Source organism: Taurulus bubalis (assembly GCF_910589615.1).
Source record: "Taurulus bubalis genome assembly, chromosome: 6".
NCBI classification, from domain to species: Eukaryota; Metazoa; Chordata; class Actinopteri; order Perciformes; family Cottidae; genus Taurulus; species Taurulus bubalis.
This window is the reverse complement of record NC_136594.1, coordinates 14,128,590-14,245,306: the sequence shown is the minus strand read 5'-3', so window position 1 is coordinate 14,245,306 and position 116,717 is coordinate 14,128,590. Positions and strand designations below refer to the sequence as shown.

Below are 116,717 nucleotides of genomic sequence, written 5' to 3'. Positions count from 1 at the left end.
TATTTATATTTAGTAAGGTTTTGAGGAGTTTGCATGTTCCTTTATTACCATGAACACACACACACACACACACACACACACACACACACACACACACACACACACACACACACACACACACACAACAGCAGCAGCAGCAGCAGCAGCAGCTATGCTATATGTTATTCTCCCAGTACCTTGAGTCCTCAGGTGTACAGTTGTGACGTTTTGCTGCGATCCTGTCTATTATATACGTGCACAGATAATTTTCTTCGAAACGGAGATGTTCCTCTCCGTTTTGGCCGCTCGTCCACACGCTCTCGGGAAGTTTTAGCTCCGTAAAACCTAAAACGGATACTTTAGAGAACGCTCTCCGGTGACTTTGTCACTTTGTGGGAACGGGGCGTTTGAAAAACACCCTTATGACATGTCATCACCCCAATTCGCGCATGCTCAGTGTTGCTTTGTGTAATGAACGCGTGCCAGAAACAGCAAAGTGTGCTACTTCCTCATAATAAAAAGACGTGACAGTCTTTATAGAACATTTTGATTGATATGAAAAACCTTATATTCTGAAAAACAGGTCCAATAGTATGTTAATATGGTCAGGCTATTTTGAAAATAACCCAATGGACAAAAACGTTAACTTTTTAATCAAACTGATTATAATCATGAATTATACATTTCCATCCATTTAAAAAGGACCCATTGAAAAGCAAATTCTACCTAATTTCTAACGGATATTTACTAAAAATAGAATAGCAACAAAAGACCCAAGCAATATTTGAACCATATAAAAATGTATTAAAGGATAATTTATTGTTATTATACAACACAGGGATGTACTATGAAATTCAGTTAAAGCCCATTTGTAACAGCAAACACAGGAGGAACACAAGCAGCAACAAAAAAAAAGGCAGATAGTATGGCCAACGTCTTCACATTATAAATTCAACAAGATAAAAAATATTGTTCATCGACTGACTTTGAGCACCAAGCATCATGATGTAAACAGAGTCCTGCCCGTCAAGTGCAGCGTGATCCGTGGTGAACGATGGAGCCAGGTCTCTGAAGATGTGGCCACTGACCTCCACTTGCTATTTTATCTTTCTGATACCGGGCATCCAACAGCCAGTAGGATGGGTAGTGGAGTCACCTTTGGCCCTCGCTGGGTTTAGCTTCAATCTCAGCTCTCCTCCCTGGGAAAGTTTGATGGCATTCGGTCCAGCCGGTCTGGCTGGTAGTCCGTGGGCAGTAATCATCTGAATGCCTATTTGCACTTAATCCAATCCCCATGCTTCCTTTTCAGATGAGGATGCATGTATTCTGGCATATGCCATTAGTGCTAAACACAAAGAAATACCAAAAAATTAAGACAATTAAGCGAAATTCCTGGGAGCTACTGTATGTACATCCACCGCAGCAACTTTTGAATTATTAACTGTTTTAGTTATTAATCTGTAACCCTTAAATTATACATTTAACTTCTTACATATTTTTGTTTTAAGCAAATATAGGAAAAAATGTATTTCCTAAAAATGTTTTTAATTACATTTTGTCACAACTGAATTACCTGCCACTCTTTGAACTTGGTTTTATAGTATCATTGTAGTTTCAATTTGATAGAAATGGGAGTAAAACACATGAAGCATGAAGAAATTCTGGGATGACATTCTGCGTAAAAAATTTCTGGCTTCAAATCCAGCATCTGTTACCCTTAGAAAGTGATAACTACAACACTCATGGTTTGTCAAAAATATGTTTTTTAAAGTCAGAATTGTGACATAAATAATTAGAAAATGTCCAATTCAGGATGTGTGATGGCGTCCTTAAAACTCATCAAGCCATTTGATTTGGTATATCTATTAATTAGACTGTCTTAATATGTCTAAAATTGTAATATATTAGGAGAAATCCACTTTTTGGAGTTAGTAAATTACAGTCACTTCATTACATTTGCTAACCCCTGCATGCTACCCTCCACTACATGACTCATTCCGCAGAGCTTCTCCAGATCTTTTTTTAACCAAAAATGCCTTTTTGTCTTTCTATTTTGTTCCGTTTGCCTCTACCCTATGTAAAGCATCTTTGGGTATTTAGAAAAGCGCTATATAAAATTGAAGTATTATCGTAATTACATTGTCTATTGTTTCTGCTCCCATTTTACATTCTTAATTGTAACAGGTTATTAATAATCTGTGAAAAAAACATTGCTGTACACCCCGATTGATATTTCAGGATTAAAGGTCCCGTTTATGTTTTTATTAATATAGAGAAGGTGCCAAGCACTGTAAAATGCTCAAGCCATGGAGAAACACACAGCCCATATTCAGAAACGTTGCCTTGAAACAAGGCCTCTGGACTTCTGCGCGGTTTTTGATGTCACAACTGTACAATATATAGACCATTTCAGTTTTAACTTGAAACTTTATTTATGGTCGCACTGTAACTGCTGAACCCAGGCTGTTGCCTAGCAACACAATTCAGTTGGACAGAATAGTACATAGATACACACTGACAAGTAGAGTGAGGAGGGTGTGGAGCTGAACTGTGACACACACAGTAAGATAAGAGATATTACGACTAAAAACAAAGGAATTCATGATTGAAAAGCTGCATTGGTGAATGAGAGAATTCTGATAGACAGGTTAGAATTATAGAGTGATAATGAATTTAGTTTTGAAAGCAACCATGACATAGAAACATAATGTACATATTTGCTCTTTGTTGCGAGTTACCATTGTTGTCCACTTTGTTCATGGGTTTCTTGGATACATCAATCATACAACACATACAACTTTTTCAGATTCATAAACTCAGTGTTAAAGAAGCACCTCAGTATTTGCTCAGAATCCAGCTGACTGTCTGACAGTAATGCACACCACTTGATGTTTAGAATTGCATCAGTTTTAATCAAATGTCCAAAATGTCTTTATTATTGTCTCACAGGTATTGTCCTGGGGTCGTTTCTCAAGTTCTGTGGCAAACTGTCCGAATATGGCCAACTCTGCATGGATTTTCCAGGAGAGATGCTCCTGCGAATGCTTGAGATTACGACCAATCCTCTCATTGTAACAAGTGTGATAATAGGTAAGCCCCTGGAGTATTTCACACACTGTTAACTGTTACAACATACTGTGCACACAGCTTTGGTTTGGCAAGTTGAAGCTCATTAAACCAAAATAACCTCCAAGGGAGTCAGTATAAAACTTGATGAACACCAGTCACAAATACATGATAATGGAAATACCTACCTAAAGTTTGCTAACGTGAGCTAACTTCAGCCACCGTCAGCAAATCTTAGAATGAAAGGTGTTCGAGTCCAAGTTGAGAATGTTTATATCATATAATATGATATATGATGATATATAATGGAGTCCATTATCCATCTGTCTATCAATTCATCCACCCACCCAATCAAGAATGTTGACAGAAAACTCTACTATTATCTATTGTCTGGCTGAGGCAAGGGAAACAGCTAAATTGCAAAGCCCTCTGTAAGCTGTGGCTTTTGTACACACAGGATGTGCTGGCGGCCTTTATGTGTATTACATAACATAACATGTTTGATAGCTGGTTGGCTCGGACTGTCACTGCAGTACAGTTTATAATAAGTATATTACCTGTTTCAAATTGGTCAAATCCTCCAATAATTGCTATTTGTACGACACACAGATATGCCTTGCTGTGAGACCTGATGTCCTGCTTCCTTCAACTAAGAACAACACCTAAAATCAAACCTATCCTCTCACGCTTTGACCTTGGAAAAGTAATTCATGCTTGTATCCTCTCAAGACTCCCTCCTCTCTGGCACCAAACAAAAGTCACTCTCTCGCCTTCAACTAGTTCAGAATGCAGCAGCTCAGCTTCTCACTGGTTTTAACCAACAACATTTGTTTGTTGATGTTTTATTTATTGTACTGTTTTATCTTCAACTATTGTTCCTATGCTGTAACTGTGTTCCCCTCACTTTCCATTCCATTACCCTTAATGTTATACTCATATACTGATATGACCTAACTCTCCAACCTGCAGTCCGCAGACCGTAACTTATGCTGTCTTTTCTAGGTTTTTCTGGTCTAAGAGTTGAAATTCCCCAAAAAGTTGCTGTACGTGCATCAGCATACTTTGTCTCAACCACTCTTCTGTCTATGACTTTGGGTAAGAAAAATATTATACACTGTTTTTATTTGTAAATATACCGTACTACTGAGTGAGCCAGCATGTAGGCAGCAATACTAGATACTAGGGCTAATGAACAATTAAGTGGAATTATTATTAATTAGACTGCTACTCAGGTATAGGGTGTAGCAAGGCTGAATTACATTATGTGATGTCACCAATCTTAATGGACCAATAGGAATGATGAATGTGTACCGTCTGCCACATCAATACAGTTGCAATGTCAACAAAGTCATTTTATAATGAGTTTGTTTCATGATTTAATCAGCTGACAGGATTTTATTCTCATTAGTGGACAGGATGTCAGAGGAAAGTGAGCTGCAAGATCTGTTTTGCAATAAGAGGCTCCCCCTAGTGGAGAGATAAAACTGTGACAATGATGCTTTTACCTTTAAACTATATCAGTCATTCACAGTATGGCGTCTAAACACCCTTGAATGACAGTTTGTTTCATATAATTGTTTATCTCTCTCTCTCTTGCTTTTCACTGTTTTATACCATGTAAAGCACTTTCTAACTAAGGCACCATTGAAACAAATGTTGTTGTTTTTTCACGTTTTACAGTAGTAATCCCTAGTCAGCCCATTTCAATATATCTGCTGTGTAGTGTTGTGCTCTTAGTGTAAATGAGAGAGCTACAGCAGAAACTGTGGATGTTGTGTTGTAGGGTTGATCCTGGTTATATCCATCAAGCCAGGAGTGGATACTGTGAGAAAAGAAGATGCAAAAAGGGAGGACTTATTCTCTTTTGCCGATGCCTTGATGAATCTAGCATGGTGAGAAGAAAATGTATATGTTGACATTTCTGGTTTCTCTGCACATTCACTTCAGCAGGTTCTTCAGTCATCGTGCTGGAACGTCAAACTACAGAATTCCAATCCATTGATGTTTTTCTTCAGCAGAAATTATGTGGTATTTCAGGTGTTAGCAAACATCCAGCAAATGTCACATCATGTCGTTGATAAAGCCGCATATCTTGAGTGAATCGCCAACATTTCCAAGCCCACCGATGAATGTGACTTTTGCATGTTTTTCATAGGAACATTGCCCCAGAAAACATCGACTTGGTTTACTACCAACAGGTATGCTATTCATTAAGGCATTCTAATAATTTCTTCTCTTTCCATCTAACATTTATGATTTGAACACTATTTATTTCAATTATAGTACAAGACTGAGATGGTTGAGTTGAAAATTGCAGCAGATGAGCAACGTTTTAGTCTGAAGACGGTAACTAATTTCTCTTGTCACTAAGAAGATCATTTTGTGGAGTTAACATTTGCAGAGATAATCTTTCACACACAAAGTTGCTCTCAGACTATTATTTTTAATGAGTTTCAGCTACGTGCCATTTGCACTGGTCTTCATGGTCACACGCATTATCCTTGAGGTTGACGACTGGAAAATACTCTTCAAACTCGGAAAGTTCATGGGAGTAGTAGTTTTGGGGTATGTTCACCTTTCATGGTCTTATCACTGAAATTACATCACTCTTACAAATTAAGTTAAATTCATCAATAAAACTAATGAAGCTAGTTAGCTAATGTTAGCAAAATGTAGGTATATATGATGTACATTTAGCTGACTCTTGTGCTACTGCTACGCTAAGTCGTTGCATTAGCATTTTCCCATAATTTTTAATCAGTATTGTTTGTGTTTCAGGCTTGTAATCCATGGAATATTAGTTTTACCCCTGATCTATTTCCTGTGTGTGAGACGTAACCCCTATGCTGTCATCAAGGGGGTTTTCCCTGCCTTAATGTCTGCATTGGTCAGCTCGTCCAGGTAAGATGATGTAACACAGAGATCTGTGAGTTCATGATCACTGCTTATTTTCACATTCTTTATCATCAGAGCTATCCAAGCCAAGTAACATTTTTGAGAGCTTCACATTTCTAATATTTTGAGTAATGCACAAACAAAGGATGCCTTGTGTTTCTCCAAGCTCTGCCACACTGCCACTCACTTTCAAATGCTGTGAGGAGCGACTCCAGATAAACAAAAGAATCAGTCGCTTCATGCTGCCCAACGAGACCAACATCAACATGAACGGGACAATCCTTTATGAAGTGGTCGCAGCGGTTTTTATTGCCCAACTCAAGAGGCCCAACTCAAGAGGATCCATCTGGACTTGAACCAGTGGATTGCCATCGCGTAAGCTGCTCTTCCTGTTCTTTAGGAAATCTTAGCAGCATCATCATCACAGACAGAGTTGATATTTGTGTAAATGATTTATTTATTTTAAAGGTCTTTAAGAGGAGGCGACTTAAAAAATGCATTGTACAGTTTCCAGAGTACAGTATGTGTGTTTGATCTGCAGAATGACATCAGCAGTTTCAAGCCTAGGATCAGCAGGGATCCCAGCTCGAGGAGCAGTTACCACCTTTTTTGTTTTAACAGCGGTTGGTTTACCTGTAATAGAAACCTGCATTCTCGTGTTTGGAGAGTGTCTCCTGTAAGTCTAATCTGTAGTTCAAAATGTGATGAATTAACATAACTTTTTTTAATTTGAGGTATATTGTGTAATTGTTGTTCAATGCAATTTAAACAGTTCAAATTAAAGTTAGTCATTTTTATTTGTGTATTTATGCTAAATGGGTCATAAATTAGCACGCTAATGTACGTTTTGTTCGTTTGTTCAGTCAGCTACATGACAGCTACCGGTACTTTTTGCAGAAGTGCAAAGAGTTATAATAAAGAAAGAAAGTTTAAAGCAGCATATATCCTCTACTTTCATTGTCTGATGTTGTCTGTGCCTTTCAGAGACCGCTGCAACACGGTTGTAAATGTGATGGGAGACTGCTTTGGCTTGGCACTCCTCCACCATGTGTCCAAGAGAGATCTAGAAGACACAGAACAAGGACAGGAAATGGAAAGGTAGAAGTCCTGATGGTGTCAAGTTCTTCAATCTGATGCAAATAATTATTCCAGAGAGGAATACTGCTCGTGGCAGAGAGGAGCAGCATGAATCTAATCCCTAAAAATCTGCACACCATTGATGACCATGTTGCGCTTTTTTCTGGCTAGGATTAATGGCAGTGATGCTGAAGCCCAGACTCCAGATGAGATCCAGGTCCACATCAGCAGCCAGGCCTCTGATGATGACTCCATCAACACCCCGCCAAAAACCCATCATCCCAACACAGTGGACGAGGACCAGACCACTTGAGATCCCGTTCCCCACACCAGAATATACCTCAGACCAAGACAGCAATGATGACAAGTAGGTTTAGTTTCAGCTGAGAGTGAACAGTTACGCACAGGGTGCACTTTCAAAATAATCTTTGAAGAAGTTCAGAGGTTTGAGTTCAGAAAATTGTCTTTAATATGTTAATATTTGTCATGATTCATTATTTTATTGACATTTATTTCATTTTATTTGTTGTATTTCTAATTCAGTTGCCCAATTATATATGTACAATGTAGAAATTGATGTCACAGATGTTGTTATTTAATTGAAAATACATTTGTTATTGATTTTATTGATTGATTGAATTTTACAATCTTAATGTTTATTGTATTGAGGCAACATATGTACTGTAGTAATTTAATTAATGTAATTGAAATTAATTGGATTTATTTGAGTATCTTTTGGTAAATATTAAAGAATTGAGCATGAGTATTTGTCGTGTGTGTACACAGAGAATGCTCTGAGAGAAACATTTCAGTAGTTCTTTTATTTATCAGAAAAATCTGCAGGTGGGATACAGTGTAAGCTGAAATACAGACATATTGTGTAGGTTTCACGTTCACCTCAGTTTGCCTACTCAAATCCATTCTAAATATATTCATAAAATACAGATACAAGTGATAAAGAAACCTGTGACTTCAGAAAGTGACTTCCACATTATTACTGTCAGAGTTCAGTTGCTGTTGATGTGTGGCTGTTCGGGATGCTGTGTGTTCTGGCCACTGTTGTTGGACTCACTGAGCTGGTGAAAGTCCTTCAGCAGGTCTGCAAGCTGCTCTTCCTGTGAGTATATAGAAAACAGACATACATTTGTATTCATCCGGTCACTCGTGAATGCAAAACCACCACTGACAAAGAAGGGGTTTCTCCCCACAATACTTAATATTATGAAAAGATGCATTGAATGTGAACTGATAACAGTGCATTATTTATTCATTCATATATATATATATATATATATATATATATTCATAAAAAAGGGCAGCAAACACACTCACTCTCAAATGTATTTCATTTAAAGACTCCAAATTATAATTGAATCACACAAATAGTGCAAATATTCTGCTAAAACACTTAAAATGAATGTTTTTCCACTTAAAAATACAGAATTTAAAAATCAAACCCAGTAGTTAAAAGTGACCCTGTGTTTAGCAATTAACTATACATTATAGTGTTTTATAGTTATATAGTTTAAAGTGCATTGCATGTTCGACTGACATGTGGATGAACAGATAAAAAGTGAATTATGAGATGAACTCATGAAGCTTGATAATCAGCTTTTTACGTCTTCTTACCAGCACGTTCATTCTCTCGGCTGCTGCAATAGCAACACTTAGCTTCCTCTCATCTTCCTCCCTCTCCTCCTCAATCACACCAAGCCTGTGACAGATAAAAGAAATGTTCATATCGACAAGAACACCAACATTTTATGAAGCAATCTAATAATGAATTAACTAATTAATATCAGTTCGAAAGGCAAGCCGACAGCTTTCTACACTCAATCCAATTGAAGTATTTACTGCATAATTGATCTTTATAAGACTAATTAAAGCTATGAAGTGTGGAATACAGTATATACAGACTGAATACACATGTGCATAATAAACACACAAAATGCAGGAAAGATTAAACATATTTTTAACGTGCTGACAAATGCAACACATTACTTTTAAGCTCTACCGTTTTACCTGAAGGTGGCGCTGGCGAGCTGCTCTTCTCGTACAGCCAGCTGATTGCGGATCTCGGTCACCTCAGCCTGCAGCATTGCATTCTGGTCCTGGCTTTGGATAATGAAGTCCTCCAGGCGCTTTGCCATGTCCAGCTCACGCTCTGTCACCTGCTCTATCCCCAGACGGAGCTCTGATAGCTCTTGAGCATGCTGGGATATAAAAGACAATTTGACATTTTATGAAATTCCATTTGATTAGCTATACCTGCTTATCCTTTAGAGGGCCATGGGGGGCGATCACAGCTGACATTGGGAGGTGGGATACACCCTGGACAGATCGCTGGTCAATCACAGGGCTGACAGCCATTTACGCTCACATTCACACCGACAGGCATTATAGAGTCACCAATTAACCAAAGATGCATGTTTGTGGAGCACCTGCAGAAAACCCACACAGACACTCGGAGAACATACAAACTCCCCACAGAAGGGCCCCATCAGACCAGCAGGTTCCTGACCCTGTGCATTTTATTAAATGTAATAATGAGTTTGTACACTATACAGCCAGGATGATGTCCCTATATCAGGTTTGACATACCCTATCAAGCAAGTTGAACTGCTCATTCTCAGGCTTCATCTCACTGCACTCCCTGTTGTGGCTGTCTTTGATCCATGGAACTGGTGCACGCGCACGTTTGATACTGCCATTCTGAAACAAGAGCAGAGATAGTCTACTTTAAACTTTAGTTTAATTAACCACACAAAGTCACACAATCGCAGTGCCTAAACACATGTCAAGATTATGTTGATTACTATTGATTGAAAATGCAATATTTAAAAATAGTCAACTCGGAAAATGTGAGCAGCCCTTTTACCTGTGGCATGAGCACATGACCTGCTGAGCTGAGTAGCCACAATAGCTGAACTATGCTCACAGTTCCTCTTTGTACTCACAGTATTTGGTGATGAGATAAGTGGTTGGTTGGTCTCCATCTCTTGCTCACTGTCAGCTATCGGCAGAGTTTCAGAGCTTGTCTGCCTCTTCAAGGTATGTTTTGCCTGACCAGGACGTCTGTGTGGAGCACTCTGAGTTCTGGTGACTGGCTTCCTCGCTCTCATACTCATCCGAGTCTTGCCATCCCTGTTTAAGTAATGAATTAATACATATATCAAATATTTAAGTGCCTTACATCAAATGATGGCATTTGGAAAATCTCAAATCATTTTAGCAGGTTAAACCATCCTACACCTGTATTTCCATACCCAAATTGATCAAATGATGTCAGTCACCGTTGGCTACTAATAATATGACAGACGCCTTTCCCTTCCCACACACTTATTGCAGTAAACATAGTGAAATGTACTTTTGTACATGGTGCATATGATATTCTAAAGGTTTAACGGTGTGGGATGAAAAACATACAATAAAAAATATGAATCACTTGTATTTGCGACCCAGGTGACTGTTAAACTAGCCTGTCAAAATAAAGAAAATACTTTGGCAAAAAATGTGGCAGAAATTAAATGGATGAATGGATTGGTAAGACCCCATCAGCCCGAGGGTATCCCTATTGGGGGACTTTAGATAATAATCTAAATAACACAGAAATATAAGACCTACAAAAATTAACAAAAATCAGGGCTACAAGAATATTTCATTGCCATGTACATGCGCCAAACACAACTCAAACAATAAATAAAAGATCACAAATATAGTATAGACGTAAATCGCCATAAATATACTCTCACGGCAGGTTTCTGGACCAGGCGATCCGTATCTAGCAGCCAGCAAACAAAGTGAGACGGCAAAAAGCAAGCGGCTTCCACGCAGATTCCACACATATCAAGCAAATCCCTGTAACCCAAAGTATCAGCAACTTATGAGCAAAGGAACACCAGCAACATAAATAGCTTTATCGCTTTACGGTCAGCCAATCCGTCTTACCTTTGATGATAAAACGTAGAAAACGATTTTTTTCCCGGTAAATCCACACTGTTTCATTTTCAACTGATATCCTGTGTCTCTTTCAAATCATCGCAAACTTTGGGAGGGGCCGTTCTGACCAGGTAGATGGGCAGACTATCAGCGTATCGGATCATATGCTTCACCAATGACGACGCCTATCTGTAACCTATTGGCTCACAGTGCTGTCAATCGTCTTTTTGAGTTTACAGATCGATTTTATAGGCTGTGACTATTCCAGGGATAGCTCATTTTCTGAAATCGGCCAACTAATTACCGAGATAACTCCGTGCGTAATCATAAGTGGCCAGGGATGAGAAAGTCTTCATTACGCACCAGACAAACGGACGGAAAGCAACTGTTTCTCTAGCTCCTATTACGCACTGATTTGTAGACCTTTCGAGCACTTTGTAGAACTTCAGAATTACTTGTTTTAGCTACTATGTCAAGACCTGTGAAAAAGCAAACTTTCTCCGTTTGTGACATCTTTAAATTAGTCCAAAAGGACGCTGAGTACCCGGTTTACGATGATGATTCATTGTAAACCGGGTGTGTATGTGTATGTGTATATGTATGTATATATGTATATATGTATGTATGTATGTGTGTGTGTATATATATATATATATATATATATATATATATATATATATATATATATATATATATATATATATATGTATATATGTATGTATGTGTGTAAACATCATTTTCATCCCAAAAATTTTTTTTTAAGAAAAAATGTATTTGGATGTATTGAACAACATTAGTAATATACAAGTGAAATATATTGTTTGCTACATGAGAAAAGTCAAATGGCACCCATGGTGCCAAATGTGCCCAAATGTCCATTTTGGGGACCTCGCCTAAACTGCCTTTACTAAAAATGCTCTAATTTGGTTCTGCTTCACTTTTTCAAAGTAAAACTTTGCAGAGAGACTGGTCACATATTGTGCTACCACTGGAAGAGGCCTAGGCAGGCTGATGCATCATTCCAAGGAGATAATCATCCTGAAAGTGCTTTCTTTTTTAGGCGAACCTGAAATCTCTAATTTGGGCTGTATGCCATCTTCATTTACTCTTAAACAGTAGCATATATAGTGGTATTAACACATCTGCACAATGACTCACAGGTGTACTGTTTGTTATCACACCAAAATTATTAAAATAGACCTAGTGGCCTTCATGTTATTGACGTCTTAAAAGCAATATTGGCTGAGCCCAGAAACATACAACTCCCGTACCCGTCTCGTAGGCCTTTGGAGTCCACAGGAAGCTGTTGGAGGGATGGCTGGTGAGGGCTGTACTTGGCCAAGTCTTTGGGAGGAACGTACATAGGTTTGGCTTGTCCCATTTGGCTGCAAGAAAGAGCCAACTGAGTAACATGTAACAACACAATCTTTAAGATCCTACAACATTGCAAGTTGGTGAGAAGTATAATTTGACATACCGGTAGGCCTTCAACATACCTGCTAATTATTATCCGATGGGCTTCTGGGCAAAGTGACTCTGTAATCTGGTTTAGAATCGAAGGCAGAGGGTGCAGCTTTTCAATTGTGTCCTGCAAGAGAAACAAGATGCATGTTGGGCCCCATTTAGTATACTCCCTAAACATTCGGTCAGTACCTTGGTGCTCTGTATTAATAAGAAAAATGTTATTAAGGTAAGCTATACATGAAAACATAAATCAAGATGTCGTCAATTATGCCTGACTACATCTGGAGTTAGGCTGGCAGATTAAAATGAAACACAAATGTCCAGCTCTTTATCCAAATAGTATCTGGCTACAGATCACATATTTACTATCAGGTGTAAATTAGCCTTTTAAGGAGGCAATTGGAGACATGGCCTGTATGGCGTCTAATACACAACCTTGAAGTTCATGTTAAATCAAATGTTAAATGCTGCAAGAGTTACAGAAACCTTTACAACTAACAACCCAACTGGACTTGTGTGTTTTCTGTCCTACCTGGTCCCTCTGATAGATGATGTCTACCAGAAGGCCATGGAGCACAGCCAAGCGTAGAGGCAGATCCACATAGCCATCGAAGGAAGACATTGTGATTTCTGTGTCTAGATTTGACACTGTGTGTAGAAAACCTCTCATTCCATCCCAGTGCTGCTGCAGGAATTCGTTCATAAAGAGCATGTACTCCTCCTTCTCTCCAAACCTGAATCAGAACAAAAAGTTTCATTTACTTTAAGCCATATAAGAAAAACTCAGTAGATTCTTCATTCTCATTAGATTTTGTAAAAAAGAAGCCACTCACTGGGTAAAGTTGGCCAGATTCTGGATGACTTTGGCAGTTAAGGTGAGGGTACGAAGAGTGTTTGGCTCTGGATAAGGCTGCGTCAGGCCAAAAAGAGAAGGACTGAGGATAGCAGGGCATAAGAATCGTAGGAAGAGAGAAGCAGAGATGAGACGCTGGCCAATCTCTGGTCTGCTCTGGTCTTCACATAGCTCCACCCAGCTAGAGAATATCTTGTTTAACTCTTCAGGAAAAGGTCTGGAGGCAAGAAACATATCAAGTATCGGCATTGTGAATTGGACTTCTTCTTTAGCGCAACACAAGTCTAAACATTGAATATTTGTTACTTCATGTCTTTTTCTATGTCGAGTTCTCTTCTCTCACCCATGGGTCTCAATAATCTTCTTCACCACCTCTTCACAGGCTTCCATCAGGTGCTTCTGGTTGTTTGACAATTCAGAGGCAAGGCATTTCAGAGGGTCAACTTCACAGTTCTCCACTGAGGAGTAAAGACGGGTGATGAAGTCCCCTGCAATGAAAAGAAAGAACAGCATTTGATGAATACAAAGCACCAATCAATACCAATTACAAGAAGCCACCTTTACCATTGAGCTTCCCTACCGAGTGTAACAATGAGGTACTTTTGGCCAACCAGCTTCATGTATTCATCTATGGCTTTAGTGGCCAATGTGTTCTCTCTGAAGATCAATGCCTCCTTCTCTCCAAGACGCTCAACCTCTGCACTGCCCAGATCAAGGAGGAACTCCTGAAGCACAGATATAGATTAGAAAACAAATGTTGATTATTCCTTTTTGTTGTATTTTTCAAATCGTATTTGGTGCAGTTGGCTTATATGCATTTTGTTTGAGACTCCACCTTGGCTTTGCCAATGCTCTGCAGTACATGGACCAGAGCTCCTGCCAGCTCTTCCTTCTCCTTCACATTCAGAAGTGGCTCCAGGTTTCTGCACATTTCCACATAATCCACCGTTACATACTCAGCAAACTCTTTGTATTTCTCCATGGGCAGCACTTTCAAATTCTGAAAACGGGCCTTGATGCGGAGTGAAGCCTGTGGACCCAGCAGTTCTTTGTTCCCCACTGTGCCTGAGGCTTTGTATGGAGTAATGGGATACCACTTCTCGTGATACGTTCTCCCTTTTATCTCAGCTAAAGGTATGGCCACACTACCCAGTGGGTGCAGGCTGGATTCATCTCTCGAGTGACGCTTTTTCTTGGGGTCTTCTTCTCGGAAGAGGTGCAGGGTGATTTGGGAGACACACGGCAGGTTGTCTAGCTCAAAGAATTCCCCCCAGAATAACTGACACCCTCCAGCCACACCTCCACTGGCCCCCAGACCTCCTAAAGACCCAGTGAAGTTGTCCCCTGCCAGGCTTGAGCGGTTAGACGGCTTGCCGACAACTCGGCTGCTGGTGCGGGCAAACAGGGTCCCGTCCAGGTGTACCTCGCAGTAATAACTCCGTTTGGCTGGCAGATCCTTTACTTCATTTACCCACAGACTCAGGGAGTTCTCTGTGCGCTCAATGTTATCCTGTGAACAGAGATGCATTGAGTTCCTTTCATTAGTGTTTTGATTTAGCATTATACATTGTATTGGAGCTAATGGCTAACCTTGTTGGGCTGGGCAGCCCTTCTCAGGTCTTCAATCCAACGATCACGTTCGGCAGCTGAAGAGCATCCAAAGCAGTGGGTGTTGTCAGAGTTTATCACCTGCATTGAAACCAACAGGACTTGTTAGCCTTATTGGGATAAAAAGGTGTATTTTTTCGAACCAATGGAGGGCACTGTATGATGCTCCTTGAGTAGCCAGTATCTTAGACCGAATGTATAAGTCAAAGTGTACCTCAAAGCAGTACTTCTCTCCCAAAATGGAGCTGTGGACCGGCCTGATGACAGTGCTGGTGTCTGCACTCAGATCTAGACTCCCCAATACACTGACCGGAATTGACACAGACTCCCGGGAACCATAGTGTCTGAGACATAATCAGAGATGAATAGGTCAGTCAAAATAGAAATATAAAAAATGTGAAGTGTAAAATAACATGATTTCTCAAGGGTAATACAATTTACTTTCACATTTTACCGCCCATTGTTAGTGCCCATTGGACTTTATATCTTTGTAGAACTTTCACAGACATAGGTAGTACTATGAAAGGTTACATACATATGGAATAATATATTTATTATGTTTTTGGGGTAAGTTTCCAAAATAAGGCCTTGTAAAGATCACATTGATTGCTATGCCATGTTGTACAGACATTCATGGGCCCCAGCGGTTGTAGCCTATACTGACATGGTCAACATAATACCTATACTGTACCTCAGCATGTAAACATGTAGTTGTGAGCATGTTAACATGCTAACATTAGCATTTAGCTCAGCCTCACGGAGATGCTAGTGCGGCTGAAGAGTTTATTCATAGATCCACTAAAGTTTTGGACCGTGCAAGAGGATAATATCAAGGGTAACAGTTACTACACTTTTAACCCATTATAGGTGTAAACAACCACGAATCAAGACTATACATGCACGTAAATCTCATATTCAAGGTTTCATGTCAAATAGGATGTTCTGGAGTACACAGCCAACACAACAAAGATTGTTTGAATGTCCAAGCATACTTATGCATTGTATTTGCATTCATAAACATCACTGTGTACTTTACCTGCTTCCTTTGTTTAGCCCTTTAGGGTTAATTTGGGTGTTGCTGTTCTTCTTGGCCCTGTTCTCGAGACGTCTCTTGATCAGAGCCTAAAGGCAAGCATGGTGTATCCGGGCAATTATGTATTATGTCAACAGGAAATGCAGGGGTAGTAGTTATCTCTGGGGTGTACAATACTCACCCTCACACCGCCATCTTGGTTCTTTGGTCGAGGACCATTTGGTGACCTCACATGGTCAGGGCTACATTCTGAGTATCGGGAAGAAATTAACTTTTTGATATTGACAATTAACTGAAAAGAAAATGTATGCCAGTTTGTTTCAATATTCTTGGTTTAACTAAAGGTGATTATACATGTAGAACTATAGTTTCTTTCTTTATCATGTTTCTAGTCTATACGTTGGATCTGAATCATTTCCAGGCCTCAAATATCTAAACAAAATGTTTAGTTGGGTTCAAGCCACTCTCAAAATTCTGTGTTGCTGTTCCTCCAACCCAACACCAGCACTTATTTCTGCACTTCCAGTAGAGAAAGACTAAACTCTCAAACCATCAGTTAAAGCCGAAATAAATACCTTCAGATTAGGTCATACAGGATATGGTATTCTGCTGGCCCTGCAGCGATCGAAGTAAACTTTACTATTTTTTTCTATATTTCGCTAGAAGACATTATTGAAACCCATTTAATGCTTTGCAGAGGATGACATTTGAAAATCACATTCTGCCATGATTTCTCCTGATTTTTCTCTCCGGTATAATTGTTTAAACCCTTCAGTTGTAAGGCAAATATATCTTCTTTCAAAGATCAAAGATGAATATAAGAGTTTAAAATATAGAGTACTGATCTTCCCTTACCGAAACTCCCACCACAAACAAACCAGCGTCTAAATCCCATCATTTAGTCCGGAGTTGTTCCACAGTCTTGTTACTTTGATCTCAAGTGGTGCTGGTCTTTTTTAACAGTCCATTAAGCTCGGCCATCTCGCTTTATCATCATGATGGTGACACCGAGCCAACGAGCCAAAAACATTACAGGATCCGTCACTTCTACAGTCCAGCTTCTTCATAAGCAAAACCCCTTGAATGGAAGCAGATACTGACTATGCTCGTACTCTCTAGCTTTCATTTGAATGTGCGAACACCCAGGCGAGATGTTATCTTCCCCAAAAAAACATAGAGGAAGTCATTTGTCAGTCACTCGCACGCATAAACATTCAGCCATTTCCTCTGCACTATCATACAAAGTGTTGCTGTGATGTCATAGCTGTTATGCTGGTCATACATGTCAACATTTCCTATGGTTTGGCTTTGTGTCGTTTGTTCTTCATTGTGTGTTGGTGGTATATTTACCTGTATCAATATCTATGAGGTTCTCCATGCTCGGGTTGGACATTTTCCGAGTCCACATCATAGGCTGAGGAAAACACACACACACACACATATACACACACACACACACACACGCACACACACACACACACACACACACACACACACACACACACACACACACACACACACACTTTATCATTGAACTGGAAGTGTAGCGCTTACACCTGCAGATGTAATGAATTTTGGTGAACTATGGGGAGTTGGTGTACGAGTCTGTTGATACCTCTTCTTCTGGAGAAATTAGAATTTGTCCATCTTCAAGCAGACAGTTGCTAATGTCCCACAAGGGCAGCTCCTGATGTGGAACCCATTGTAGCCTTGGGAGTTCAGTGGGTACAACCTCGTCCAAATCTGCCACACAAACAGATGTGCACACACAAACACACACACACATTGATATTTGTAACTGTGCAGCTTATAGAGAATTGTGTTGAACTGTTGGAAGCGGTCTCACACTCTGGAGAACCAACTATATAATCAAATGATAAATGTACATGATAAAAAAAGTGCATGGACTGTAATTACAGGCACACGCTGGTCCTTATGGCATGATGGCACTTATCTCCCACAGGATTTGGCCACTCCCATTTGTGGAGTTGCTGGCGTTACTGATGCTATCACTCTCTTTTCATGACACACCAAGATGAGCTATGCACATCCTGTGGTGCCTCTGTAGTGTAAATATCCTTCAACATTTGCACAACACTTTAGATTTAAATGTTCTCCTTTTCAATAAGATTAATTGGCATGATGTTATACTTGTTTGGCTTTCCTAAAATAATCTATAGATTGAAAATAAACTCTTTGTTTATCAATATTTATAATCCAGATGAAATCTCTTTTACAGTTGGATAATTGTTGCTCATTCTTTGTGTTGCCAACGTTTTTATTGTTTCTGTGGTCTTAGTCAGCCGAGGCCCAAAATGTACTCAGTAGACCACGCTGCTGGAGACCAAGGCCGTATTGCTGGGCCCACTAGAGTGAAGGGAGGCCCGGCAGAGGCAGAACCAGGACTGCGAGGTGCAGACTGTCAGACCCTGCTGCAGTAAAATGAAAAGTTTTCTAAAAGAACTGGAAACATTCCCACTTTCTCCCACATGAACTGCCAAAATCAACACAAAATGAAAATTCCTTGTAGTGGCTTTATTGTATTTTTTTCTTGAACGCTATTTTTATAAAAGAATGAACACACCTAAGTACCACAAGATCTGATTACATTTTACTCAGCGATGTCCTTCCCAGGATCTAAATGGTGAAATGTAATGCTTTAGCTTTGTGTTCCTTCCAGAGCGGAAGTTTCCTGTGAGAGTGGTTTGTAAATGTTTGCTGCTATTCAGTTTCAGCTATATTTCTGTGCCATTTATCAGCAGTTTTGACCTTTTTTGGAAAGTGATCATTTTGGTCTTTGCCATGTTCACCTTGAGGACCTGCCAGAACTGATAAAGAAGGTCTGGGTTATGCTAGTCTGATAGCTTTAGTCTTTTTTCAGTGGGGGGAATTTTCCAGATAATTTGCATGATCTGACACTTGATTTCTGTGTTTAAAAAACAGCAGTTATTGATGCTGTAGACATCCAATTTGTTGCATGTCTATACATATTTGTTGAGAATACTGGTATATATTTTTGAGGTTACCACAGATGCAGATCCTTCTGTATAGTCGATTTGACGAGGTGTCATCAAACACAATTTACAGGGAAAACTCTGGATAGTTAACAAACTTTAGCATATTTAATTAAGCTGCTGGTAATTGTTGTTTAAGATACCATTCCAATGATGTCTTAGTGATGTCTGGTAGTTTTTCATTCTTTTTTTTAATATGCTTTAGTTTTTTTTAGATCTACTCTTTTGCTTAAAATGTTTAAGTTTTTAAATAGAGATTTTCAAAATAAGTTTTACATTCATCTCCAATTTAAATGTACACCTGACTGTGGCTTTTATTGGTTGATAAATAACTTCCAGTCTCTCAGAATTTAACCCAAAGTGTCTTCAATTCATTGCAACTAGTTTTGTGGATATTGTAATATATAATTATGTTATAGATAATGATCTTTTATTTTTATACTGTTCCGTTCCTCCTTAAGGTTGTCTAAGTTTAGGTTTGTCAGCTTTGCTATCAGGTTGAGTTTTATTACTGAGTTTGTCTAATATGGCACTAGATGTTGAAATACTTAACAGTGGAACAGCCATGTATAATGTGTCATTGTGAAGAAAGGAACATACACCACCACTGTAAAGGGGCACTGAATGATCATACAGTAAAAGGAAATAATACTTTAACTACATGACGCACCATTTTTTGCAATGTTAAACAATTATCTAGGGATTAAAATTTTACCACAATTTGATGTATTTACCACAAGATTAATCATTCCAACCACAGCAGTACTCTCAAACATGATTTGGAACACTGAGAATAAAGTTGATATCGTTTGACTATATGGGGTTACCTTGCAGTAATGCTGGGGTGCTGTTCCGACTCTGCAGCCGGGGCCTTTTGAGCTTCTGGGACACGGTCCTCAGGTACTTTTTTAGGAGCGCCCCTCCGCCCCCTTTCTGTGAAGGGTCTGTGGAGGAGACCCCTGAGGTCTCTGCAGCAGCTGACGTTGATGCTGCATGAGCTGAGCTGGCAGAGCTGGAGGAAGGGGTCAGGGCTGCAAACAGTGACCCGGGAGGCTCGGATAGCGCCCTTCTGAAGGGGTTCTTTCTGGCGCCTTTATCTGGCTTGACTCCATCTCCACCTTTCCCAGGGTCCTCGCTCAGGGCCTTGCGCCAGTTCTGCATCTTGCTCCACTTGTTGGTGGAGGCCTTCTGACTCTTATCGATTGTAGATGTGGAAGAAGCTTCTCCATCTTCTTTCAAGTCATTGAGTTGTCCCTTGGACCCGGTTTGCCACTTGTACTTGTTGAGGGGGTCGTTGGTATCAGAGGTTTGTCCTTGGAGAGGATCCGCTGTCGATTCCTTTTCTCTCTCTGGTGATTCCTGCTCCTTCGCTGGTTGTTGAGCTGCAGGCTCTAAATCTTTCTCCTCAGTGCCCATTTCTAGATTTGAGACTTTTGTGACTAAAGTGTTGTCTCTCCTTTCAAGGATGCATCAATCAAAATTAGAATTTAAATGCCTTCACAGGAGACCTCACCTTCTGATTCACTGCTATCTTTAAGACTGTTCTGAGTGCTAAGGATGTCAAAGTAGTCGGTGCCTTCACTTGTTCTGTCTCTCTGCTTCTCTCGTTTCCTGTCTTGCCAAATGTTATCCGGTAACATGCAACTAGTTGCTCTGTCTGCCGTTGCTTTGCTGCAGCGCCCAGCTCCTCTCACTCACAGGGCGCTTGCTTCCTCGTGAAATGCCGCAGAGAAATATTTTTTTTCTGTGCTTTGTTTTCACCAAATACTTCCCTTCTTTCTCACTTCCTGTTCTGCTTTTGTCTCAGGTATTCCTCCAAATTAAACTCTCCCTGACTCTCTCTTGAATAAACACATGACCCAGGATGTCTTGAAGAAATCAAGAAAGTAATGCAGATATTTTTCAAAGTGTGATTTTATATATAGTTCAGCTCCAACTCTACCACAAAGGAAACCTGCTTGTCTGTCTCTTCTTGAGTCAGTCCCACTATGAGTATACTATGAATATGAGAAGCGGGGTTTTACATTCTTCATGTAAATGATGGAGGATGCAACTTCATCTCCAACCCACTCTGTTTCTTTTTATTTTTCATGAAAACCTACCAAGATAATTATTCAAATACACTTTATACACTCATAATTTTACTTGAATGACATAAATTACAACATTTCTCTTGTCTAATGAATATTTTAATGATATTACACGTAAAGGTCTAGAACACCAATACCACAACCAATTATCATAATCATTCCATAATCAATACAGCAGTCTATTAGTAAAAGAGTGAAATAATCCCCTTGTTAGGTACCTGTGGGTATATGGACTGTTGACTGTTAAGATCAGTTTCCTGTCAAAGCGAGGCTGCGCTTCCTGCTGAGATCGGCTTGTCAGACTCTGAAAACCACTTCCTGCACTCATGCTGCTCTCTGCTCGTACACACCTGCAGGACATGTTTCTGTGTCCCAGCAGGGCGAAATATCACCATCAACGTCAGCTGTTGCCTTATGGGTAGAATATAAGTGGACAGCAAGTTACCGATGCGACTGCAGCACTATATTGTATGTAATATCAACACATAAATAAAGACTATTGACTGATTTAAAGCCAAACCAAATCTGGTTCAATCTCTAAATTACTATTAGAGTAAACACTCTATAAACATTCATTCACAAATGCATATATATATATATATATATATATATATATATATATATATATATTTATATATATATATATATATATATATATATATATATATATATTATTTTAATCTCATTTAAAGAATCAGTTATAGTTGACAGTAACTGGAAGTTACATTTTTGTCTTGTTTTATTCAGGCCCTCTGGTGGATGTGTGCTGGTACTGATAGTGATATTGAAATCATATTGAAAATGTGCATCTAGAGCTGCAATGATTAGTCGATTAATCGATCATACACAAAAAGTTTATTGCCAAACGTTTGCTGGTTCCAGTTTATCAAATGTGAGAACTTGATGCTTTTCTTTCTGGTACATTATTGTAAACTGAAGACCTATATTTCTGTTAAATCTATATTCCCATCTCTGATCTGCATCATTTATTTAATATCAAACCGTCTCTGTGAAACTGTACTTCCTCTCAGTGGAGCTTTGAGCTCAATGCCAACATGAGGTGTAATGTTTACCATGTTCATTGTCTTATGTTAGCGTGTTAGCAAGCTAATTTCTGATGATTGGCACTCAACAATGTCATTATTTCTGCTGGAATTTAGTCATTAAACCATGTTTGAGGGATCACCAAAGTTATTACAATTCATCCTGTGGGGAACACAAGTTTTATCGCAATCCATCCAATAGTTATCAATAAAATTCACTCACAACCACAAATTTCAACCTGTGCAACCATTAATGTCTTTCCCAAATAGTGGGACAATCCTTGTGGATAGTCCCCTGCAAGTAGAACATTCGACCTGCTGGTAACACTAGATGAAAAGTCAGTAGGATTCACCCGCCAAATCCCAAAAGTGCCACCTGTACCTGTATCTGCATCATTACATTCAGATGACATAACATAAGTTCAATTAGGAAAGACAACACATTATATTATTATTATTTATATGAATGCAGAAGCTTTATTCGATACAAACTGATGGTGAAGAAGGCAACTCTTCTCACTCTTCTCAGCTGAAGGAAAAGTATATATTGGCATAATAAAAAACTGCATGCAAACATTGATTTGTTCTACTTTTACTGTGGTGAAAACATGGAAATATAAAGAGCATGAATATCTGCTCTTTATATATTTTTTTTTCTGTTTATGGAATTACGTCGTTTGCATTCATTATTCCATTCCATGGAATTCAAACGCGGGGATTGAACCCTGGCCCCTCTTGCTGTGAGATGACAGGGCTAATCACTTTATCACCTCGCAGCCCGCAATTATGCCTCCTGAATTGCAATGTGTTGTAATTGCAGCCATTTCCCAGCAGAGCGCGCTGCATATTCTTATCTGCGGTTAAGTGATCCATTTGACACAGATGCTACTGTAATATTAATGCAATCCAAATCTGCACAGCTAATTAGACAAATTATACAAGCATCCGCATACCGATTTTGTTCTCAAAATTATTTTTATGAAGCCATCCGTATTTGTAATTAGTAGTCTTTTGAAACCCTCATAGGCCGCAAACTTTTTCCAACACACACACAAGGACTTCCAGAAGGAGAGGGAGAGTAGAAATAGGCCACACATGCTTCACTTGATGAGGATTATTCTCCTGTATTTTTGCTTTTATTGAACTTTGAGAGTGCAAATAATGCATGAAAGAGGAACACAGGGAAGGAGAATGAAGATGTGAGGAATGAAGACCAAGCTATATGAACCTGCAGGCTATTGCATAATATTGACATTGATTATGTATGTGATCTGTTTTCACTTACTAACGGTGAATTTCACCCTTGTAGAACTGAACAGCAAACAACATAATGACTCTTTGCGATGACCTTGATTCAATCTGAGCCAAAGTTCTGATACTTGCTGGCACATCCTGTTTTCATGGAAATGGCATGAATTAATTCTCAATGGATCATATCCTTCATAAATAAAATGTACAGCCAGACCATACAATAACATGTAATGCAACATTTTAATGCATTTGCCATCGTTCTTTAACGTCTGGTGTGGTGGCAGACCTCAGTGTGCAGGCTCAACTAGCCTGTCTGGTAATGCTATCATCCACTGCCATCACTAAACCTGTTAGATCATTAGGAAGTGACTGTACTTAACTCTGGGAACTAAACGGAAGCGTATAGGCCACAGCAAAGTCTACACATATTTGTACAACACGTGTCGATAACACACACAAAACAAATTTGTTTATGCAAATCTAGTACTTCAGTATTTTATTGTTAATGGCTGAACCACTTTGATGGGTTTGTGTTCTTCCACTTCATTTCAGTTTGTTCTTGTTATTTTGTGACAGTTAGTATCCCACCATGGGACACAATTGCATCAGCAGAGGTATTGTATTACAGGTGTGTAAATGATATAGAATCAGCACTTGTTTGCTAAGCTTGTTTTACATGTCAGCGATACAGACACTATCACAGTCCAACGGCAGCATTCTTTACCTCTGGCCAAAAATAGCTCAACGTCTCCATTTACACATGGCATTTGAGGGTTTGGCATCTTGCCAAGGTCACACACTTTTGAGGGTAGACGAACTAAAGACATTCCACTTACTATCATTCTGAACAGCTAAAAGAATGAGAGGGTTTGAAATAAGAGAGTTGGTGTCACCCATTGCTTTTCAATAAAGTAATTGCTTGTAATTATCTGTAATAAAATTCCATTTACACCGAATTTACTCATTTACACACCAGTTGTGTTAGTTAGACAGCAATTTGTTTTCAACAGAAAGCCTGAGTTTCAAACTGGAGGTGTGGGGTTTGTAAGAAAAATACATTTATAAGGCAGTTGGGGTCTAAAATTAGGACTTGGACGAGTTTGCAGCTTCCTCAACACCAAAGACGTCCCTTTCTTTTCTTTTGCAATTCTAAAAAGGTCAACCCGAAGTATCCCCCATCTTCTCATTCTTTTTTCATTAAATGTCAGTCTCAATAGCAACATCATTTCTCCCTGATGCCAATATACTCTGACATGCACGCGACAACACTGCACTGGAAAACGTACATTATGATCTGGAAGCATCGCACGCTGATCTGGTTGCAGAAATACAACCATCATCACTTACGGTGACACATTCTCTGATAGGAAACAATAAGGGCCGTGTGTCTATATGCTCTAGATAGCTGTCCGCCGGTGTTCGTCGTTCACTGGTCGGACGGTTGATTTTTATGAAAGCGGCACCGAGAGGTGGAAAAAAAAATCGGGGAGGAGCTACGGCGTTACGTCACAGGCGGCGAGAGGAGGAGGAGGAGGAGGAGGAGGAGAGGACTGAGAGAGGGATACTGTCCTCCTGTTCCGAAACCTCATCCGTTTACGGGTGATTCAACACTTGACGACTGTTGAGGATATTTCGTCTGCCGCTCCGCCAGTCGGTCTGTGAGGAGCGACTCGTCCAACGGGCTGTCCGCGCGCTACTTGGGCTACATGGCCAGCGGGCACCACACAGCTAGCCGCTAGCTTTCAGCACCACCCGGCGAAGGGAAGAGTCGTAGAAGGGGAATGGCAAGAGTTTGCTCGGATAACGCTGTCGGAAGAAACAACGAGTAACCAGACTCAACCAACCCTCAGGTTTATTTAGTTCTTTGAATCACCGGTAAGCAATGCAGCTATGCGATGTTTGTCACGTTGACAGCGAGTTGACTAATGTTAAGTTAGCGCTAGCTTGCGGGCTAGTCTCTCAGCCAGCACTGTTATTGTGTCAGCGTACAGTAGCGAGTCTGCGTGGCAGATGTTGTCACCATCCACCAGCAAGATGGTTTAAATATCAGTAAATAAGCTATTGTTGAGTTTCTTTTTCTTCTTCTTCTTCTTCTTCTTCTTCTTCTTCTTCTTCTTCTTCTTCTTCTTCTTCTTGTTTTAGCCAGGAGCATTTCATAATGGAGATTCAGCGTTAAACGTTTCATGATTCATGATGATGAAGAAGATTCATGTTTAGTATGTGTCACCTGAAGTCTCTTGATGAACACATAACTGTGCACTAAAGTCATTGTCTTGTTTTGCCGTGTCTTTTGAAGTTGCTGACAGACCCTGAAGCATGACGGTAATTATGTACAGCAGCAGCAATCGTTAGACATACAGTAGGAATACTGTGGTTTGTATTGTGTCCTAGCCCGGGTATTATTAGTCTGCCTCCCCTGATCCCTCTGTAAGAAGTGCTGGGACTTTAGCTAAACCCTCCCCACTTGCTGCCATGTTCCCATCACTGCATTGCAGGAGTTACAGACGTGTATCAGCATGTTGAGCAAATACTGAACATGAAGCTCAAACCACACTTTGCACTTCTTTTAAATTGCCTCGAGTAAGCAGACTCGTTGTCTTTACATCACATGTTTAGTTTGCATTTGAACTTACAGTATGCGCATTTGTCTGTTAACTACTAATGTTCAAGTGAATAGAAAATTAATTGTGTCCATATGTTTTTACTGTGTCATCCTGTTCTCTATCCTCTGCTCAAGCATGTGGAATGTGCTGTTTACATTTATAACGAATGAGCACCACCTGTCTTTTTTTTAAATCATTAAGTAGAGTGTTGTTGTGTGTAGCTGTTACCCTAAATCTGCAGAGACTGTAGATGGACTTAGATTAGTTAGAGGCCATTCCCACTAGTTTGCAGTGAGCCATTGCAGTGGTACAGTGTCTGTTTGATAAATGAGCGGGGCATGCTGCATTCATTGATCAGTGACATCCTCGGTCAGGGCTCAGGAGACTTCTCTTCTGCAGCCCAGAACTAGACACGTTTTTTTTGTTCATAGGGCTGGACACACACACACACACACACACACACACACACACACACACACACACACACACACACACACACACAAAAGCACACAAAAGCACCTGGCATCATTCAAGCAGTTGGCCAAAACACACCTTTACTTAATTACACGCTGCGTCTCCTCTTTTAGGGCCAGATGCTGCCATAATGCTGTGATTTTGGTACTCCGTAGCACACAGTTATTGTGATGATATTCAAGAGTGAATGAAATGCCTTACATCTCTTTTTTTTCCACAAATGCCTGTGATAATAGCTTGTTGTTTCTTTTCTTTTCTGATTTTGATTTATTCTTATTACTGTTCAGGTTGTTGGTGTTACTGCAAACCCCACCATGGTGCAGAAGTACCAGTCACCTGTCCGGGTGTACAAGCATCCCTTTGAGCTGGTGATGGCGGTAAGTGTCTTTAACCTGTATTCACAGTCAACTCTGTAATATTATGTGCCATCAACGCAGAGTTATGTAATGCTGGCGTGTGGGTACTTCAGAGGTCACCCTCAGAAGGTAGTCATTTGAACATAATTACACATCTAGCATGTGATCGCTCACAGATTCAAAAAGGTGTTTCTGAAAGCAAACTGCATTGAGGTTATCGTTATCCCCAAGCGGCACACACATTGTCTCACGTCCTGGGCTACTGAAATCACCTACACCATCGGGCTTCCTGCCATCAAGGTTTAAAATCTGTTAGTTGTTCACAGTGTTCAAGGTGTGGGACCCTTGTGCTGTACATTTGCATACTTAGCATCTGAACATATAACACGGCTGTGCTGTTATGTCAAACAGGTTCCACCTCAGATTTGGTGTAAACAATTCAGTGCCTTGCATGGCTCTTAGTATCGGCCTTGCTGCATGTTGTCGTTCACTTTCAAGCCTGAGTTCCCCTGTTCAGTACAGAGAGACTTGCATGTCCCGCTCCTCACTTTTTGCTCTTTATATAAATGTCTTTCTCAGCAGCATTGCTTGTGCTTTCTCTCCCTAACTTATTTCCCCTTTTCTGCATATAGTTTGCCATTCAAATCTGCTTGCCTTGACCCCAGTGCAGTCGGACAGGGGATAAGTGGAAGGTTCATTGGCTAAATGGCTTAAATGGCAAATAGAAACCCCTAAACGATTAAACCCTTGCAGTGTTTCATGACAACACTGTGTCTGGAAAACAGTGAAGAATAGATTTTCTGCATATTTTCACACCTTATTTCTGTATTGTTTGAGAGAGATTCATTCTCTTTTTAAATTCAGTGTGAAAAAATGACAAGCAATGGTGTGCTAAACCATGAACTATAATCTCACAGTAGATGGATGGTTTACTCAGCAATGTTTTGACCCCAGCTGCTGTTTGTCAGTAATGTAGTGTTAGTGCACGCCTGAAGAGTCCTGGCCTGATTAACCAAACAGTTTAACTAGTCAAATGTACTTTATTGCTGTGCTGATCATTTTCAGCAATGGCTATTCCTGCTTAATTAATTTTAATGACTTCTGATCACCAGAACATTTGTTGGGAATTTTTAGAGCCTGTGATGTGTCTTTTGCTGCTCTCTTTAAATGGAAATCAGCTTTCTTTCGTTCAGCCTGAACGAGGGTGCAGGAAGACAAAATCTCCTCTCACTGGCTGGATTGGACACTGGGCAAACGGATGACTATACTTAGGTCCTTACACCTGGGTCTAAGCATGCAGCCAAAGGGGGGAATAGTAATGATAGCAAAGCAGAATTACATGATGTGTAAGCTGGAGATGACCCACCTCATGATGGGACATGCTTATTTTTGCAAAACTAATGGAGTCGCTCGCCCTGGGTGTTTGTAAACTAGGGCAACAATGGATAAGGTGGATGTTAAAAGTTGAATACAGAAAATGTTTGCTCAGCGGTAATAATGTGGTCAGACTCTATAGTGATTTTTTTTCTTCTTCTAATTAATAGGTGGCTGAAATGTACAGTAAAGTCAGTTTGGTGCATTTTGATTTTTTTCCCTATTTTTGTGACTTTTCTCTGCAGTGAGTATTATAGCAGACACTGCAGAGCAGACCTAATGGTGCGTCACAACACACTTTGGTTCTTTTTATTGAAAACCCAGTGAAATCTCTCCCCTCACACTTCCTCTATGGCACGCCTGTCACATTTTCTTAGTAGTACACCAACCTCCTGCGTTGGTGGGAAACCATCACAAAGCATTCATAGTGTACTGTTTATTGTTTTTAACAAGAAGCAGCTTTTTTTTTGTCAAGACTACTTTCACGTTTCAATGTGTATAAGGTATACAGTTTGTGTGGGCAGGCCGGTGCATTATGCAGACTACCAAATAATATGCCAAATAATTACTGTATTGGGCCATAGCTTAGTTCAGCCTTGTTATTCTTCCCTCCAGTTCCTCTGTCAGAGGCTTCTGAAATATTTGCCAGTAATGGCTTTTCCCTTTCGTCTTTTGGGGGATTATATTTGACATTCTGCTTTGAGGAATTTGGTGTTCTCTCTTCATTTGACTCTGTTGTTTGGATGCTGTCAGTTCCCTAAAATACCCATTTACTCTTCTAAGGGTGAAAACCAAGGCTCTACATTCCTCCATTAAAGCAAGTGGAATCTTTTAGTTGAGATTTTAGTTTCAACTCGGCATCTCTTCTCTGAGCCTTCAGTACCCATTCGCCTCACTGACAGGTGCTATCAAAGTATGTCATCCTCTGGATAACTCTGCTGTGGCTTCAGTGTACTGTTGCATAAGTCATGCTCGTATCTCAGATGCCCTTCAGCTGTTTTTGTTCTACAGCATTTACTGTACCCTGCTTGGGCATGTTAATCTCAGTATCCTCAGCGGTGACAGCTTTTTGGCAGATTTTACACTCTTCTCAGAACTTGGTAGTTGAAAGTCCACTGCAACAATTATGACATACATTCTCTTTTACTTTTGACAAAGCCAGCATCAACTTTAATGGCAATCAAGTCTTTTCTTTAGAAAAAACCCAAGTCACCCATTTGTTCCACAGTATGGACATAATCCTTGTGTCATTGGGTGGTGTTGCTTTACTTGTTTTGATTTTGGCTGGTGCTTCAGGGCTATAAATTCAACTTGACAGGACTAGATATGACACTTAATTTAAGGTTCTGCTGTAACATTTCACTGATTGATTTATTGCACGCCTGATGTTGAGAGGCCAGCTCTTAAAAGTCCTGACTAGTCTAGAATGGTGCCGCATACCACAACACCTTCAGTATGTATCCTAGTAACTGCCTTTTTAGAAGGATGAGACTGTTGTTGACTAACAGCTGACTGGGTTTGTTTGTGACGCACAAATGCATACAAACACCCATGTGTATTAGCATTGGCCATGATAGCCTTCTTATTGCTTCACAAAGCTGGCCTTTTTTATTGTTCAGTTAGGCATATTACTGAAGTCAGGAAGTACATCAGCAGTTTGTTTAAAACGATTAACTCTCAGCCTCAGCGGTCCGTTGGGTCTGCTGCTGCATCTCAATAACAGGAAATGTAGTCGATGCTTTTGCGGCTGTTATCGCCACAGTCCAGTTTCAGAGCCTTCAGTCTATCCTTGGGGAGCCACATAGGAATGTCCAACGCAATACCACTCTCGCTGTTGTTTCAGAGCTGAAGGGACAGTTGCTTCTGGAACACATCCACAAAGGAAGAAGGCCCACAGTAGCTGCAAGATAAATACAACAACAGGCTTACCAAATGTACTTTAAAATGAACACTTACAAATCAAAGTTTACTAGATTACGTGTCATTAAATTTGGCCAACACAAGTCTCTCACTAATTTCCTCTCGGTTTTGTTTTGGTCTGTTTTTACACTAGTAGCTCTGCTCTTGGCGGAAGTCGCTGTTGTACTGGAGAGCAATTTATGGTTTTGTTCCTTTTACAGTTTCTGTTTGGACTTCGCAATAGTTGTTGATAGATATAGATAGATGTATACTTTATTCATCCCCAAGGGGAAATTAGTTTGTCACAGTAGCAAACAACTTACATCAAAGACACACAAAAAAAGTTGTGCAGAATAAAACGTGATAGGGGCGTGAAAAATCAGGCAAGGACACGTCGTGACTGCTGAGACCCAATTAAGTAGCGAATGCGGGTGTCTACGTCATCGTTTTAAAACGTGTGCGTTTACGCCTGTCCACACTACGACTTTTTTGGTGCACTCGAACCCCAGAGTAGTGCGGACCCTCAGTGTAAACACAGCAAAAGATATGAGTTTCTAACTTATTAGTGTGGATGTAACCAAAGTCTCTCCTGCTCTATGGAAACATATCGGCCTATATCTAATCCACAAGGACAAGGTGTTTTGGTCCTTCGCCCGTCCTACAGGGAAAAAAAGAAGAGTGCAGTACCCGGTGGAGTTGGTGGCATCATCAACGACGGGGGACATTTCCTTCTTATTGACTAAATCCTCTTCATCAGTGGCAGCAGCACAAACAAATGCATGCTTTGGATACTACGTGTTTTCATGGCCAGAGAAATACAAATAACATGACAACAGAAAATGAATTATTAAGTGTCTGCTAAACCAGTAGCCTCTGAATTTCAGGAAAGGGTGCAGACTGCGCACACCTCCTTCTCGGACAAACTGGTACTTGTTGTTTGCTGGGTAACACATTGTTCCCAAAGGGTCATTAATGAGGCCCTCAGTGAAAATGATTGTTTCCTAGGATCCAGGCCAGGGTTGCATGATCTGTTCTGTCACAGTTCAGTTACTTAATGTACGTGAAAGAGACGGGACCAGCAGTGAAACAGTACACCTGTGATAGTTTGCTAGGGGACCTCATCTTTGAGTCAACTCATAGAAAATACAATTACTAGTTTTGCCTTTTGTTTCCTGTCACTATGTCGTAAGCTGATGCTCCGACCTGCATTTTAATTCCTTTTTATAGTGTCTCTCAAAAACTGGATCATATGCGGAAACTGAGCCCCTGTCAAGCAAAACAGAAATAAGGACAAGGACAGTTTAATCAATGAAGCACAGAAGTCAAGTAGTCTGTTATGCATTTTGGATGGTTTGCTAACAGTACCAAATTCCAGCTGTGAAATTATTTTGTTGCTGCTGCTCTTGAGAGCTTAGCTCCTGCACAATCTGCTTTTTCTGTCTTCTTTTGCACCATGAACCTTTGAGCTCCTTGTGACTCCTATAACTTTCTTAATGTGGGTCATCCTTAGCATGTTAAGTGTCGGATCACCGTCACATTGTTTTGTGCCAGTTTACCGCAGAGCCGGTGTTTCTAAACCTGGCTCATCCTACTTTAACTCCTCTTTGTCTAGCCTGGCTAAGCACTGTGCACTGCCAGGGTGACATCCTGTCCCACCGTGTCTTGAGTCCTGACCCACTTAAGGCCAGGTCTGGTTAAGGCTTTTTGCAAACCAGTTCTATGGCGCAGCAGCATGACTTTATTGTTTTAATCCATCTGTGAGCTGCTTGTGCGTCGCTTATCTCATCTAATGGTCTCACGTCTATAGGCGCATACTTATACAAGCAAAGATTCATGTCAGCCTTGCCTGAACAGCGAAATGGGGTCATTTTATTCACGCAATCTTTTTTTTTGTCATGGAAATACCGAGCACAGACGAATGAAATGAAACATGATTACGCTTTATTCATACTACAGTAGTTCCTCCTCAAGGGATTTTTAATATCAAGAAGGACATTTATTATTCCTGCTACAGTGAAATGTTTTGCCGTTTATGTATGCATGTCTCATTGGCTACTCCCAGCATTGCACCTGTCTGTTCCGATTCAGAAAATGTCCATTCACTCTTCTGAATGAGTCTGTCAGAGCTTGGCTTGCAGTGTCTAATTCACTTACTCGGCTACATGCTGTTTGCCAAAAACAAGGTATAGACTGCATTGGGGAGAAGAGCTTATCGTTCAGCATGCTGCTACTGCATTAATAAAGCACTGTACCACCACCACCACCACCACCACGTGACTGTGGGAGCCTATGAGAAAACTCTGAAGCTGATTTCATTCACTGATCACCAGAACATTCATTCACCCTCTTTCCTGCTGCAAGGTCGAGATGCTGCCCCAACAGCCCCCTCCTCCCCCTGCTTTGCTCTGCTAGACACAGATGAATGTGTATGCACAATGACCCTTTAGCGTATTTTACACTGCAACGACACTGTGGCAATGGATAATGACTCAGATATATGCAGCAGCTATGTGATGGTAATAGACTGCTACAGGAATCGGTACTAAAACCTGGAAACGACTTAGCATTTTTGTACTTCCAGTTCCCTCGTCTTGGAGTCGATGGGTTCTCTGAATGGATTTTTTTGGTTAGATGCCTTTAAATGAGTAGTGTTGTTAGCATAATCTTAAGAGATTTCATTGTTTTGTTCTACGACATAATTTAATGAATACATTTTGAAGCGTTCACGTGTCTTAAAAAAGGCGATCGATAATAAGTGGCTAAATTAGACTACAAAAAGTCATCATGCCGAATACTACTCTGCCTTCAGCTTATTGATGGTGACGAGAAGTCATGGTGTAGTTTGTTTGTAGCCTGACCTTTTCTTTTTACTTCTGCCAATTGTATTTACGCTTCAAAAATAATGAAAATGTGGTTTATTACTGAAGATTATCTTGCTGAACAAAATGTGTTAGTGTCATAAACTCTTGTTTGCCACGGAGCGTATTTTCTACAATAATCCCAAATTACAAAATTCTATGTAAAAGTCCCATTCACTTTTTGTCGAGGGAAAAAGTATTATGCTAACTTCCAGGGTTGTCCTTAAAACATATATCATCCTTGCGGTTCTCAACAGGAATGTGTAGAATATACTGTGAAAGTATTTGCATGAATCTGTATGGTTGAATCTCTTTCTTCTCGCTTTTAACTTCTGTTGGTAAAATGTTAAGCACATTTGGTTTGCCTTTTTGTGGTTTGATTAAAGGCAAAACAAGTTTTTTTTCCCCCCACAAATGGAAACCAAAGGGTAACACTACCTTTTATGAGATGGACGTAATCTGTAAACTCTTTTGTAATGACAGGTAGGTGACAAACAACGCTCCTACAGCTTTATTATCCTTCCATCAGCTTTGTATACATTCTCACATACATGCATCAATCTTTAAAGTGATCAGAAATCTCCAGTTATCCCTCTCCCCCCTCTCGGTTGTCTTTGTGTTCACTGATATTATCCGAACCTTTCCTGGAAAGGATGCTCAGGAATCTCCAGCAAGATTTACAGAAACCATGAAATAAGAGGTTCAACATAGTTAATTAAATCATTGGGATTTTATAATAATGTTGGCAGAGCAGGCAGTGAATATGCCTTGACAGCACCTCTCTCAGTGTAAAGCAGGATACCGGTAATGCTGCACTTTCCTGTAACTCGTTTCTTATGAGGAATTCTAATTATGCAGTGGTGTGGTCCTGTGTAGAGAAGCGTCAGAGTGATGAGTCATGTTACACAGTTATGAACAGACTTGTAAGACCCCTCCTTGACAGAGTTTTATCGTGAATGTCTTCTAGAAAGATAAACCTGAATAGACTTGATCAGGCTTCGTTATTCAAAAACCAGATTCCATAGTTGATTTAGATGTAAAATTTAAATTTGAATGTGTTCTTATACATTTGCGCTTTATCCTCATCGTCTCAGTAATTCCTTTTAAAGTTTACTTTGATGTAGTTATCTTCAGGCGAGTAAAGCTAAGGCGGAAGTGTCTTAAAACATGCATTCTCTCTACTGGTCAACAGGGGGCAACTCATCAAGTTGCAAAAAGAAGTCTGATTGTATGGAAGTCTATGAGAAAATTACCCTACTACTCTTCTTGATTTATTACCTCAGTAAACATTGTCAAAATAAGTTTATGGTCTCAATTGCTAGTTTTCAACTCTTCAATACAGCATGATGATCATTTGGTAAATTATGGTCCCATTTAGAGTAAAATAGACCATCAAGCTGTAGTATGTTTTAGGGTGTGTGATGACTATGATTGACAGGTCGCTGCCGCTATAAGAGCATTATATGGAGTTTCTACATCACTCCGCCACGTTACAAATATAGTAACTTCCGAAACTACCATGGCTACGGCTATAATCCAAGATGGCGACAGCAAAATCGCTAAACTCAAGGCTTCAACACGGCAGTCAACAAACCAATGGCTGCTGTCACGATGACTAAGTCCATTTCTTATATACGGTCTATGAGATTATGTCTCATCAGAAAATGTTTTTAGCATTTCCGGTTCTTATTTTGACGACTATTTGACAGCTGACATATGGCCATCCTGCTGCTTTCTATTCCTGGTGAAGAGTTATATCCAGTCATGCACGCCTAACCAATAACTGCAGTTTAGCATATTGCAGGGCCCACCAAATATTTAGGACCGTACATTTACATAAGGTCTGTGTGAGGACAGATTGTCCCCCTCCTTTCTCAAAGTTGAGTTCCAGGCAGTTCTGCCATTACAAAGCACAGAGTAGCAGTGAGATCGTTGGAAGAAGAGAAGTGGGTGGCATGGCATGCAGAGACCAAGCACTCTATTGTTGCATCTGTTTAATCAGGATCTCGTTCTCTCTCCTACCCCACATGCAGTCTACACCTCTGCTCAAAGCAATTTGGACCTGATGGCCGGAGAAACTTAGCATCTTGTCTGTCTTTACGTAGTGATATGATTACACTTCACACACCTTTTATCATCACACATCTCCTTCTTTTAGATGCGACAGCAGCTCAACACATTTACATCTGTTTTACTTTAGTAAATACTGTCAAGCACTCAATAAATAAAGAATAGTTTGCACTATACTAAATCCACACTGGAGGCTGTGCCCACAGCATCCCTGTATCATGTAAAGCTGTCAAACTGGTTGGCCCAGCCCTGGAAAACAGCAACATGGAATAGAGGATCTTTTCCCAGAAGTGGTTTCACCTATTCAAACGCTCCATTTGTAAACATTCATTCAAAGTGTGTCATGAGTCATATTGAAAGTATTGTCTTGCCAGTATTGTTGAAAATCCTAATGGACCAAAGTGAGGTCTTATTGCTATTGTGCGCCCCAAACTGGAAGACACGATAATGAACACAGCTGTGTGTGTATATATATATATATATATATATATATATATATAAAAACAAAAAAAAAGATTTTACTTGGTTATTTGTTCAATAATGACCGGTGGTTTAGTGAAAGCATTTTCTTTAATAACACATTTTATTTGGGCTGCAGAACTGGAAATTAAATATAATCCAATCACATACTTTTTGGAAAGATTTGTCTCTTCTCTCATCTTGTTTTCACTATTAGACCAAGGATGAGACCTTTTCCTTTTCCTTCATCACTCATGACCCAATAAACCAATATAGCCCGCTCTGAATAGTCACCTGCTAATTCTCATGTTTAGAGATATTTTAAGTAACCATTTACCACCAGTATTTTTTTCCCCACATTTCCCTGTGCATTTGAGTCAGTTAGACGACACACAGAATTTTTAAGCTGCCTGCTCAGTAACCCCTCCCCATCCCTGTCGATGACCTAGTTTGAAGTTTATAGTTTTTCTCTCTGAAATAAATGCAAACCAGGAGGCATTTTCATCTCCACATGCCATTCTTTATACATCCTTCTCTAAGCTATTCACCTCAAATTATGGAAACAGATGCCAGAAAGGCCTTCTGCGTTATTTTCAGTATAGCGGGTTGTGTGTCTGTGACAACCTGTCTCATGAATGAGCGTGACATTATCTGCCATTTGGCAGCGCTGGCTCACTAATCTGTCGGCCTAATAGTCTCTCAAATGTTCTTGTGGCCCCAATCGTCCACCAGATTGTATTTCTAACAACCTCTTTGCGAGCAATATCGAACATGACACACTCAGTCCACTTAATTATTGGCATGCACATGGCGGATAATGCCCCAAACCTCCAAATGTGACTGGCTACTGTGAAGGGCACAGCCAATTTTAACCCCTGTAATGACATTCCCAACAGGTTGAGGCCCATTGCCTGAGGTGGTGGGTGGGAACTCCTAATGATTTTTGCAACCAAACATTGGCTGAATGACGTCACACTTGACATTAGCACTCACTCAAAGTCAGGTTTGTTTGTATCTGACGTCAAGGGTGGTGTATTGGATCTTTTAAGAAAGCGGCTTCAGAGAAAGCCTGTGGCAACACTCTCGATAATGGATCCTGTTGTTGGTTGTCTGGTTTTTCAATGTGACTGTCTGCATGTGAAATCTTACAAAGGAAATGATTGTGTTTTAGGAAACACTTGCTGACATACCATTATGCTGGTATCTCTTCTGTGTACTGCATTACTTGTTTATTACTGAGACCAAATGTGTCAGACTCGTTTGTTTGTCCTAACACCAACGAAAGGCACAGTTTGTTCTGTACATTCAAACAAATGGAACATGTCACATGTTTCTTAAAGACAAGCTTAATAGAACGAAGGGTCATTACGTCATTGTGACAGCGTTTCAATTTTGCAAAACCTTGTTGTCCACTCGATTGAAGTTAATGGGATGGGCACCTAAGTCCCATTGTAACCCATCATATCTCTGTCGTTTCACCTTTGTCTAAAAAAACACATCATGTGTTGTTGACTGATATTTTTCATCTAAATGTGTGCGTGTGTGATGGGCTGTCAGAGTTACGTAACTATAGGACGTGACTGTATGCTGCAATGCCTGCAGTTTACCTGAGTGATTTGATTTACATTCAGACTAGTCATCTAGCCTATAGTATTAGCTACTAGTATACACAGTCATGACACCAATTAAGTTAGAGAGGCTGTACGATCTTCTATTTGGACAGCGGGACAGAGGATGTCATATGTGTACAGATTGTAAACATTTGTGATTCTGGGCTATACAAAATAAATGTAATTGCTATAGTACAATTAAATGCACGACGAATACTAGCAGTTTGGCACCAACTTGAGTTCAGTGATGTAATGACCCTTTACTTCGTTTATATATTCCCTGTTGACAGGAAGTACACATGGACTTAAGCTGTTGCCTAGCAATGCAATCCCCTTGAAACGGTCTATACAACTCTGTAGTTAGTCACTCTTTGTCTTGTAAATTTCCTCTGAATACTTAAGAAATGCAGCCAGATCGTCTGCTGCATCTCAGCTTTGTTTGCCGGTATGTTTTGACATCATCTCTAGGCAGTCCTCATCACGTATCTTAATCGTAAAAGTGCTCCTGACCAAAATGTTCCCATTTTCCCAGCCACCAGAAAAAGCAAGCTGATAAAAATAGCAGAGGCCGACCTCTGGGCGGCTGTTGTCTCTTACACAACCATTTCCATAAGCTCCAGAGATGTGACACTGCTACCGAGGAAGATGGAAGTGTTCTCCAGTCAGTGTTGGTCCCCGGAGACCTTTGGCCCTCACCTCACTTGGCTATACACAAATGGCATAATCTATGATGCAACACACTGAGGAAGTGGAACTCAATGTTTTTTTTAAAGCCTTCTGTAGTCTGGCAGCGACAGGAAATTGGTCTTATCTAACACAAAATAATAATAAAAATGTGTGTCAACAACTGAAGTTCACGTGAGGAAGGCTGATTAAACTTGATATACCTGAACATTTACCAGCAAGTCGATTCATGTCTTCTGCAGCTTCCTCTTGTTCTTGGGAGTAGCTGTAAATTGATAGAAACATTGCATCAGAGCTGTTGTTATGTTACAACAGCTTTGCCTTCGGGGAAGGGCGTTTTTTTTCTCTTCATTTTGTCCAATCCAGTAAAACTATTTTGTAAAAACACATATTGCAATACATTAGTGGCCTCGCAGCACCTCCGTTCTCTAACCACAGTCCTGTTACCCGTCGTTTTTTTGCCACCGTTTCAAACATCATTTCAACCACTCTGAAGTCAGTGTAAACCATAAAAAATTCTAAATGTTATCCTTTTAATTTTGTATTGTCATTTTATAGTGTTCTTTTTCATAAAGGTAGGAAATAAAGGATTGTATTTGTATTGACTAAAACAAATTGTGTCTTTAGTCGTGAAAACAACTGAGCTCTTTTTCCTGTTTTTGTTTAGATTGTGCTTGCAGCTATATTTAATTATTATTATTATTTTTCATGCCATAAATTCAAGCCAGATAATAGCTGGGCTGCCCGCCAGCGCTCTTGTTTTCTTGCCTGGTCGTACGTTATGATCATACATGCACCATGCAGCCCTTCTGGAACTCCTGGATTTCCTGAATCTCCCTTCCTGAGGAAAAATAGGTCTTGTTTTTCATACCCATGCCCTTAACCACATTGTCTGTTGTCCAAAGGGAGAATGTTCTCTGTGTATGCAGGAAGGGATCAAACGACCATGTATTGTGTGTTATGTATTCCCTCATGCACCTCTGGAAATCGCATAACATCTCCAGACAAATTCCAGGAAACATTTACTCATGGCTTGCCCAGTTATGTTGTGTCTGAACATATATATATATCCTCATCGAGTCTTTATTACACATGCCCAGTGGTTTCAGCTGGCCTGGAAACTAAGATTTTTTTTTTTTACTTAGTTACCAAAGCGTTTGTGTGTGTATGTGTGTGTATGTGTGTGTGTGTGTGTGTGTGTGTGTGTGTGTGTGTGTGTGTGTGTGTGTGTGTGTGTGTGTGTGTGTGTGTCATCAGTGCAGCTCTGTATCCCAAAGGCTGAGTCTAGATGAGTTAACACATCCTAGATGAACTGTATTGTAGAGGTTTATTAACTAAAACAACGTCTTATGTAAATAATAGCAAGTGTGCAGCAAATACTATCAAACGTTTGAACTTGCCTTTTAGATCAATGAGTCAAAGGGCTCAGAAATTAATTAGAGGTGGTTTGATTAACATGACAACAAGTGTTGTTGGACAGACTTGCTGTGTACAGTACAAAATGTAGTCAGATGTGTTGACCAGATTGAGTCTCTTTTTTTTGGTGTTGTCGAGCAGCATGCCCTTACGTTTCCTTTTTGAGGAATAAACTGGTATCATGACCTTCCTGTTTCTGGGTTTTCAGTGCACATGCAGCAGATACAAGTTGTGCTTGTGGAGGTTTATTTTCCCATGTAAAGTGAAGCATATATTTCTGTGCAGTATATAAGGCTATTGCTTTTGACTGCGCATGGCATTTGTGGTTGAGATTGTTGTTGACAACATACGGTTGTTTTTCATGGGTGAAACTGATGTTTACGGTCAGCGCTGTTATGCTGACGGCAGTACAAAGCCTGCGCCCACTTGTTCCAGAGCATCAGGGCTGAAAAACAGAGCTCAGCATTCAGTCAATGGGCGGCTGGCAGCTGCGTGGCTCAGTAGCCCTGCTAGTGGCATGCAGGAGCTGCTGAATACATCCACATTAGTTCCTGCTTTCTGAGGAAATACAATGACATGGTTTTCTATGCTTTTGTGAATGTGACTTTTTGCAGTGTCTACACCACCATCGCATTTATGTTTTAATTATTTACTAGAACACGTTTAAAATAGTCTGTTACAAGTAAAAGTCCTGCACTAAAAATGTGACTTAGTCTGAGTAACGGTACAAAAGTATAGGCACCAAACTTTGCTTGAAGTACCAAATGGCCCATTTCAAATGATATATTTATGGCATTAATGCTGGCTAGCCTCTGCACAAGAGCTGCGTTTGTTTGTTTGTTTTGCATTAATGAGAACACGTATTTCGGAGAAACGGTGTGAGCCCTAGGCACAGTGGCTCCAATTGTGTATTGAGCCTTTTTTGTTAAGGTGCTTTGTAAAAAGTGCTTTAGTTGAATCGGGGCTATTCTCTGCTGTGGCTGAGCTTGAGTGAGAAGTTTGGAACGATACGAAGTTGTAGGAGCTTTTGTTTGGCCTTGTTTGCTGTAAACACTTATTTTATGCCCACTTATTTAGATTATTCAGTCCCTCTCGTCTCAATACTTGCATTCTGATAAAATACCTGAACCTTTTTTAAGTACATTTTTTTATAAGCTGTCAGTACAAGACTTGTAGCTGTGTGGTATTTTTTAAAGATGGGTTTAACCTGAGCTTTTCAAACATATTGATTGGAAATCAACATCAGCATATCCTTTCTAAATAATATCTTTTTAAAATACTGTCTCAAGGCCCTACACAAAAATACCAGGTTTAGGAAGTGGCTTAAAAACTAAACTCCCTGGAAAAAAATGTCATATGTTCAAAAATGATCTTGTCAAATTTAGTTTTTGGCAAGATTGATTGAAGGAGATGTTTTCACATAAAATCGATATTAGAGATGGAATTTATGACTGTTTAACTTAATAAAGCCAAGAATGGCTAGAATCATTTATTTCTAATTTATGTGAATTGTGTGTTTTTATGCAAATAACCACTGTAGATGACAATAACAAAGTTTATTAGTTATTAGTTAGTTTAACAGAGTTTTTGAAAATTTATACTAACTTTGGGAAGGTTGAAATTATTTTTCAGGAGGGTGGAGCCTTGCTGTCAATTATAGGTTGAAGGGTTGTCTCTTCTTTAGAAAAGCACAGCCGTCACATTTGTATTGTTTGCCGGCTGTACGTAGACACATTGAGACTTCTTTCATTTTCCTCCTATTCTATTCACAGAATGAAATTTGATGCCTAACAGATATATTCCCAGATGGCAAACCGATGTATTAGCTGACAGTTCTGTTCCTCCGTCCTTGTTTTCAGGCCTATGAGCGCCGGTTCCCGACCTGTCACCTTATCCCCATGTTTGTGGCGAGTGACGTGGTGGAAGAGGAGACCAATGAGGAAGGTTCCACCAACAGGGTTGAGCGCCGCTGTGCCCTGGATGTTGACGCCCCGCGCCTGCTCAAGAGGGTTTGTTGCATATCAGGTCTTCAGCTAATGTGCATCTAAAGTACAATGCATTGTGGTTATTAGGATTTTTACCAAAGTATTAAATACTTTTTTCATCAGTTTCTGATACAAAAAATGTAATAATGTTGTTTTAGATATTTTTCAGCTCGACGTGCATACAGTTTTACCCATATTTTGGTCTTGTAACATGAGTTGTTGTGTGTGGTTTGCAGATTGCCGGTGTGGACTATGTCTACTTCATCCAGAAAAACACACTGAACCGAAAAGAGAGGACACTTCACATCGAGTCCCACAATGAGACCTTCTCCAACAGGGTCATAATCAGTGAGACCTGCTGCTATTCGGTCAGTATCGTCGTACACATCCCAGTGCCGCTTAATGCAGACTGTTTTCGACACGCAAACGTTGCGTGCATATTTGTAGTGCAGATTTTAAGACATGCTCAACCCATTGAGTTATACAAAACCACACAACTATATTCCCAAACACACACACATGTTCTGGAAAGCTGTTAAGCTACTAAATGGCAAGCTGCCGCCATTACAGCCATGTTAATGTCCGTTTCGCTTCTAATCTCTGCCCTGCTTCCTTGCACAGAAAGCCATGTTTAGACTTGCTCTATGCATGTTCGCTATCTCGACTGATCGCTCTTATTATTCAGTCCACTCACAATCTGGCTGAATGCTGTTCTGAAACCAGCATGTCTTCTTGTTTCTTCCGGCTCCACTTCTGTATGCTCAAGGCTTCACTCTGACTTCAGATCTGCCTATTCATGAATGGATGTGCTCTGAGTTAATGAGGTCAAGCACATCGTATTAGCCTCAAACTAACTATAGTGCTAATTTTAGGTTTTAGGTTGCACAGAGGTTCTTACTGTGTGCGTTAACACACTGTGCTAACGTTAACCGGGATGGAAAGGTCAATTAGACTGAGCTAATGGACCTAGCTAAAGATTAAACAGTTTGGTAGCCAAGAGTAATAAAGCTAGCATCACAGAGCCTTCCGAAAGCATTTAACTCATGACTACTTTTGAAATGCAATGATGATGTAGTCTAAATTAAAATGGATTGAAAATATTTGTTCAAATATCTCGGTCAAGTAAACGTAAATGTTGCTTTAATATGTATCACATCTGACACATTGAAACGCATTGTAGCCTTGTAAATTTGGCACACCTTATTTTGCATGCGCTTCTTGGTCCAAATGCTGAATTTCCTGGTTCATAACTGACAACTTGATAAACATACATTTACTAATATGATATGAATTAAAGAATGTGACTCCGGAATTAAAACTGATTTGAAGTGATCCGCTAGTGAGAATACACATCAGTCATTGCAGTTGTTACAAAAAAAAACATGAAGTCCATTCACGGTTGTACAGAGCGATGCGTGCATCATCATCTCTAAAGCTGGGTGTGTGGTTACCATAGTGACCTGGCCATCTTGTTTCTGCATGTGTCTACAGTATAATAAGAGAACACGTTTTTAATAGAAAGTGACTTTTTTTTATGACGCAACATCAATATTTTAATCTTCAACAGATTTGTAATTTCTTTTCATCCATATGGCAACATGCCTAGCAACATAAAAAACAACAACATTGTTGTTATTTTTCGCCCCCACATTGAGGACATTGTAAATTATATATGAAGGCTGACATCCTGATGAAAACATCCACATCACAGTTAGTTGTATTTTCTTATGGAATCAAATTATGTGCACAATTTTGATTCTGTGAAGAGGCAACGAGTACTCGTTGCTCAAAGGGCGGGTTTTCACGGTAGGCAAACAACCGTAACAACAGGCCATGGCTGTGAAAGAGGTCATTTAGCATGTTGATGAGAGGGCACTTTGACATCTTCAAAAAACTGTCTTGCACACCAATGGGGTGCCATTGGTTAAGAACTGCGTGTGAATAGTGGCATGCGTGGCCAAGGTTGCTGACCCCTGCAATATGCGTTTGTGTGTGTTGGCACAGGTTCACCCAGAGAACGAGGACTGGACTTGCTTCGAGCAGACCGCCAGCCTGGACATCAAGTCCTTCTTCGGCTTTGAGAGCACCGTGGAAAAGATTGCTATGAAGCAGTATGCTAGCAGTATCAAAAAGGTGTGTGTTTGTTGTTACACGTAATCAATACATGTAGGTGTTTCCTTTGTTTTGTGAAAAAATAAAATCTATGCAGAATACACCATAATGGGTGCTGTATCTGTTCTATGAAGTTTGTTTTTTAGAGGTTTCTGGAGCATGAGTGAGTCAGTTCCTCTCATGTTTTAATTGCATAAATAAGCTTGCATAATCTGTTTGAGTGGACAGGGGTCTTGTGCTGTGGACCTAGTGAGTCATCTGCCTTCTCTAGGAGGGATGTTGGCAATGTTGATTGCAGACTCTTTTAGTATTTCCAACTGAAGTAATGGAAACAGGGAGAAAATGCAGAGTCTTAGTCTTTCTTGGTTTGAATAAAATACATACGAAGATAAAGTATTGTTGGTTTGTATCCCAAATAGCGAGCTTAAATCTAATTTCCTTGATTTCATAGCCTCTTCTGCTATTTTTGCCACAGTTGTCACACTTCATTTCTACACTTGTGTTCCTCACAGGGAAAAGAAATCATAGAGTTCTACCTGAAGGAGCTAAACGATGAAGGGATCACCGATGTGCCGCGCTGGACTCCCTCATCCCTTCTTCCCGTGTCGCTACCCAGACCAACCAGCCTCTTCACCAGCCCAACTGTCCTCCCCAAACTGGCGGTCACGCCCGCTGTTTCTATCCCGCTGCCCACTGACGCCAAAGACATCATCACCTGTCAGGACACCGAGCTGGACAGCAGCGAACTTCAGGCAGACAGCCTCACAGAGATTCTGCCTGGTACACCTGAAGGTCGGTTCCCTCAGATGACTGAAAAAAGACCTAAACCTTTTTGTTTGTTTAATGTATAGTAAGAAAGATATTTGTCAGCCGTACACAAAGTAGAAAGCAAGACCTCATTGTTTAGTTATATAAGTCACATTTGTACACAACATTTTAATAGGGTTGAATTGGCACAGTAATGACTGCGTTTTGGTTTCATTAAAGGTGTAAACCATGTATAAATGTATACTTTGACTGAATTATGCTAATTTAAGGTGTTATGTTTCTGTGTTGCAGATAAATTGGATGCAGATTATATCAAACGTTACCTAGGTGACCTGACCCCGCTGCAGGAGAGCTGTCTGATCAGACTTCGCAAATGGCTGCAGGAGACTCACAAGGGAAAGGTAATTGTTTTTCACTTTGTGTAGGGATGGAATAAAATCGAATAGCAACGTTTAGATTTGATGAACTAAAACTAACAAGTTGAATCATTATCAGGGACGTCTAATATTTGGGCCCTGCTAATATGGCGACCTACTGTGATATCAATGGTCTATTAAAATTAGCCAATTGTCAATGACATTGTCTGTGTTATCAAAGTTATGCAAGCTTTTTTCTTTTGTGGTTTCATAAACCAACACAAATCAAGTACAGCTAAATTCTCTCCCCTTACTTTTCAGATTCCTAAGGACGAGCACATACTGCGTTTCTTGCGTGCCAGAGACTTCAACATGGACAAGGCACGGGAGATCCTTTGCCAGTCGCTGACCTGGAGAAAGCAGCACCAGGTGGACTACCTGCTGGAGACCTGGACCTCACCACAGGTCCTCCAGGACTACTACACCGGGGGCTGGCACCACCACGACAGAGGTGCATTTAATTTAAAGGAGTAATTTGATGTTTTGAGGTGACGTTGTATGAGGTACTTATCCATAGTCGGTGTATTATCAACAGTAGTTGGCGGTCAGCAAGCCCACAAATGTATTTAAGCTACCTTCAAAAACTCCCTTTAAGGCAAAAACTAAAAAATGCTCAGCAGTACTCAAAGAAGGTTGAACGTTAAAGCATACTACAACGCTTCTGATCTATGTAGGTTGCGCTGAAGCTCGCTGTATTTGCGCTGTTAACTAGAAGAAGACCTCCATTCTCCAATTTCTTATAGACTCCAGTTACACACATAGTTACACTCCAGTTACGCTCCAAAGTCGCCTTCAGCCGTGGGTTGAATTAATTGAATTAAACGTGAATTAAACATGAGGCCAATTTGTTGCCACTACTTGGTTACCCAAATAGTTTATATACACACACAGACACACACACACACACACACACACACACACACACACACACACACACACACACACACACACACACACACACACACACACACACAAATGTATATGACACATGTTCCCACATAAGTGAACAGTTTATCTTTCCATTTCAATCTTTCAAAAAGTATTTGTATGGGATACAGAAGAACAGAACTATGAAGACATTTCCATGTAACATGCAGAAATGTAAATTTGTAATGGATTATATGAATGTTTATTTTATCCTCTAGATGGTCGTCCTTTGTACGTCCTGCGGTTGGGCCAGATGGACACCAAAGGACTGGTCCGCGCTCTCGGAGAAGAGTCTCTGCTCAGACACGTATGTCACGCAATCTGAAACACACCTCAAGCTCACGTGTAACAATGTAGGTCAATATATGTATAGGTGGTTGGATTACAGGTTAGGGAATTAATGACTGATTAATGACACTGGCATGTCCTGACAAGTGTATTAACACCAGGAAGTAAACGGTACAGTACATATATAAATAATCTGCTTATTTATAATGTTGCTCTCACTGTAAGTTCTAGTTACGAGTGTGAGAGCCAAATGCTCAACAGTGCACTGAGGTCATGTTGTGCCATTTCAGGTGCTGTCTATTAATGAGGAGGGTCTGAAACGCTGTGAGGAGAACACCAAGGTGTTTGGTCGACCTATCAGGTAAACCTTCAGTACACTGTCTGTACTTTAGAGCTGAACAGGAAATGAATCGGCAGCCATTTTGATTATCAGTTAAGCGTGGGATTCTTATTTTTAAGCAGAAATGGTTCCAGCCAAACAAATGCGTTTAATTGCTGTTTATTTGCTCTGTTTAATATAATCGTTAATTCAATGTCTGGACATAAAAGCTGTAAATGTGAATGGAGATGAATAGGAAAGGAGAAATAATTGAATGGGAAAAAGATGAAAAAAGTATTTTTGGACCACGAGCAGCCGACAAATTTGATTTCCCCCTCTGAGAGGGAGAGAATGGAGATGGTATCTGTTATTTTGGCAGCCCTCTCAAACAAGAGGAGATGGATGGGATAAGAGCTGTGCAGGAATGCATGTAAACTATAAATGTCTGTCACGTCACAGCCCTCAGCTCTCATTGATAGAAGGAAAGGGAGGATGTGGAGGGGGGGTCCAGAATTAGCAAGCGATGCCTTCACCAATTAAGCTTCACCTCAGGGTGACAGGTGCTAAGTGGTTGGAAAGAGGATGTGGCCCAGTTGTGTGTGAGAGTGTTTGCAGAGTCTAATCCTCGCTCCTCCTCTTCTGTAGCTGTTGGACGTGTCTAGTGGATCTGGAGGGGCTGAACATGCGTCACCTGTGGCGCCCAGGGGTCAAGGCGCTTCTGAGGATCATTGAGGTTGTGGAGGCCAACTACCCAGAGACTCTGGGACGCCTGCTTATCTTGAGAGCCCCTAGGGTTTTCCCTGTTCTTTGGACACTGGTAAGAAGGGGATACTCGCTAGCTCTAATAGTCTCCTCACAATATGAGTTTATGTAGATTTCAAAGGTGTTTTAAGTGTGTGGTCCACCCTCATTTTCATATGTGGAAAAATAATAAATAACACCTGTTAACAAACACAGTGCGACACACGCATCCTTATTTGCTCTTGCTGTAAATTAATGCCTCATTTCTGCCATGGAATAACTAGAATACAACTAATTGGTGGGCCCATAAAACATATCCACGTCTGCCTCTGCCCTTAGGTGAGTCCATTCATTGATGAAAACACCCGCAAGAAGTTCCTCATATATGCAGGCAATGACTACCAGGGTCCCGGAGGGCTGGTGGACTACATAGACAAGGAGATCATCCCTGACTTTCTGGCAGGGGAGTGTATGGTGAGTGCCAGATGAAGATTTCAACTCTTAGCCTATCATTTCAGAATATGACTTGGTTATGAATCTGAACTGTCAGACACTACAGCTGCCACACTGAGATCTACTTTGTTGACCTAATGTTGTGTGTGATTGTCTGGGTGCATGCTCTTCAGTGTGAGGTACCGGAGGGCGGCCTAGTTCCCAAGTCAATGTACCGCACGACCGAGGAGCTCGAGAGCGAAGATGTCCGCCTGTGGACCGAGACTATCTACCAAAGTGCCAGCGTCTTCAAGGGAGCTCCACACGAGGTGAGGCTTAGCTTAAAAGCTTTACTTTTACACAAACGTCTATCTTTCCTATATATATATATATATATGGCACGAAGAGCTGACTGATGTCTCTGTTGAAAGGTCGGCCATCTAGTGGTGGTATGTGGTGGAGGAAGTCAAATGTGGCATAGCTTTTAAAACATAATCCGTCTGCAGTGACCTACAGTTAATCATGTTACATAATTTATACCAAAGGGTTTATGCATCATCCCACATAATCACCCATCTGAAAATGGTTCTGATTTCATGTTAATGAGCTCATAACTTCACAAACAGATGTTCAGTTTTCTCTTGCTGCTCGTTGCCACATTTAGCTGATGCCTAAATATGGAGCAGCGTAAATCAATACAAGAGTTTCAACTTGGATACCCCTTTAGTGAATGACGATAATAAAGAGAGCGAGGTGCACAGCCATAATGCTCTGGCATTATTCCTGTCACCAAGAAAGGATGTATGTAAATAAAATGAGAAAATAAGGGCTAAAGAGGAAGTGATATCTTTCACTTCTCTCTCTCTCTCTCTCTCTCCCTCTCTCTCTCTCTCTCTCTCTCTCTCTCACTCGTGTGTGTGTGTGTGTGTGTGTATATATATATATATTTCCATATTTTCATATTTCCATTTCTGGCCAACCTTACCATGTCCGTCTTCCCTCCATCCCCCAACCAGCTTCTGATAGAGATCATCGATGCCTCCTCAGTCATCACCTGGGACTTTGACATGTGTAAAGGCGACGTGGTTTTCAACATCTACCACTCCAAGCGGGCCCCTCAGCCTCCACGTAAAGATCCCCTGGGAGCTCATGTCATCGCCTCTCCAGTAGGCAACAATGTCCAGCTTATCGATAAATCATGGACGCTGGGGCAAGACTACAGCATGGTGGAGTCCTCGCTCACCTGCAAGGAGGGCGAGAGTGTGCAGGTGAGGTTCCTGGAGTGTGAACTGATGCATAATGGTGCCAACGTTTTTATTTGTAATTGTACAAAATAAAGAAATTACGGTTTGCTTTTGCTTATTAGTCATCAACGTTGTCTGTACTCTTAATCTCCTCAGGGCTCTCATATTACGCGGTGGCCAGGTTTCTACATCCTCCAGTGGAAGTTCCACAACATGCCGGCCTGCTCGGCCACCAACCTGCCCCGTGTGGACGACGTGCTGGCCACCCTGCAGGTCTCCTCGCACAAGTGCAAAGTCATGTACTACACTGAGGTGTTGGGCTCGGAGGACTTTAGGTTAGTAACTGAGTGTGAGAAAGACAATTAAATACATTGGTATCCATGCTGTATATGTGAAGTGTATGTATGTGTCCATTTTTTTGCCATGATGTTGTTACAGTTTTACTTTTAAACCTTATTCCTTTATGATTGGTCATTCTTCACTCCTTCCTTTTTTCAGTTTTCCCCCTCTACAACCTATTTGAAATCATAAATTCTGTAGTGTTGCTAAAATGACCCTATGAAGAGCCTTAAGCACATCATGATTTTTCTAGGCACAGAGTTTTGAAATGCTTCCCCCTCTCAGAGACTCCTTTAATCCAGCCTTTTCTGTCCAATCCGCTCCTGATCTATTGCTCACAACCCTGCCTTCCTGCTGCTCTGTCTTCTTCCTGTGAAGAACGGCTTGCTGGGATGTGCAGAGTTTGTAAGTGGCTCAGTGTTTGCCCCTTATCTAGTTCATTGTCATTGCTGCTAATTTGAACGCCCCCCTCCCACGTTTGCATCTGTTCGTGCTTATGGCTTTTGTTAGCATTTTCTAACAGGATGTTGTTGCTTTGTTCACACTGACGAAATAATCCTTGCAATAAGACTACTTGCTGGCTTCACTCGCTCTGCCTGCATGTACACAAAATGAACAATCGTAGGCTGGGTTACTACGTTCAGCACACTAGTGCTCGACTGCTGTATATCTAAGTGTGCACTTAACATGTGCACATAGCTACTTGTATAGCTACTTGCAGAGACATTTCCTGGCATTTATACTTGTTTTCATCACTCATCCATTTTTAATACCAACTGACTGAATCTCACTTTGCTTTCAGTGCACCTGCTGTTTCATCTTTACATTTGCTTCTGAATCAAACTTGAGATCACCATTTAACAATGTTTAGTATAATTTAGCAGGATGGTTTGCTAATGGTTGACACATCTGTTTGAGACTGAAAATTCGAAACATCTGAAACACCAACCTCAACTAAAAATGTGGAATAAGTCGAACCATTTGTCTGTAATGTACCTGCACAACCTACAAACACATGCCAAGCATTCTTAATGTAATAGGACAATTGATCCCTATTTTTTTATGACCCCTCACTAGTGGGTGGACAGTGTCACAATTTTAGTTTGCTTTAAAAAAAAAAAAAGATTAGTTAAAGTATTAACTTTCGCGTCGGCCACTGCAGATTTGCACACGGTTGAAGTTTCAGTTTGTTGCAACCTCACTGCTAGATGCCGTCAAATCCTACAAACTGGTCTTTTTAAACACCGTAAAGGGGCTAAATTATAAGCAAAGTTATTGTGAGAAATTGTGATACTTGACCTTAAGTTATACGAATAACTGTATAATTGTATGTCCTTTTTAAATGCTTGATGCAAACATCCTTATGCATGTCCATGTGTTGTCATGCATTAGGTAGCTGTGTATGATACATCATAGACATGGGCCATGTAGAAATTAACATGTTGTTAGTATATTGACTCTTTGATCCAAACACCAAGGAGCCGACATACTACATTTATAACGACACATCAAGATTCCCTTTTCTTTTTTTTTATTATCCAAGTAAAAAAGAACAAAATGCTCCATGCTCTAAAGGAAACCATAACATCAAAAGCTGTTATGGTTTCGTGTGCAAGACGGAGTGGATCTGCTTCGATTCACAACAGAAACACCTTGAACTTACCTCCCAGCAAAAATACTTTACTGGAACCAGCAACGATTTGGGCATTTTGAGATCCTCTCACACACACAACCTTTCTACCTGATACACTGTTGATTGTGCAGCCTATAGGGGCGGAGCCTCAGCATAGTGTGCCACACAGAGTAACTGAGTCTCCCTCCTGTGGGTTTGATCTGGCTGCATGGCTCTGCATCATGAATACGAGTCGTTGTTCTCCTGTGAAGTTTAATACCGCTCACACGCTCTCTGTCTCTCACCTCAGGGGTTCGATGACCAGCCTGGAGTCGAGCCACAGCGGCTTCTCTCAGCTCAGTGCCGCCACCACCTCCTCCAGCCAGTCCCAGGCCAGCTCGATGATCTCCAGGTAGAAACCGGAGGCCCCCAAACCATCAACACCGAAGCCAACTCTCCTCCTGCCCTTCCTCATCGTCGATGGATGATGTTCCTATCGCACAGCAAGTCTCTCTTGAACTGAAGCATGCTTGCACAAATGGAAGACAACGAATAAAACAAATATATATATGAGGCAAAAAGAAGAAAAAACAGACTCTGTACAATTATAAAGGGCTGATTTCTTTTTTTTTGCACAAAGCTGATTAGCAGTTTGAATCAGAACATCAGCAGAATGCTTGTTTGTGTGCAAAGGTTAAAGGTCTGGGGATGAATTGCGGTGCCTTTGTGGCACGAGAAGCTGAAATAAGCAATATTCTCATCCTTGAAGCTACGAGATCGGATGAAAACACTGGAGGCGCTGTTAGATATATGCATTTACATCTACACCCACATGCAGTGCTGAGACGACACGTACCTCATTCACGTGCGCTCTCTGATTAACTGGATGTGCTGTTACAGACAAACACACACACATACACACACACACACACGTGGACATTTGATGACGTGCAAAACATTTACAGTGTTTGCCATATAACCAGAGGGGTTTCTTCAATCTGGTGAATTGTTTATAGGTCAAGTGTGGTTGGGCGAAGTGAATTCTGAACAGGACATGGGTCAAAGACCACCTGCAAAGTGTTTCAATCGTCATGGAGCTGCGGAGTGGGTGGAGCTTACTAAATCACGACAATGCAGATGATGTCGGCAAAGTTGCCAGTTGACGGGAAAATATCCCAAGTGTTATTTTCCCGTGGCCGCGTGAGCTTTCTGTTCTATTCATCGCATCGTCTTTTGTAACTAACCCCACCTGTCCAACTCACGAGGGCTTTCTCTCAGCTTGAAAAGCATTTGAATATTTAACCCGGTGTCTGACTCTTAGCGAAGTCAATCCACGAGAAGCAATAACATGAGTTTGACTTTCTACTGTGTGAAATATTTCTATTTATCATTCATTTGTACGTTGACGATCATGGGTGCTGATTGCAGATGAACTTTTTGTAAGTCGTGTCCAGGCAGATAGACGGGCAAACTGAGCCAGCTAACAACAAAGTTCTGTGGCGAAACCATTCCGTCAGGAGAGAAGCAGAAATAACTCCCCAGCGTCTCTCCTGGATTTATTTTTTTCCTTGGAATGACCGCAGTTGTTTTGCTTTCTGCACGATCGAGGAACTTGGGTCAAAAACAAGTCGTGAAGGAGATGCCTTGTCACTGATTTGTGAATGTGCTATTCGCCAACCAATGAAATGCCTGAATTTAGAGGGTTGCAATGTCATTGGGCAGAATCGCCATCATTCTCTGCTTTATGTTTTAGAGTGATGTAGATTTCATTGTGCATTACGGATGAATGTTACTTCATGATGGACTTTGATGGTGGGCGAGGAGACAGCATTGATACTGTACGTGTACTAGTTGGTTGGAGTTTGTTGCTGTATTTTGGAGATGAGTAATTGATGGGGTGAAGCAGTGTGGTGTGTTACGGCATGCTCATGTGGTGATTGGGTTTAAAGATATATTATTTAAAGATTAAAATAGAGACATTTTAAGAGTTATGTGTCAATAATGCCATTTTAGCCTTTGTAAACTTCACTTAGAAACGTACCTGCTTTTTTTCAAGGTCACCACTAATAGATGAACAATTGTGCATTGAATGAACATTTCGGGCAGCAGTTTTTAATACAATTTATTTGGCTGATTATCCTTGATGACTTCACGTAGACCCGGCTCCCTGTCAGTCATTCCTGTGCTGTTGCCATCGTTACTGACTGCAGCTGGCGGAAGAAAGAAAGAAACATTTATAAAACAGACAAACGCATATAAGACCGAGGCTTTCTCTTTTTATCGGAATCGGACTCCTGAAAATACTGGATCTGTCTGTGGTTGTTTTTTTTGATACATGAAACTGCTTGTTTTTTAACTGTTCATGAAAGGTCAAGGGTAAAGTTGTGCTAACTGTATGTCATTAACTGCAATAACATGAAATGCTTAACTGAAAAAAAGGACTCCCTCAGATTGTGGGCTATTTAAATTGTTTATGATGGTGTAAAAGAATGAATGTGGGGATAAAAGATATGCCTGTAACTGTGTGCCCCTCTCGGCCTCTTCTCGCTCTCTGAAGCGTAACTTTCTCTTCCCTGATTATTCCTTCAGGAGGTTGACTTCCATTTCTTCAAAGGTTCGACTGATGATGAAACAAACGGCGTCAGTTCAACACCAAACTTAACTCCTCTCATAGTTCCCTTTGTCTCTCTTTCGCTCTGTCAACTCTTTGTCACTTGTACACTCCAGTCTGGCTGTTTTGCTTTCTAACACTTCTCATTGTGTATATCTTAGAAAGCAGAGTGGACTTTGATTGAAGCCATAGGCATAAAGAAAGCACTCAGATCAGAGGTTTTGTGTCATGATATGCCGTCTCTCTGACTTTAGCTCTTACAGTGTGCACTTTTCATCAATATCTCATTAAGAATGAGGGCTATACCTGTCTGTGTTCACTGGTCAACACTTGTATCTGTCTCTCTGCTTCCTTCTCATGTTGCATATCTTCTCTTTACCTTGATGTGAGGAATTATGTGTAAAGTACATGTTTGGATTAATGAGAATATGGCGCCTTTACATTGTTTGAAAACATTAAACTTGAATTATGAGAAAATATGTGCACTTGCATTGCATTCATTTTCAACTCCTACACAACACTTTCTCTATTTGTGTCTATAGATTTCTCCTAAATTCACAAAGTTAACATTAGAGTTTTTCCTTGTTTGCATATTTAAACTATTCTTACTTACTTTCATAATAGGTTGTAATAAGAGATAATTGTCCTCCAATACACAACTATAGTATACGTTTATATATAAGTTTCATGTTTATCTGTTAGTTACAATGTTTACCCAATTTACCAGGGAGTCCCCCTTCATGCATATGGCTTTGTTTTTATTCTATTTTTCATTTTTGGGAATTTCGACCTCCGCTCCTATGATAACCTGTGCATCCAAAATACACTCTGATCCTCAAGAACTTAAATCTTTTACTACCATTACAGAATAGTATAAAGAAGGCAATACAATAAATATAAGGAAATTCTGAAAAGATTAGTCAATATTTGGTAACTATGATTAGGACTCAAGTTGGTTAAATTATTGAACTCCGTTAAAGTGTAAAATCATATTGGTATATATTTCTATGGCAGTTTATTGAAGCAGGCAAATTCTTTAAAGTAAGGCACAAACAAATAATATATTTGACCTGGAACCTCAGAGTTAACTTTTAATGAACTGAGACTGGATTTTCAAACCGTATCTATTGCCAATTGATTATATCAGTTTTTATTTTGTTAAGATAATAGCTGAACATTGTGTGATTGTAACAACCTACATTTTGTCATCACCATGTCCCTGTCTTCACTTTAAATGACTTAATCATTCATGAGAATAATAACAATAATAACAATGGGTTTCATGTTTGCTGCATTGCTGTGATGATCAAAACAGGTAATCTGTCACCACCGAGCTGAATCTCCGCATTTCAAATTTCAGTTTTCAGTCTCTTTTTTTCCTTTTACTATCAGTTCTGCCATCAGCGTTTTACTTGAAACAATTTGTGCTGTGGACTTTCTGAGGTTAACATCAAAGGATCAAAAGTAACAGCCTCTTGACAGTCAAACATCGCAAGATCATACGGTTTTGAAGTAATACTTTTATATGATTAAAATTGTATCGGTGGAGCAGGGAAAATGTCCCAGCATCTCACTTTTTAAAAGGAATTTAGACAAAGGACGTTGTGTGACATCCATTTTGTAACAGCAGTCAGGCCAGGCTCTAATATCCTTAATACTGTACAGACACATGTGGCGCAATATCATCGAAGAACAGAGCCCTAAGGTACACCATATTTCAATACTGTGTGAATATTTCTTAATCTGCATTACTGATTTTTCAGCACTTATTTGAGAAAGGTTGGAATGTGGGGAGAAAGAATCAAACGGAGCAGATTATGGTTATGTGGCCAACTCCAGCTGAAACAGTTTGCACTTGTGACATTGTTTAAATGGAAGATGAGCTCACATGTGCCTCTGCATCCTCTGTTGATCGTCTCGTATCTATCTCATTGTCCGATCCGTTCCTGTATACGTTCCAATCTTAGAAGTCTACTCATCAGTGGAACTGTCAGTCTCAGTCCAGGAAGACTTCCTGTCTTCCAGTGTCAACCTACTATTTGTGTCCTTTGACAAGCCATGCTAGTGTCATGGATCACTCATCCTCCCTTTTGGAAATCAAATATTTTCAAACCATTAGTTGGAAATCAAGGGTGACATGCTTTTACTATATTACTTTGCTAAAACAGAGTACTTTATTATCTGTCTCTCTGTATTCTTGTGGTCACAGTGTCTTGTCTCTGTTACTTTCACTTTGTTCTTTTCATCAAGATCTTTCTCTCCTCCTTAAAATTGCAGTGATCACTGGACATGTTGATATCAGACCACTTCTCTTTCAACCTCTGTGCTGACCATGCATTATTTGCCTTACTGTGACAGGCTTGTCCCAGATCTGGTGAGGACCTATTTTAGCTGCACTGGCATCATCACAATCAATTTGAAGTGGTTTTAGTCCATTACACAGACATGACTGAACAGAACATACTGACATAGAGTAATTATACCAGAACAAATAACTTAATCACGTTGTAACCGTTGAGATAATTGTATTTAGTTTTGGTGCATGGAGCGGCAATGTCCGAACAGGAAAACATTGAATGACGTGACATTTTATGTCAATGTACTTCACCATTCTGGCCACTAGATGGCAGAATTAACCCGCTCAGCGAGACGCAAGCCCCGCCCTCGCAATGACGCTAGTACGCGGAAGCAAAACAGGTACGCGACACGAGCGCTGGTGCTCACGCTGCTGCTGTCAGCTCATTTCTTCTTATTAAAACTATTTTTTGCCCACCTGATTGTGTCCTCTTTACCAGACTGCTACAGATGTTCGCTTCTCCTGGAGAAGATCTGGTCAAACAATGGAAGAGGTCAGAGTGCTGTTCTTTCGTTTAATACACCTGAACCTGTAGCCTACACTGTCTCACATGCATGACCAACTTATATCACTGGAACGTATCTCCAACAGTGTAGCCACTTGCTATCATTGTTTTCCTTGAAGTATTAGCTTGTGCTCCGTAAAGTGCTGACAGGTGTTGTTACACTTGTCTGCGTCTCTGTGTTGTAACTCTTTGCCAGCAGCTCTGGACTTGTGCCATCAGTCCTCAGCAGCCATTGATTTGTGAGTTTGTAATGACAAGGCCAGTGGTAACGCCATGATTCCGTATAATGCCCTTATGCTTGCCTGCCCTCTCGTGTGTGTGTGTGTGTGTGCGTGTGCGCGTGCGCGGGTGTGTCCACCTGAGGACAATGTGAGTTGATAATCAAAGCCCTGGTTAGAGAAGATTGGCAGAAAATGTAATACTGTTGTTTGGATAAAACAAGCTATTTATTTAAATTCTAATGAACATTTCTCATTTTTTTCTGACATTTTATAGACAAAACGATTTATTGAGAGTTCAAGTCCCCCCTCAGCACAACCCCGCCCACCTAAGACCAAACTCTCTAACATCTCCTGAGTATTAAGCAAAATCACAAATGTATTTATTCTTTCAACAAATCCTACTTCTCTACATTATGGTGTGGTACCATGTATGTTATTCTGGTGTGCAATGTAAACTCTTATTGGAAATACTGGAAATATTACTAATGTTAGGGTAACAAAACTTCAGCTGTATTCTAAGACATTAATCACTTAGATTGAGCGTTGTCTGACTTAACTACAGTGGAATAAAAGTCAGTCACCATGAGAGCAATGACATTTGCCAATCTTGTGTTCAGACATGAGGATTAGTTTGAGTAATTGTCCCTGCTTGTGTCCCGCTGTGAGTGAACATGTTAGACTCAGGAGTCTGTCCTCTGTGCAGCGAGCAGGCCCGTCTCAGACTGCAGGTGATGGAGGACGACACTGAGGACTGGCAGCGAAGTCCAGACTTCTCCGGCCTGGAGAGAGTCGGAGGAGTGGATCTGTCTTTCATCAAAGGGGATGACGTCAACGCCTGCGCCCAACTTGTGGTGCTCAGCTACCCGGACCTGGAGGTGAGACGCCCCCTTACTGTACCAAGTCATCTCAGATGCACTGAGTTATCTATGAGCTTTGTCGGCCTCTAACGGTGAACGCTGGGAACAGAATGCTAAAAATATGCCATGATTTAAAATGATCAGAATATTTAATTTGCCCTTAAAAGTAGCCTTGCTGACTTTACTTTAGGAATGCAAGGCTTCATCACTCATCACTTATCTTGACTCCTGAGAGCTGACTGCACGAGGAAGACTGTGAACACACTTCAACAACTGACTCATACTGTACTCCCACGATTGGTGTCTGGTTAGTTTTGGCAGCAGCTAATGTGACTTTTGTCACCGTAAATAATTTATCTTATTACTTTTTGATCACAACCCTCTGCTCAGGAACTTTCTAATACCAAAACAGATCCTGTTCAGGCTTTAACCTGTCTAGTAATCCTGCTTATGATTTTAGTTTTCTTAAGGCGGAAAATGTCCCTATTTGCTGAACTAGTTTGGCCAGATGTACTGCACATTACATATTGTGTGGTATATGAATGTATAGATACTTGACCTGCACATGGCCATGAGATTACAGTTAAAGATAGAATAAGAAAATTTTCTTGACCTTCAAAACAGAAGGTTACTTTTTTGGGGCGAGATGCAGTAGCTAACTATATTACTTACAAGCCTTAGGTCTGTACTTATTTATACTTATGTGGGGACAACTGAGTCAACTTCATCTGCTGAGGAAGATCAGGAAATAGTGTGGTTGAAAGCTCTGGAATACACTTCAATTTTTTTGTCAAGCAAATGTTAAAATTACTATTTGTATTGTTGGGTCATTTGCACATTGGCTCATAATAGCTTGTATTTAACCCATATTAACCTGTATTATTTATGTGGTTTCTGGCCAGCAAAATCAGCATTCATCTTGAGTTGTTCTTTCCACCTGATGAATATTAGTCCCATAATTATTCTCTTTTTAGTACCTAATCTGCTAAATGTTCCACTAGGTTCACTAGCTAGTCGCTAACGTTGTCTTTGTGCTGTTTGGTGCTGGGCAGGCAGCTTTCTCTGGGTTTGTCTGAGCTTTTTAGCCTTAAACAACTGCTGAGGAGAGCAGTGAAACCAAAACCAAAACAGTAATTTTGCAAAGCTCTAAAACCAAAACAATGAGCTTGAAGATGCTAAAAATCTCCATCGTTGTTATTTCTCTGAAGGCTCATCACTACAATGGCCATCTTTCCTATTACTGTATGTTATTTCATCTATTGTTGATATAACAATATTGATCATAGCAGTTTAAAATGTAAGAGTGTTGGCGAGGGGCTGACCGCGGTGAAAACAAGTGTAAATGAAAATAACCGCAAACCCGTAGCCACGACGCAAAAAAACTGGTTTGCTAGTGTTCCCACGTATCCTGGAAAATCTGGAAAACAGAAAGAAAGCACATGGGAAATGAGAGAATTAGTCAAATGTAACCTATATTTACATTATTTGAAGTATTTGGGTTATTGTACGAGGAGGATACAAAGATCACCAATATGGGATCAAGACACATGCCAAACAGACTCTAACTGTACATGGACCAGACAATATCATAAAGGAATAATGAACTACCCGTGAAAACGGCTTATTTCTTAATACAAACGTGCAAACTCAAAGGGGCCTTTGAATGTTATTGATTCATTTTGTGAAACAGCCTTCTAATCATTTTACATGCACCTCCTCTCATGGGGAAGATGCATTTTAATATTCTGAACCAAAAAGGTTTGTGGATGTCTAATCTCATCCAAATACATTTTCTTCAAGCATACTTGCCATGCATAAAAAGCAATAATAATACACATGAGAGCCAAGGTTTAGTATACAAAACAGCTCAAGGTTGAGTCTTGTTACGCGAGCTGTTGTTTAAGTGACCTTGGCAGTTCTAATTTTTCTCTTTTCCATTAGCCTTTCACCAGCATTCCTCCTCCTTTGCATTTATCTGTCCATTAACACAGGCTGCTGACCCCTTCTCATTATATAACCTGTTATAATTAATGACATTTGTCACTGTATGTTGTTGATAAATGAACCCAACAAGGCTAATGAGATGTTCAGAAAGGCTGCCCGGTGCTTGGATTATGTTCCTTGCTTGCTTTCAATTTACTCTAACACTGCCACCGCAGACCATTTGGGACCCAAAGTCATATTGGTAACATGACACAAAAAAGCGCTTTTATTGTACAGTTCGCATTTAAATAAACTAGTCTTAAACACACTTAAAAAAAACAACGACCGTAAACGTGAATTAATATCCTTTCGGCATGAATAACCCTAGTTGTTGAGATTCTTGTCAATAAAACTTTCCTGTATAACAAGCTGGTCATACGACATTGACAAATGACTGTTCTGAAACGTCATTGAGCCTCGGCCTTGACAAGAGTGTTTGTATCTGATGTTGCAGCATCTGACACAGTGAGCTGAAAACTGGTCAAAAATGTTTTAATGGCAATAAATTCGACATACAAAGGTGTCCATGTTTTTAGATTAGGGGAAAACATTAAGTCGAATGCTAGGGTGGGTTGTTTTTTCGGTCGTGTGTTGGTGTGTGTTGGTTTGTGTGACCGCCAACAAATGATAGAATGGTGTTATTTCTCTCTGCAAATGTTTTTTAATGAACTGATCGACGTTTTGTTCTGTGTTGAGGGAGAACTTCTTAGAGCCTTGTTATTGGTACATGCACACACACTCCATTATGAAACCAAAAATATAGAATACAAACCTTTTCGTGTACTGTTTTTTTTCTTTTTCTCAGAGCAGAACACTGGACGTGAGAGTGGATATGTCTGCTCTAACATCTTCTCATTTAATATAATTTGAAAGCTGTATAACCTTAATTTATAACCGTGTCCACTTCTGAACCCAGCAGGCTACTTAAATAGAATAACTTGTCTGATGTTCAGAACATGTTCACAGCCTTACATCAACAAGAAGTAACAGATGTTTCATTTTTTACCAGATGGGGGATGTTAGTAATACACAGCTTGTTTGTGCATCTGTGGACTCACCCTTAAATACACACTGGGGTGGATGCATTTATCCAAAGCATGCAGCACTATGACCCCAACAGTGTTATTGTCTGCGCTCCATTCAGGACAACAGATGCTTCCAAACCCAGTGCTGTTATTACGCTGAATAGACACTATTAATATGGGAGTGGTGCGGTGGCAATCACTGTCCCCTCACAGCAAGAGACCCTGAACCCTGAACCCTCAGGGTCTTACTGACGTCACCTGGTAAATAGTTGAGTGGGAGAGGCTGTAAGGGCTTGAACTGGTGTCAATATGAATGGTACAGCACTTTGCTACAACATATGTGACCATGACAACATAAAAAAGGTCTAATTGTGGGTATTTATTTTATACTTTTAACTCCCTGATTGGAAGGTCTTCCAGGCTGTTGAGTAAATGTATTTTATCGGGCTGAACACCCTCATGCCTCTTTGTTTACCTTTATTTTTACGTCTCTATTCTTCCATTGGTAACTGTGTGTTTAACGTCACATTGCTATGAATTGTGGGTAATTCCCTGAGGCAAAGTCGGCATCTAATGCTGACTTACGGAAAGGGTTCATAAAGGGCTCAAAATGTCTGTCAGAGAGCCCTCAAGCGCTCGACGATGTGACAGTGGGACAGCATGGTGGAGCGCGCCTCATAGTCTGTGAGGGTGGAGATTGGGATTGAGATTCAAGATTCAAGATATTTTTATTGTCATATGCACAGATAACAGGCAGTTATTCTGTCCAATGAAAAGCTTATTTTGCTGGGTCCTCCTAACACAGAATTACAATAAACTTTAAAGGAAAAAAAATAAAATAAACTTAAGGCAAAAAATTATAAATAAAAATAAGGCACAAAATATAGTGACAGTATTACACAGAAATATGTATAAAGTGCACTATGCATTGCTACAATAATTATACAGTGTATAAAGTGCACTATGCATTGTTACAATACAATATCCAAAGTCCAAAGTATGGCCGTGACATGAATGAAGTCACAGCAGCAGCCGTTCACAGTTCAGTGATGTGTGTGTGAGCTGTTCACCAGCCTGATGGCCTGCAGGTAGAAACTGTTCGTCAGTCTCGTGGTTCTGGATTTGTGACTCCTGTAGCGTCTGCCTGATGGCAGGAGCGAGAAGAGACTGTGCTGGGGGTGTGTTGTGTCCCTGATGATGTGGGCTGCTCTCCTGGTTACTCTGGTGGATTAAATGTCCTGTAGATTGGGTCGTTGTATGTCTCTATATTGTATGTGCACTGAGATAAACTGGTGACCTGTCCAGGTGAGCCCTGCCTTCGCCCAATGACAGCTGGGATCGGCACCAGCGCCCCTGAATAGGATAAGCAGTTTAGATAATGGAATGGAGCATGGGAGCGTGTCGGTGTAACCGTGATTTCTGTCCGCTCATCTTTTTCCAGGTGCTCTATGAAGACAGTCAGATGGTGACCCTGACGGCCCCCTACATAGCTGGCTTTCTGGCCTTCAGAGAAACCCCTTTCCTTCTGGAAGCTCTGCAGCGGCTGGAGAGGAACCAGCCCAAACTTCTGCCTCAGGTCAGCTTCTGCACAAACACACTAAAGTGGGTCTTAGAGGATTAAAGGGATAGTTTGGATCTTTTGAAGCAGGGTTGTATGCTGTACGTAGACATAGTCAGTGTATTACCTACAGTAGATGGCTGTCAACATGCCCTTAGTCTGGTGAAACAGACAGTAGTACCAGCACAGACGCAGAACAATGTACTGTTGTGGACGAGTGCAGCAGTTGCATGCCACGGATTTGCTTCATCAAGGTGCTAGAGGAGCACCTCACATGACTTAGAATGGCCCTTAGAATACTTGTACAAATTGTTAACATTTTGAGATTAGACTTTATTTGTGTCTTCTATGTCACACTTTTGTGTTGAAGAATAAATGAAAGCCGTTGCTCGCTTTTCCACTTGCAGAAAAACAAAGAAATATAAATTTGGTCCAGAGGAGTTGAATTTTGGTGCGCGCAAAGCCCTTTCTTCATCTTTGATCCTTAATTTTTTATTCTTAAGTTTTGCTGGCATTAAACCAGCTTCTGAAATGACCAGGGGAAAGCTACTGTGTATCAAGACGGTTCCTCCTCAATAAGCAGTGGCCATACACCTCAGTGTCAGCTTGTCAGGCTCTATTGTCTCCTTGCTCACCTGTAGTTGTACTGTGTTAGCCTCAGGTGGGCCGAGGCTCAGGTGTGCTTTGATTGTAATGATAAAGCCAGCATGGTAACATGCTTATACATTTAAATCAGTATTAGTTATGCCATGCTAGCCTTAATCTTATAGTACATATGATATTGTAGTCCTTCATTTGTTATACATCCAGTATGAACTGAAGACACATACTTATAAAACTGGTTCGAACTTACTGACACTCAACGGGACGCTGACACTTTTCGGCTCATTTAAATGGTGTAAACCTTCCCGTGCTTCATGCACATTAAAACACACTGAATTAACTCATATGATAAAGCTCTTCTGTTTCCTCTCTCTCACTCTTTCTCCAAAAGTCGCCTCTAATTCATCCTCACCCACTCACTTCTGTTTATCGCAGCCCACGCGCCTCCCTCGCATCCCTCGCATCCTCCGGCTCTGTCTCTGTGTCACCATACACGGAGGTGTGCAGAAACAGCACACACAGAGTTTTATTTGTACTGACATTTAACTCTGGAGAGATTGGGTCACTGCTCCATTTATCTGCAACCTTTGAAGTGGTGTTTTTCCCAGTGACTTATGAGTTACAGCTGAAATAAGTCAGTCACCTTTGGCTTCAAGAAGTCATCGGTGCATGGGGCTGGAAGAGTGAGAGCATCAGTGTGAGGATCTTGTCTTTCACTAAATGTACCTTTTGAAGCTCAGGATAAAGACACTCCGCTATCTCACACTCTATTGTCCCTTTTAAACATGCAGTCTATCGCTGAAAAGCTCTGGAACATGAGGTCATGTGTGAGTCGGGTCGGGGATCGATTTCTGACATCAAGACCTCGTAACATTTAACAGAAAATGCTTGCTTTTGAGGGTTATGTCCGTCTGACGAAAGACACTTCCACGGAGAATAAATCGCCGCCGATGACGTATTTGAATCTGCTATTTATTTACGGTTTAGCACTTACGCCAAGGCTTTTGCAGGTGATTTGCCTTGTCTCGCAAACTTGTTCAATATTGACTACTAGTGATGTTAAGCGAGTAATCCAGTACACGTACATCTGGCTTTGCCCCTTCTTCTTCTTCTGTTGAGTTGTATGACGACTGGCATCCATAAGTAATGCATCACCACCATCTGCTGAACTTTGTTCTTGCCCTTTCTGTTCCAGCATTGTCGTGGCATGTGTGAAAAGTCTCAAAATGAAAGTATTTCTAAACGTAGTGCATGTATGAGTAGAGAAAATCACTAGCAGTGCCTCAAAGGTTATCCCAGTAATTTACTTGGAACTATGTGTGAAAGAGGCTTTCATCTCCGGACATTGTATCAGGCAGTGGTAGCAGCCGGGTCACAGACTGCAGACAGGCAGAAAAAAAGTCTCACAGCAGGCATTTTAACTTGTTATATCAGGAGAGCACAGGTGGATCTAATAACATTAACGATACCTCTGCTCCGCTGAAGTGTGTCAGCAGCCATGATTAACGTTATTAATTACACCTCTGCTGTGACATGTCGCATATCAAAATGTACAAATGGCCTTCAGGTTTAGGAAATGAGACGGTAACATCTTTGTTTTGTACAATAGGTATATTCATTTCCGTTGTGGCCTCTCAACAGGTGGTGTTTGTGGATGGGAATGGCCTCTTCCACTACAGAGGTAATTCAAGCTGCTCTATGTTGTACTATATTATACTCTTTTACAAAATGTTTACATTTCATTGCAAGAAAAGCACTGCATTTAATTTCGGTGTTATGCTTAATTCACGTATTGTAAGCAAAATGGGAAGAACTTATTCTGATTTGGGAGTGTTTTTGCATCATGAACATGAGCATTTTTTCCCTTCTTGGCTGCTCATAATTACTATTTCAACAGTATGACGTGAATGTGTTCACAGTGAGGGACCAAGCTGGCAGGCATGAGGAGTCGAAAGTGGGTTTAAAAAAAAAGGGTTTTATTTACCAAAAAAATAAAAAAATTAGCGACACAGTTCTGGGCCCATAAAAGAGGTCAACTATACAGAGCTTAACTCGGGCACTACTAACTCAACATTAATGGAACAAAACTGACCTAACAAAGACAAAATGGACATGATAAAATGAACACAAATGGGATTTGAAGACAGAAACAAACACTAGCACTTAAACTCTACATACAAAACAAAAAAAGACAACTAGTCTATCAGTAAAGATATTTTACCAATTCAACAAAACAAAAGCACAAACAAACTAAGAAACTCTCAAGAAATAAAACAATAAAACAAACAATCTACTAGAACATAAGATCCTAATGCCCCCACGCTGTGTCAGGCACTTGGGACATTCTGATTGGCTACTTCCTGATTTAAGAGCTCTGCTTTAAGGGGTGCAACCTTTGCTCGGGCCTGACAAGAAGTCCCCCCAGCAGTAACAAGCAGCAGCGTCGGCAGCCTCGACACTGGTAACTCAAAGACATGGAAATTAGAATGACTCAAAGCTAATTTATCTAAAGACAAAGTGTGACTACAGAAGTTTACGAAATGTGTGTAAATAAATAAATACATGTACATTGGTGGAGATGGCAGTCCTCCATGAGGGAATAGTTTAATATTTTGGGAAATGTGTTTCTTTCTGAGACTGAGATGAGATGACCTTATGTCTGGAGTCGGGGAGTGGTTAGGCTAGCTTAGCATAAAGACTAAGGGAAGACTCCCCCTGAAAAAAGTTGCCATTTCTACATTTATGTTTCTTTATGGATTAAACAAGCAATATGCATGTTTATTAGTCAGTTTTAAGGTTTTGACAAGTGTTTTGGACAGAACCAGTCTCCCCTTGCTGCCATTGTTATGCCCAACTAGGCTAACTCTCTTGAGTCAAGCAATGTACTTCATCTACAGACTTATCTTAAATGCATCTGCCGACATCAGACAGCTGACAAACATTTTAAGTGTGAATGCACAATATCATATTACAGCTCCTATAAGGAACTTTCATTTTGTGTTGATTTTGGCGGTATTAAAGCGGTAGTGTACCTAGCTCCCTTCATTTTCCTGCAGCCTGGTCTGACAGTCTGCCACTCTCAGTCCTGGTTCTGGTTCTTTGCGCTTCTCTTCCCTCTATCAGTTATACAGATTGGATCATATAGAGAATAAACAGATACAAGTTCCCTGTACTAACTTTAAATCAGATATTGAGATTCAGATCCATTTGAGTTTATTTAAAAACACTTGTTCAGAGTTCAAGGTGAGCTGTCTTGTGTGTCTCTTTAAAAAAAAAAAGAGGCTCTGCAGTATTTAGTTTTATGTGTATTCGGCTCACAACCATAAAATGTTGTTTTATATCACACAAAGACATTACTACAGTGTCAAGACTGACTCTGGGCTTTGATTTGACATTGTCCCCGTTTGGACCCTGCAGAGTTCGGCCTGGCGTGTCATCTCGGAGTGCTGTCGGGGCTGCCGTGTGTGGGCGTGGCCAAGAACCTGCTGCAGGTGCAGGGTGTGTCCAAGAGTGAAGAGCACCAGTTACAGGTGAGACTGGACTTGAACTCAGGTTTCTCCACACTTGACAAAGTGTTTCATCAATGTAGAAAACCTCATGTGCTACCTCCATAAATTGTTTTCCTATTTGCCGTGTACAAATGCTGTTTCTGTAAAGGAGGTACCAACCACAGGGTCAATTAATTATTTAATTATCAAAGTGTAATCACTTTTCTTTTATGTTGTTTGTTACTCCCTGCTCTCCAAAAGAAATATCTGGGGGACGAAGCAACGGATGGAATCCTCAATTGCTTGTGTGTGTGTGTGTGCGTGTGTGTGTGTGTGTGTGTGTGTGTGTGTGTGTGTTAGTGCGAATGCTGTTTTGATAGTGTGACTTTTGTTACAAGCCAAGGCCTCCTTGTGTAGCTAATGCACAAAGAGGCCTGTGACTTTTTGAATACAAATCAAACTTGAACGAATACCCATTGGTCAAAGTATACATGTGGGACGACACTAACTGGATTTCATTAATATGCAAATGTTCACTTTGTTTCAGTCTGCATCCTCGTGACCTGTTGAGGAAAGAATAAAAACAAGTCAAAGTTAAATCGCTCATATTAGGCTCGTCTAAAGTAAGAGGATCAACAGAGTAAACATGTCCTGAAAAAGACTGAGTGGCCTTTTTGACATTTCATAGCTAGACTGGATCTATTGCAGATACATTTTGATTTATTCCTCCTCTTTTGGAAAATAGTTTAAAATGGGATCTTCAGCAACCTGAAGCAAACCAACACCAACATGGTGTGAACTCATAGAAAGATCTTGAACACGGTCTTTGCTCTGAGGTGACAGTGATGATAATTGACCTCAAGTGCTTTCCCTGTGGAAAATATCAATATGCAAACTCTTTGTACATGATGCCGATCTGTAGAAGAGCAGTGATGGGCATTTCCTGTATGTGTGGATGATAGGTGCTATGAAAAGTTTTGAAGGCAACCAGCCTGGCTGGCTCTTGCAATCATCTCATCCAGTGCTAACTCCATTAGCAGGCAAGGAGACTATCTGCTTATATCCCCAGCGGTGTTCATGTAGTAATGTAACATACTAATTCAATTCTCTCTAGGAGTGTATCCATCTCCCTCAATTACTGTCAGTGGCTTTGCTGTCAGAAAATGTTGGTTCGTCTCTGCTGCAGGGTAGAATCTGATCGTTGTCTCGACTGAACACGGTCGCCTCCGAGGATGCAGTCACACATATCTGCTGATACTAATCCCAGTGGCTCGGACATGGTCATTATAGGTATCGGGTTGCTCCCACAGTACACGACCATGTTGCATCGTTGGGCTCAAAGCCATCGGCTTCGGATCAGTTGCAGTGCATGACATTTTAGAATTCCCTCCCCGTCCATATTGATGTAATTGTAACTCTCTGGGGCTCCGTCAAATTTGTCTACAGACACGGCACAGGAGTGCTACGCCTCGGGTCAACACCGGCGTTGGTGTTTGAGCGCTTGGTAGGAAATTAACTGTGAAGTAAACTATGAAACACGAGCCATATCAGGCTTCTTACCAAATTTTTTAAAATTAGCCGGAAGGAAATAAGATTAGCTTTTCCCGGATCTACACGTACCACCGACGAGCAATATGCTGCCATGCTCAAGTAGATTTAAGAAAGTCTCCAAAAACTCTGCCATCACACTGAGAGTTTTCAAAAAACATGTAGTCTAAGTGTTTCTGAAGGTTACAGAGAGAACTTTCTCTCAGCTGCTGTCATTAAATGTGCAAGCCTCAAGAGCGTGTGTGTGTGTGTGTGTGTGTGTGTGTGTGTGTGTGTGTGTGTGTGTGTGTGTGTGTCTTTATCAGACGCAAGAGCACATCGGGTATACATGTGGAGATATTAGACTTTCAAGCAAACTCATTTTGTGGATGTACAAATAATAATAAAAAGTCTGTAGCTTCCCAGTGATGTATTTACATTTTGGTTGGAATTTTCCTTATCCTCTTTCTCCCATCCCCCCCCCCCCCCTACTCCTTTCTCTCTCTGTCACTCACTCACTTACTCACTGATGGCCTGGCTGTAACTCAAACTAGTGTGTTATTGATGACTTGCTCTGTCTTTCTAACTTCTGCTATTCTCTCTCACACACACACACACACACACACACACACACACACACACACACACACACACACACACACACACTCTGCTGGCCTCATCCCAGCCGGGATTGAATGCCCTATGCGCCCCCCCCCCCCCCCCCTGCTGGCTGCTTGCTGTAATCTGTCATAGTAGCGCAGACACCCCATCTATCATGGAGGCTAAGCTCTCTTCATCGCTCTGGCCCATAACCTACAGCACACCTGTCAACAGCGACCACCCACATCACTGTCTGACTTTGCACGGTCTTTTTTCCGACCAAAAACGTTAGTTCCTATAGAATAATTAAAACAACTTTTTGAAATGCAGGTACCTTGAGTTCATCATCCACTATTCCGAAATATAAAGTATGGCTGAGGTTTATTTGTTATTGGTTTATTCAAAGTTTAAATTATTTCATTGGACCGGTTTGCTCGTGTTGATTTTTCTCTCAGCCAAAAGTTTGGTTTGTAAAGAGGATTTTTAGAAGTCTTTTTTTCAAAAAAGCATCTGTAGAAAAAATCTTGGGACTATTTTTTTGAGAAAAGTTTTCAGAAAACCCATAGACACCTTTTCAACAAAAAACATAATAATCAGCTACGGCTGATAGTGTTTGTCTGGAAAAACTAAAATGCATCTGTGCTTACCCGTACATGATGATTTCAAAAGGTTCATCCAGTGCGATGTAGAGGAGTAAAAAGCACAATTGTCTTAGTATCCAAAAGCTTCACCTTGGTAAAACAGACACAGCTGTTTTTGTTGACACATTAATGTTAGAGTTATTGTGTTGCCTTGTGCAACATTGAACTGTCAATATTTTTACTTGGAACATGCATTATTAAATACACATTTTAATATGAAGTAAATACCACACTTATTAATTCTTGTCAATCAACAATTTGCTTCAAAAATATCCTGTAGTTTGTTCTGTCTTGTGAAAACATACCAAAGCTCCAAATGTATAGCGATGAAAGTCAAGTCACAGAGGTTAAAGAACAAGAAGAAAGCAAGCAGCTTCCACAGCAGGTTAATAGTTTGTTTCAGTTTGCCACTTGTATTGCCGTGCTGTGCATCTTTTTTAACTTTGATTCTTGTGTCTATGCCTCTGCAGATATCTGCTCTGCAGAAAGGAGGAGACAGCTTCCCACTCACAGCCGCCTCAGGCAAAGTGCTTGGAAAGGTGCGGCAAAGAACAAAAAAACAAAACAAATAGAAACACATACTTTTAACAAAGGGCTTGTTTTGTTACTGCTGACTTTAAAGAGCACCCACCCTGCGAAAAGTTAAACTCTACAAAACGTGGATGACAATCACAATAACGGAGAGAGAAATGTGGTCCAAGTTACGGAAGACGTTTTTTTTGTGTCCAGGCATTGCGAAGCTCCGACAAGAGCTCGAAGCCGGTGTACGTGTCCGTCGGCCACAAGATCAGTGTGGACACAGCTGTACGCCTCACACACTCCTGCTGCCGCCACCGGGTCCCAGAGCCCATCAGACAGGTATACACACACACACACACACACACACACACACACACACACACACACACACACACACACACACACACACACACACACACAGACAGAGAGACAGTCAACCTATCAGGACAGTGTGTGAGAGCGGCTACATTAGAGCCTGTCCTGTAGAAAAAGGCAGAGCAAGAAGCAAAAGATTTGGTGATCAGATGGAAGCTGCGAGGCAGAGCGAGCTGTGCTCATCATCACTTGTGTAACAGCGTCCTGCTGTGAAGCGGGGAGGTGTGAGCGTCATGCTGTGTGTTTCAGCAGTAGGGCCTGGGAGAATTGTAAGAATACAAGGAACAATGTATGCAGCCAAAATAGGGATGCTCCGATTTAGCAATGTAGAAAACCCAGTTTCAGATGATATTACAGTGCTAATTGTCGAGGACTGGTCCTACAAAGCTACAGTGGGGCAGTGAAGATTTTTTTTGCTTCAAAGCAGGCAATCCTTTTTTACCCTGTCTTGCCGTATATTGCCAATGCTGTTATTATCTTAAAAATAAGTTTTCACTGACAACAACAGGTGCTTACCAGCATTGGTTGGAACTGATGTTAATATATTATAAAATACTTATTCTCGTAATGCTTCGCTCACTTAATGAGAACATCTTTTTAGTCAGATAAATTATTTTGATATGCTCATTTTGTTCAAGAGAATGTCGGCTATAAAACACAAGGCTTTCACTATTGGCCTGCATGCATCTCTAAGCCACATGTTGGAGAAGAAATAACAGACATTATTCTGGTGCAATGATGTTTCAGCAGAACAGTGACAGTAAGCAAGCAGCTCACTGTCACTGTTTACCTACACACGCCTACATGACCCACAATGCAACTCCAAAATTCTGGTGTGCTATGCTAGTAGTTGCTAATGTGGCTTCGAGCCGCTAGCCTGAAGCAGAGCTGAGGAGCAGGCTACAAGTGTCTGATGAAGTCACTTGAGAACTCAACTGATTTTCTTAATTTTCAAACCTTCAGCCCAACTGTCCGGTCTAGATGACAACCGAAGTTTTGCAAAAACCCACTTGGGATGATCGATCGTAACTTTAACCATTAGGTAACCTTAACTATTTTCCGTGAGTTTCAAATTGAGGCATACCATTTTGACACGGATCCAACTGATGCTGACTCAAATTACATCACTTGAGGCAATTTACCAGACATTGGTTATTTTGTTAGTTTTTATTTTTGCTATTTCTATCGGTTCGCAAGACAATACAATGAACTGAATTAAATTGAACCTCTCTATATTTGTATAGTGTAGCCTTATCCAGTGCCTGCTGGCAGCCTTAACAACAAAGTGGGTCCAGAAAATCTGTGTCAAATGAGTAATGTAATTTTTAACAGCATTTTCTTTTCTTTTTTTGCCAAAAATAATTTAAAGTAATTTAGGAGTTTTGAACTGATTCCTTGTCCTGCCTCAGGCTCTCTGTATTGCTGCCACTAGGCTGTGCTGTGCTTCTGCTGTTCAGTGTGCTTTTACTTGCACCGCACCAGGGACACTCTCACCTTCCTCTGTCCAATCACTGGCACCTCTGTCTGTTTTCTCTCTCTTCATTCAACGGTGTTCCTTTCTCTCTCTGACTTCCGCATTCCCTTTTTTCTCTCACCAGCTCTGCTTTCTTTCCCTCTCTCTCCCGTACATACGTTATATTCTCTTTAATGCTGACACAGAAAAATAAACACATCACAGATCAAGATCTGGTGAGTGTCATGGCCGGAGTTGAACTCTGAGTGCATGTCTTTCTTTCGTGGGCAGAAGGAAAAGAGCAAGATTCATGTCCCTCAGGTCAGAGAAACCTCAATTGCAACTTGTTGAGGAAACAATCAAAAGCTGTCAATTTGACGGGAAGACTGTCTGAATTACATAACAGCTGTCTTTGTGAAGTCTGAAGATAAGCTGCAGCATTCAGCCCCTCTGTCCTAATGCTCATTATGGCAGCTTGAAGGCAAAAAAGTGCACATATACATATGCAAACCTGCTAAAAGAACGCATGCACACTCAAGTGCATAAACATATCGATAAGCAAATGTATGAAATTAATATATCTGCACATATATCCATGGACATACATGTGGTTGAAATGTATCAAAAGCTAAATGTTGCCAGCATCTGCAGACATTGTGTTGTGGTTTGCATGTAATCGTAGCCGACACACACTAAGGAGCGGTCGGATAAAGGCATTGAGTGCTTAATGGCATCGACTGTACTCTTGAGGAACATGATGTGGAGCACACATGGTATTTAATGTCGACGAGGGTAGAAACCCCACAATTCACAGTGCTAGATGTTTGTGCTAGCAGAAATAATGATGCTGGTAGCATATACAGATGGATGACAAATTAAAGGACAAACCAACATAAAGTGTCCTGGTGATGTGTTGCTCCACCACACACCTCCATAACAGCTTTCATGCTCCGTGTCATTGATTGTACAAGTGTGAAGAACTCCAAAATCTCTCATAGGTGTTCGGTCGGGTTGACTGGGGACTGTAAAGGCCACCGAATGATTTGTCATTCAGTGAGCCCTTGTATGAAATCTGCATCTGCATTCATTATGTTTCTTCGCTAATGAATTCACATTTTAATTAGAGACAGAGATAATTGTGTGTATTAAATCCAAACTAAGAAAATTCACCGAGTCCTCTAAAAGTGCATGTTACTTCATAAACAACGTTTTTTTCCGAAAGTATAGCTTTTCTTTGGTTTTGTTTCACCAGTAGTCCATAAGCGGTATTACATTTGCTATTAAAGCAATTTACAATTTTTGCAGTATTGCATTTTCAGAAGGTAATGATTAGTAAGATTACTGCAAAGTTATTGTGCTTCAGGTGTGTTCAATCAAAAAGTCTGAAATATACTCGGTAATATGAGCTACAGACATAAAGTTATCTACTGCTTCGTCACACTGCAGCTGGGTTTTCTTTTTCTAAAACGCTCAGTGCCTTTACATCTCTGTTTCTTTTCCCCGTCTCTTCACCATCGAATATGATCCTCTCACTTGACATCATGACTGAATTAATCCCCTCCTTCCACAGCTTGAGAGATTCAGAGAGAGAAAGATGAAAGGAAAAGATGACATCATGGTTGGATTCTGCAGTGAAGGCTCATGTGTGAAAGCACTGCAGCAGAATCTTTTATACCCCAGTGCAAAGCTAAAACACGCATAGACACATGCACACACGCCAGAGCTCAGACTCGCTCACGGCACAGTTACACTCCCTCACACCATTAAATTCTCACACTCCTACTGTATGCCACGCTTTCACCTGCATGTGATGGGAAATGGACGGCGAGCTGACACCTGCTTGGATTCAGCCTTTGCTTTTTAACTCTCCAGTCACTATGACAGCAAGAGAGTGACAAGGAGAGGTCAGAGGACATGATGTTGCATTAGCGGCCAGTCCAGTCCTCGGAGAAGCACATTGTGGGTTGTGGTTCATGGTCTCTTTTCATAGAAAATAATGTCTAATGGCAGCATCTAAAAGTTTTCTACGCTGTGCGTGTGCGTGCGTGTGCGTGTGCGTGTGTGTGCGTGTGCGTGTGTGTGTGTGCGCATGCATGGTCTGTTCAGTTCGGAATCTTTGTTGGACCATTGGTTGGACAAAACAACACATTTTAAAACATCACCCTTCGCTATGACAAACTGTAATGGACACTTGTCGCTATTTTCTTACATTTATAATGATTAATTGAAAAATCTTGAAAGTAAATGTCAGAATATTTCATAGTGAAAATAATTGGTAGTCCCTATATTCAATATTTTGAATAGTGTTTTTTGTTGTCAATGATCTAATGTTTTGTTTATTTCTCAAACTCAGATTTTTGGACAGCTTCCTTGGATATGTAGTGGTCTATTCACATATGATGAAACCATAAGATTACATGATTTTTGATGAATGCCTTTTGTCTTATTTACATTTTGCCTTAATCCAATGTTTTGCCAGTGTGATGTTCATTCATTTAAAAAGTTTTCTCAAGGTGTTTGATCACCAATTGAATCTTTGTGATTCTCTGGTTGGATAATTTAGCTTCTATCTATATCATATACCAAGGTAAATACAGCATATACAAGGAACTGTTGAGATGAAGGTTGTGTTGACCCAATCTTATCAAGTATTCCAGGTTCCATGTTTTGTACCCTTCATTGAAGTCTTGCTGCCCTCTGACTCACTGGCAGACATTTGAGGAAGCAGAAACATTTTTGTTGTTTTAAAGAGATTCCTTTTTAACACAACTAACTAAGCTATAATAACAGTAACATGACTTCCAATTTAATGAGGACCAAACTACACACGCTCAAGAAAGTATTATAAAATATTAGACTTGTAAATAAAGCGTTACTAACAGAGTATCTTTCTCCTTCTACATGTTCCACCACCCTGCGGGTCAGAAGCGCTCTCCTCTGACCTTTCTGCTCACTCGTTGTACACAGATACAGAAAACATGTGTACACACAGTCCATCTACAGACAACACATAAAGCCCTGTACATATACCCACAAGCACATACAGTTTGTACACACACACACAAACTCACACACACACTCTCACACACACACTTCCTGTTCCTTCCTTCTTTTCCTTCGGCATTAAAAGCTCTAATGGCCTCAGAACTAAAACCTAATTGTCTCTAAGCTAATGCTCCCTGACAACCACACTGTTACTCTGTTAGTTCTGCTCACGTGGATCAGCAGGCCTGTTGGCTCTTTAGAAATTGAAAATAAAGGAGTGGTTGGATTGCATTGAGAACAAGTATTACGCTTGCTACAATTCAAAGGCAAGAAAAAAGATTACTGTTGTCCAAGATGAACATAGCCTAATAGTTAGTCCTCAATATTTCACACCTACTGCAAGCTGTTATTAATAGTTTCGGTAAAGTCCCAATTGCATGCATTTTATTAATTGTTTTTGTTTAGGATTACTTTTGGTGACTTTCCAGCATTTCTTTGGTAATCTATCAACCTATAGCATCATCCTATAAAATGTCCTCTGCTCACTTTCTTTTCTCGTCAGGCGTGATATCATTACTATTACTAAAGGTCAAAATGATATTTTAGAAACACAAAAACCCTTCCTCAAAGCCAGGTTAGGACTACACAATGTCAGCCCGATTATAGCTTATGAATGCTTTTGCCTTACACACTGTGTTCCATCACACACTGACTTTGACCAATAGGAGTACAGAGCTCTCCTCAATTGTAAACATGGTGAAGCGAAAGAGGAATGATGATTTAACATGAGTTTATAGTCTCAATCGCTAGTTTCAAGTCTTATTCACTCTTCTTACAGCATGATGTTCACTTTGTAAATTATGGTCTCATTTACAGTAAAATAGACAATAAAACAGGGTATGCTTTCGGGCGGGGCTACCTTGTGATTGACAGGTCGCTACCATGACAGTGTCTGGTCTAGTAGTGGTCCGTGTACAACATTAACCCTTTCTGTGTTTTTAATTATGCTCTGTGGCTAAATACACATTGTCCACAACGTCCCCATCCTGTTGCCTTCTACATCCATACATACAACAATCTGCGTGACTGATAGGCTTCAACAGGTTTGTCAAGTTTGCGGCCATGTGTGTTGTCTTGGGATACATTTGGTTCATGGGTCATCATCTTTAGAATGAAATCCATTACTCCCCAGTCCCTTCCCCTCTTCGTTTACATACACACTGATGATGGGAAGACATCCACTATAATGGGACTCTGATGCTGCCTGAGACGTACACTAACAGCCTATTTCCAGACCTCTCTGTCTGAGTGCTTTGCGCTGAGCGGAAGTCCCTCATTATGATCCCTCTACAGCAGTCACCTGTACACTGTTCATATAAGTCAGTGCGTAGTTTAAAGTTTGTCTTGTTGTCTTGCAAACAATTTCCTGAAAGTATTAGTTTGGGTGACTTGTATTTCTGTCTAGCTGACATTTATTCAAGGCAGCATTAAGACAACCTCCCGGCAGGGCCAACCTAAAACATCTTTCTTGAGAGTACATACAGTAAGGCGCTTTAGATATTGGATGTGTACAAGAGGCAATAAATGTGGCTCCACACTCCAGTCTCCATTTTGGGTTTCCATACATCCCTCTCAGGAAGACAGGAAATGTGAAAGCTCCACAGATGCACTCCCAGATTGCCAAAACAGATGGAATTTCAATGTGAGTGATAGGCGATGGGGAGCCTGCATGCATAGAATAAAAGAGATGGAGGAATATGTGTGGGTATAAAAAGGAAAATAGGAGCAGAACAAGCATGCAGTTTGTTTGTGTGCTGGTGAGAGACATTGCTGATGTGTGTTTTGTGCAGACATTAAAGACCAGAATATATGTGTGTGTTAGAAGCAAGGATTTGTGCTTGATTGTGTTGTTTGTTTGTTTTAGCGCTGCAGTCTGCAGATGCAAGAATTGATTGTGCAACCCAGCAGGCCAGAATGAAATGTATGTTTTTCTGTGTGTATGTTCTCTCTTGTTACAACTGCATGTGCAAGTGTGTGTGTGGCTTGCTTTTGATGAGTCTCCACTTTTTCAACTTTCTCTCACCTTCTTGTTGTCCCCGCCTTTTTGTTGTCACTGTACCGTTTCCCTCTTCTGTCGCCGCCATCTCTCATCCATCCATCTATCTCCATCCCCACCCCCCTGCTGCTTCGTCTCCAATCTCTGAATAATTCAGGCCTGCAGAGCTAGTGTATTTTTGGTTGTTGTCACCTCTGCAGTACCACAAACACAGCCCATAGTGAGCATGCACACATACACACTAACATATGGAGTCGTGCCAACGTGCCAATTTACACAAACGAGGCTGCCGACACCAACAAAAAGGTACCAGACTGTGAGACCATTGAGACTCACTAACTACGAAGAATTATCATTACAGGGATTTCACGCCATCAATGTGCTCCACACTGTCTCTGCTCTGCTGTTCCAGCAATGAATTTTCTCTGTTTTCCAGAGTCACTGTACACAAAGTTTACCTGTAAAGTATTGTGTTAGAAAGACCAAACTTGGAAACAAGAAACTTTCAGTATTTGTTTTTGGAGACATGGATGTTAGGTTTCTACTATGTGCTGAGTTTTGTGTTATCATTACACAAAGATGAAGACATGCACATTACATTTCATTTAGCTGACGCTTTTATCCAAAGCGACTTACATGTTTGCTCTATACACCGTAGACACAGCAACGGGGAGCAATTCGGGGTTAAGTGTCTTGCTCAAGGACACATCGGGGACATCTCAAGTCTCTAAATTGCATCCCCGTTTCCCTCACTTGCGTCCTTTCCTTGAGTTTGAGTCCCTCCCACCAGGAGAGACGCAAGGAAACCATGCGAGGAGAGAAGACGCGAGGAAATATGTTTTAAGAAACATGAGACGTCCTTTCCTCTGAAGCATCACGTGAAGCGACTTCAGTTTCTGATGACTGTGGCCGCCTGACAGCTGATCACATCTGATCAGCTGTCAGGCGCTTTAACAGCTGACGGAGTTTTGTCCGGAGAGTTTTTAATGAACATTACAATAAAACTGCACTCAAAATATTGATAAAAATGATTATATGTTTTCAGTTGATTTAATGGTGTTAAACTACTACTTATATTAATAAAGACAACGTTAACATGAGTGTCAGAGTGGAGATGTTTTCTCTGTTGTCTGTTACCCGTTTAATAAACTGTATTTATACTGTCCTGCTTATACGCGCAGGATTTCTACCAGCGGAATGCGTCTTATTTATTTATTTATTATTTACGTCGGTATGTTTTTAAATTCTGATTGTGACATCATTATAAAATAAGCCACAATATAAATATAGTTTCTCTTCATTGCGTTTTGTAAAAAGTGTTTCCTTTCTCCAGCTCTCTCCGATTTTAATTACAAACATAATACAAGTTATTGAGGAAAACAACAGATCAAATCTTTGAAGACAGTTGTTTGTGATCCTTTTGTTATTCAGACCTACAATGAACATATTTTAACCAGATGATGAATAAGAAAACAGATCTAATTTTAACGATCTCCTGTTACCGCAGTGAGTTTCCCCTCAGCACAATGACACAGCACACCAGGGTTCAAGGTTCGTAACCGGTTTATTTTGGTTCTGGCTCTAACGGACCGTCTTGCGTCGGTCTGCCCGTCACTCGAGCGTCTAGCCTACTCCTCCTTATGTTGGGACAAACACACAATTAGTACAGCTGAGGCCAATCAGGCCTCTTCCAGACACCGTCCCCCAAGCCACCCACAACCACACCCCTCTGCAGCTGAGCATAACCACGCCCCCGACACCACACTCATTTATAGCTTGAGTTTAATCTCTGATGTCTGTGGTATGAAACTCCAGCGATCAGTCTGCTCACCTGCAACGTCCAATCAAATAACAGATGAACAGTGAGGGGGCGTGTCCAGCGTTAAAACACTACCTGGAAGCTTGCTCTTGGGGCTCCTCGATCATGGCTCCTCCAATTTCCCTCCTCGCTCCTCAATCCTCGCTCCTCAGAGCAGAATAAGAGCTTTGGGACGGACGTCTAGATGGTGGAGCAGAACCACTTCCGGTTCAATCGAGGAACGAGGAAACCACAATTTAGAGACATGGGATGTACCCATCAACATGGACTAGCGGAGTTGGGGCTTGAACCACCGATCCTCTGATTGAAAGACGGGCATTCTAAACACTGAGCCACAGTCGCTATAAACCTACTAAAATTCTACTACATCCACTGGGGATCTGGCATCAATAAATGCTTCTTTTAAAGCTGCATTCACTGATTTCTCTTCCAGGTGGGGGGACCAGAAGAATCTGAAAACGCAACACTGACTCCCCTATAAAACTGGCAAATGTACTAGCGAAACGGTTTCTTATTTCAAGTAGGTCTATCTGCCGGCGCACAGTCCTACAGGACATGCCTACTACATGATACACCTTCAAAACATTCAAACTTTGGTAATGTTTAGGAAAAGCTCAAAGTTTGGGTTAAAATAATAATGTTCATCCCGGTTGTTATCGCAGGGGGAGAAACATGTAATAAAGTGGCTGCTGCGAGACCGCAGGTAGACCCTACTACTATAAACATGGAACAATATTAGAAGTTATTTGGAGTTGTGTTTCTAGTCATAATGATGAAGTGCCAATCAATATTCACTCTACTTTAGCAGGTTTTCTTGTCACCACCACAATTCCAGGACAGTTTTTTTTTTTTTGGTTGCATCAATCGATAAGGGAGTCTGTTGGTGTTCTTTCCATAGATCGGAAACTGTTCATCCGATCTACTTCACAATTGGTGGGTGTATTGTAGCAGACCAAAGGATGTGCAGTATCAAAGTTAGTGAGATTTGGACATGTGACACATTCAATATTAATAGACTTTGAATAAACAAGCGCTGGCAATCTGTGCAGCCGGCAGAGGTGGGGCTTCAGGGCTTTGCAGACTCGGTCGATTATGCCTGTAAAAGCAAGGCAGCGATCCTTTACAGGCCACAGTGCATGACTACAGATCATTTTTGCTGCTGCATCTGAATATACTAACCAAACTTGTGAGAGAGGGGGAACACACACCCTTGAGAGGTGCTGACCATGGTGATGACACAAATGTAAAGGAAAAATAGTCGCACACTCGTTAAAGCAAAAGGTTTATAATAGACCAACTTTTCTTCAGAGTAAACCCCATCTTCAAACATTTTGATTGTCATTTTGATTGTCAGGCAACAAAACTAAAAGTGTACAGTCACACAAGCTGCACGTATAATGTTTGTGTTAGCAGGCTAATATTTGGTAATTAGTACTACACACATGGCACGGCTGAAGCAGATGGGAATGTTATTCATTTTATAGTAATTTATCTTGAATAGTAGTTTTGAACATACTGACATTTTGGCAACAGGAAGCACTAGTGAAAAGGTTTGAAGATCACCAAAGTCATTAGGATTCGTCTACTGGGGACCAAATACAATTCAAAGTATTTATGAACCAAGGTGTTTGTTTGAATAATTGACTTTGCTCTCGGCGCTCATATATGAGGATTTACTGCTTGTCTCTTTTGTATATATGTGTAAATTGGGCATCTTTCGATTTTGGATTGTTGTTCAGATAAAACAAGCAATCTGAACATTTCACCTTGGGCTCTGGGAAACTGTGACGGGTGGGTTTTTTGTAACATTTCATCATAAAAAAAAATCAAATTAATCAGTATTTAAAATATTTGGCCATTTCAGCCACACTTATTGAAATGGGGCACACACACACTCACTGTTTGTTTATTTAAAACTAGATTTTCCGTGGAGAAGCTAGGCTGTCAAATTGACTTGAGACTGATGGCAACATACCACAGTGTTTTTAATGGAATTGTAAGAGAATAGACAAGTGTGAGAGGAAAAAGTGAGAGAAAGTGAAACCTACACACTCATGAAACAGTCACGTAGGACAACTGACGGGGTAAAACACCCGTATAGATTGACACCGGTGCTCCGCTGGTTCCAGCTGTACCAGTCAGCTTGTGGAACTTTTCTGAATGTTCAGAGAGGATGTGACTGATTTAAACCAGAGCTCCCTTCCGGGCCCAGAGGCTGTCTAAATGTTAATATATGACTGTCTGACATTCTGGTGCTTCAGCCACTGGACTCTGGACCTCCACAGAGAGACAGGAAGAAGGTTGGAGCGAGATGAAAGAGCAGCCCTGAGGTGGGTGGAGAGACAGTGAAGCGTAGAGATCTGGAGGAAAAAATTGAATGATTGGAATGATAAAAAAAAATAGAAAATAATGTTGAGTGAGAGGAGGTGGATTCCAGGGAGAAGAAGGATTTTAAAAAATGATTTGGTAAAGCAAGGAGCGATATAGAAAGAAGGATGGAGTAGAACAGACTGGTACAGCTGCAGGGCTTTGGGGAGCTGGAGGATAAAGATCTGCCCCAGGCCACTGGACCAAAGCCAGGACTCTGTGTGTGTGTGTGTGTGTGTGTGTGTGTGTGTGTGTGTGTGTGTGTGTGTGTGTGTGTGTGTGTGTGTGTGTGTGTGTGCGTGCGTGCTAAATCTGCCAAACGCCCCTGCAGATAACTAGCAGTGCCCATGTGTTCACCTGTGCATTCCTACCTTGCCAGGGACTGTGGCACGAGGAAACCGGCTCTGAACTAATCAGACTTCAGTCAAGGGTTTTCTTTGCTCTGCAGCAACGCAGCTGTCACATTCTCTTAAATTTACCACCGTTTTTATCTGTCCATTTTCCCTTTGATAGAGCAATAATTTATGTTTCTCTAAACCAGAGTGGACATTTTCTTTTGTGTATTATTGACACGGTGTGTGAAGGTTCAGACTAATTAGGTCAAACATTTGGGAATTTTGAGTTCCTTTCTGGGCGACTGGCTCAGTGACATTTTCTCTTGCTTTAAAAGGATAATCTGATCTGGTATTGGATACTTTTATTTTGATAAATAACAATTCACTACATTTATATCTATGTATCTAAGCAAGGGGTTTAGCAACCTTTCCTATCCAAAGAGCCATTTTGCCCTATTTTCACCAAATAAAATTTGGGTGGAGCCGCAAAAGCTATTTGATATCACAGTTATCATAGTTTTTGTATTTATGAAATTATAGAACAAGAATAAAGACTATTCTTGAAATTGTATTGCTATTTTACCTAGTTATAACTATATCAAACTATTATGAAGAGGAAAAACACTGTAATTTGTCGGCCTATATTGAGGTCAATTAAACACAGTCTAAGTCTAAGTACACATGGCCGGTACAGTGAAACTGCGAATGGCTTATTAAATCAGTTTCGGTTTGCTGCTCCGGGTCGTCTTCAAGTTGCCGATGCAGAAATATTTCTTTAGTTTCTGCTCTGAAAAGTAGATGATGCAGGTCATGACCCCTCCTTATATTTGGTTAGAGTGGTCATCCTGTAACCACATTGTCGCAGGTTCGATACCTGTTAGCAAGACACTGAATCCCCAGTTGCTCTCTGGGCGCTTCACAGCAGCCCACTGCACCTAGACTGCTTATGATGGTTTAAATGTAATAAGTTATTATTAAAATAAAATACCGTTGAAATAAATAGGCCATGTCCACACTATGCGTTTCCATTTTACAACGCATGTCTTTTGCTACGTTTACAGTGAGCGTCCTCACTAGGCCAGAGTTTTAGAGCACGAAAATGGAGGAGTTTGGAAACGCTCCCGAGAACGGATACAGTTTCACTAACAGACGCCTTAATATATCATGAGCTGCTACAGAACTAGCAGCAGTTGTTGAGTTTAGAGACTTGATCCACTTCGTGAAAGTATATTTACTTTGCTCTGTTTGCTGCGGCAGTTGACAAATCGATCTTCTTCGCTCATCTGCAGCTTGATACTTTTTAGCAAATGCTGTGTGCTTGTTCTGGAAGTGTCTTTTAACATTAAATCATGCGTCATAGAGGCATTTTAAGTGAATCTGAGTATGCACGGGTGCATGTAAACAGGAATATTAGTGGACTATTCATTTTCATTAGCCATGTAAACAGCTTAGTGAATATTGTATTTTTGGAATAAGGGCAGAAATCAGAATATGTTATGCACCTAAACACAGTCATTGTCTCACTTTAAGTATTATGGAAACAATCTAATAGTTCTTGAGACCAAAGTGGCTGCATGGCTTAAAGCTAATCCAATGATCATGAAAACTCAAGCAACAAAGCAGTGGTTTTGCTGAGGAAAATGTCTCCAATCAGCATCCTTTTAGGAGCTACTTGCAGCAACGGCGTGGTTTAGGTGTGTACCAGACAACCCAGTGGAGCGACTGTTCGTTCTTACAATGGCAGCTCTTAAGGAGGTTCGCGTAGATGCTGCATCAGTTATATCAGAACTGGAGAGTATTTCTTCATTGAAAAAAGAGCAAAGAACGACACTGAAGGCTTTTCTCTCGCTTCAAAAAAAAAAAGCCTGCTCGACTTGCTTGGGAAAGAATTTGATTGATGGTTCATCCAATCACCTGCCACACATGTTTTTCATGTGCTGGCCCTTTTCCAAACATGTTCCAATGACCGCTTTTATTTCACAAACCATCTAGCGGATCAGGTTGCCTAACCATAACTATCGCAACTGAATTTTTGAACACCCGTACCATAACCTAAACCTATTTCTAACCTGAACCTTAAAACCAAGTGTGAACCCTCAGATTGGCCTTTGAAGAAGCGAGTGTCAACAGTTCACAGCTAAGTGGCATAACAGTATCAGCTGAGCAGTTTGATTAGAGGAGACCAGGTTTATGAGTTCAAACAGCTTCACTAAATCAAAGCATTGATCAAAAGCTGGCGTGTGCAACTTCTGTTTGACGATGTTGGAAAAAGACAGCTCAAATTGGCCAAAAATAATCAAACTGCATGGGCCTTATTTTGTTCTAGCTTCTAGTACGACAATTAACAGGAGCAGAGTGTCTCCTTCATGCTCAGCTATTTGAATAGATTTATGTATCAATCTATCAAACGCACCAGTAGGGATAACATGTTGAAGTGAGAATACTAATTTCTAACATGGTCCCAAGATGTTAAAAGATGGAAAACATGTCATAAAATGTATTTATTAATAAATACCTAATACTGGTCCCTCTTTTTTTGTTCGTGTCATATTGAATGACAGACTGTGTCTCAATACAGCACCAGTATATAAAAAGCCTTCAGCTACAGTTAATGCTCAAGCTACTGTAAAGGAGAGAGCGATGCTTTTGCATCTTTTTCAGTGACACGTTGCAGGTAACTGCATATCTAAACTGCTGCTGTTGGATGAAAGGTTTTGTCACTATAATAAAAATATGACTCCGATATGATACTTGGCTTAAGTTTCTCGCAAAAACAAGTGGAGTGAATAATTGTACCACAGTGTTTTCATACATTTTAATATCCAACTGTATATCAATATCAACAACATGTTCACATCTCTCCACCTTCACATTTAACACTACTGCGCATAACTGGTCAAAACCTTGCAGAGATACGTATGAGCAGGACTCTAAACTATTTTGTTGAGTTGCCACTGAATGAAATGCTCTGAGTGAATTTAAGGGTCCTCTCATAAGCAGTAATGCAGTGTATAATTCTGGGGCTTTTATTATGAAAGGTAAGAACGGAAAGAGTAAAGCTGTAATGAGAAGCCACTGCCGTTGACAAGGTGTGAACAATGGAGAGTTTGTTGTCTTGGTTCATATGACGGCGCTTCTGTGATATTATTATATTACAAGATAATATAAGTAACTCCAACACATTGTTGCTAAAATGGTGAGATGATGAGCTTCATGTCACAAGTTTGGGTGTGTTATGAACCATGGTTTGTCGAGGTTACCCTCGACAAACCCACAGTAACACTTTTATAATAAATGGTGCATTTTTGTCACTTGTGGAGCACCATCGAAGATCACATAAATAGTTTTCAGATGTTGGGACCTGAGTGCAGACGCTGTAACATTCTAATGAGGTTTAGAAGGCAATGCAGCCTCAGTATAACCTACGCAAACAACCCACTGCGTCGCACAGTGATTTACGTTGTTTGTCAGATTTGGCAGCAAACAGAAGAGCTCGGTCTGTTCTGCGTAAAGTCAGCATCAAGGCACTTCATTTTAATTTTAAATGTGTTCTGTGTGTTTGTGCGTTCTTGCACTTCTGATCGCAGCTTAAAACTGTTTCTGACAGCTTGCTAAATGCGGAATCTCTCCCTCTCCTTTTTTTCTTTTTTCTGTCTCCCTCTCTCTTCTTCCTAACTTCTTCCACAGGCTGACTTTCGCTCCAGAGAATATCTTCGCACACACTTCCCAGGTGCAGATACATGATGCAAAGAAATTAGGTAAGTGACAAAAGACACCCTACACGTGTGGGTTCTCACACTTCGAACACAAATAACTTGTTTTAGTGGTACCTTCGCACATAGTGAGAGGGTTGATTTACACAGACTTAAAATAGGCTTAAATGTCACAGCGTCAAAGTGACTCATCGAGGAATTTCCCCAAATTCTAAAGTAAAGCCACATTTGTTGGTAGAAAGCCTAATCATTCTCATCTAATTTGCTGTGTAAATTAAGCAAATGTATTGCAAAGGAGGATGAAAACTGAAGATTGTTTCCATCAAATTAATTGCCTCTCCTTTCTGCCTTATTAGCTTGATCACAGTAGGGACAGAGGAAAGATCGAAAAGTTTAAATCAAACCAGTGAAATTAAAGTCATACATTACAAACACTGTGTAGGCCCTACACAGCACAGGTCATGGATCATTCTCATCCAATTTGCTGTTAAAATTAAGCACATTATTTTGTAGAGGAGGATAAACATTCCGGTAGCTTAAGAAAACTGAAGATTGTTTCTGGATTTGCCACCAAAATAACTGTCTCTAAATGTCTTATTTCTGCCTGATTAGCTTGATCATACAGAGGAAAGATCAACAAGTTTAGATCAAAATCAAGCCTGTGAAATTAGACTCATACATTACAAGCACTGTGTAGCCTACTCAGCACAGGTCCTAATCTCTGTCAGGACATGTATCACCTTTCAGAAGGGATTTCAGAGGTCAGCATGTGAGCAACAGACTTGTCGCTGGTTGGGATCAATTTGCTTGTTCAGAGGTGAGAGCTTGGACCAAGGCTTCCTGTTTGGATGTGATGGTACACACCTCCATCCTGCTGCAGTTGAGGGGGAAGTTTAGGAGGTGATCCAAGGACGCCTGAGGTTAAGCAGAGACACGCAGGCAGAAAGAGAGATGGAACAGTGAGGTGATAAAAACCCTTTGATCCTGTGATTCTCATCTGAAATAACAGGCAGCGCCGCTCACGTCGACCGTACCTTCCTCATTACAGATCAAAGCTGCAGACCGTTTGCACACTCAGATGCTTCAAAAAACTCAATCATCTTCAATGCAAACTATTTCCAAAGATGCAGAGAGTTGTACATTCAGAACCAAAGTGCAGCAGCTCACACTCAGTTTTGTTCACAGTTGCTCACACGTAGGCTCACAAAGGTGTGTGTGTGTGCACTCTCACATCCCTCAGCGTACCCCACCGGGAAACAAAATGGGATGTCCGTGTTCATCCACTCGGAAGCTTCCTGGCGAGGTGAATCCTCTGAGCGCACTCCGCTCTTTGATCAGCCTTTCTACAAAGAGACTGAGACAGGGAGGGAGGCTTTGTGCTGAGTAAGCAGGGCTGTAGCAGGTTCCTCTAGGCCTTAACCCAACTTTACCCTCTCACTCACTCAACAGGCTGCAGGCACATTCGATCGGACACACTGTACTTTGCAGCTAGATCTGGTGTACCATACACTCCCGGCATGTGATCTCTCAATGTATGTGATGACAGGACCATATCACAAAGACAGATTGCTGAACATTTGGTGGGTACAATACTATTTAGGTAGGTTTAAAAAAATAAATAAGATATTTCACTAAAATTCAGTAGAAACAAAGGCCGTGGGCCCAAGAAGATCTGCACAGTTTGTGTTGGAGGTTGCACCCACATTTGGTCCTTTCCACAGTGTGTAATGTTTTGACTTGTAACTCCTGAACCCTGAAGTATAGAATCCAAATTCATCTTTTCTATGCAAATTTTCTTTGGGAACATTCGGCTGTGCCATGACATTGGTTTGATGACCCATTATTTACAAAACCGGATTAGCCGAAGATCTCCAGTGACCACTGTAATCGTGACCATGCCGTAGTAGTGGTCATGCTGTAGTAGTGATCATATGGTAGATGTGACTACGCTGTAGTAGTGTAGTGATCATACTTTAGTAAAGACTTTAAGACCTGAGCTTAACTCATCGTAAGAGTTATAGGTAAAATGATTTAAGGATTTACAAGAAACCAATTATTTTATTTCTCCCCTTGGATTTACTCATGGGCCCATATGTGTGCAATGTTGCATTCACTTAGTTTTCTGACACGTTGTGAACACAGGTAACCAGCTTTTTCTGATTGAATCAGTCTTTCCAGTAGCATCGAGATCTACAGTAATCGGCGGAAATCTGTTTACCTGCAGATAATCTCAGGGAGCGAACATCTCAACAGCGGACTGTGGGTTGTGTCCCTGGGTGGCAGACAAAAAGAAATAGAGTTTCTGTCTCTCTCAAAGAAAGGAGAGAGACATGAAAGACAGAGCAGCAGGAGAGAGATCTGAATAGAGGAGGGAAACAACAGGGGTACGGAGGGAGGGAGGGGAAGAGCAAGAGTGTGGACAAATCAAAGGCAGTAAAATAAAAGAGTCAAGGCAAGAAGATATAAACTTCTCAGTGGTTTGAGTGACGGAGTGATATGCTGCTTGTTGGATTTAACTTTTTCTACTGCTTTTGATTGCTTTTATGCACGGCCTTGTGAGTTCACAGATACCTAAACCAAAGAAGACAGTACTTCAACTAGTCAGAGTTTAGATTGCTTCTACCTCTTCAGAGGAAATAAATTGAAAACATTTGGACAAAATCCATCATACAGAGGCCATCATGCATTTATTTCGTATTGCACTCACTCTGCTTCTATTTTGACCTCCCAGCCCAATTTATGTCAGAGTTTGAACTGTGAAATGACTGAGCACCTTTTCTTTGATTTATTTTTTCCCCAATATTGGGACTTTAGTGTTGTACTCTTTTTTGTATACTATATTGTATAGTTAGGCACTTGGGACCATATGAGGCTGAACAAATATGGGTAATACTGTTAAGAAATTACTATAGGAGGAAACTGTGTGGGTCTTCTCCTACATTATTCCTCCCACAGTCCAATGATGACTCAATTTCCCAAAGATGTGAATGATTGCTTTGCTCCTTGAGTCAGCCCTAACTGGCCCTGCTGCCTTTTAAAGGATAAGATGAAGAGGTTATAGATAATGGGTGGTTATATTTTCAACAAGAGGTAACACTAGTTTACGGTCATTCTCCTTTTTAGGCACAACATATGGGCTTGCAGGATAAAGTCTTTAATTCAAGAAGATTCCAAGTCAGTATACAGAAGAAATTTACACAATTTATTTTTTTAACCAGTGACGTGTTAGATGTCAAAATGTTGCCTTTTTTTATTTTATGATATAATGAGACATGAATTTAAGCTGATGAAATGCAACAAAGATCCCAACTGGACTTATACCAGCAACAAGGTGGTAACTTGAACTATTGCTTTTATTATATGCAAGTCAGATTTGAATACCATTAGCAAATAGTACCAAACTATCAATAATCCATCCGGAGACTCTTCAGCTTCAACTGTGGAATTTGTTCCAATCAACTTCATGCTGTTATGCAAACTTTACTGCCCTTTTCAAAAACAATTGTAAAATGTCATGGAAGAATTGCAGAGGCGGTCAACCGAAGGTTGGAGCGATGAGCTCTGTTGGGAGCAGACGGTCTCATTAAAAAGGTATAGTGATACAAGGACACAGCTGGTTGCTTCAGGTACTCTTCCACTCAGTATTAACTGGAGGACTGAGGTCCAGAGGCATCTTCTTGCATGGCTCTGAATTCACTTTAATGTATGTCATCTCATCCCCCTTAAGGGTTCAGATTAACCCATTGAGGCTGATTTATTGACCAATTGGGCCACCATAGACGTGTGTGCGCATTTCACTCTGTCAAGAATAAAACTGATATCCCCAGTTTGAAAAACACATGCTGACTAATTAGTCATTTGTATTTTTCAGTGCAGTTTTCATGCAGTTTTTCGTTGATTTGGGGCAAAGACGCTTTTATTTTGTCTTTTTGTAGGTTTTTTTTATGTTGACATTTTCAATCTAACTGTGAATTAGTGTGCAAAAATGTAGTTATTTGAAAAAGTAAATTCAGTTTAGCAGTAGCAAAGAGAAGAGCCACGAAGTCCGAGAGCTGACTTAGCAGTGTTAGTTAAAGTTGGCTAACATTAGCCATAAGCGCTTGGTCACACCAGACCACAAACGAAGATGCTAGCAACAACGGTTAGTTTTATTACTTATGAATTAATTTTCCTTTTTTTTCTCCAAATGTGCATAAAGGCTTAGAAGTGATCTGGTATGGTTCACTATTAGTCAGCCCAGTATCTCAACGTCTACTAAACCATTTTGTGCGTGCGTGGCCCAGGCTCTCGGCCCAGACTGACCCAAACTGTGGAGCAAACCGTTCTGATGCCAATTCTGTATCAAATTACCAGTAAATAAAACATATCCAGGTGACTCAGGGGCACAAAACTTTAATGATATTTTTACTCTCCGTCGGTCTCTGTCTCTCTTTCTCGCTGTTCTCCACTCCCGTTTTTTCTCTCAAACAGCTCAGTTGGGAGTGAGTCACTGCCCAGAGCAAGGGCGTTCACATTTCCCTTGGTCATGTTCACAAGTGAGGGTAAAATGGAGCGTAAGATCCACAGGCGGTTCAGTGTGGCTCCAACAGGGATGTGGGCGTTTTACCGGGCCGTTGTGGTGCAGAGGCAGTTGAGTCGGACGGCGTAGCTCTTGATTTACCTCTACTTACTGCCCCACACCTATAGTCATAAGCTTTGGGTAGTGACCGAAATAATGAGATTGCCGATACAAGCGGTCAAAATGAGCGTCCTTCGTATGGTGGCTGGGCTCAGCCTTAGAGAAGTAGCTCAGACATCCAAGGAGCTTGGAGTGGAGCTGCTGCTCCTTTGCGTCAAAAGGGGCCAGCTGAGGTGTTATGGGCATCTGATCTGGACGCCTCTCTTTTGAGTTTTTATTCTTCCGGGCACATCCAGCTGAAAAGAGGCCCCGGGTTAGACCCAGAACACGCTGGAGGGATTATACATCTAATCTGGCCTGGAAACACCTCTTGGTTCCCAAAGAAAAGCTGGAAAGCGTTACTAGGGAGGGGGGTGTCTGGAATACCCTGCTTTGCCTGCATGGCCCCGGCACCCGGCCCTGGAGAAGCGAAAAGATGATGGATGGATGGATGGGGAACAATGAAAAAAAAATCCTCCAATCTTCAAATATAGCCGATGAAAATAAGACCCAAGTTATGTCAAACAGGATTAACTTTTAAAACTGCACTTATATCTTTTATATCAACAGAAGATGAAATGACTGTAAAGTGAACAGGGTCACTCGTAGTGACGAACCTACAGATAATTATCACCGAGCCTTGTGATTCTCCCAAGTGCTGCTCAGTAGTTTAGACTTCTTTAGCACATAGTTTGGTTTTACGTTCTGCAACTTTATTGTTTGGAGTATGTCTCACCCTTCTCATTAACCCTGTTTTCAGCAGCAGCAGGCAGCTAACAAGTGAGACGAAACAACTTTAAGGCCAAACGTTTGTGTTATGTGAAGCTTTTGGTGGCCAAAATCACTAATTAATGCTGCTTTGAAATCACAAGAGATCATTTCTGCCATTGAAACATCCTTTGTTATTTTTGGACTGTCTTCAACAAAAAAAGCTAAAAACATGAGAGAGCATTTATTATGGAAATATCAAATCAACCAGTTTTATATGCTGCATTAGAAGATTACAACACTGCAGCCAGGAAGCACAGCTTGTCGTTAAAATAGCCCATTTTTCCTTTGACTCCTGGATCCATGTCTCAAATGCATTTAATCACATACTGTTTGAGCTGTCATGTGCAAAGAAGCTGGAGTATCGATAAAGCCATTGTTCTTCACTTAAGAATCCTCCCAGGTATGTCATCTATTGGTATCTTGTTTGTATATGCTTTGTATATATTCAACCCTGTGTAATCTCTTCTGTGGCTCTTCCCTTATCTGGCAGCAAGAAAACATCATTGGCACATGATGCTTTTTGTTGAAATATTAACAGATGGAGTCAGCAGTAATTTTGAACTAGCGAATGGCAACTTTCAGCCAAGAGATTTTTTTTTATTTTTATTAATCCGCTCTTTGGTCAAATCAGATTTTTGGTGTCCATGTTTTTTGTGCTGCTTTTTATCACTTGCCTTGATTGATGCGTCTTTCCCACCATGTGTCCCTCCCAGTGGAGAGCGCTTCAGTGTGCCTGAGGCGGCTGCAGGCATCGAGTGAGGGGTCCGGCATAGTACAGTTAGTGTGTGTGTGTGTGTGTGTGTGTGTGTGTGTGTGTGTGTGTGTGTGTGTGTGTGTGTGTGTGTGTGTGTTTATGTAATGAAGTGGGGGATTGGGAGAAGCGATGATAGGGAAGGAGATATACAGGTAATATGGAGGGAGATGAATCAAAAGATGGTTTGAAAGTTAAAGGGTGGGAGCGAGGGGGAGTGTTGACATGGCATCATTGGACTGTGAAAGAATTTAATTCCCTGTATTGGCATTATGTCATCTGTTTCCACGCCAATAACGATACAAATGACCTAGGAAAGAGATAAAAATGTGTGCTGCAAGAGGAAACCCTTAAAGATTGACTCCCTGGGATGAGACGGAAGGAGGAGAGAGATTGGGATGATGTGGAGGGAATAGCTGCGGGAGAAAACCCGATGCTTGATGTGGAAGCCTGCAGATACAGGAAAGACCCTTCCCCCTCCCCTCTCTGTTTCCTCCTTCATCTATCCTCTGTCTGAGGCAGCGGAGGAGAAACCGCATCCATTTCATCATGCCTGGCCTCCCACAAACCCTCAGCGTTGTGTTTTGCGCGGCCTCGCCTCCCTCTGCCAGATCGCCGCTCAAGTGTTGATAAATTGCCACCAACTGCCTCATTTTTCACCAGCGTCGGCTCGTCGTCAAACACATACGCACTGACACAAAACCCCCATGCACTCCTCAGCGATAACAAGAACAATAGCTGAGCCTCAGGAATGAGAGATGGGAAGAGAGAGGGAAGGGAAACTGGGTGGGTAAATAAGTGGGTGGAGCCTGAGGAGTGGGCAGATGGAGAAAATAAGCACTTTTTGACAGACAGGTAGATACAGTTTCCCAATGGCGAAATGTCTTCATGCTGAAGAATAAGAGCTCATCAGTTGTATTTCAGTTGAATATTAATTTATTCATTTCAAAGGCTATAGACTGACAGATACTTATTTCTTCAGGTGGAGTCATGCTGAGACTCAGGTATGAAAAAGGTTGGAAGCAAAGAGTGTTAAAAATGTATTTTTAAAATCCCTTTAGCTACTTGTAGGCCGTGGAAACGGTGTCTTTGTTCCCACCAGCACCCCATCACAATGATGCCGTCATTTCCAGCGGCCTTGACTGTAAATTACACCATGAGGTAGCTTTGTCACAAGGGTTGAATCAAGGGTTGATGTGGCATACTACTTTGTTGAGACAGAACAAATGTGATGTCCATTTTAAAATATTGCATAAAAAAATGTGTATGAAACGGTAAATTTGATGAAACTACCTTAATAACGGAAACAAAGTTTTCATGGTCACACAAGGTGGTCTTGCCTTTGTCGAAAAAGAGTTGCTGCGCTTAAGGGATTATGGAAACACCTCGCAGAATAAATTGATCTGTCAAACATATATCTCTTGGAAATGGCTGGTTTACCTATTTAAGTAATATATAGTGATGCAGAAATGGCAGTACTGATGGTCAGGAATGTTTATTTCCTATGGGTGACAATACATCACAGAGACAAAACTATATTTACCTTAAGAGCCACTGTGAAGTTCTTAAGAAGTGGATGGCTCCGCCATCTTGGGAGTGACGACACAGCCTAACTCCCGGCTAATCCAAAAACAGGCAAAGAGGTTGATTGTCAGTGATGCAGCAGAGCAGACAGCTAGTATCTAGCAACCTTTGATGGCACCCACCTGTCACTCAAAGTGGCCACACCCTAATTATGATTAACTTTAAGCCTCAATATAATTCAAACTGTTCAATTATATACAAATATAACCCCTTTACAGTTTCCTTGAATGGGGAAATTGTACCAGGCTGTAAACATGTTTATTTCTGCTGCTAAATTGGGCACGGGCATCTTGTGGGGATTGACTTGCTTTTGGAGCCAACCTTAAGTGGCCATTTGAGGAACTGCAGTTGTTGGAACTTGTCTGTTGGCTTCGTCTCTTAGCACCGAGGGTTGCCACTTAATAAAAATGTCTCTAATTCCCATTTATTTTTTTGTGGCATTTCCAAAGTTCACTTACAATTGTCTTGACACAGCTAGTAACATCACTACAGCAGGAGAAGGCTCTGTAGATGACTCAAAGCTGTAGAAAGACACATGGACGAGTTAATCAATAGAGTGCTCCCATCATTTGTTGACCTTTTCCTCAGGACTTTCTTACTGCTGGCAGATGTCAGTGAGAGGTAATCATGCTTAGCCTGGAGCTTTATGTACTAATGAACCACTCTTACAATTAATTGAGTGAAAAAAATCTTGATTTTATGTTTGTAAGTAAAAGATGGATTATTATATCGCACCAACATGATTTACGTTAGCCATATTCAGCTTTTGCTCCTGGCTTCCCATAACAACAACAGCTTCAGAGCCAATAATCTGCAGAGTGGGTTTATTTTCAACTGGGAAATCACAGAAATTTGAGAGGAACAAGCTGTAATATTGCCAAAAAGTGTGTACACCTGGCGGAAAAGGAGATGTAGTTATGGATGGTAATGGCAGTTTTTTCCAATACACCTTAACATTATGGTCTAACTGCTTCTGCTCACTGTACTGTAGACAAAGCATGAATGTCATGCAGCCATTCACCGTTACGTACCTCCACTCTGCCACATAGTATAAAGAATAAAGAGTCCAGGACAAACTTGTTACATGACATCCTTGAACCATAGCAGCTGACAAAAACAACACAGTGACATTCATTAATAAATCATACCATTTTAGGAGTGAAGCAGCAATGAAACGCTTTGATGTATCAGTTACTGGTTAAATATGTCATCTTGTCACCTCCAATATATTCTGTAAAGGTTTACTCGATGGAAACGCAATGATTCACATTTTACTGACCAAAAATGTCAGACATTTTCTTTAAACTTGTAACATGTACACTCACCGGCAACCTGAACATGAAAACGTTGATTTCATTTGATTGTAGGACGTGGTCGTCGCATGATTGTTACTGTATTATTTCCAGTAATATTTTCAGTACATATAACCTCAACAAGACACATATATTTCATGTTAAGAAAGGTATCTTTTACAATTACATTTTTAATTTGACAGAAACCCTGTCAAATTAATCCAGTAATTTTACACACGAAGAACACTTGTATAATGAGATCTGTGGCTCTAGGAGAGCTTCGTAACGTTTTTTTTTAATAATCCTTAATTAATCCCACAGTGGGGAAATTGTCTACATTTAACCATTCTTAGTAATTAAGGACCAGGGATCAAACCGTCTACCTTGTGGTTTCAGGACGACCACTCAACCCCATGTGCCACATGAGGACTTCACATAGTACAAAAGTACAAAGTACACAGAGATAAAACGTCATTAATAAATACATGGCGGAATGCCTGTACTTTCGTGGAAATGTTTACGTTGTTAACAGGTTACACTTACACATGTCATGCGTGATGGCCAAGATTCTTGGCGACCAAAACAGCAGAAAATCCTATCTCACGGAGATCGGCTTTTTGTTGGGGCTGTGGGGCATGGACAGTTTCTTCCTCCAAAGTGGGGCGTGACAAAAAAAGTTTGAGAACCACTGGCTTAAACTAAGGGCATGGAGAGAAAGATGAGAATATTTTAGGGTGGAGGTCTGTTGAGTTGCATCATGATTTCATGTGATTGTGTTTGCAGTCTTCAACAAACTGGTTGTGGTTGTCTATTATTGCTCAGTCCCTCATAGAGATTTCACGAGAACTGATACTTTAATACCAATCCGATGCCAAAATTAGAAAGGTGTAGCCTACCGTCTTCGTAGAAAATAGCCCTGATGCTACATTGTGAACAAGAACTCTGTTTTGAAATCGGCAGAAGGAGAGCTAGTTAACGTCAGCGGTTAGTGGGCGGTAGGCAGCACAGTCCTGATTGGTTAATTAACAGAGCTCACAACCAACGTCCATATGTTGCATTGAGTTATATTATGAGTTGTATAATATTGATAAGTTCAAGCTCTATTCAGTTGGGTGAAGGTAAATTATCACATCATCATGCGTTCAAATGTAATCTTGTAAAATGTAGTTTTTGGAAAGAAACTTAAGGCGGTTTATCAGGGGATAATAAATACATTAACAAAAAACAGTATGCAAATGGTAATAAAGGAGTGAATGTTGAAGTACGTGGTATTTATTGTTTTCTTCTAGTTTGTAAAAGAGGTTATGAACGATTTAGGTATTGAGAATTGTGGAATTGTACAAAATTTCTGGTGTTGGAACATCACTAGTCCTTCCCAATAACTTCCATAACGACATACAGTTATGTTCAATGTCAAGTTACTTTGACAAGAAGATTCGTCTCGGTTGCAACAGAATGATGATGTAATTGGAGTAAGTGTAAACGGGTATTGGAGTAAGGTGAATTTTCAGCTTAGCATTCATTCATACACTTCGAGGCATTTTCTGCGATGTTAAATCCGAACAGAAGCACTGTGTGTGTTTTCTGTGTTTTGTATTTCTGTTCACTCTAAAACTGACAAGATGTGTCTCAGGCGACGGTGTATCTCCAGAGTTGTCAGCAGTGTCTTGTTCTGTTGTGGCTTCCTGACATGTGTGATTGATAGATGACCGGGCCGACACCGCCTGGCACTTGAGTTATAACGACAGGTGAGCTGCTGCAATACCAGACAAATGGCCTTGTTTATCTCGGATGGAAGCCCTGGCACAAAAGCACACCGACTCAGACCCTCACACTTGTGTATCCTTTCTGCTGCAAACGGGCTGAACAGGTGTCTTTCCATCCACACACTCTAAACTTCTTACATGCCCTCGCTGTAAACCAGAAAATCAATGGGGGCTTTTTTTTCTGTGAGGCTTCTAAAGATAAATCAATTGAGGCTGATCTATTGTAATAAGGACGCGTCATCCTTGGACGAAGCAGAGGAGATGCTGCGAACATCGGTTATTAGATTTTTCTGCAAGAAGAGAGTCTCAGCATTCAGGGCCAGGTCTTTTGTTTTCATTGAGTGGCTGTTATGTGAAGTCCACCCCTGCTTAGTAACTCCATCGTCGCTGCCAGCGGGCCACTGCGCTCCTGCTTGTGAGGCGCTTTAGTCAGCAGCGATGCTCGGCTTCGTCAGGAGTGGGATTAACGTTCTCAGAAGCCTTTCCCACTGGCTGAAGGGTTTAGTCATTAATGAAATTCCCACCAGTTTCATTGTGTAATGTTTAACTGTTTGTAAAACTTGGCCAGATGTCAATTGTATCCATGATCAGTGTTAAATTCATTTTGCGACTAAATCACACCCCAACCGCATCGTTAGAAAATAGTCCGATATCATCGTATTTCAAAATGTTTCCCACTATAACTAAGTACATTTATGCTACTCAAGTATTGTACTCAAATACATTTTGGGGTACTTCTACTAATCTGTTGTAATTGGTTCCCACCTTCGTCATGATTTTGGTTAATTCCAGGCCTTTTACTCAAGTACCACCTTCAAGATAACTTAAACTTAAAACTCAACTATAGTTCCACTACTAGTTGTATTATGTTAATTTCATCCCCCCCAAAATGGTGGTGTGTAATGAACATCCAGGTCTCAAGGCACTGTTAGAAAGAGTTTTTGTTGATGCAGTATACTGGAAAATCTTCCATCCACTGCTTTATATTTCCAGGTTGCATCTTTCAAAATAGTCAGACACATGTTCCATTAGGATTGCTCATGAATCTTCAAAGCCCTGTTTCTGCTTTTTGCTCCATGAGAAGTAATGGGCTTCTATTTTAAACTCACATGCTCATTCACATTAATGTTGTCTTGAGATCTCGGAAAAATAATAACCGGAAAGATGATTTGTTTTAACTGCGTTTGTTTGTGGAGGTGTGTATTTGTGCAAATTGATTAGAGTTGGCTGATGCTGATGAATACTAATAATCCTACAGAGAGCATTTGATAGACATCTGCCCAGAGCACTTCAGAGCACCTTAACTGAGTGAACTGAGCCAAGCACCACTCAATGAATAAAGATCTGTTCGTCTATTTCTCTGGTTTTCTAGTCATGAGAGGTTTGCTGAACTAGTCCAGCTCTTAAATCACTAGTCTGCACTGTGAGCAGTGGTCCCTACCTTAACCAGATTTATAGTAGTTGCAAACACATTAATTTACATTGTTTTTGCTACATTTATAACAATTATGTGCCCATAATAGTGCCTTATGTATCAGTATTATAAGCTTTGCATGGAATGAAATGGATCACTGTTGAATCTATGACAAAGCATGAAGAATTCAATTCAGTTTTAGTTGCATAGGCCAATATCACAAATTGGTACATTGGACATTCTCTGTAAAAAACTATTACGTTTTTACTTAAGTAAAAAAAAAAGTACATTAGCGCTACGTTGACTAATCTACTACTTCAACTTTACATGTCTGTTAAGAAACCCCCCACTGAAGCTCGGTGTCTGTCTAGGTATTTTTGCTGTCTTTGTGTCTGCATAGCTAGCATTTAGATATGTTTCTAGTCCAGATCTACACATTTTTGAAAATATGCATATTGTATTATATTGTTGTATTCTTAAGTTAAAGCAGTCCTCAATAATTTGTGTATATAAATATATATATATATATATATATATATATATATATATATATATATATATATATATATAATTGAATATTTAAGTGAAGGTCCATTGAATGTATTTGGAATCTGATCAGAATTTTCTTAGGGCAGTGGTGCATTGGGAAGCACTTTGTCTCACTCTTTTGCAATCTGCAGTTGCTTTTCTTCTATTATGGCAACCTATGTAACTTAACTGTCCGTCATATTTATCCAAATACACACACCCACACACTCCATTGTGCTCGCTCCCTCTTATACTGCACATACAGTACACACACACGTATGGCCACACACACTCATGATAGCCCCTGAGCAAATAATGGATGCAGCTCACAGCAGGTTCAAGCCCTGGAATAATCACATGCTGATCTGCAGCATCAGCCTCTCATCTCACCCCACCATCAGTAGCTCCAGTGTCATTATCCCCCTCACACGTGTGCTCACTCACTCACCTTTTACTCTCTGTATGTATGTGTGCGCTCACGGGTATGTTTTTTTTTTTTTTACAATGTGCCGCTCACTCATTACAGGAAAACCAGCAACTCCTACTCACAAAGACCTCCCCGACTCGCTCGCATAATTACTCACTGCAAAGAGCCAACAGCCTCTGGGCTCGTTCACTGCAGACCTTCATGATGCCCAGTCTCCCAGGCCATTCATAAGCATTAATGTGCATGTTGGTGACATTGGCGCAGGCTTGTATCGCCTGCGAGTTTCCCGCAGATACTACATCCAATTCCATGCATCACACCCACCGCAGCTCATTTGCATCAGAGTAATATGGTGTTTTACTACAGGCAAGGCAAGAGTGTGATTTGCTGGTGAGATGAGCGGTGAATCAGTGATGTTGATATTTGATTTAAAACTCAAATGTCACACAAATGTGTTTATTTTTTGTGCTATGTTCATAAATATACGAATGACACCATGACATAATGCTACATAGTTATAGAGCATATTACTGTGCACAATGATAAATCTTGGCTGCTGAGAATGCAGTGGTGTAGATTGTTGGGTGCTCAGATTGTACTATTCGTTATGTCAATTCTCTTCACTGACGGGGTTTAACAAAGGGGACCTCCATCTCCTCATCTCCCCCTCCTCCTCAAGTCATCCTTTGGTGTCGAGTGCACTTTAATGTCATGAAGCTTCAAACGTCCTTTCTTTCTCTTTCTGATGTTCTAATCCTGTCTGCCTTTATCTCATTCTGAACATCTATTTATTCTTTCTTCATTTTCCTCTCTTCCTCCACTTTAGTTCACACCTTGCTCTTTTTTGGACGCCTGCCCCTACCTCCCTCCCTTGCTCATCACTCCCCTGTTCCGGCCGTCTTCCTCCCCTCCATCACCTTCTCACTCTGGTACACAGCTGTCAGACATGGCAGTGAATCGTACCACACTGAACCAATCAGAATTCAGTATGAGGGGGCAACTTTTCAAAGCAATGTGGCTTTTCATAAACAGCTGCTTTGGAGCAGAAACCTTGGAGAGATTGACAGACAGGCAGGTAAGGAGCAACAGGACTCAACTTCTCACTGTTCACTGCCTTTTTTTTCTGCTCAGAATTCCTGATTAGTCGGGATGCTGTAGGTGTTGTTAAAGGGGCAGTACAGTCAAATTAGACTGGTTGCATCTTAATTTACAGTAGCAGTATTTAAAGAAATCAACCTGATAATGTTTAGTTCATTGAGCAGTATGAACTTCTGACATATTACATAAAAATGTGTCGTTGTCCAAACCATCACAATAGCAGACTGTTCCTTTTCACTTCCACTGGTTGAAGAGAAGGCATTATCAGATAATGCTAGCATAATTTCTGGTGGGTAACAAAGCCAGTGGGCTTCAGCAGGCAAGCTGTTGATGTCAACGCTGCCAAAAACTGCTGCTGCTTTTAGTTTGGTGTGTCAGTGTGAAATATTGTACAATCTCTTAAGGACAGTGTAATGTATACATTACTACTACTACAACTACTAGTGCTGCTGCTACTGCTTCTGTTATTATTAAAGCTACCCCCACTATTGCTATCATAAGTAATACTAAATCTACTGCAGTATGACAGTCTGCCTCGCTCTGTCCTGGTTCTCCCTGGCTGCGCTCCCTCCAGCGAGCCCATCAATACGGCCTTTGCCTCCAGCAGTGTGGTGTCGTAGCTGCTTTAACTACTTTGTAACATGTTGGATATCCAAAATACATACCTTTATATACAGATCACATAGATTTGATGTGAAATCTGTGTACCTTATACAGGGATTTTCTTGTACTTTATTACTTGAGTAAATGTACTTGCATCTACTGCTACCATTAGTACTACTGCTATTAGTACTACTGCTACTCCTATAAATGTCTGTCATAAATATTAGGCAAAAGTGTCAGCTCCTAGAAATTGTGTGGTGGATGTCATGTTGAATTAATGAAGATACAATTTCTTAAAAACTCACGCTCTGATCTTGACTTGCGGCCTGTCAACACACTGCAGATGTTGCCCATATATTTAGGCGTTTCTGTCTTTTTTCTCTATAGAAGTAGATCAGCAGTTTGCGTTGGTAGTGAGCATCTCCTGGGGACCGGCGCAATGGTAGGTGTCTCTGTCCCTGTCAGCCTACCATGTCCTCATCAGTCAGGTCACTGCTAACGTCACACAGTGTAAGTCGGAGAGCTGATGCTGCATCTGATATACTCATAAATTCCATTTCATTAAGGTTGACGTCTCAGTGGTCCCCTCACTTTAATTTGCATGCTTAGTTAATCCAAAGATGTAACGAATCAAGAGTTTTTCATGTTCTTACTCTTTATTCATTGAACCCAATATTATGTTTCATGTGGTTTTGGGGAAAGTAAGACGTCTGCTGTTATATATATATCTATATATCTATATATAGATATATAGATATATAGATATAGATATATATATATATATATATATATCTATATCTATATATCTATATATAGATATAGATATATATATATATATCTATATCTATATATAGATATATATACTGGTGAAAAGAAGAAAAAAAAAGTGCATGTGAATATGAGACCAAACCAGCTGCCTGCATTTTCATGAGATTCTGTTTCATCAGACTACTCTCAGATGAAGCCATGAAAGAATATAGATCGCAGAAGGAACTCGCTGTGAGTTGGGTTAACTCAACTTATTTGGTTAGTTGAAGGTTGAATAAAAAAAGGGTGAGCTTTGATGAAATTTGGAAAAGTCTTTGATTTGTGTGAAATGAAAAGACCTTAAGGCCAAACCCCGGTGTGCACATTTGTTTTAAAGATTTATACCAATCCACCAACTCAGACACACAATTGCAGAGATGCAGATCTGCACACAAACACATTTGCAATACACATGTTATTTCAACCTCAGGTAAAAGGCTTTGACCCTCAGTGTGTATCCAAACGACATGCCATTTAATATTCTGATGTGCATCAGAGCCACGGTTTGGTTTGCACATATCTTCTGTATGTTCCATGTAGTTAAATAGTAATTATTTTTGTATGAAATTCACAAGAGGAGTAAAAATGTGAATGAATAGTGAACTCTCAGGTTAAGTTTAGAGATCCACAGAAATCTGCCTCGTTATTTTAGGCTTTTTGATACTTCTTTAAAGCAACAACATTCAGGAAATACACAAGTATATTCAGTGATTTACCCAGAGTTAGATTAGAAAAGTGATACCACTCATGTCTGTTTGTTAACAACCTGTCCTCACTCCCCTCATCAAATACTGACATTTGGTCAGTGCCCCTCAACTTGTGATGCCAATGTACGAGGGCACCAGCATTCAACTTTAAGCAGTTCAGGCTAGTTTTATTTCTAAGAGATAGTCAATAAAACATGCATTCTAATGTATAATAATGTAAAGTGAACAGCCAGCAAATTACTTGAAGTGTATATGCAGTACCACTATCTGAAAGTTTAGTGTAAATTTAAGATTCTTAAAAGTATTGTATTAAATCTGTCCACTGGTCAACATTATCGCCTTTACTCTCACAGTAAAATATCTGCCTGGAAAATATTAGTAAAGTGCTTGTTAAGCAAATTGCGTATGTTTTTGTTATTTTCCTTCACCTTATAGTTGTACATAAAATGAATGAATCCAGGAAACCTCATCTGCGTCAGTGAAAACCGCTCTGCGCCTCTGGTCTGCTGACGACGTTTGAATAAAATCCTTGGCCTCTCTCTGCACCGCTGGATCCACAAACACACACATACACACAAAGGGACACACACACAAAAGGACCATAAAGGCTAGCCTTCGCATGGCACATCAGGCCCCCTTTCCCCTCTCTCACACACAGTGACACCATCCACCATGATTCATCTCTCTGGCAGTATGAAGTGTAAAGGAGATTATTACCAGTGAAGGGCTCAGCCCCCCTGAAGATCTACTGCTCTCCCGTCTACCCTGCAGTGGAAATGGGAAAATATTGCTAATGTTTACAGCCCTGTGAGCGTGTGTGTGTGGGTTCATGTTGTGTGCACTAGTAATGCCTGAAGCCTGACCAGCATTGCTAAGCAGTTCCCAGACTTGCTTACCGTCTAGAAATGTGCTGACTTTAGGGGTGTGCAAATGTTTCCATATGCATGCGTTTGCAGAAGTACCTGTGTGTGTGTTTATGTGACCATGGGTGTGTCATCATGTGTACATTTAGTTTTGCACATCAATACATCGAGAAGCCAGCTGTTGTTGAGGCCTGTACAGTATGTTGCACACTGTTTCGTTGTGTTACCGCCGTCTGTTTGTTGTGCCACACAGAAGGAGACCAGAATAGGACAGAGGCACATTTAAAATGACCAAACAAGAGTGTCCTAGTGATTTTGTCCTCATCAGTAAGGACTGTGGCTCAGTGGTGAGCAGGGTCGTCCTTTAATCAGAAGATTGGCGGTTCGATCCCAGGCTCCACTGTCGATTTGTCCTTGGGCAAGACACTTAACCTCAAATTGCTCACGTAGTGAATGTTATAGGAATGTCAGTTAGTGATGGGCTAAGGTGGCACCTTGCATGGTAGCCCCTGTAATCAGTGTATGAATGGGTGAATGATGACAAGTAGTGATACAGCAGAGAAAGACTAGAGAAGCCAAGTACAGCTCATGTACCCTTCCCCATTTAAGTGACAGGAAGGCTGACTAATATGCTAATCCAAATTAAAGCCTATTTGCACATATCATGTAAATTATCCTGTAGGTCACTCTCATTATTTCTTAATGACTTGTAGGGAAGGGGCAACTAAATCAAAACTGCACTAAGTTCACCAATTTTTGCAGAAGTACTCAGTACAGAACAGTTGCTGTGATTGTAGTTAATGCATGCAGGTGGTTGCGAGGAGGTATGTGCAGAAGCGCAACTCCTCTCATTTGTCCTCTTTCTGAGGGCTTCATGCCACAAAAGGATGTACATACATTCTAACAAATGACATCAGATGTGTAAGACACTAAAACCAATGCAAGTCACCATCTCAAATTGATATGAAATCCCCATATTAGCACCTCAGGGAGAAGTGTCGTTTTGTAAAAGGACCATTGTTTAAAAGCTTTATAACAAAGCAGTCATATATTAAAAGGAAAAAATAAACATACATCCATCGATTGTCTGTAACTGCTAATCTTCAGAGGGTTGACGGGGGCAGGAACCGAACCCTGGTAGCTGACATTGGGCGAGAGACGGGGCACGGCCTGGACGGGCTGGCACATAGGAGCAGACAGCCATTGACGCTAGTTAATGACTTTATAACCACGCTAGTGGCTTTATGAGGCTGAACTTTGAACGCAAAGATCAGCGAGCTAACATGCTCCTAATGACAATATTTACATGTTGATGTTTAGCAAGTATAATGTCTAGTATTACTAGCTAGTATCACTGTCACCATCTTAGTTTTATTTGTATTTTAATGTATAATTAGACACAGAGTACAGCTGAGGATGATGGGGATGTCATTAGTTTTATAATACTTCAAGGTATAAACTACGTTACGCACTAAAGGAAGTCAGAGAATCACAAATATAATCACAATTCCTCTATGGGAAACTTAAGGTTGATTCTTAACATATAGATACAGGCATGACAGAACAAGTGATTAAAGGCTCAAACAGTCATAGTTAGGATTTATTATGTTAGAATAAGATAGGAGGTCTGAGATATGATAGGACACAGCCAAGAGTATAGGAATTAATTATTTAATAAGAACATGACATTTTCTTGTCTTTGGAACAAGCTGTTCGAACATTTTTTTTTTTATATAATGAGGCCCCAAGACAATATTCCCAGTCTGTATCTCTCAAGTGTTATGTGAATATTGCAATAATTAATTCTATACTAAGAAAAAAAAGCTACGCTTCGGATGCCTTGTTCATCTGAATCTCCCACTGAAGATCAAGCCATGAATGTATTCTGCTATGGAAGTAGTCATGAGGGGGTTTGGCTGGACATTAAGACTTCAAGTTATGCATAATTGAGGGTGTGGCCGCTTTGAGTGACAGGTGGGCTAACGTACGCCTTTCATCATGCTGGCCAATGTGCCAGTGTTGGATGATGGTCTGGATGACCTCCAGGCCCGCATCAGTTTCTAATGAGACAGAAGGAACTGGAATTTGCTTGCTGAATCTTGGAATAATGTTAATAGACAGCACCGTTCTACACATGTTCTAATTACCAATCTGACAGATCAGAGAACTTCGGTACGACAAATAGAGGAGACTGTGCTTTATGGTAAATAATGCACAAGTTGAAGTGGCTGGCGGGATTGTGTTTCACTGGAGTTGCCTTGTAAGATTTCATGTGACAAATTCATTGTTTGATTTATTGATTGAACAAGGCTGTGTTCTCGTATTTTATTTACAAAACGTAACATTACTAATTGGTAGGTATTGATGTCTGACATAAAGTACCTGACTTGTTAGCTTAGCTTGTTGTTACGTTACAAAAAGACTGTAGAAGGAGTCTGCTGTTCTTTTTTTTCTGTTTTTTACGAGCCAAATTACTTGAGCTGAGCTGCTTTCTGTTACATGTCCATGTTGTCTGACAGTTAGACTGTGGCAGGCCGATGAAAGCAGAGCTGACCTTGGATGTCCAGCACAGACGCACGGGTCAGCCAGGTTAGCAGAGATGATGGTGCACCTGACTGCTGAAGGTCCAAGGTCAACCCTTTCTTCTCTTTCTCTGCTTCCAGAACTGCTTAATGAAAGTTAGCTCTAATCCACCAAGTGTCTGAAACTATCTTGGGAAGGTTTAACAGCATCCTTTAATATGACATTTTTCAATTCAAAGTTATTTTATTCAGCACAATTTAATACAAATGCAGTTCTCAGTACGTTTGAGGGTAATAAAACATTACAACATAAAAAGCGTAAAAAGAAAATACAACAAAGAATATCAACATATAAAATAAATAATGCTTACTTGTAACTTATGAGAACAATAAACTGAAGAAAAAGGGTTGTTTTACTGTAAATGTGCTTCAACATGAGATAAGATAAAATACATTCTCTACAATCTAGCCTATTGTAGTCTAACTCTTAAACTCAAACGGCATAAACAGGAGGAAAAAGGATGCTATAAAATAATTTAAGATGTTTAAATGTCTTGGTGAAAATGTGAGACATCAGGCAGTTTCTAAATATTGGTTCAAGCTCCTCTAAACTCAACGTTAAATGCTCTCATTAATTTTGTAGAAAGCTCTGGGAATATTAAGAAGATTGGTAACTTGAGACCTGAAAGATCTGCTGAGTTCATAAACTAAGAGCGTGTCTGATATGAGGTGTGGGGAGAGGCCATTCAGAGCTTTGGACATTGAATGAAATACTGGAACAAGTGTATAAGGACAACTTGAAATGAGCTGCAATCCATGAGTGATTTTAGTGGGAAGGTCAATAAAGAGGGAAATGCAGTAATCCAGTCTGTTCATATCAGGCATTGTGCGATTTTAGTGTCAGATTAGGCGCAATAAATATTTCCTCGCTGTAATGCTATGACAGTGAGAACATACATTTTTAATGACTGTGTTTCCTGTCTTTGCAACCACAACCAGAGATGTAATAGTAGTTGAATAGAAAGTCAATGGCATTCTTACCATGAGGGAACAGTGAAGGAAAACGTCGTCAGCGTTAGCATGGTGACTGATGTGATACATAGTTTAGTGCATACAAATTAGTGTTACGTTGTCTTATTGTACAAGAGAATAAACCATAGCACAGCTGCAGATTGCTGCAGAAGATGATACATTTAGGGGGATTAGTTGGCAGCAATGTAATAATCAGTGTATAATCCCCTGAAACTAAGAACCGTAGTGTTTTCGTTAGCTAGAAAAAGTTATTTATATCTACATAGGGAAAGGATCATCTTCCTGTCAGTCCACCATCTTGCACCACCATGCTTCTACAGCAGACCAGAACGGATACTGGCTCTGGTGAAAGCCATTTGCGTTTTACATTATCTGAAAGATGCGTTAAGAAACTAGGTATTAAACGGGCCCTGGTGATAAATTACCAAAGTATTTTAATTAGTACTTTTTAATGTAATTTATCATCACACTGCAGTGCGCATTTGCTCTAGTCTCTGGCGGGCTGAGCTCCTCCAACTACACACACACACATGAAGCGCAAGCAGACAGGCCGTTGTGTTTAAGTGAACCAGGTGAAGCTGGCTGAGACAAAGCAACCAGAAGGACAGAGGACAGGAGGAAGGACTTGATACTGACACATGTCTGTGTTCTTCATTCTTTATAAACTTCATTCAGAAGTGTTGTTTATTTTTATTAACATTTTACATTTGTTTCCAGAGAGATATTTGTGTAGAAAAGCAGAGTATTGATAAGAGTAGCATTTCATTTTCTATCGGCTGAATCCCTTGGGATTGAAAAACCCCTGTAAGAAACACACATTCACATATGTGTTTGTACATAATCCTTGAATATATTTATAGTTTCATCCCTGCAGTACCACCGTCATGTATCATCATGTCTTATATCTAATTAGAAAAGAGGCATAATAGCCTATTAGAGAAACACTCCCCAACTCTAATTGCCTGAGTCATAAGCATCAAAGCCCCACGGTACACTTTATTGGTTCCAAAACTCATCATTTGTCTTTTATTAACAATGAGCTTTTAACAGAAACACACACAATGTCAAAATGTGTCATAGGAAACACAAGTGTAAAAGCCACGCGACAGTGGGGATACTATACTATTTTACTATAAATACTGATTTTAAGAAACCAGATCAGACAGTAGGGAAACAGAAATTGGAGTGGGTCACATCCACTTTTTCAATTTGCCAGTATCAAGCTCACATAATCTTTTCTACACATTTAAAAGCAATTATTAGCAACATATAGTGTCTGAGAAAATGTAATACATTGGTTATGACATATTGAGTTGAAAAGCAAAACATGAAATGTATTTCCTCTATGAAATGTACAGGTTTCTTAAAAAAACATAAATACCTTGGTTAAAATAAACTGGAATTATCCTTTAATCCCGGCATTGAACTACCAGATCAACCTACTGAGTTGCATTGTGATACAAGGCAACCCAAAACAGCAATAATTTACAAAGCTTTATACTTAAAACTCAGCTCTGCACATAAAATCCCACCAGCAGAACTAATAATACCTGTCCTCAATCGCCAGCCATGAAATAGTGTGTCCATATCTAATAACTAAAATTAGATATAGGCACAGGAGGACACAGCGGGGGCCTCATCTGCCTTCCTCTAAAACTGACCCTGAGTCAGCCTTATGTAATGTCCACTCTCTTGCCATTACAACTCTATTATGCTGTCCCTTTATTGCCCATTCAGCACCTTGAACTGCACTGTGGCCGCCTGTAACTTGATAATAGCTCACCATCTCATTCTCCATATGGCTCTTTTTAAGAAATATTTATCCATCTTCCTCACAAAATTCCTGATTCTAGTTTCTCCTCGCTGCTTTGTGTCCCTCTCTTCGAGTTTACTTGCTGTTGCTGATTGCCTTGGTATTGCACTGAATATATCCTGGGTGCTTTGTGTTATGTTGCTGCAGGGCCCAAACTAACAGGACTGTGGAGGCAGGCTGCGGCCTCCACAGTTTGAGGGAAAATAATGACGGAGGCTGCTAATGGGCCTCGCTGTTAGGCTTCAGTTTATACAGCTACAACACAGAAATAGCTGTGGCATGATAGTATGATGTGTTCAGTACTGCGTTGATGAATCCCCTTGGTGTAAACTCTCCTCTGAATGAATCTGAAGGCTTTCTCATTAACAGATCAAATCTGTATTTATCAAGCGCCTCAGAGTAGGAAATAACTCCCAACTGGCCAAAGATCCTCAGAGTGTAACGGGTGTGTTAAGGACCATGGAGCACTACAACGAAGTTGAACAAAGCTTTATTCCAGGCAGAAGACACAGCAGGCAAAACAGTCTCGGATCAGCCCATGTGGAGAAATCCACTCGGTGGAACGTCAAGCCGTCAGGGGAGAAGGCCGACAGGAAGCAGAGGCTATTCTTGTGGTGGGGGACAGAAGGCTATGGCGATTTACCGGGGCTGAGGCAAGGCGTGGAAGTCCAAACATGCAGGGTTAGCAATGGAAAAACCAATCGGAGGCTGAACGCAGGAAAGTCTTTATTGTAACAGTGATGATTCTGTCAGAGGCAACAAAACTATACATCAAAGTATTGTCATAAATCGAACTTTGATCACACTTATGCACTCCTTAAAGAGAATACGCACAGCAAGGGTCCTCAATGACCCCATGGCTGTTAATGAAGGATATCTCACTTAATTACAACAGGTAAACCATTTTTATGGGGTCGTATATGTCCTTTTTTTATTCAGGCTATTTCATATAATAGCAGGGCTATAATATTTGAGAGAAGACTATCTGGTCATATTTTGTTCATGCATTTGCCAAAGACTGAGTAGCATTACAGAAGTAACCCATTTCATGTAGAGCACCTAAGTTAACAAAGAGTGTACTTGAAAAGGGAAAGGCACAGTGGAGAAGGATATTTCATGTTCTTCAGGGATTTGCAGCATGCGCCTGTGTAATATGTGCAAGACGCAGCACCATAATAAGAGCTGTAAATGTTGTGGTTGGATGGGGCTGATTTTACTCAGCTGAGTCAAATCTTCTTATTTTAATTCACTTAATAGGCTAACATACCATGTTAACCATGTGAGTGTCCTTGTTTCAGTGTACAAAATATCATCTTCTAATCATTTTTACCTTCACAGTTTTGAACATATAATCTTGGTAGGCTACTTTTTATTTACCTACACACGAAAAGCCAAAACAAGCTATTTTTCTAGACTTCAATTTTGACCACTTACATATATTTCAAACAACAATTGTCAGAGAATGACAACATGTCATCAGAACGTTACCTTTTCCCCTCTGATTGTTGAAAAAACTGTAAAGTGTAGGTGGGAAGCTTTATATATTACTCTCAAGTCCTTCTCTGAGATAGGAGTGTTTTAGTCAGTATGATTCCTAGAAATTATAAATACACACTAGAAATATTCACAGCTCCAAAAATGTGCGGCCAAACCCTCCAAAAGACCAGGAAATGTACTCACTGGAAACAAACCTGACACGTCTATTATTTAAAAGACTTAATCGGTCCTGTCTGATCACGGCTGGGTCTTCTTTGATCTTCTCAGGTATTATACAGAATTTTAAGTAGGCCTGGGACCCGCTTTAATAGAACAAGACCCAACCTTGACACAATGGATCCTAAACCTGTACGGGTCCCAGGTTGTGTCTCGGGTCCTTGGGTTCAGGTGAACCTGTAAAGACCTGTAATACAGACCGAGGCTGGATTTTGTATTCTTTGAATCCTAAATAAATGCCATTTGCAGGTGACCATCATTTACCCTGACTTAAAAGCTTTAAAAATGTACATTGTGGTTGTTTGTATTGTATATATTTATATATACATATACTGTATATATATTTATTTATTTTTGGACAGTATTATATTTATTTTCATTGCATTAAATTGTTTGTTCTTTGTCTCCTCTTCTTGTTTCAGTTTCAAAAAGATACAACGGAAGATTTTAAGAACTCTGAAGACCAGCAAGTACAGAAGACCACTACAATTGTGTGTGTGTGTGTGTGTGTGTGTGTGTGTGTGTGTGTGTGTGTGTGTGTGTGTGTGTGTGTGTGTGTTGTTTTAGTTTCTGGATATGGGTCAGACCGGCTCTTTTTATACACTGTTCTCATTACAATTTTGGGTCACTCAAGTTTTTACACTGGGAACCTCGTGAATAAATCATAAATGTCCCTGGTATGCTTCAGAGTGCTGGTCATCTGTGAATATGTATTGGTTGTGTGAATTGGGCTTCCTCTTAAATTTTACAGTGAGCTGTATGGGAAAGGCAAACAATATAACACACACACACACAGTCCCAGGCCATATTGTGTCTAATGTGTCGTCACTGAGTGACTCTCTTTAAGTGAGTCAGACTTGGCAGAGTGCACCGCTGTACCAGGCCGGTCCCGGCGAGGCGAGCGGAAAAAGAAGGTTAGGGGAAAGGAGGCTGACTCTGCAGGGATGGTGGCCAGGAATAGAAGTGGTCAGATGGGGCCGTACTGATCAGCAGGAGGGGTCAGAGATCAGCTGGTGGAGACCGCAGACTAGCCCCACGTCAGAGGGATGTACAGAGCGTAGGACACTCTGCAAATAATTTAAATACACTATGGACAGGTTAATGCTGCTGAAAGCACAAAAGATGTTTGGTAACTGATGTGAAATAGACTAAGAACACTCTAATCAGGCATGTTTGCTCTAATTGACAATTGTTCTTAATGTGCAACCACCATCCATCATCAGATACCTTATGAACCAGGGGTTTTACCATCTGCAATCCCTCTATCTTCTCCTCCATCTCTCCTTTCATTCTCTGACTTTCAGAGCCCCTGAGCAGTTGAAACTTTGGTGGACATCTTTGCTTTTTCGTTTTTTAGAGCCTGAAGGCTCTGACAGAGGGCAACGATCCTGTAACCCTCCTCTGACAGCTCTGTCTATCAGCAGCCTTTGTGTCCTCCATGCTCTCCCTTGCAGGCTTTTTTTGGTTCACTGTCAACTCTGACCTGCTTTTATCTTCTTGTTACAATATTCTCAGCTTTATAATTGTTCTGTCCTTTCGACCAGGTTTCATTTGGTGTTGCAAAAAGTTGATTGTCCAATATTGTGTTTTACAAGGCTGTGGCCTGTAACTTGCTGTAAAAAGGAATGAGAGTCATTTAATACTTTATACAACAAGAATTTGCAGGTTTGACATTTAGTTTCTGGCTTTTGTAGTTGAATTCCCCAACATAGATTTATCTAAGTAGATATAACATTCATTATTGAATGTCATTGATTCATGAACAGCAATGTCCTTAATTAAAGTAGTAGTCTCACATGGACCTAAAGAAAGGTCTGCCTCCACACATTATCATTCTGGTAAAGGGGGAAAAAACGCTCTGGCTTGTCTGTATTTCTTTAAACCAATCAAAATCGGCGTGCAGAGCACATGATGCAGCGACGTTGCACTTCCAAAATTGCTAGCAGAGATAGCGGAATGGGAGGAGAATGCCGGCCGATACCAACAGTCTACATTTGGTGAGTAAGACTAGCCAAGTAGTAATCTTCAACAATGCAGAATCATTCTATCACTTAGGTAAACAGAATGTTTAGGTATTTCTGCTTCTCTACATTATGTTAAATATTGGACATTAAGACAAAATAAGAGGCAGAAAAATAATAATGTGTGTTTTTTTCAAAGGGGAAACGATATATTGTCGTTGCAAAAAAAAGAGAGGAGCAAGAAAGAGAACATTAGGGAGAAACTGTAGAAAGCACTGGACCATTATTGTCTTTATCATGGGAAGCAGTGACATCTCCCCTCGGTATCATCACTGAATATCATGAGAAAAAAGCATGGAACAAGAATCAAAGAAATGCTTAAAAAATCAAAGAGTTGAACTCTTGAAGCTTTGACCAGGTCAAATGAGAAGATGCTCTACAGTGTGGCTGCCCTTAAGACATTTCTCTGAGCAGATATGTAGCCAAGCCAAAACAAAGGACGCCCAGCCAAACGGGTGAAGGCCATGGCAGTCTGTAAAGAGAAGAGCAAAGTGTCCTCTTTTGATTGGAGTCGGTGAGTCCAGAGGACAGAGTGAATGTACAGAGGAGTGTATTGCCGGATGAGGAATGTCTTTATCTCTTTGATGAGACGCAACAACAATGTGGAGACACAAAAAGAATGACAGAAGGTATGTTGTACTTAATCTTGCAATTCTCTTTCTTAGTGAATTAGCTTGTTGCTTGAAGTATTTCTGCATCAGTCTGGAATTTCTTACATTATACACAATGGTCTGATAACCCCAAGAAAAGAGGAAAAAACTGAATGTATGATTATATATATTATACAGCTAACTCTCGATAGCTGTTCATGAACATTTTTATATGTCTGTCAATTAAAGAGCGTTCAAGAAGACTCCAAACCTTTCTTAAGATATATCCGGAAGTATTTGTATAGTGTACATAACACCAAATTTAACTTTACATTTCTCTGGGAAAGTCTACCAGATCAAGTCTTAAAATCAAGTCACAAGTCTTACCAAGCCAATTGCACATGAACCTTCAGGTCTTTTAAACCTCTGAGTGATGGCTATTACTTAGTATTTGAACATTTAGCATTCAAAGCAGTGTTTATGGTACTTTTTTTCATAACTAAAACAAATTCCTTTCGAGTACAGTAGACCTAATAATTTAATATTTAAGATGTGTGGCAAGTCACACTGGCCTTGTTCTGGGATTTTACTAGATCAAAACATAACACTGGATGTTTCTTCTTGTTATCAAGGCATATTTGGTATCAGAGATATCAAGTCCCAATCAAGTTTCAAGTCCTAATTTTTAAGACTCAAATCTGACTCATATCTCTGTTTAGCACAATGCTAACTCCCAGACCTTTAAGCCTGTACAGCAGATGGGATTCACCTGTTTGAAGCTTAGTATGATGAGTTTTATACAAAACACAAACAAACCACATCTTCGATACGTAAGTGAGTATACAAGCAGACACATTGTCACCGATACTAGACTGCACAGAATCACAGTGACAACGTACAGGTTTACAATTTCCCTTTGTTGTGGTCCAAAACGATCTCCGATTCTGTCAGATGAATATTTCCAAGAGAAAGAAGAGACAAAGTGCTTTCAGTCCCTTTCATCACAGGGTTTTATTCCAGCTGATATTTCACTACTTGGTTTAACCATCAAACAGTGTTTCATGTGGTCCCAAACTCTTCGTGAGCTGAAAGTCTCTGAAGACATGAAATATTAACTGTATGTCTGTCTGTGTCTCCCTCTTGGAAAAGCTACAGTATACCTGGGCCCTGTGGTGGTTTTCATCTGGATGGAGATTAAAGGGGCCGAGGCACAAATCACGTCATAGAGCTTCAGAGAAGATGAACAGAAAGAATGCGATTCCTCTGTTACGTGCCTTCCTGACTGAAGGTAACTCTCTCTGATGCATTAGGGACACCATGTGATCATGTACAGGTGAGTGTGTGTCTTTGTGTGTATTGGTGTGTGTGCTGGCAGCGGTTGAGTATCCTCCAAGGTAACGTACAAGAGCCGTTGTAGGGAATTCTGTTTTGGTGAAGATTTTCATCTACATCTGCCTTACTCTGTCCTCTGTCTCCTGGTGTTGTCTTCCTCCACCTCAGTAGAACGGTCGTGCTGCTCTTAATAGTGTAATTTCAGGCAACACGTGTCATATGTTTTATGTCTTTATGAGAGATTTTCATGGACAACAACAGAGTGCATCTGTCACTTCCAAAAGTGCCCCATATGAGCGTTTCCTGATTTGGGTATTGATAGGAAGATATCATTTATCCAGCCCAGTATAATGATTTGATTTTTTAAAATGTTTTTGGACCTTTTAAAATGTTACAATATCTTCCCTCCCTTTAGTGACCTAACCTTCACAATACTCTAGATATGATATTTCAACAAAAAGTTTTGCACAATAGTCCCATATCAGGGATCTTGTGTGGTGACATGGTTGCATTTATCAGTTCCTTCCAAGAACATTACAAAATGATTGTTACAAAATGATTTATATGACAGTTTGCCGATTTGCCACGACATTGGTAAAGCATCAAAGAATTTTATGGGGCAATGGAAACAAACTGTAAAAGTGACACTGAAATATTATCAATGGATCTATCTATTACCATCTTTTACGTTGAAATGGGAAACTTTTCAGCAGACAGTTGCTTCTTTGCACAAACAGCAGATACGTCGATACTTTGTCCATTATCAGTAATTAATCAATACCTTGCAGCCAATAATCACATTCACAATGGAGTTGCATTAATATTATTAATTACACCTGTTTTTTTCCTGCTCAGACATATCTAAATGGACATTTTAAAAAGCCCTATTAAGGAATATTACATTTTCTAAGTCTGATATTTCAGCATATTTTCACTTGTTTTTACTTGATTTCTTATTGCATGTATTGCTTTTTTTATTAAGTTTCTGCCAAGGCTACTCATTACTTTCATAAGAGCTCACTGAGCTGCAAAGAAATGTGCCCTGCAAAAACAGTACATGACAAAATGTGTGTTGAATTGTGAATGCCTTCAAAAAGGTGACTCTTTTGCCTGTTCTTCAATGTCCAGGTCAGTTTTTGGTCCATTTAAGTGGAACAGGAAGGAGAAGGGATTCTCAGAAGTCCCTTAGGGGAGACGTGTGCATGAGAGAAGAACAGAAGAAGGATTTTAATGAATCTCTGAGTTACCTTTGTGTGATTAGAGGGAGGCAAGGGATTTCTGCAGTGTGCATAGGGCTCAAGTTGTCTTTCTTTGGGACATCAGTGCAGTAATTGGTAAGGGGTCTGGGAGAAACCAACAGGGAGTGGGCTGGCCTTCATCCCACATATGGCTGTCTCTGGTTCATGAGGTCATATTCTGTTGCAGAGCATCAAAACACTTGGTTTTTCCCCTGAAGGATTGCAACATGACTGGATGTTTTTGCTCTTCTTAGGATTTCAGTCCCTTTTGATTTTAATCTGAAATCTTTGCATGCACCACAGTTAAATGTATTTAATTAATATAGATGACAGATTGATAGAAGGGTTCCTATGATCTGCAGGACCCCTCCGTACAATGAGCAGATAGACCTACCGTACTTGACTTAACAAATGCTTCTCCAGCATTTCTATGACTGTCATGACTCAAAGGTCTTTAGGGTCGTTCTCTTTCGAGGGATCAGGAGGCACGTGTATATCTCAATCATAAATATTTAAAACAATAGAAAATGTCCTAGCAGGCATACCAAAGTAACATACCACATCAATATCATTTGATTAAAGGATAAAGCCTCGGTTATGCATTCCACAAGGTTGTTAGCAGTTACGGGAACTGACGTGGAATCGTGATGAGGAATCTTTTATATTCTATTTGGGTTTTGTGTGGAAAAGCCCCTCATAATTCTTCATTTTATTCATGCAGGTAGTGGAAGGTAGTGGAATCGCCTTAGGCTATTGCTGGCTTAGTTTAGCTCCCATCACACTTCCTTTTCCGATGTTGAGTAGTGAGCCATATTTGCTTCAGTAATAAAGACTTAAACATAACAGATCATTCACCACCACCAACTGCCCTTGCTGGTCTTTTTGTGCTGAGCCCCAAGGTTCATGAGGATGAAAATCTTCAAAAGCAGGCCACAAATATATTACTAACTTTTTTTAAGGCCAAAGAATTTTAATAGGGATTTTTAGCAAAGGTTTCCCAAACAGGAGTTAATAGTCCTTTTTGTGGACAATTTTCAGACACAAATGAATACACATTGATCAAACTACTTTGCCCGTGTTTATCTTAATGTTGTAACATGGCCCCTCGCGCAACAGTGTGACTCACTGATGTGTTTTTAATAGTTTTTGGACAACAATGGAGCTCAATGGCACCGAGGACTCAAGGCTTTGGCTACAGAGGAAATACTTCAGGATCAGTTAATTGTTAGTCATGACAGTTGAATATAAAGTGTTTGCTGAGAAATGCTCAAGCATCTTGAAAACAATATCCTCTAATTACAGTGATCAGCAACCTTTTTTGCGCCACGGACCGGTTTCGTGTCAGACAATATTTTCCGGCCTTCAAGTGTGGGTGATAAATATGACGTAATAAAATGATACGACCGGAATAAAGACAATAATAAAGTGCTTAAAAATACAACTCATCATTATGCCGAATTAGTGTGAGCCCTGAGCTTGTTTCTCTGCAAGGAGCCGGGTCGGGTGATGGGAGACACTCGACGTGTGTTCTTTATATCCGGTCTACTCCGTAACTACTGCTCAACTTAAACTCCGCTTCACAAAGACAAGATGTTGGAAATGGAGGCAGGTTTTTTTGGCGATCTCAGGATATTCCTGCCTTGATCAGACCAGAACACCAGCAGAGTTGAAACAGACTTTTAAGTTTAGTTTTTGACAGATTGGTTGTCTTATGGTGCCTCAAATCAACTTGTCATACATCCAGCAATGTTATTTACAGAATAGCACGTACAGGTGGACACACAATAGAAGAAACGCATCAGTATAACATCACTAGTTCCTTCCACTTCTACTTTTCTGCTTTTCTCTTTATTTTCCCTCCTCTTGTTTTTCTATCCCTCTCCCAGCATGAAGTTCATCTAACGGAGGAGAACTTGGGTCCTTTCCTCCTGGTTGCATTTGAAGTCTCCTTTCGCTCTCTCTCTCTCTGGCTTGTCACCGTGAGCTTCGCCACATGCCTTCTGCTCGGCTTTCACTCACTTCAGCTGCTGAATCATCGCTTTGATTCTCTTCTTTCTATCTGTTTCCCTCCATCATCCGCCAGCTCTCAGTCCCCAGCCGCTGATCCAAGAAAAAGTTGCTGCCTCTCTGTGCTTGCTTATGTAATTCAAACTTATTTATATGTTGTATTATGTAATGTTTTTGCTGCAGTAGCAACAATCAAAACAGTGCCCCTGCCAGTGAAACTTTAAACAGAGGTGAATCCTGTGGACCAAACAGTCCTCACTACTAATGAGTAATCAGTTTGGTTGGACCATGGGGGCATTCATTATACCAGCACTGTTGGGCTAGCTAGCTCTCTTGGCTCTGCTATCTTGATTAAGCTTGCTAGTATGCAACCAGCATTTAGCGGCAGAGATTTTGCTTTCATTTCCCTAATTGTTGGCCTTGTGTTCCCATTTAAATACAACATATGTCTGATTTAGAGTTACATCATGTAGCTGCGGTGTTGCTTTACACTTTAATGCAGCACCTTCTGTTCAGTTTAGATGCCACACTGGATTATAAAGTACACTTCTGAGAATTTAACAAGCCTTGGAAAAGATCCTGATGATGTCATCAGGGTATCTCAGCAATAAATTTATAACAGGAAAACCGCCTTACAAATTCAGGGCACAGAGTTTTAAAGACTGGCTGTTTAAATGGCATGGAGGGTCTGACCAAGATTGTTTTCACATTTAGTCCTTTTATTAAACTTTCAGTAAACAACCTGCCTATATGGGGTAAATGTCCAAGTGGAAATGTCTTTGGACATAGATTGGACTAATTGAACAAATATAGTGATACATGATATAGTAAACACATGTTTAAGCTCATTCTGGGGGATCTCGAGGCGTTCCAAGGCCAGCCGGGAGATATAATCTCTCCCATGTGTCCTGGGTCTTCCCCGGGGTCTCCTACCAGTTGGACGTGCCTGGAAAACCTCTAATGGGAGGCGTCCAGGAGGCATCCTGACTAGATGCCCGAACCACCTCAGCTGACTCCTTTCGACACGAAGGAGCAGCGGCTCGACTCCAAGCTCTGTCCTGATGTCCGAGCTCCTTACCCTATTCTCTAAGGCTGAGCCCGACCACTCTACGGAGGAAGCTCATTTCGGCCGCTTGTATCCGAGATCTCGTTCTTTCGGTCACGACCCAGAGTTCATGACCATAGGTGAGGGTTGAAACGTAGACCGACCAGTAAATGGAGAGCTTTGCCTTCCGGCTCAGCTCCCTCTTCACCAAGACGGCCCGGTGCAGCGCCTGTTTTACTGC

At 40.6% G+C, this 116,717-nt stretch overlaps 3 protein-coding genes across 3 annotated transcripts; 2 read left to right on the top strand and 1 right to left on the bottom strand.

Moving 5' to 3' along the window:
• Positions 1–7,837: 7,837 nt before the first annotated feature.
• On the bottom strand, positions 7,838–20,344 carry rasal3 (RAS protein activator like 3; the record flags this gene model as incomplete). The annotated part of the gene is made up of 17 exons (XM_079219161.1): positions 7,838–8,132; positions 8,647–8,731; positions 9,040–9,230; positions 9,619–9,729; positions 9,975–10,161; positions 12,228–12,341; positions 12,453–12,544; positions 12,953–13,154; positions 13,254–13,490; positions 13,617–13,761; positions 13,854–13,998; positions 14,109–14,783; positions 14,864–14,962; positions 15,096–15,225; positions 15,918–16,003; positions 17,530–17,657; positions 19,756–20,344. The coding sequence occupies 17 exons, from the start codon at positions 20,342–20,344 to the stop codon at positions 8,025–8,027; spliced, it is 3,324 nt and encodes a 1,107-aa protein (XP_079075287.1). The 3' UTR covers positions 7,838–8,024.
• Positions 20,345–25,079: 4,735 nt separating this feature from the next.
• On the top strand, positions 25,080–53,380 carry LOC306738331 (SEC14-like protein 1). The gene is made up of 16 exons (XM_079220170.1): positions 25,080–25,187; positions 26,677–26,766; positions 40,975–41,124; positions 41,337–41,468; positions 43,105–43,233; positions 43,725–44,004; positions 44,272–44,381; positions 44,658–44,847; positions 45,542–45,630; positions 45,902–45,972; positions 46,576–46,747; positions 47,011–47,145; positions 47,298–47,432; positions 48,120–48,371; positions 48,504–48,682; positions 50,609–53,380. Exons 2-16 carry the CDS (start codon positions 26,704–26,706, stop codon positions 50,712–50,714), a joined length of 2,193 nt encoding a protein of 730 aa, XP_079076296.1. The 5' UTR covers positions 25,080–25,187; positions 26,677–26,703; the 3' UTR covers positions 50,715–53,380.
• A 3,342-nt stretch (positions 53,381–56,722) lies between these two features.
• On the top strand, positions 56,723–108,829 carry LOC306737971 (endonuclease V-like; the record flags this gene model as incomplete). The annotated part of the gene is made up of 8 exons (XM_079219795.1): positions 56,723–56,866; positions 61,298–61,432; positions 63,659–63,698; positions 65,435–65,547; positions 68,744–68,812; positions 69,003–69,131; positions 83,870–83,940; positions 108,666–108,829. The coding sequence occupies 7 exons, from the start codon at positions 56,723–56,725 to the stop codon at positions 83,924–83,926; spliced, it is 687 nt and encodes a 228-aa protein (XP_079075921.1). The 3' UTR covers positions 83,927–83,940; positions 108,666–108,829.
• Positions 108,830–116,717: the final 7,888 nt, after the last annotated feature.

Excerpts from the sequence above, each read along its gene's own strand:
- LOC306738331 (XM_079220170.1), top strand. The coding sequence starts at position 26,704 with ATGGTGCAGAAGTACCAGTCACCTGTCCGGGTGTACAAGCATCCCTTT. Across the intron at positions 46,748-47,010 it reads TCCCTGTTCTTTGGACACTG|GTGAGTCCATTCATTGATGA; the intron begins GTAAGAAGGGGA and ends CTCTGCCCTTAG. Across the intron at positions 47,146-47,297 it reads TTCTGGCAGGGGAGTGTATG|TGTGAGGTACCGGAGGGCGG; the intron begins GTGAGTGCCAGA and ends CATGCTCTTCAG.